The sequence below is a fragment of the Acinonyx jubatus genome, chromosome D4, assembly GCF_027475565.1.
Source record: "Acinonyx jubatus isolate Ajub_Pintada_27869175 chromosome D4, VMU_Ajub_asm_v1.0, whole genome shotgun sequence".
NCBI lineage: Eukaryota > Metazoa > Chordata > Mammalia > Carnivora > Felidae > Acinonyx > Acinonyx jubatus.
In genome coordinates, this window is record NC_069391.1 from 33,610,404 (window position 1) to 33,735,065 (window position 124,662).

General features: G+C 44.9%; 1 protein-coding gene and 2 long non-coding RNA genes across 3 annotated transcripts; 2 read left to right on the top strand and 1 right to left on the bottom strand.

The window, feature by feature from the left end:
* Positions 1 to 8,878: 8,878 nt before the first annotated feature.
* On the bottom strand, positions 8,879 to 12,324 carry FOXE1 (forkhead box E1). The gene has a single exon (XM_027039510.2). The coding sequence runs from the start codon at positions 11,640 to 11,642 to the stop codon at positions 10,521 to 10,523; it is 1,122 nt and encodes a 373-aa protein (XP_026895311.1). The 5' UTR covers positions 11,643 to 12,324; the 3' UTR covers positions 8,879 to 10,520.
* Positions 12,325 to 47,742: 35,418 nt separating this feature from the next.
* Positions 47,743 to 121,609, top strand: LOC128312166 (uncharacterized). The gene is made up of 3 exons (XR_008291110.1): positions 47,743 to 51,166; positions 51,530 to 51,583; positions 107,992 to 121,609. It is a non-coding gene; the product is annotated as an uncharacterized LOC128312166 (long non-coding RNA).
* On the top strand, positions 67,605 to 74,552 carry LOC128312167 (uncharacterized). Its single transcript, XR_008291111.1, has 2 exons — positions 67,605 to 67,884; positions 69,769 to 74,552. It is a non-coding gene; the product is annotated as an uncharacterized LOC128312167 (long non-coding RNA).
* Positions 121,610 to 124,662: the final 3,053 nt, after the last annotated feature.

Consider the following 124,662-nt stretch of genomic DNA (forward strand, 5'->3'; position numbering starts at 1 on the left):
CCTTCTGGAGGCTCCAGGGGAGAATCTGTTATTTGTCTCTTCTAACTTCTGGAGCCTGATAGTGTTCCTTGGTTCATGGCCACATCACTTCCCATATATCAGTTATCTACTGCTGCATTAACAAATTATCCCAAAACTTCATGGCTTAAAACAATTGTATCATCTCACTTTCTCTGGCCTTCTTTTTCAGGATCACTCACAAGCCTGCAGGTGTCTCAAGTTTTGACTGGGAAGGACCCACTTCCTAGCTTACTCACTGTGATCCTGTTTGCTGGCAGGATTAGTTCTTTACTATTGGACTAAAGTCTCAGTTCCTCATAAGTTCCTCAGTTCCTTACCATCTGGGCCTCTCCATCCTGCATTTTACAACATGGCCGTTTGCTTCATTAGAGCAAAAAAGAGAGAATGCTGGCAAGACAGAAGTCATAGCCTTTTGTAACCTAATCATGGAAGGGACCTGCTCTCATTTTTGCCATATCCTGCTCATTAGAAGCAAGACACTAGGGCTAATCCATATTTATTGAAGTGGAAAGAGATTACACAGGCTGTGAATACTGAGAGAGGGGAGCCTTGTCAGAAGCTGCCACCACATCGTGCGACTATATGGAGCAGGTAGGAGGGACAAATGGGGTATGAGGCACATCAAACATGAGGTAACCATCAGCACTCCATCTGGAAGGTGACTATAATAGGTTGTAGACAGAGGGCAGGGGCTTGCGTATTCAGGCTATACATGGGTCTGACCCTGGGTCAGGCACTCTGGGTCTGAGCAACCTATAATATTGGGCCCAGATCTGGGTAGGTGCTAGCCCTAAACCTCCCTAGACCCCGGCTGAGTACCACGGTGGGAGTTGACTTTCCTTCTTCTTGCTATCAAGCCACTTTCTTAGGTCTGTATGCTGTGAGCAACCACTGCAGGCAAGGCACAGTGCCAGGCACAGCATTATACCTGGGCCAGTAATGTGCTGGGGTATCCATTCATTTGCAGAAATTCATAGTGTAACAGCAGGAGCCCCAGATCAGAGCCTGACATCACAAGTCTAGTGTTGGATCCACCCTACTTGCCGGTGACTTCTCTTTGGGCTTCAGTTCTCCATGCTGTAAAAATAAGTGCAGTAACCGCCCTCCCCCCACCCCCATATCACACACTTTGGGGTTCTTTTGTGGGCTTTATGAAATAATGACATGAAAGGACTTGGAAATAAACTATCACCCTACAATTATCAAAAACTTTCACATTATGCATTTCCATCCTCATTTCATATTCAGGGGAGGGGGACTCAGGCTCACCAAATGCTATGCTAAAGGGACACAGGAGGCCACCTGATTGTTATCACCATACACATCTACCCAGTGTATAGATGAGACTATTGGAGACAAGAGACTGCCCAAGATCACACACAAAGTTGGTGGCTGTGGATGGGTGAGGCCATGAGTCTTTTGACTTCGAGCCTAGTGCCTCTGTAAGAACCAGGAGCCTTACGATGCAAAGTGTTATCACTCAGAAGCTCTGGTGTCTGATTGCCTAGCTTCAAACTCTGCTCCCACCATTTCTTAGTTCATGGTCTCTATCTCCCAGGGGAGTTTGTGGAGACCCAAAAGCACCAAACCAGGCCTGCCACATAGCTCACTGATTATTAGCCATTGTGATTGGCATTAGAGAGGGAAGGCAGTGTTGTGTCCATTTTTTGTTAGGGAAGGTGAGGCTGAGACTTGCCTAGGTGCTGGAGCCAGGACTTGAACCAGTACTTTTCTGACAAAAGCAGGCAGTCTCTCAGAAAACAGGAAAGTACCAAACTTTGGTAAGATTTGACTGTTATTAATAATATACCATAGACTCTGAGTTCATTTCCTGCATGTGTATATAATGTACAGGGGGGCAGTGGAGGGCAGCCCAGGTTTCTTGAGGATGAATTCAGGAGGAAATTTTCAAAATGAGACCTAAAAACCCCTTGCTAAGAAGCAAGGTTTCTGCCAGGGCATATAACTTATGGGGCCAGTCAACCTTGCAATAATGTTTTGGGAAAGCTGTTTATGTTAATTGTAGTTTAGGATTTGGGTGGAAAGACTGTTTCAGTTCTGGGGTTTTACTCTCCTATCAGGCCAGCTGCAGGCCCGGACGGGCCCCTGTTGGAAGGAAGTCAGCCCTCCTCCCCCCAAGAAGGAAGGGCCCTCCTGTCTGTGGTCGGGCAGCATTGTACTTGCTGGATTCCAAGCTGTCAGTCTCACGGCAGCACTCCCAGGACGCTTAGGCTGTAGATTGTTTTGTTAGGTTTCTCCTACAATTAATTTGGAAATTACCCAGCTGCCCACAGCCTCTCCCAGGTGTTCTGTAAACTACGGGTCTGTTCCTGCAGCCTGGGCCTTGGTGGGACCAATGGTGGTGGAGCTGGGGGGGGTAAGGTTTGGGTGACAGAAGGCACTGGCTGCCATGGTAGGGCTCATTTTAAGCAACAGTCAGTCCCCTTCAGCTTTAGCACTTACCATCCTACTCTGTAGAATCAGAAGCAACCAGATCCAACACACTTCACAGACATTACCTTTAAGCTTCACAGCTTGAAGAGATAAGTCAGGGGCATCTGATCCACCCCACTCAGAGACCCAAAGAGAGTGGATTTCCCTGGAGCTCTGGTCAAGATCAACAGGCCAGTCCTCCGATTCCCATATCCAGGAAGGAAAAATCCTCAGACATCTGATTCATTTCGCTGTAGACTTTCCTATGTGGGTTGAGTCCCTCCCATGCCAAGGTCATGTGACCTTGAGCTTATTCTCTCCTCTTGGGACCTCTGTGGCCTCTTCTGAAAAAATGCAGCGGAAACCTGCTGCTTCCTAAGACTGTTGTGAGGACCCGAAGGATGACATATGTGGAAGTGCTTGGTACACTCTGAACACAGTCACTCTTTGATAATGTCAGGATTACCAATAGTCAGCTCTGCCCCCGCAGAGCCACTTGAAGCTGGGGAACAACAATGGCATGAGAGAGCCTTGGACAGGTTCTAAGATATTAGCTCATGGCACAACCATAGAAAGTTACCTTCCCTGGCCTGTAGTTTCTCCTTCTATAAAATGAGGGTGGGACTAGACAACCTTTCAGCTGCAAGTTTATAAGAATAGCAAAGGAAATCTCAAAGGGAATAAACAAGGACTCAGTTCCTCCCCCCCCCTTCCCATAAAGGTCACCTTCTGTGTCAGTTAGGATGCATTTGGCTGCAAGTAACAGAAAAGCCCAAGGAAAAGCAGCTTAAACTTGGATGATATTTCTTATTTCCAGCAATAGGTGCCTAAAGCTATAATGAATCATTCCGGCATTAGTTCAGCAACGCAGTGACATCATCAGACACCTAGATTCTTCCCATCTTTCTGCTCTGCCATCCTTGGCAGGTTGGTTTGTTCTCTTAGGCTGACACCCTCCGGGTGCAATGTGGCTGCCACACTTCCAGGAGTCACACTCAAACAACATTCAGAGAAAGAAAAGGACTGTTTATCTTCCCCTGTCTCTTTTTTAAGAACAAAGACCTGTTTCTCAGAAGCCATCAGCACACTTTTCTGGATATCTCATTAGCTTGGAAAGTATCCTGTAGCCATTTCTGAGTAATTTCTGGCAAGAGTGATGGAATTATCACCATGGTTACCTTAGACAAGTCCAACATTGAATCCATGGGTACTCCAAGGGGTAAGTCTTCCCCTAAAACATATAACCAATTGGACCCTGGACAAAATCAGGGTCTATGAGCAAAGAAGGGGGAAGATAGCTGGGTAAATGACTGTGTTTGGTACACCTTATTCTTGAATATGGCAGAAAGAGGGTGTATTGTTTGTTTTATTTCTGTCCAGAATTTCCACTGTATGGTTGTCCTCAACATGCTCCATTTGATTGCTCTCAGCTCCACCCTCAAGACCCCTGCCAATCCCCACGATAGGATATTATTCTTTGTTTGAGCACCATTGCAGAGAAAATGTGGGCAGACCACACTTCGTGTAAGGTTAAATAGTTGTATGCAACTTTGATGAAAATTTAGAGTAAAAGCAAAGTGTTACATGGGAGGGAGAAATTTTGAAAATGCTCATATTAAACATAATTTTGCCATAGTGTAAGAAACCTTTCCCAGGGCTGCTCATGGACATGCCATGCTCCTACTCTCAGTCCCTGGTCCTGAGGTTCAGACCTCTGTGAGAGAGTGACATGATCTGTTGATGTTTGAGCTGCATCACACTTTGGCTACTGGCAGGAAAATGTCTGAGGGAAGCAGAAGAGGGAGAAGGGAGCCCTGTCAGGAGGCTGGTACCTTGATTGATGAGAGAGATAATGGAGGCTCCTATTGGGTTGGTAGCCTTAGAAGTCCCTAGGTGGTATGGGGCTAAGAGGTAATGGTCAGAACAAATTCAAGGTGACAGGAACACATAGAGGTGTTTAGGGAACAGCAAGCGTGCATTGGCTGGAGCCTAGAGGTGCAGGAAGGGCAGCTATGTGAGGAGTGGCTGTGAAGGGGGTTGGCATAGGAATCATAGAGGGTCCTGAGTGCCAGGTGAGGAGTTTGGGCTTTCGGCTGTAGACATCAAGAAGTCTTTCCCTGAAGAACTAAAGTCTGGCATCAGGAAGTGAAGCTGGTGGTGGTGGGGTGCAGAGTGGGGAGGCCCTGGCTGGCTGCTGGGAAGGGTATAGCTGAGAGTTAGGCCCTATGAGGCTGTGGTTCTCACACTTTATTTCTGATTGCTGAGTGTCTCCATGCTTGAAAAACCATGGGGCTTGGCTCTGCCCACACTCCAGGGAGAAGCCGCTTCACGTTCTCAGATATCAAGATAAGCCTGGGCTCTACACCAGGGCTGAGATCCGCCCTGATTCTGGCTTCCCGGTCTCTTCCTCACCCTGGGAGGGGCTTATAGTTGATCCCTGGGCCTCCCAGACTATGTGCTTCTGCACCTGGTTAACCCTGGGATAAGCTGGAAATCTGAGCCTTGGCTCACAGAAGAGGAGTTGTGGGGCTGGCAGAGGGGCACAGGGAATTCTGTAGGGAGCAGGTTTCCTCTCCTGAGGTAGATTAGTGAAGGCTATTCTAGGAACTCTGCAAAGTCTGGCTTTGGCCTCAGCTAGGAAGATGCTGGAGAGAGGGCAGGGATGGGGAGAGACCAGGCACCAAACTCATTAAGGGTCTCCTATCCATCCTGACCCCACCTGTCTGCCCCATTTTTTCTTTGGTTCAGTTTTTAACTTAGGTCATTGCTCAGTTTAGGCTGAGAAGCACCAGTCATACTGCTTTCCTTCTAGGTAGTTCTAAGCTATTATTTAACCAGTCCCAGCCTAGTTTACCCGTTCATCCAATGGAGGCCCAAACAGGGAAATCTTCCAAGGTGCACTCCTCCCCAACTCCCAGCTCACACTTTTAACACACCCCCATCTTCACATTGCCTTTTATTAAGATGATAATCAAAGGCAATCTCCCTTGGGGGAGGCATAGGTTCTAGTCCAGCTTGGACACTTACAGCTGTGAGATCTTGAGTAAGTCACATGCCCTTTCTTTAGCTCCTTCGAAGCTCTATACACACCCACGGTATTCCTATTATTGAGAACTCATATGATCACTGAGATGAGAGTCCTGGTTCTCCCAATGAGTTGGTATGTGATCCTGGGTTCTGGCCTCATTCCTCAGTCTGGGCTCCTGCCCCATTCCTCAATCTGGACTCCTGCCCCATTCTTTGGGAGACATGCCCTGTCTGAACTGCTTTCCATCAGGGCATTTTTTGCTCAGTTACCAGGAGTCAGCTCTTCTCAGGAACAGAATGAGCATGGAAACCAGATTCTCCTGAAAGTTGTGTGTTTGAGGCAGGACATGATTCATTAGAGTGTCCAGGATCTTGGGCTGACCAAGGGGCACTTAGAATGTTCTAGTAGAGGATCCCTTGGTCAGAATGAACTCAGAGATAGGGACCCCTTCCTGCTGGCCACTGTGTCCCAAGAAGAGAGCCTTTTTCCTCCAAAACCCCCAACTACCCGAAATTTGGGGCTGGAACTGAGGTATCAGAGGCCAAGTTTATTCCATACTTGGGCAATGACTGCTGCTTAGGGAGGGTACAGAAACCAGAACCCAAGGTCTCCAAAGTGCCTCAGAAGCCTGGGTTCTTGCTCTGGCTCCAACTGGCACCTCAGCTTTCAAGATGCTTTCAGGTATACCTTTGTTGAATGCCATGTCACAGTCACCCATATGGCTGGGAACATGAGGTGAGATGTATTCTAGGGCTAGATTCCAAGACGCAGAAAATATACCCAAGGGAGGAGACGAAATGCTTCACCTGGACCAACTTCTCCCCTTGCAGCCCAGCACTCTCCTCTGTGCAGCCAGAGCCTCACAGTAGCACTGGATCACTGGTTGGGGACTTTGGTCAGAAAACAGCAGGCTCCTGGAAGGTAGTCTGAGATCGTTGATCTCAACAACTTAACACATGTTTTTTCATTTCTCTAAATATCTGCCCCTTTACCTAGGCATATGAATCACCTGAGGGTCTTGCTGAAATGCAGGTTCTGGTCCAGTAGATCTGGGGTATGGCCTGAGATTCTGCATTTCTAGTGAGCTTCCACGGGATGCCCATGCAGCTGGTCTAAGGCCCACACTTGGAGTGGCAAGGCCTCAGGGCCTCAGCCTCTTATGTAAAATAGCAGGAAGGGTGTCCTGGCCCTGCCTCCGGGATTCATATGAACAAAAACAGAGAACTTCAAGAATGTGAGAGTAAAAGAGACCTGCCATCTAGTTTTGTAGATGGTGAAAATGAGGCCTACTCAGTGCAGGAAGGGATTGTTCAAGATCTTACAGGATTTCAGTGAAAAAGTTGAGACTCAGGTCTCCTGCGTAGGAAAAACAAAAACAAAAACTAGAAAACATACTCACCGAGGTGTTTGCTGTGCTTTCTCTGGGAAATCTATGGATCCTTTGATTTCTTTCTTCTAACTTGTGTTATTATTATTTTTACAATGAAGATGTACCAATTTTGTAATAAGAAAAAACTTAATTTTAATAAAAGAAAATCCTCACAAAGTTCTTAGTAAATGAGATTATGTTTATGAGCCAGCGGGGTATGTTTATGAGCCAGCGGGGTAAACTGTAACTATATACATTAGCTTCATGTCATGGGTTTGTAATTCAGCTGAAACCGTCCCGAATTTATTTCAACGACATCACCCTTACTCCTCTGGGCACACGAATCGTGGAGATGTGAAGGAAGGCCAAAGACGGTTACCATCTACAAGCGCCGCCAGCAGCTTCCTGCCCCCTTTTACCTCTGCTGTCTGGACACTTCCCCCAAACGCTGGCCACAGGAATCTTTTCCCTTAAATTGAGGAAAAAGGTTCCCTAATCCGTTTTCGTAGTAAAAGACCTCAGGCCAAGTCTGCTTTTGTTGCTGGTTTCCTAAGCTTAATTGCAAGCAAAGTTAATTTGAAAGAAAATAAATGTTACAGCTCTGGGGCGAATTCTAACGAGCCTTGGGCAATTAGGGAAGAACGCATCTAATTACCCACAGCCCGGGGGCGCCTGCACACGACGCTGGGGTGCAGGGCCCAGAGAGGGGCAAACGATTTTTCTAGTTTCATGCATAGGAAGAAGAAGAAAAAAATAAAGAAACGCGCCTCCCGATTCTGAGCTCCCAGATGGGGGAACCGAGAGGTTGTGTTCCACTGTTTGGGGATTCTTAGAGTTGGCATGTTCCAAGACGCTGCAGTGAAATGTTCTCAAGATTAGAGTCCTGAGGACTGCAGGGTCGGCCCGCTCGCTCGCCAGGCTGTGGTTGAAGCCGGAGCCGCGCTCACTCGCCTGCGCAGCGCCCATTCTAGGCAGGCCGGGTGGCCCGCGAGCTTCGGATGCGGCCCGAAAGAGGCCGAGAAGGGCTGACTCTCGAGCGTTTCCCTGTCTTCTCCCGGCTGCCGCTGCACACACCCAGTTCCCTCCTCGAGGCGTCCTCTTTCTCCAGGCACAGACCCTCTCTTTGGACAAAATCGCACCTGAGGTCCTAGTCGACAAATTGGGCGGAGGGTGCCGAGTCGCATGCACTTTCCCACCCCAACCTTCCCGCTCCCGGAGCTTTACCCCCACGCTCCCCAGGCTTCGGGATAAGGCTACGCTTTAAAATTTTAAAGCCCTCCTGTGCCCAGCACTTTATAGTTCACAAGCGCTTTTCACCTCTCTTGTCCCCTTTAGCTTAAGGAGGACACTCCGTGGCAGGAGTCACAAATTCCCCTTCACAAACGTGGACACTGGAGGAAAAGGGACTCCTCCAGTCGACTTGGTAGTTAAAAAAGAGACAAAAGGTCAACTACCGCACTAACTGGGCATATAGACCACCCTTTCCCAGCCCAAATATGGCTCCTGGGCCCTTGCTAGTCCAGTACTAAACCCCTGAGAGAGGGCTCTCAATTTCTGGCCACTACCAATTAGGCAAGGCATCTTGGCTTCTGGGCTGGGAGAGCCAGACTGTCTAGCATGCCCATGGAGAACCTTTGAATTTAACACCTGCAAGGGTCTATATGGAGACGAGAGGGGCCCAATACCTACACTTTTGCAAGGACGCAGGGCTGGATGTGGAATCTGGACCCAGACAGCAAGGTCAGTTCTCCAGAGACCTCCTGCCTCCAGATGGTCATTTACCCACCACTGAAGCCAGGAAAGACCAGCACCTAGACCCGTAGGGTCCAGTACGGTAGCCATCAGCCACATACTGCTATTGAGCACTTGGCATGTGGCTAGTCCAAATGTAGATGAGTTGTGAGTATAAATGCACTCCAGATTTTGAAGATTTAGTATGAAAAAGGTAAAATATCTCAACAAATTTTTATATTGATTATACATTGAAATGATAGTTTGGCTATATTGGCTTAAATACAATATATTAGTTAATCTCAACTGTTTATTAATGTGGCTACTAGAAAATTTTAAATTACATGTGTAGTTTCCATTCTGGACAGTACTCATTTAGACAAATACCCGTCTGGACTGAATCACATTCGCATGCCTTTGTGAACAAGAGAGCACAATTCCCAAGATTAAAAATAAAAATTACCACTGGTTTTCAGTCTTCTTTCTCACGCAACCCCCACCCCTTCGCTAGCAAGTTAACTACTCAGAAAGGTGCAGAGTTTCTCTTGCCAGAACTCACTTGATCAAAGATTTTTTATTAAAACAGTTCATCTGAACACTCAGGTTTATCTGAGAGCTGCATACCGAGCCTCTGAAGTATTTAACCCTGGAAATTTTGGTTCCAGAATAAAAACTTAACAAGGTATCTTAAGAGAAAGGTGGGAAAACAATTGAGTTTTCTCTGCTTTGGGTCAGCTTGATGTTTAAAACGAACGGATACAAAACAAAGTTAAAAATCCAGTTTCTTTCTAAAGCTTACTTCACTGATGGACCCAGTTAATTTTTCTCTTTCCTTTTTGTACTGCAGAGACTGCCAGGGATGGAAGAGCCACGTCAACAAGCCGAAACCAAAGGGCTGCCCTGAGTCCTGTCGTCTCTTTGAATTTTAGTTTTCCAATTTGGTGCAGGGTCACTTACTGAAATGAAAGCGTGGACAATGGACAAATGTATTTTTACCTGTCTCATTGGAAAACCCAATTTATGACCTAGCATAACAGCTGCCGAATGATCAGCACATCATGCTCAAAAGGTTCAAGAAATTATAATATAATTGCTGCTTGGAACCAATCCAGAGACTTCAGGGCAGGAGCTTGTCCTAAGCTCTGTTCCAGTTCTTGGGAATAGGGTCAGGCCCTGGGTGGCCCACCGATGCTGCCAGATTCGCAGGGCAGCATCCACGATGAAGCGGCCCTTAAAGGCCATATGGCGTCGAATCCTGCAGCCCTCTTGTATGGCAGATGAAGAGACTGGGGATGTGGGCGATGGGATTAGGTCACACTCTGGAGCTGAGGCACAGTCTCCAGACTAAGAGCCAGGTCTGCAGTTCTCAAAGGCAGGGAAAACCAGCCCCAGGTCAAGAGAAGCAGGACCCTCCCCCCCCCCTTTTTTTAAAGGAGGGGGCTACTTCTTTTGCAAACTCATCTTCCTCACCTTAAGGAAGGCGCTATTGGAGCCTTTGCTGTAGTAATCAAAGGCGCAAGAAGCAGAACCGTGTAAAAGGTCCGGCCGAGTTTCTTGCAATACAGGGATGAGTGAAGACATGGTGGTGATTCCCCACAGTTCAGACCTAGACTCTGGTGTACTCACTACGCTGCGCCCCCATTATCGCCAAGTACCCTCCCCAGTAGAATGTGAAAGGCATGTCCTTTGGAGCTTCGCCTTACTGAGGGTCCTTTGTCCCAGTCCGTGGGCCCTCGCTGCCTCTCCCCACATCCTCCCATTTCCAAAGCGGACCTGTGTGTACGCGGTGCGCTGGGAGGCTATGTATGCCTCTCCTGCCCTCTCTGTCCCTTCCACGTGGCTCTCAAATCCTCTCTTCAGTCCTGTTCTCAGGTCTCAGGGAAACTTAGTTCATGTGGAGAGCCGAGGTATCTATGAATTTTCGACCGAAAGCTCGGCTCACATGGCGGACACATATCGATCCACCCCGCCAGGGTAGGCAGTCGCATGGCGAGCATGATAGGCGCCTCCACTGCCGGCTCCGAGCTGCCCCCCAGGATTGTAGCAAGGCCCCAGCGCTCCAAACTGGCCGGGCGATGTGCGCCCATAGAAGTCCACTGGGGTCTCAACGCCACTACTGCTGCCACCCGCGGGGGGCGAGGCGGGCCCCGCCAGCCGGCCAGCCGCTGCGAAGAGGGCACTGCCTGCGCCCTGCGGGTACGCGCCATCGGGGCCTGCGTAGGCGGCCGCGTAGGCAGAGGGGTTGGTAGGTCGGGCCCCCGCGCAGCCTGCAGGCTGGTAGCCGGTGGTGGCTGCAGAGGCGCTGGCCGAGGCAAAGGCGCAGGAACCCGCGGGCCCCGACGACGCGGGGCCCAGTTCTGGGCTGAGTGGCCGTTCAGGCACCAGGCCGAAGACGCGGCACGGTCCTGGCGACGCAGCCGGGTAGTAGACAGGGGGCGGCGCGGTAAGCGTCGGCGGGGCATAGCCTGCGTAGACGGCGCCGGGGTAAGACGGGCGCGCAGAGGGCACTGCTCCCGGGAAGATGGCGGCGGCGGCGGCGGCGGCGGCGGCAGCGGCGGCGGCGGCCGCCGCGTCGTGCATGTAGGCTGGGTAAGTGGAGAGGTCCGAGCGCTTGAAGCGCTTGCGGCGGCGCAGGAAGCTGCCGCTCTCGAACATGTCCTCGGCGTTGGGGTCGAGCGCCCAGTAGTTGCCCTTGCCTGGACGGCCAGCCTCGCGCGGGATCTTGAGGAAGCAGTCGTTGAGCGTCAGGTTGTGGCGGATGCTGTTCTGCCACTTTTTGGGGTTGTCGCGGTAGAAGGGGAAACGCTCCGTAATGAACTTGTAGATGCCGCCTAGCGTGAGGCGGCGCTCAGGCGCGTGCGCAATGGCCATGGCAATGAGCGCAATGTAGCTGTAGGGTGGCTTTCCGCGCTGCAGGGGGCGCTTCCGCCGACGCCCACCGGTGCCGCGACCCGTGGCCTCCGTTGGGACCCCGGTCGCCGCCTCACTGCGCTCCTCCTTCACGGCCGCCAGCACCTCCGTCTGAGGCGGCGGCGGCGGCGGCCGGCTCTCAGCCGTCATGGCGCAGCCGTCCCGCGTCCTGGGCGTCCCCGCCGCCCGCTACTGTCGAGGGGCGGGGGCGGGTCTCGGAGGCTGCGGGGCCGGACTGCTGGCCAAAGGAGTGGGCCCTGGACCCCTCTGCGGAGAGCTCTGGGAGTCCTTGCGGGCTGGCACTCGGAGCACAGCTTCCCCAGGGGTGCGCTGGAGTCTTGGCGCTCTCGGTTTCCGGGCTGGCTCGCGGCAGACGGAGGCTCAGGAGTGTCCCGCCCACCGACGGCTCTGCTCGTGTTCTGCAGCTCGAGGCCAGGAGCCGGCAGCGATGTCGGGAGCGGGACTAGGCCCTAGTCGCGGTCTGAAGGGCCCTTTGCGCGCTGGTGCCAGGCGGTCAAGGGGCCCGGAAACGGTCCAGGGCTGGGGCGCCTGCAGCTGGTCTGTGCCTCCCGCTGACCTGGGGCTAACCGTCGTCGAGTCCTGCGCCCAGAGGAAGCTGCGGGCTGGAAGGCCTGAAGCGAGGGCAGTTAGTGCAGACTTGAGGCACTCCGGTGGGGGCTGCCTAGACCGCGCCTGTGCGGCCCAGCCGGTGGAGGGTAAAGAGGCGAGCTGCAGGCGCAGCGCGGCGACTGTTCCTCTCCGCAGCTTTGGCCTCCGGCCGCCGAGACCGCAGGCGAGGCGCTCCCTTGCACACACCCGGACGGCTCCTCCCTCCACCGGCTTCTCTCCTTAAAGGCGCCAGGAAGCTTGGGGCGGCGCCCCGTCCCCGCCCGCCCCCCGACCGCCCGCCCCCTGGGCCCGCGCGCACCTCTGCAGGTGGGAGCAGCGGTGGAGGCGCGGCGGGAGCCCCACAACGTCAGAGCTGGGAGGGCTCTCGGAGATCGCCCGGGGCCGGCCTCCCTACGCGCCGACGGGGAGACTGAGGCCGGGAGAGTCCGGGAACCGTCTCGAGAGACCTCGGCGCCGGAACTCAGAGCTTCTGGACTTTACCAGCCTCTGCAGAGGGCTGGGGCCCGCAGTGAAAGGACAGGCTCGCTTCATTTTTTATTGTCCAGAGAGGGTGAGAATTGGCGGAGGGGGCGCTTGGTTCTTGTGGGGCAGGGGATGGGGAAGGGAGACCTTCCAGGTGGCTGGCTCTTAAGATATTTCAAGGATGATTTTCAAACCCCAGTCAGGGCTGCCTTGCCCATTGCCCGTCCAGTCCCTCATCTTTCAGACGGGGATTCCAAGGCCCCATAGAGGAGGTGACTTGCCCTGGCCTCACCGCGACTTTGCCGGCTAGCGGAGTCTCACACTTGCGTCTCTGTTAGGACTGCTCTTTGCCCCCTCTGTGCCTGAGGCAGCCACTTTCTCTTTTTGAGGCCCAGGTTCCTCGACTGCACGGAGGGTTTGCACCTCAAGAGACCTTCCGTTATCGACATTTAGGGAAAGGCCACCCCACCTCCACCATCTGTCTTTGGGTGACTCAGGACCCCTCTATATGACGGAAAGTGGCACACAGCTTAAAGATGATGAAGGCTAGGCTTCTGTCCTCTCGTAGTAACCTCCTCCTCCAGTTCACCCAGGCCAGGGAGGGTTCCGCGTGGCTCCCAGGACCCCCGGGGGCCTTCCCGCAGAGGGGCGCGAGGGCTGCGAGAGGCTGGGGCCGAGGTGAGGGCGCTCCAGGTGGGCACGTCTCCCGGGGGAAAGGACGGGCAGGGGGGACCCGTTTGCTTCGCGGGTGTCCGGTTTCTGAGTTCGTTTCCGGCCATCCCCCAGGGCGGGATCTCCCGCCTCAAGCGAGAGAGACTCCCAGCTGCGGCCGCCCCATTAGCCTGGGTTCTCTTTGTGGTCTTGCACAGGGACACCTCGGGCCCGTCCTTTGTCCCAAGCGGGGCCTCAATTTTCTCCTCTGTGAATTGGGGGCGGGAGGGCATATGCAGACCTCGGAGGAGGCTCCTTCTGCCCTTAGGAATCCGGGCCTTGGCGCCGACTCCAGAGATTCCAGCCGGGGTGCAGCTTTCCGCGGGGCTGTGGGTGTAGGGCGTGGCGGAGCGAGTCTCCAGAGCGCGGGCGACACGTCCTCCAGGGGTTTTAGTCGCGTCCTTCGAGGCGGTGAGCTCTCTGTGGGTTGAGCCCCGCTGAGCATTGGGCAAGTACCTTCGGAAGAAAGAGGCAGAGAACCCCGATCCCCGCTTGGCGGATCCGGGTTTGTAAACAGAAGCGCGGTTTGCATGTAGACCTTCCTCAGTGGATGGGCCCTCGAACGACTGGAGAGTGCTTTTTCACTCGTTCAGCAAAACTCTCAGTATCCTTCTAACAAAGTAACGAAAATGCGAAAATCCAGATTTCGATGTTACATATTTTTTGTTGTAAAATGGGGAAAAAAGTTTAAAACAATTTTATTTTAACCAGATCACATCATAACAATATTTCAGTACTGAATTTTGTGGTTCTATTTTTAATGTTCTATTTTTAATTTTGGACCACTATCCTAACGTGTTTCCATAAATCAAATAATGTGATTCTGTAATTCTAAGCGTCCATGACCAGAAGCCTAAGCTCTTTAACTGTGATTATATTCCTATGACTTTAAGCTTCTGGTCAAATGTAAAAGTGTAGTCCTCATAATGAGATGCTGGGACTAAGATTTTGTGCCTGAAAATATGATGCTACTACTGGGAGCTGCGACTTCCTTAGTTTTTAGATATTTTCATAGCTCTGAAGTATATATTACTTAATTTGAATTCCTGCCTAAGAATGTCTGATTAGAAGATTTGGGTCCTATAAATCCACACCTCTATTCTTTCTTAATTCCAAAATGTTGGTAGTACTGGATCCAAAGAATTACCAAATGTCAGTACTGCATCCACTATTCTGTAACTCAAAAACTCTAATTCTGATAATTCTTATAATATTTGTGACCATATGCTTTAATGGTTGGTCCTATGACTTTATGAGTCTTTACTTTTAAGCCCCAATGGCCATAGTTAGAAGCCTCGTGTCTCAGGATATCTTGATCCTCAAAGTTTTGTGTCTGTGAGCCCATTCTTCTAGAATCCTGACTCCTCTTTCTCAGATTTTGCTGCTACAGAGCCACACCTGTGTGTGCATCAGACCAAGTGTTAGCATCCTGAGATCAGAATTCCTAAGGTCAAGATTTTCATGATCAAAGGAGCCTTAAGATTCTATTCCATAGACGTTTTATTTTAATAATACATTTCAAAATTTTGTGCTTTGAAGATTCCAAAAACCCATGATGCAAAATTTGAATTAAATGAGTTTACTGTTTGGATGAAAACTTATACAAATTGATCCCCCTTGATGCCTGGGCATTTTTCCCCCTTTTGTGTGGTCAAGTCCTCCCTCTTCTCTGGTGCAGTGTTCCTTAACATTTGTGGGGGCAGCAGACATCACTGACAACCATTTGGAAGCTTGGAGATCATCCTCCTAGTTTAGCAGGGGTGGGTTGGTGCCGATGTGGGCGGCTGCTGGGTGATTTCCATCTCCTTTGCACCTGCTTCCAGCCCTGCGTGTATTCCTCTTTTGGGAAAACCCCAAAGGCCATTTTACATTCAGTTTTTAGGGGGACGGTGGGGGGGGGGTGGGATGCTGGTGGTTTGTAGGAGATCTTGCAGCTCTTCTCCCAACAACTACTTTCCCCAGTTTTAAAGTGTCCTTGGAGGGTTTGTAAATAAAAAGGAGGGGATCCACAGAGTTATGGAAAATTCCTCCATATCTCTTGACCCAAATGATGCAGATGCAAAGGTAACTAGCTCTTCTCCCTAAGGAAATCTTGGAAATACAAGCCGGAAGGAAACTAGGCCCAGATTGCCAAAGGGATTGCTTCAAGTCTTGCAGAGGTGGTAGTGAGCTGCAAGGGAAACTTGCATCTTGGGCTCCTTATCTCCTGGGCCCACAGCCTCTGTGTCTTTCCCTGAGCTCTCAGAGCCTCAGTTGTGCTTACTGGCCTGGACTGGGTCACTCTCCTAAGCAAATGATAATGGAAACTTCAGGTCCTGATGCTTGCAAATCAGATCCAAGAATCTTGGGACCTTAGGAATACAGTGACCTCTGTTTGGTTTACTCTGGGACAATCAGTCAGGGTCAGCAGGCTGTATGGCTTCAGAGAACATCAGAACAAGACACTGCCACAAAGGGGGCCCGTGTCACACTCATTACTGGCCCAGAGGACTTGAGCCATCTGCTACTCTTTCAGACCTCAGTTTCCCCATCTGTGAAGTGGGACATCTCCTACCTGTTGCCCTTCTTCCGGAGAAAAGAGAGGATGGAGTAGGACGCCTCACTGACCTGTGATTGTTTTCTCCGCCTTTTAAATTGTTTTCAGGGCAAAACTTCGATCTGGGGGGAAAAAAAGCTGCTGGGGGAAAGTCAAGTCGTTCTCACTTATGGACGGAGATAAGACGCACTCCTTGAAGAAGCAGCGGTTGATTAAAGTTCAACGTTTTCGGCAGTTTAGCCCAGGGTGTTTAGACTTCCAGGCCCCTTGGGTGTGGTTTCTTTCCACGCATAGCGCGGCTCAGGGACCCCTGGAGCTGGGTCGGGGCAACCGGACTCTGAGCCATTGGCTCACTTAAACTCCGTGAACGCAGAATTATAGTCACTGCCCGGAGACAGATTGGAGGAACTGGGGCCCAGAGAGGGGTGCCCTCTGCTTCCCGCCACCCTGCCTAGCTAGCACTGCCAGCAGCCTTCCGACTCACCCCCACGAAGCGCCTCGCGTCGTTCTTTGCTCCCAATCCCTGCTCCACAACCTTTTCCCAACCTTGCCCGCCAGTCCCCGTGGCGGGGAGCTCAGGAGCCAACTCGGACATCCAGGAGCTCAGCCGTGGCGGCGAATAGGGCAAGCTGGCTCCGAGAGCGCGCGGACTTGGCCCACCGCGCACGGCGAGTCTGGGGCAAAGTCCAGCCTGAGCTCTTCCTCCACCTTGCCCGCGCCCCACTCTCTCCGGCGCTCAGCGCGCGTTCCCCGCCAGGACCGAGGAACTCTAGGCGCGATCTTCGTAGGCTCAGAAGGAGCCGGCCGCCGGGCGGGAGAGAGGTCGGCGTTGGCGGTGGACTCTCCTGGGAAAGCGGAGGACCCGGTCTGAGATGGCAATGAGAACAACAGCCTGGGTCTTCTCAGCCTGGCCGGCGGGCGCACGTCCTTAGATTCTGGCACCGTGGGCGCAGGAGCAGCGCTCTGGGATCGTCGGGCGTCCGGGTTTGTTAGGTTTTTCCGTGCTCTATGTACGGCTTTGGGACTCGGAGAAGCCCGCAATTGGCACGTAAAATTATGGATGTTTATGTTGGGAGATAGAGTTCCTGGTTTGCAAGACAATCTCAAAAGGGCTGTTGATTACTCCCCTTTCTCCCTCAAAGGGGAAATGCACTACACAGCATTCTAATTCAACCACCTGAGGCACACAGGAAGAGACCGGGACCTGTTCCCCCTCTTCAAGCCAGGCTTGTCCTAGAACCGAGGCCTCCGATTGGGATCCTTGATGTCCCCTGCCGCCTGGCACTTGAGTTCATCAGGATGGTTTGCTGATAGCTGGGTCCAGGTCCCCAGGGTGGGGAGTGGGGTGGGGCTGGGGTGGTTAGAGCTTGGCACGGTGCCTCAGGCAGGCCCCTCTGAGAACCCAATACCGCTGGCTGGCTGGTTGCTCAGGGCCATGGTCTGGGGAACTGGAAGACAGTGTATCCCGGAAGCATGTGCAGGTGGTCCAACTCTCCTCTGGCCTCTTTCCTTAGGGCATTTTTGGGCTTCTGTATATCTCCAGGCCTGGGAGTGTGTGTGTCTCTCTCCGGTCTCACCATCTGTCTTTCTGCCTCTGTGTATGAGTAAGACCGCGCCCATCTTCCCCTTCCAGACCGCTTGTGGGAAGTAAGGGGGGCTGCACACTCCAGCCAGGGCCAGGCTGCCCACGCCAGTCTCTTCCCTCCCAGGGGATGGTGTGGACAGCGGCAAGGAGGGATGGAGGGACGTCCAGCCAGGAGGATGCTACAGCTGGTGGGCGTCCTGATCCTTGGCCTTTCTGCCCAAAGGCCTCTCAGAGTCCCTCACTACCCCCCACCTCTGCTGAGATGAAGGGACACAGAGTAATCTGGTGCCAGCCTTCCAGACAAGTCTAAGGCCCCAAACTGTCCTCAGTAGGGCACTCCCACTGTCTGTCTCTGCAGAAACCAAGCCACTTGGCTGCTTAAAGATCCTCCGTGGCTCCCCTTGATCCAAGGCCAGATCACATGCCCCTTCCTTGGCCTGGCTACACAATGCAGCCCCTTCCCACCTGTCCTCTTTTACTTGGTCTCCACTGCCCCCAACTTCGGAGTACTTCCAGCAAGTGTTCTCCAGTTCCCTTGGGTAAGTTCATGCCCTCAGACTGGAAAAGCTGCCCCCATCCCCACCTCAGCTTAAACGTCTCCTCTTCTGGGAAGTCCTCCTTTTTATGCCTGAGTAAGTCGAACACTCCCTTTTTGAACCTGCCCCGGCATGTTTGGATTTGGGCACTTGTCACATGTTTGGTGGTGTAATGATTTGGTTAATGTGACTGTTCTTCTCTGGGAGCTCCTTCGTGGCAGGAACTGGGATCTCATGGAGCTGGGCACCTGGGTCACAAACATAGGGCCTGGCACAAGGTACAATGTGGCCCTGATGTGAGAGCCAGTTACTTAGAGTCACCCGCTCCTGGATCACTTCCTGTTTCTACCTCTTCCTAGCTCTGTGACCTTTGGCTACTTAGCCACTCTCAGCCTCAACTTTTCGATCTATAAAATGGGGATGATACTAATGTCATAAAAGAGTTGTGAAGGTTACTGATATCGCAGTACTCTTCTATGTGCACACTGTTTTAAAACTCTTTACATACTTTAAATACATGAATGTATCATGACACCTGCAGATCTCAGGCTTGTCACTAACTGGACCTTGGGGGTACACCCAGGAGAGCGGGCAGAGCACTGGATCTGAAAGGCGTGATTAGATATGCCATCTAGCCTGGTGTATGTCTACAGAAAGAGGGGTGTCACAGGTGATAAGCAGGAAATGAGGGAAGGGCCTTGGGTTTGCATGCAGTCTGGGTTTCTGCCCAGGCAGATCTGGCCCAACCTTTTGGCAGGAGGGTGGGGGAAGGCTTCAGCATTGGGCTGGGTATATTCATAGGCATATTCTTTAGTTCTGAAACTGTCCATGTGCTCCACCCATAGGGTAGGACTCCAGGGGCTGTGGGGCCAGTTAGGGGATCTGGGCTTGCCCTCCTGATTGTGTTTGGACATGCTCCAAAAGTAGGGAGGAGGTGAGAGACTGCTGCTGGGGTCCCTTTAGGGGCTCTTACCTTCTGTGGGTGGTGTATGTGGCTTTCTATATTTCCTGAGCTCTGGCCTAGGGCTTTTTCAACGTTCTAACTTTCTCATAGACGCCTACTATTTCCTATTTGTGGTTTGCGGAGCTGCCTCTGATTGTGAGCACAGTTTTCTGGCCAGGGATGATTGGGATTGGCTTTACCCAATGAATAAGATGGTGCAGACTCAGATAAGCAGCTCCATCTCGTTTAGGTTCGCTTTGCTGACCATCTCCTAGTATTCCTCCTTCCTTGGGAAATGGGTTTCTGTCGTCTATGGTATTGAAAAAAAAAAAAAAAAACAGACTAGCAGCAATGGAAGATTTTCACCAAGAAGAAAAGAGTGTGTCCTTCAACACCACACCCTAGTTCTGTTCAGCATTTTGTCCACAATTTAGAAAACATAGAAGGCAAGCTGATCGAGCTTGTGGCTGACCACGCTGAGGTGCTGATGCTGGTAGCTGATAGATGCAAGACTCAGAATAATCACCAGGTTGGGAGACTGAGCCAAAACCAACAAAGGAAATATTTTAAAAACTGTTATGAAAACACTGTCACATTACAGGAGACAAAACAGGAAGAAAAAAGTCACTCACATGCCAATTACCTATCATTCACCTACTAGGTTTTCCTATGTTCTGTTTTTTTTCTCCTTTGTATTCTTACACATGTATGTATGTTTGCATAGGTGTTATCATTGTATATGTACAATTCTGTAGTCTTTGTACACAACGCATTTGCATTATTTTGTAAACGTAACTACATGTTGCCCCTTACTTTCCATTTTTCATCTATAATTGTGACTAAAATGGTCTAGTGTTGATTTAACCCTGTCATACTGGCTGGGAATTAGGTAATTCCCAATACCTTTGATATAGGTGGTCCTACTATGAAGGTGTTTGTATAAAGAACTTCTTACTTCTTTTGAAATATCCTTTAAGATAAAATCTAAGAGTAAGATTTGTGGTACCAGCTCTAAATATAATGCTACCAAATTGCCTCCAGGTCTTGCAACTTACCATAATCAAGATAATCAAGGGGCGCCTGGGTGGTCAATCAGTTAAGTGTCCGACTTTGGCTCAGGTCATGATCTTGTGCCCTGTGAGTTTTAGACCTGTGTTGGGTTCTGTGCTAACAGCTCAGAGCCTGGAGCCTGCTTCGGATTCTGTGTGTGTGTCTCTCTCTGCCCCTCCCCTACTTGTGCTCTGTCTGTGTGTGTCTCTCTCTCTCAAAAATAAACATCAACAAATTTTTTAAATAAAAAAATAATCAAGATAATTAACATATCCATCACCCCTAAAATTTCCTTGTACCACTTGTGATTGATTTATCTGCCCCACCCTGCCACCATCCAAAGGCAATCACTGATCTCCTGTCACTATAGACTATTTTACATTTTATAGAATTTATATAAATGGAATAACACACTGTATTCTTTTTGTCTGACTGCTTTCACTCACCATATTTATTTTGATTCTCATCCATGTTGTGATATCAATACTCAATTCCCTTAATTTTTTTTTTTTTTTTTTTTTTTTTTTTTTTTGCTAAATAGTATTCTATTATAGGGATACATCACAATTTGTTTATCTTTTCACTTGTTGGTGGACATTTGGATTGTTTCCGTTTTTGGCTTTTACAAACAAAGCTGCTATGAATAGTTGTGTAGAAGTCTTTGTGTGACCACATGTTTTTATTTCTCTTGGGTAAATACCTAAGAGAGGAATGGCTAGGTCAGAGATGGGAGTTGTATGTTTAGGTTTTTAAGAAATTGCCAAACTTTTGTCACAAAGTGGCTGTATTTCGTTCATTTCTACTAGCAGTATATGAGAGAATTCTAGTTGCTCTGTCTCCTTACCAACATTTGATATATTCAGTCTTTTAAAATTTTACCCTTTTTAGTGAGTATGTGCTGGCATCTCAGTGTAGCTTTAATTTGCGTTTCCCTCATGACTAATAATATATTTATTATTTATTGCTGTGTAACAAATTACCCCCAAATCATCGGCTTAAACAGCAAACATTATCTCACAGTTTCTCTGGGCTGGGAATCTGGGTGTGGCTTAGCTGGGTGTGCCTAGCAGAACTGACCCATCTGAGTTTGAAATTGCTTTGGAGTGGTGCTGGTTGCAGGAAGAGTGGAGAGGGGAACTGAATGGACAAAGGGCTGGAAACGAGGGCAGAAGAAAACTGAATTAACAGACTGGAAAGAATTATCCTTCAGAACAAGGTAGTGGTTCTGAGCCAAATGTCAGGCTGTAGCTCTCCTACAGGTTGGAGGAGTTTGTTCCTGATGATTCTGGGAAACAGAACATTTGTTGAGCAGGGTACCTGTATCAGGATCTATATGTTAGTTCATTTAATCAGTCCACGGAACAGTCCCATTTTACAGATTTAGAAATCAAGATCTGAGAGGTCAAATAAAACTTGGCCAAGTCTGTATACCTGAGGTGGATTTAAGCTCTGTCTGTTTCTTGCCAGACACTGAGGTCTTTTGTCACAGTACCCTAGCATATTCATGTATTATTACACTTCTGCCTCGGCCTCTCTGTATCCTTTGCTTCCAGGGCCAGTGAGATTTCTCTGAGCAAGTTCTAGTGGTCAGTAAGGAAGTCCAACTCCTCCATCACTCAAGTCTCTAGTTGTGGTAGCCTGGGTTCTCTTTGGAGCTTGAGCTGTGTTGCAAAACCTCCCACCTTCCCCCATGTCTGACAGGCTTCAGTGGCTTCTGTAAGGTTGGCCTCACTCAGTAAGAGGACTGTAGGTCTTAGCTCTGGCTACCTCCATGAATGATTTTTGCCCCATAATGAAAGTCACTGTGGCCTGGCCCAATATGTCCTCTGCCCTGTCAGCACCCCCTGTTATATGGTTATAACACCCATAGACACAATGCATCTTGGATGTGAAACCACTTCAAGTTTTAGCTCCAAGTGGTGAGTGGGTTTGAGAAGGTCCAATTTCCTCTCCAGCTTTAGTTTCTTCAGCTGTCAAATCAAGGAGGAAGATCTGGTTGGCAAGATTAGTACCCCATGGAAGAAAAGACTACAAAGTCTGCTCCAGTCTCCAAGAGAACTAGACATTGTCTATTGATTACGTCATTCACAGGTCTTCATTAAAGCTGTGTCACAAATAAATGCAAATTCATTTACAGATGATACTGAAGTTTTGGTCATTTTTTGGACATGAAACATTTCTCAATGTTTATAAAAAAAGTGTATCTACCTTACATGTATGTGTGCATGTTTTGAGAACTGTGGAATTTATACTTGTTAAGAAAATCATTTGTCAAAATGATTGAGAAGCACTAAGAGATTCTCTATCATCTCTCTAGCCCGATGGAGTAATATTAAACATATTTAACAACTAGGATGTTATTCAATGAGTGTAAAGTTACAGTGATAGAAGATGAGTAAGTTATAGAGATGTGCTGTGGGACATAGGGCCTACAGTTAACAATACAGTGTTGTGCACTTAAAAATTTGTTAAGAGGCTACATTACATGTTAAATGTTCTTATCGCCCACACAGGTACAATGATTCTTTTGGAGGAGATAGATGTGTATGTTATTTGGGGTGATAGTATTCACTAGTGAATCCAAACTCATCGAAATGTGTGCACTAACTGTGTGCTATTTTTTGTGTACCTATTATACCTCAATAAAGCTGTTAAAAAAAAACAACCAACCAACAAGACAGGGGTATTGACCAATCAGAATGTATGCACTGTAACACCTGGCAATCAGAATGAAGGACTGCACTACAGCATCCCTCCCCAGTGTTTCAAGCTTTAACCCTTTAGTTGTAGATTCTTTGTGTTTCCGGAGAATCCCAAGTGAGGTCCTGAGACAACCAAGACAGCTGGGAGCGTGGGTAGGGGTGGGGGTGGGAGTTTGGGCAGTCACTGTTCATCTATGGCGCATCTCAGTATTTCGGTGTCTCAGTGTTCAGCGATTGCATGTGGGTCATCCTTCCAACTGCTGCGCCAAGATGGCATATGATGCCTGACCTTGGACTTTTGGGCTCTTACATCCCTGTACAGCTGACTTTCCATGGCCAGAGCCCACCTGGTAGCAGTGCACTGCACCAGCCTACCCCAAATTTGACTTGAAAATGCTGGGCAGTTTTCCACCCAGGTGGTAAACTTGTGACCCTCCAAATCTGGTTTCGGTGGACTGAGTTAATCTCCTCTTCACTACCTGTGTACAAGTGAGCTGTGTAAAGGAAAGAGGCAGGATTTGGGGTCAGGAGTTGGTTTTGGGTTCACATCTCAATTCTGCTGCTTTTCTCCATATACCTGCTGGGGATGAAGTCCTCCAGGATTTCATTCCTGTGACCTCAGCTTTGTAGTCAGTTAATGAGATGGTGACATCTGTCCTGTCCCTCTCATAGGGTTGTGTTGAGGTTTAAATGACAGGAGGGAGGGGAAGTGCTTTGCGAACTGTAAAGCACTGCACATAGGGCGCCTGGGTGGCTCAGTCGGTTAAGCTTCCAACTTGGGCTCAAGTCATGATCTCAAGGCTTGTGAGTTCGAGTCCCTCGTCAGGCTCTGTGCTGACAGCTCGGAGCCTGGAGCCTGCTTCGGATTCTGTCTCCCTCTCTCTCTCCCCCTCCCCCATTCATGCTCTCTCTCTCTGTCTCTGAAAAATAAATAAACATTAACAAAAATTAAAACTCTGTGCACACATGAACAAGTCTCTGTTCCATAGACTAGATCTGACTGTTGAGAATGTTGTTTGTCTGCTTCTGATTGAGTTGGGGATTACGGATCTGAATGTTCCCTGACTATTCTCAAATGTGACCATAATACAGCTCCAGCTTTTTATGAGGAGAGGGAGGGTGGGTTGCAGAAAGTGAATCTTTCTTTTCCCTTAACTCTGCAATATCAGAGCTGACATTGGCTGCTAGAGAGTACCTAATTCATCTCCTTCATTTAATTTTTTTAATGTTTATTCATTATTTTTGAGAGAGAGAGAGAGAGAGAGAGAGAGAGAGAGAGAGAGACCAGGGGAGGGGCAGAGAGAGAGGGAGACACAGAATCTGAAGCAGGCTCCAGGCTCTGAGCTGTCAGCACAGAGCCCGATGCGGGGCTTGAACTCAAGGACTGTGAGATCATGACCTGAGCCAAAGTCAGATGCTTAACCGAATGAGTCACCCAGGCACCCCTCATCCCCTTCATTTTCTAAATGGGGTTGCTGAGGTCCAGACAGGGCCAGTGAGTGGCCCAAGGCCACACAGTGAGTGAGTGATGGAGCCAGAACCAGGTCTGATGCCCTTCATCACAACATGTGATGTGTCTTGTGGCAAACCACTCATTCACATTTTCATTCATTCAACAGCATTATTGCATCCCTACTCAGTGCTGGGTTGTGTGCTGTTTTGGGGGTAGACAAGCCAGGTGCAATTCTGCTCTCTAGTTGCTCAGGACATAGGGCAGAGAATGCTCTTTCCGAGTCCTAAGAGGGGACCAGATAAAGTGTTATCCCTGTAGGTCGGGCAACCTCTTCTGGGGATGGGGGTGGTTTTTGAGAACAGTCAGAAAGTGTGGTAATGAAGCTCGGCAATGCCACCCTAACACAAGTGAACAACCAACCATCCTCTCCTGCCTGTCTTGTTCAGTTTGCCCCAGCCGTTCACATTGCAGATGCAGGTGCTGAGTCCCCAGGAAGGAAAGGGATATGACAAGGGGCACAGAACTGGAAGGTGCCAGTGCCACTTTGAAAACAGAGTGTGATGCCAAGGCCTTGTGGATCTTGTGAAATGGTCCAATTTAGGTAGGAAGAGCACGGGTTTGGGTGCTGAAGATACCTGGGTTCCAATCCCAGCTCTGCCATCTCCCAGCTGTGTGAGTTTGGGCAAGTTACTATTTTGAGGACTGTTTTCTCATGTGCAAAATAGAGATCACGGGGTACTTACCTTACAGGGCTCCTGTGAAGGTGAAATCAGTGCCTGGGAGCAGAGCTCCTAGCTAGTGTCCGGCGTGTGGTGAGTACCTGATTTGTGTTTTTCTTTGCTGTCCTACCAGCCCTTGATGTGGGTGGCTTGTCAATAGCTGAGGACCCAAGCACTCCTGGCCATCTGTGCCTGAGTCCTGTGCTTTCATGGAGAAAGGTCTGGAAGATGTTCCTCAGTTGAATAATAAGGGTGGTGGCAAAGGTAGGGTTTGCTGAAGGCTCAGGCTTGAAAGCTGGGCCCTCTCCCCCAAAGTGCTCTTTTGGGCTCTCTGTCTCTCCCTGTCTCTGCCTGTCTGTCTCTCTCTCATGGGTAGGGCCTGCTCAAAGCTCCCTTAGGCCCAGTTTGGATGCCCGGAGTTGCTGCCATGCCTGACTGCACGGGCTGTCAGTTTTGCCTTGTTCCTGCTGCATTCCGGCTTCAGATGTCAGCACCTCATGAAAATCTTCCAGGACCTGGCTTTGAATAGCCCCTTGGCTGCCTGGGAGTGAAGAGGCTGCCTCTGTTTTGCCTGTCAAATCATCTGCTTTGTCTGTCTACGGGCAGGTAAGCCGGGTCCCCTTACATAATACCAACCGGGCCATCACTGTCAAGGCTGATTTTGTCCTGCTCAGGCTGAACAAACAGCCATTCAGACCCACCAGCAGAGGCCATGCGTGGCAGGAGCTATTCTTCTGATGCAGTTTGATGACAGGCTCTGAGCAGATGCGGAGTGCCCCAGTGGGGAGGGAGCTGAGCTCCGACTTGCCTCTCCCAGCCACTGCAAATCCTCCTTTCCTAGCTGAGTCAAACCTTCCAAAGGACTCCCACGTTCCCTCTTTGCTCGCTGGGCATGCAATACAGGGAGTGGGCAAAATGAAATGAGAGGGGGACCCTGATATACAAAGAAAACATAAGGAGAGCCTGATAACCTGCCAGATTTCTTCCTTTGCCGTAACTGCCAGGGGCTCTGGAACAAATTTAGTACTGGAGGCAATAATTACCTCATCCCAGTCGCCCGATAACATCTTATTTATTTATTTACTTAGTTACTTACTTACTTACTTACTTACTATTTGAGAGAGAGAGAGTGCGCCTTGAGTGGGGGAGGGGCGGAGAGAGAGAGAGAGAGACACACACACACACAGAGAGAGAGAGAGAGAGAGAGAGAGAGAGAGAGAGAGAGAGAGAGAATCTCAAGGAGGTTCTACCCTGTCATCACAGAGCTCCATCTCAAGAACCATGAGATCACGACCTGAGCTGAAATCAAGAGTCGGACACTTACCCAACTGAGCCACCCAGGTGACCCCCCCTCCATAACATTTTTAATCAATCTTTCTTTAATGTATTTTTTATTATGGTAAAATACACATAACATTAAAGTTACCATTAATGACATTTGGTACATTCACATGCTGTGCAACCATTGCCCTTCTCTAGCTACAGAACTTTTTTTTATCACCCCAGAAGGAAACTGTTTACTATTAAGCAGTCATTTTCCATTCATTAACTTTTGAGACAGCACAAGTATCCTTGTGAAGGGTAGGGTAGGGTAGGGTGTATGGTCTGTAAACGAAAAGAATAAGAAGAGACAAAGCATAAATTTCATTGCATCAGCTGGACACATTAACTTTTTATTTTATTTTTCCACATTCGCTTTTGTTTCATTCTCTTCTTTGTTCAGTTAGGGACTCAATTATGGCTTATTTCTGATTTGGCTGTGTCATTCTAAATTCCCTCCTTTCTTCTCCCTGCCTTTCCCCTCCTCCTTCTTCCCTTCCTTCAGAACTTCAGATCTACTATCTAACCTACCTATCTTCTCTCTCTCTCTCTCAAAAAACTATTATCTGTCATCTATCTATCTATCGATCTATCAATCAATCATCTGTCTATAATCTCATCCATCTAACTTCCTACTCTCCATCCATCTATCTGTACCTCTCTTTGTAAACCTAGATCATTGGCTCTCAGCCCTCCACATTGGAATCACCTGGTAGGGTTTTAAAATCTACTGATGCTTGGGTCCCATCTCAAGCCAGTTGAAATGGAAACTCTTGTTGTAGGACCTAGGCATCAGCATATTTTTTAAGAGTTCTCCCAGGTGATTCTGATGCATAGTAAAGGTTAAGAACTATTCATCTAAATTAGCCTCCCTGATACTTATCCTTCTGCAGAAACTTCTTATTTCAGTTTTGGTCCTCTTTTGGGTTTTTTTGTTTGTTTACTTTTGTTTTTTTGTTTTGTTTTGTTTTTTACATAAATGTTTACCACAATAATGCTGTATAATCTTTTAATAATATGTATAAACAATTTACTATGACTGAAATCATTTTTAGGAGCAATATTTTAAAGCTGCCTGTGGGTGCCTGGGTGGCTGGGTCAGTTGAACATCTAACTCTTGATGTCAGCTCAGGGCTTGATCTCAGGGTTTTGAGTTCAAGCCCCATGCTGGGCATGAAGTGTACTTAAAAAAATAAAAAACATAAAAAAGGCTGCCTAGTATGCTATTAACATATGTTACATTTATTTATTCAGCCTCCTGTTGGGATTTTGATTAGTATTGTATCAAATCTATAAATGAATTAGGGAAACTTTGTGTACATTTCATATATATACCTAATTTAATTTAAAATTCTGAGATTTCGAACATATACAAAAACAAATACGATGTCCCCCTGGGTACCCGTTGCCCAGCTCCAACAACTATCAGTTGTATTCAGTTCTGCCCCATGCATATCCCCATCTTATTCTACTATCCTAGTATTTTGAAACAAACCCCAGACATCATTATAAGTTCATCTGCAAGTATTTCAGTATATATCTCTAAAAGACAACAAAACCCCAATACCATTGTTATAACCCTCCCCCCAATTAACAATAATCCCTGAATATCACAAAGGAAACTTGATGGCTTGTGATGGTTCCGATATCCAAATGTCTCATAAACGTATTTGTTTTATTTTTACGTTTTCTTTGGGATTAAACCTTTTTTTTTTAATTGTGGTAAGAAACCTTAGAGTTGTTTTGATTGGTATTAAGTCTCATTTAATATATAAATCCCCACTCCATCCTTCATTTTTTCCTTGGAATTTATTTGTTGAAGGAACTGGATTATTGGTCTTGCAGAGTTTCCCACATTATAGACTATATTGGTCTTGCAGAGTTTCCCACATTATAGACTATATTTTTATGATGTAGTTTACCTTGTTTCTCTGTTTTCTGTATTTCCCATACCTTGGTGACTTGGGCTATGTGATATTTAGCCTTCCAATTCATGAACATGTAATATTTATCATTTTAATTTAGCTTTTCCTTAATGTCTATTAATAACCTTTCCTATATTTCTCCATGAAAGTCTTACATGTATTTTAAAAAGCTATTATTATTAAAATTTATTTATTTTGTGTGAGAGAGAAATAGAGAGAGTGAGTGAGGGAGGGGCAGAAAGAAAGGGAGACAGAATCCTGAGCAGGTTCTGTGCTATCAGTGCAGAGCCTGATGCAGGACTTGATCCCATGAACCATGAGATCCTGACCTGAGCCGAAACCAAGAGTCGGACACTTAACCGACTAAGCCACTTAGGCACCCCAATCTTGCATGGCTTTTTAAAAATAAATTTATTTATTTGTTTATTTATTTACTAAATATTTATTTATTTTTAAGAAAGACAGAGAGAGAAAGAGCACAATTTGGGGAGGGACAGAGAGACAGAGGGAAACACAGAATCCAAAGCAGGCTCCAGGCTCTGGGCTGTCAGGGTAGAGCTGATACAGGGCTCAAACCCATGAACTGTGAGATCATGACCTGAGTCAAAGTTGGACACCCAACCCACTGAGCCACCAAGACACTCCTATTTATTTATTTGTTGCTGTTGTTGTTTTAATTTTATTTATTTTGAGAGAGAGAGAGAGAGCGTGAGCGAGCAAGGGGAAGGCAAGAGAAAGGAAAGAGAATCCCAAGCAGGCTCCGTGCTGTTTATGGAGCCCAAGATGGGGCTCAGTCTCATGAACAATGAGATCATGACCTGAGCAGAAATCAAGAATCCAACACTTAACCGACCCAGGTGCCCCAAAGTCTTGCATGTCTTATTAAAATTATTTCTAATATTAGTTTTGGTGGGGGTTTTTTGATAAAATTGGAAATGTTAGCTGTTTTTTTCTTTTCTTCCCAGCTTCATGGAGATATAATTGATATATAGCATTGTGTAAGTCTAAGGTGTGCAGTATGATGATTTGTTACAAATATGTAGTATGTATTGCCAAATGTTTACCACATTAGTGGTTTTAGTTAGTGAATTAGTTAACATATTCTTCACCGTACATAATTGCCATTTTTTGCTGTGGTGGTGAGAACATTAAGATCTACTCTCTTAGCAACTTTCAAGAATATAATACAGTATTGTTTTTTTTTAATGTTTGTTTGTTTGTTTGTTTGTTTAGAGAGAGCTGGCAAACAGGAGAGGGGCAGAGAAGAGGGAGAGAGGGAATCCCAAGCAGGCTCCATGCTGTCAGCTTGGAGGCCAGTGTGGGGCTCAAGCTCATGAAATGTGAGATCTTGACCCGGGCTGAAGTCAAAAGTTGGAGGCTTAACCGACTGAGTCACCTAGGCGCCCCACTTTTTTTTTTTTTTTTTTGAAAGTAGGCTCCATGCCCAGCACAGAGCCCTATGCGGGGCTTGAACTCACAACCCTGAGATCAAGACCTGAACTGAGGTCAAGAGTTGGACACTTAACTGACTGAGCCACCCAGGTGCCCCAGGGCATAAATATTTTAAATCTGTGAAATAGATATTCCAAATTTCAGGTAAGTCTTAGACAAAAACTGGATAGCAAACAGTTCGTAGCTGAACTCTCTGAGACCAGCTGACTCTCTGAGATCAGTTTTTCTGCTTGCCCATATCCTTAAAATCTTTTTTTTTTTTTTAAATTTTTAATTTATTTTGAGAGAGAGAGAATGCACAGGAGGGGCACAGAGAGAGAATCCCAATGCGGGGCTCAAACTCACAAACCATGAGATCATGACCTGATCTGAAATCAAGGATGCTTAACCAATGGACTGAGCCCACATGGGCGCCCCACCCATATCCTTATAATCTTAAAGGATGTGAGCAATGTAGCCTTTTTGGAGTAAGGAGTAAATGCTGGCTGTGTTTGATTTTTATCAGGTCAGCTTCACATACTAATCTTCTTCAAACGCGTCTATCCTTATTTTCCTTATTTTGCCTTCAATTTTTTTAATGTTTATTTATTTTTGAGAGAGAGACAGAGTGCGAGCAGGGGAGGGGCAGAGAGAGAGGGAGACACAGAATCCGAAGCAGGCTCCAGGCTGCCGCACAGAGCCCGAGGCAGGGCTCAAACCCATAACTGTGAGATCATGACCTGAGCTGAAGTCAGATGCTTAACCAACTGAGTCACCCAAGTGCCCCCTTATTTTGCCTTTTTAAACCATTAGACTCACACCATACCATCCTGTCATAGACACTGACCTTAGCCACAGCTCTCCTTATGCTCATACTATTTTATTTATGCAATTTATCCAAGGTCCTTCCAATGATCCTCAATTTGATAAGTACTGTTTTTCCCAGAATCAGATATGAACAGATCTGTTTGATGGAAAGCATGTTGAGCCCAGACTCAGGGTTCAGGGTTCATCATTTTGGATTCATCTCCTGTCTTCTCTTAGCCTCCGTTAAAGATGATGAAAATGAGGCTTAGCGGGAGGCAGTGATTTGCCAACATCAAACAAGAGGTTAATGCAGAGTTGGGTTTCGAATCTAGTCCCTTTAAGATGGTGGGACTTAAAACAAAACAAAACCCTTGTGAGTGGCCATGATGAATCTCCCCACTTCATCCCACCATTTCTAGCTCAAGCAGATATTTAATCTGCTACAAAGTTCCAGCACCTTCCTTCAAGATCAGGGCTCTTCCCATGTCTCTGGGCTCCTCCTCCACTACTCCTCCTTACTTGCTCTTTTCCTCATATATCTCTCTGGCTCCTCTCTTACCTGGTCCTAACCAATCCTCCCCCACCACCCAGCTTTCACTGGGTGACTCCTCATGAGGCACCTCTTCAGGAAAACTGCCCCCTTCCCGTAACTGGTGATTGATTCATCTGTTCTCTGGACTAGATTAGAAGCTCCTTGATGCCAGGAGTGGGTCTGGGTGGCCAGTATATCACCAGCAGTGACAGCACTTACACAAGCACTCAAAGCAGTGCTCAGCCCAAAGCGGTGCTGAGTAAATGTCTGCTAAATGGACAGATGAATCAATGAATGAAAATGAATGGAAGACATTTCCTGATTGCCTTGAATGAGGATTTGTTTGAAGATCAGCAGTCAAATTATTTTTTTTTATTTTTTATTTTTAAAATAAAAAATGCAGGGCGTGGAGCCCTCAACAGTCAAATTATTCTAAAGCCCATCCTCACAGAGAGCTAGGGAAATGACACAAAAATGACAGGCAAAATGGCTTCTAAAAATACCAGAGCCTCAGGGTCTTATTTTTCACACCTGGCTTGGCCAGTTTTGTTTATTCAGAATTCTCATATTTCCATGTAAATCACATTCCCTGATATCAATCTGGTTTTGACTCTCTGTCTTCCTGTCTTTTGGTTAAAAAAAAAAATTGCTATGGTTAGCGAGCGTCTGGATTTAATGTCCAGCTATTGTTAAAAGGTACTCGAACCTCCTATGTCAGGGAGTGTACTGAGTGCCTGACATCTGATATCTAATAAAATCCTCACTGGTCAGTGGTATCTCCCTCATTTTGCAGGTAAGGAAACAGGTTCAGAGAGGTTCACTCATACACAGCCACCTGGGGGGATTTAAATCGTATCCTTTGGTGCTGCAGTTCTTGTCTCCCCAATTTACAGACAGGCTCCATATCAGTCATCTCAATGGCTCCTTGAAGCTACTCAATGAGGGAAGAGAGCACAGGTCCCTAATCCCACCTTACATGTGTAGAAATTGAGGGAGTTAAGGGCAAATTGAGGACTTCAACTCAGTCCCGCAGGCCCCTCATTTGGCCCTTGCCAGGGATGTGACTGTGGATGACTAACGTCCCCTCTCCAAGTCTCAGAGTCCGCATCTGCAAAATGGGAATAGGGCTTTTTTCCTCCCCTGACACCAGAGATGTATGCTTTCTTTTCCAACACCACTTCTCCAACTTTCTGACACCAACTATGATTCATTCAACTCTATTTTTTTTTAATTTTTTAAAATTTATTTTGAGAGAGAGAGGGAGCACGAGCAGGGGAGGGGCAGAGAGAGAGAGAGGGAGAGAGAGAATCCCAAGCAGGCTCCACAAGTGCAGAGTCTGACATGGGCTCCAGCTCACAAACTAGAAGATCATGACCTGAGCCGAAACCAAGAGTCCGGTGCTTAACTGACTGAGCCACGCAGGCGCCCTAATTCATTCAGTTCTGACACTGACTACTCAGAGCTGGCGTCAGACTCCACAGGTTAAGGACCCAGTCCCATAGTACTGCCCTCACTTCAGATGCCATTCCAAGCATTGGGTCCTCGGGTTACCTATACTTCTGCCAGACTTGGCTACAAAGTCAGGGATTCCCAGGTTCAACAATTAGCTAGAACAGCTCTCTCATTCCAGAGAATGCTATACTTACTACTACAGTTTATTATAAAGGATATAAGTCAACAGCCAGATGAGGAGGTACATAGGGTGAGATCCAAGAGTCCGGAGTAGAGAGACTTCTGTCTCCATGGGTGTGGAGTGCACCTTCCCAGCACTTTGATCTATTCGCCAACTCAGAAGCTCTCTGAACCGTTTCTCAGGTTTTTGGGTTTTTTTTTTTTTAATGGAGGTTTCATGACATATAATTGATTAAATCATTGGCTATTGGTGATTGAACTCAATCTCCAGCCTGACTTCCTGCCACGCCCCTCCCAGGGCAGAGGTGAAAGGTAGGGCTGAAAGCTTCATTTCCCTAATCATGCCTTGGTCTTTCTGTGACCAATCCTGCCTTCCAGCTATTTGGGGCCCACAGGACTGACCTCATTAGCATACACTCAGGTAAGGTTGAAAGGAGCTTATTATGAATAATGATAGAAACTCCTATCACTCCTTTCGCTCAGAAAGTTTCAAAGGTTTTAGGAGCTCTGTGTCAGAAACCTGAGATGAAGACCAAATACATATATTTATTACTATGCCTCAGGGGATAATTATGGGACCTACCTGTAGCGTTGCTGGGGACATTTAATGAGACAATGGAGGTAAAGCAGCTAGCAGACATGGTTTGTTTACGGGAAGCCCAAACCTTTCAGGCAAAGGAGTGAAGACAGAGCACTGAGGTTGGAGTGGATGGCAATAAGGTGGAGCCTGGCAGGGGTTGGAGAACAGCAGCCAAGGGTGGATGGCTGGATTCTCCACCAACTACTGGGAAACTGTACCTACACCACGGTAGCTGAGGGAATGACCAAGCCCAAGCTGCTTAGATGACTTCAGTGAGGGAGAAGTCCTTGACCAGCCCTTCTTCGCTAACCTTTCTTTAGCCCTTTCCCTTCATGCATCCCTCACCAGCCTATCAAAGGTTCGTGTTGCTTCCTATTGCCTTTCAAGTCCCATCTACACACATGCGTGTGAGCGTGTGTGTGCACACATGCAGACACACATGCACACACACACATTACAGAAACATATGCACGCTCCTGGGACTCATGCACTCTTTCCCCAAAACCAGCCCATCACTTCTCCCAACAGTCAGTAGCATCAGCCTCCTGAGCAGCTCTCAGAGTCATTCATTCATTCATTCACTCATTCATTCATTCACCAAGCATTTCTTGAGCTTTGGGTGTCCTGCATTGACCTCACTGAACTAAACAAATCATGCCTCCCTAACCAGTAAGGGAGCTTCCCTGTCAATCTTGGATGCTTTTTCAGCTGCATACCCTGTCTCCAGATACAGTTCCACCTTGCTGCTGTAGGGCCCAAGGGCAGGCTGCCCCAAGATGGGCCACTTTGGCACATTGGTTATTATTTTATTTTATTTTATTTTATTTTATTTTATTTTATTTTATTTTATTAAATGTTTTTATTTATTTGAGAGAGAGAGGGTGCAAGTGGAGGGGGGGGGCGGCAGAGAGAGAGGAAGACAGAAGATCTGAAGCAGATTCTGTGCCGATAGCAGAGTCTGATGTAGGACTCAAACTCAGGAACCGTGAGATCATGAAATAAAAAAAGTTACTTAAGAGATTCTATGCAAGAAGGACACTCAGACCCTTCTCTTTCCCCTTGAAAGCAGAAAATAAATCTCCCCTGGGGAAAGGAACGCTCCATATACCAGGAGGTAAAGAGACATCCTAGTCACCGGAACTGGGAAATTTGGAGCCTAGAAGGCTGTATAAACAACCCTTGTTACTTTTTACTAATTTACTTACCACAGCCCAAATTCTGTTTAGAATTCCTTACTAATTGAAGCTCCCAAAGTTAAGTTTTCTTTGTCCTGTCAATTCTTCTCTTCATCTAAAAAGTATAAAACCACCGGTTTTAGACATTTCTTTGTGTTTCAATTTCATTATTGAGCTTCCACGCTTGCACGCAGTAAAACTTTGTTTCTTTTCTTTTGTTAATCTGTCTCATGTAAATTTAATTCCTAGTCCAGCTGGAAGACCTTGAGGGTAGGGAAGAATTTTTCCTTTCCTTTACTGCACTTAGGGAATTCTTCATTCGCATCCCATTTCTTATCCTTAAAAATATTTTAAAATTACTATTCAAATAATGTTGGATAAGAATAATATTATTAATATTATACCCATCACCTATTGCCTGAACTTTCAGCTCTCATATCGGCAAGAATACTACTATGCTTATAGAGTTGATTTTACTGGAAGGTGGTATAACAAAGTGGTTAAGAGCTTGGACTTTGGGGTTGGCATAGACCTCCTGGGTTTGAGTCATGCTTGTATGTCTTAACAGCCGTGAGACATTGAGCATGGTACTTACCCTCTACAAACCTCCATTTTTTTATCTATAAAAGTGGGGTATTATAACACCCAACTCAGAGAGTTAAAATAATTAGGTATAATGTTTGTAATGTGCTTAGCATTCAATGCATGTTGATAATTATATCTGTAGTCAGATTGTATACCTTGCCATGACCTACTTTTCTCTTCTCATTTCAGAAAAATTTTCTATCTTGTTACGCATTGTTCATATTTATTGTTTTGAATGGCTACTGAATGTTTCCTCAAGCTTCACTAAAATGAGGTCATTTCTGTTAGAAATATCTAAATAACTGTTAGATATTTAGGTTATTTCTGGGTTTTCTCTAGTATAAATAATGCTGTGATTAATATTTTGCAACTTAAAGTATTTTTTAATAGCAAAACAAATTGAATCCAACAAATTTTTATATCTCAACTCTGTGTAAAATCTGTGATAAATGTGGGGTGCTCCGATCAGATGGGGGGCCACCAAATGTAGGGCGTCCTAGTTGGGTGGGACCCGGTGGTGTGGGCAGTGAAGGACTTCACCCAAGACAGAACAGGGGAGATAGAAGTTTGCTGAATACACTGCAAGGGAGCAGTGGGCAGGACAGCAGAGGAGAGACTGTTTGCGATGAGACACAGTTATAGGGCAGGGTGAGGGAGTTGTGTGGACGTATGGGATTTTCCCTTTTTCTGTAATCTTAGGAACTGTGCCCGGTTGAAACTGGTCAGTTAGGGCCTATGGTTATTTCGAGGTGGGTCGCTTAATGAGCATGCTTGCATTCAGCTCAGTGGTCATTGTGGGCCCTTTTGTCTTGCTCTACAATAAATACTCTGGCTACAAAGATGGCTGAGACTGGCTGCCTTCCTTCAGGGATATCACGGTCTGTAGTCAACAGAAGCCTTGGACGTACCTGTCCATTATGTGAGGCAGAGAGTACCCAGTGCTAGGGAAGAATAGATTGCAAATGGCTGAGGTGAAAGGGAGTGATTAGTGAGGAAGAAGTTATTTGTGAACCTGGAAGCTCCACGAAAGTTCCACTCATCCATTCAGACCTGCATCCAACATGCTAAGCACCTCGACTATGGGGCTGCATCCTGCCCTCAAGAGCTCACACTCTGTTGCGGGTGTGAAACCAGGACTCTAAGCCTAGGTGGAGAGGCCACAGAGAGGTTGACAGCTATTCTCAGAAGCAGGAGAACTTGTGTCAGCAGCCCACTGGGAGGTAGAGGAAGGTTTCTGAGGCAGGGCTTTGGCCTACACTCTGCAGGATGAGAGAGTTGGAGTCTTGGGGGGAATTTACAGACAGGAGGAGGAGCCCTCTGGGAGGGGGAATGCAAGGAGTAATGACATGTTGTTTCATGCTAGTTGCAATTGTTCTGAGTTCAAGTCCTGGAGGAGGAATTTCTTTAGAAGTACATTTTGCTTCCAAGGAACCTAAAAACATCTAAAGATGAATGTTTGCTGATTTCTGTGTCACTTTCACTCACCAAACCATGACAAAACTGGACAGTAAATGACTGCAGCACTCCCTGGGAGCCAGAAATACATTTTTTAAAAATTAACTCATTTTGGTAAAAAATAAAAACACATCACATTGGATCTTATTTATCATTGGAACCATTTAAATAATCTCTACACCCATTGTGGGGCTCATACAACCCCGAGATCAAGAGTTACATAGTCTACCAAGTGAGTCAGCCAGGCGCCCCTCACTGTAACCATTTGTAAGCCTATAGTTCAGTAGTATTAAGTATACTCACATTGTTGTGCAATCCGTCTCCAGAGCTCTTTTATCTTGTAACACTGAAACTCTGGATCCGCTAAATAATAGCTCATCATTTCTCCCTCCTCCCAGCCCCTAACAAATACCATTATATTTTTTGTACCTAAGAATTTGACTTCTTAAGGTATCCCATATAAGTGGAATCATATGGTATTTGTCTTTTTGTGACCGGCTTATTTCTCTTAACCTAATATCCTCAAGGTTCATCCATGTTGTAAAATGTGTCAGAATCCTGCCCCCCCCCCCACTCCTGCCTTCTCCTTAGACAACCATTAATCTACTTCTGTCTCATAGAGTTGCCTATCTCGGATATTTCATCATAAATGGAATCATACAATAAGTGACCTTTTGTGAATGGCTACTTTCACTTAGCATAATGTAATGTGTCCAAGGTTTATTTATGTTGTAACATGAGTCAGTGTTTCATTCCTTTTATTGCTGAATGACATCCTATTGTGTGTGTAAAGTACCACATTTTTTTGACCCATTCATCAGTTGATGGGCATTTGGGTTGTTTCCACTTTTTGGCCAATACGAATAATGCTGCCATGAACATTCATGTATAAGTTTCTGTGTGTACATATGTCTGCATTTCTCTTGGTTATATACCTAGGAGTGGAATAGCTAGATCATGTGGTAACTATGTTACCATTTGAGAAAATGCCTGACTGTTTGCCAAGGTGGCTGCCCCATTGTATATTCCCACCAGCAGTGAATAAGGGTTCCAATTTGTCTACATTCTTTCCAACTGTGATACGTGTATAGTGGTTTGAAAGGGCCTCCCCAACTCCAAAGATATGCCCATGTCTTAATCTCTTAATCCTTGGAACCTGTGAATGTGCCCTTATTTGGAAAAAGAGTCTCTGCAGATGTAAGTAAGGATCTCATGATGACATCATCCTGGATTATCCAGGAGGGCCCTAAATCCAACGATGCATGTCCTTTTAAAAAACACATGGAGGAGAGACACAAAGAGGAGAAGTCCATGTGGAGATGGAACGAAGATTGCAGTGAGCAGCCACAAGCCAAAGAATGCTGACAGCCACCAAAAGAGACATGGGATGGATTCAGATTCCCCTAAAGCCTCTGGAGGGAAGGTGATGCTACCAAACCTTAGTTTGGGACTTCTAGCTTCCCGAACTGTGAGATAATAAAATTCTGTTGTTTTAGCTCATTCAGTTTGTGGTCTTTTGTTATAGCGGCCACAGGAAATTGATACTTGATATTATGTGTCTTTCTTAAAAACATTTTTTTAAATGTTTATTTATTTTTGAGAGAGACAGAGCACAAATTGGGGAGGGGCAGAGAGAGAGGGAGACACAGAATCGGAAGCAGGCTCCAGACTCTGAGCTGTCACCACAGAGCCCGACACGGGGCTTGAACTCACAAGCTATGAGATCATGACCTGAGCCAAAGTCAGATGTTTAACTGACTGAGCCACCCAGGCGCTCTGATATTATGTGGTTTTTTGATTATAACCATATTGTAGCCATCCTCATAAGTGTGAGGCAATACACTCCAATCTTTCAGTCCCTCTCTGAGTATGGGGCTAGACAAAGACACAGGACTCCAGAAGTGGTCTAAGAGATGTGGAATACAAAGTGGTGTCATATATATGTCCTCAGTGCCCATGGCCCCAGAATCTTTGCCCCATATTTTCCCAACTTTTGCCTCCACCCATGAGAAAGTGTTAGCTCTGGATCTTGGCTCCAAATCTCCAGCCAGCAAGCTGAGGTGCCAACATGACATCATGGGTTTGATATCATGAAGCCAAGATTGCTAGCTGTTGTCCTGAAACACCTCTGCAAATTGATTAATCAGTCCTGGCCATCAGAAGTTCTGGTAAGAGAGTGCAGCCTGTGGACCTGACCCGGCCTTAGGGAGAGGAGCCACATGGGGTTGGGGGTTTGAGTTAGGTCCATTATACGTGCCCTGGCGGCCATCTTACATGTGCAGTGTTTACTCTACTACCTTCCCAACATCACTCTAATCCTGGCCCTCTTCTCCATCCCTCCCACCAGTCACCAGACCACTGTAACCATCTTCTTACTGGTCTCCTGCTTCTAGTCTCTGACCGCTCCAGCCCCCGCCCACACAGCTGAAGGAGGGCCTTTCTTAAGGCACAGCAGCCCTGATTATGATTCTTCCTTTCCCAGAACCTGCAATGACTTCTCATTGCCTACATAACAGTTTCAACCGTAAGCCTAGTATTCAAATCCTCCTTGATCTGGATCCTTCATCTCTCTCCAAAATCATTTCCTTCTTCAGCCCACGCCATCCTTTACTTTGACCAAACAGAATGACTCACTCTTCCCCAGATGTACCCCTTGCCTTTGCTCTCACTGTTTCTTCTGCTTGGAATACCCTTTTCACAGCATCCTGTGCACTGAAATCTTCCTACTCTTCCAGACTTGGCTCAGATGTCATCTCTCCATAAAGCCTTCTCTTTTCTCCCAATTGTGTGGCAATCCTTGATTTCCTCACCAGGACCAGGGCTGCTGCCGTACACATCTCTGGGGATCAGGGTCGGGGGCAGTCGTTCCATAGTCTAGGAAATTGATTTCCCTCAGAGTTGTGCAGTTAAAACAGCCTGTGCAGCCCTACATGGTCATTGTGGGCAGGGCCACTGTATCCCCTGGAGTCCAGGGGTATGGTCTTTTGAATTTTCCGAGGGCTTTCCAAAGATATATGGGACCTCAAATATAAAAAGAGCATATCTGAAAAGAATCATAAGTTCTAAAGAAAAATTACCAAAATGTCCTACTTTGCAGTAGAAATGCTTACATTAAAATCAGTTTTTATAGTAAAAATTCAGTTTTAACTAGGGAGATGTAGCTCCCAAAGAAAGAGTGATTAAGGCTGATGGTGATGATGATGATGATTGATGATAGGTGACATTTATTAAGTGCTTTCATGTATTATTCACTATTCTAAGTGTTTTACAGAGTTTTAATTAATTTAACCCTTATGGCAGCCCCATGGTGTGCTATTATCCCCAAATCAGAGATGAGGAGACGGAGGTATAGCCTATGAATGTCTAAATGGCCCTGCTTGTCTGCATCATCCTCTGAATCTTAGACAGCAGGGACTATTAATGACTCAATGCTATGTGCAGCTTAGGACTTGGCATATAATGGGTACCTAGGGGCTGTAAAATGAAGGAATGAATAAATAATTGAATTGAGGGTCCTTTACAGCATCTTAGATGCACCATGTATGTCTTTATGGAATGGAGTGCACTCCTATCTTACAGATTTTTTTGTTGTTGTTTTTACCTTCGTTCCCAGGCTCTGTTAATGTAACCACTTCAAGTGGTAAAAAATGAGTTTCGGTGATTGCTTTGCTAATGGATTATTGTAAGGATTCATAAGAAAGAGAAATAGAAAACTTCTGAATGGTCACAAAATCAAGATTCAGGGAAACCTAGAGCAGCATTTTGGGTACAACAGGTTTAGGAGTTGTCCTGTAGAAGCAGGTACCTGAAACATTAACCAAGATATTGTATACAAATAGTGAACAAAAGACAACTGGGGTGGGTGTATTATTATCAGACAAAAAAAATTAAATTTTTAAAAATTTTTGACAAAATTGTATATTTTAAGTTATACAATGTGATGTTTTTACTGCAAATTAATTATTTAATTAATTAATTGATTACCCTTTGTATGTGTGTTTGTGTGTGTGTGTGTGAGAGAGAGAGAGAGAGAGAGAAAGAGAGAGAGAGAGAGAAAGACAATACTTGGGATTTATTCTCTTACAGATTTCAAGTATGATATATAATGTGTTATTATTAACTATAGTCACCATGCTGTACGTTAGGTCTACAGAACTTTTTATCTTATCTTGTAACTGAAAGTGTGTACCCTTTGATCAATATCTCTCCTTTCCTTCCACTCCCTAGCCTCTGGTAACCACCTTTCTACTCTCTATTACCCTAAGTTCTACTTTTCTTTCGTTTGTTTGTTTTTTGGATTCCACATATAAGTGAAATAATGTGATATTTGTCTTTCAGTGTCTGGATTATTTCACTTAGCATAGTGCCCTTCAGATTTATCTATGCTGTTGCAAATGGCGGGATTTCCTTTTTTTTTTTTTTTTTTTTTTTTAAGGTTGAGTAAGATTCCATTGTGTTTATATGCCACATTTTCTTTATCCATTCATCTGTCAGTGGACATCTAGGTTGTTTCCATATCCTGGCTATTGTGAATAATGCTTCAATGAACAGGAGATTGCAGATATCTCTTCAAGATAGTGATTTTATTTTGTTTGGATGAATACCCTGAAGTGAAATTCCTGGATCATATGGTTGTTCTGTTCTTAATTTTTTGAGGGAACAACCATACTGTTTTTCATAATGGCTGTACCAATTTACATTCCCACCAACAGTTCACAAGTGTTCCCTTTTCTCTATAGCCTTACCAACACTTGTTATCTTTTGACTTTTTGATAATGGCCATCCTAACACGTTTGAGGTGATATCTCATTGTGGTTTTGATTTGCATTTCCCTGATGATTAGTGATGTTGAGCATTTTTTCGTATGCCTGTTGGCCATTTATAGATCTTTGGAAAAATGTCTATTCAGGTAATTCGGCCATTTAAAAAAAATCAGCTTTTTTTTTTTTTTTTTCTGTTGAGTTGTAAGAGTTCCTTATATATTTTAGATAGTAACTCTTATAAGATAATTGGTTTGCAAATATTTTCTCCCATTCTGTATGTTGCTTAGTAGTTTAATGTAGTTCTACTTGTTTATTTTAATTTTTGTTGCTTGTGCTTTTGGAAACAAGTAGATTTTAAGTGAAAAAGATTACAAGAGACAGAGAAGGACAGTATATCTTGATAAATTCAACCTATCAAAGGGTATTAAATTATATAGCAATTATAGACATATACACACCTGAAAATAGAGTCCCAAAATCATGAAGCAAAAATTCACAGACTTGAAAGGAGACATTGTCAGTTCTACAGTGATAGTTGGAGACAGGTTGGATTTGGAGTGTCGTTCTTCTCCAACTAGTTCAGGCAATTCAGGGTTGAAGAAGAAGAGTTAATTGCAGAGCAATGAGTCACCATGGCCTCCAGAGCCAAGGTAAGGGGGGAATAAGGGCAAATTCAAAATAAGTGGATGGGATGCTGCAGCACACCTCTGAAGTTGAGGGCATGACAATTCAACTGGTGTACAATTACGGGTTTAAAAACAAATTGCTATGTTCCCATTATTGGCAGTGGGCATGGGGATCAGCACATCATCCACAGCACCTTTGAGGCTGACTGGAATTTCTTTGGCTGGTAGCTGCCCTCATTTTGGAAGGGTCTCTGGTCTTCATGTGAAATTCCTCAGCCTCTTACTGAGCACCTACAATGTGCCAGGCATGAGTAGGGTGCCAGGCATATGAAATGACTAAGGTGAGGAATAAAGTATTGACACATGCTACAACAGGGATGAACCTCCCCAAAATTATGCTAAATGAAAGAAGCCAGACACAAAACACCACATATTATATGATTTCATTTATAGGAAATGTCCAGAAAAAGCACATTTATGGAAAGGGAAGGCAGATTAGTACTTGCCTGGGGCTGGACAGGAATGGGAAGTGATAGGTGTGAGGGGTCCTAGTGGGATGATGGAAATGTTCCAAAACTGGACTATGGTGATGAAGGAACAGCTCTGTAAATTTTTGTTATAAGTCATTGAATTATACACTTAAAATAGGTGAATTTTGTGGTACATAAATTATACTTCAATAAGGCTTTTAAAAACAATCATGGAGTCCTTGCCTCTTCTTTGGGAATGTGGACCTTCTTCAGGAAGAGAGACTTGAAGGACACACATTTGATCTTGAGTTGGAGCCAGCATATATCAGGCACAGGGCTAGGCACTTGAGGGGAGGTAAGGAGAAGGGGAGGGAGATGTGAAGTTGACCCATTTTCACTTTGGGAAACATACTGCACACGCTACATGTTTTATACTTCCCCAACAAGCAAAGTGTTCATGCCTAGCCCAGGAGGGGACCACAGGGCCCTGCCAATGTCTGCTCTAATTGGTTTGTGCTATCCTGGTATGTGTTTTGATAGTCAGCCATGGGTGGGAATATAAGCCCACTAACCCAGTCTTCTTAGAACACTGAGGCCTAGAGGGGGAAAGGGGTATGATCCTGGTTCAGACAACAACTGAGTGGATTTGAACCCAGATCTCCAGGACCCCACATTCCTGCTTCTTCTCAGCAATTCTCTCTGGGCTTCTGCATAGCAGGCTCTTGAGGACCTGGGTTTGACTCAGAGGCATGGTCTTTTTCTTCTTAGATGGTAGAAATCTGGACATAAGGCCCAGCTCTGGCACTGGGGGGAAAATGTTCCTTTTCTTGGGGACCTGGCATCTGTTTGCAAAATGGGGGCCATTGGACGAGGAGCCATGAGCACAGACCTCTTGTGAAATAAAGGCCTTATTCTAAGGAACTTGATAGTTCCAACCTGCCCAGGAGCCTGGGACATCCCCTCTGCTGGGCCAGCCCCTGGAGGTGAGTCATAGGGAAGGAGGAGATAATTCCATTATGGAAGGGGGCCACCCACTGGGGCTTTTATTATCCAACATAATAGTAAAGTAATTGCCTCCATTACCCAGTGCCTCATATGAACCTGGCACTGTGGTAGGTGCTTCCCATGTTTTATCCTACTTAATCCTCACAGTAAAATGGCAAAAGGTAGGTGGTATTATTTGTATTTTACAAAAGAGGAAACTGAGGCTCAGAGAGGTGAGGTAAGCTAGCATACATTCCCTTCCCACATCTGCCTGTTAAAATCTTACACATGACTTGAGACTCATCTCTGGCACCATGACTCTCCTTGAGCCATCTTAATACCTGCATGCCACTGTATCTGTCTGTCTCCCTACAGCACTTTGGTTGTGGACTGTGGATCTTTGAGTCTAGGTCAGTTGCCCCACTAGGCTAGGAGCTCCTGGAGGGCAGGAAGCAGGCCCTGCTGGGCCCTATCTCCTTAGAGCCTAGCCAGCCCTTCTGGGAATGTGGTTTGGATCAGCACCCAATTTACAAATTGGGTCAAGACCCACAAGTAACAATAAGAAGGAAAAATACAAGGTCAGCAATGGTGAAAGTAAGTCATAATCCTCACACCGACCCAATCCCTATAAAGAAGGGATAATGATCCCCCTTTAAAAACAATAAGGAAACTATCTCTGAAACTTGAGTAATTTGATTGAGGCAACTACCAGCATGTGGAGGAACTGGATTCTACCCCTGGTCCATATGATTCAAAAGCCATTTTCTTTTCACTGTTCCAGGGAAGTTGCCCAGATTTTAGTCTTTTGATTCCTTCTTTACAATTTTTGCCACATCCACAAACCACCTGTGAGATTGTTTAATCAATATTTCCTATTTAAATCAACTTACTTTTTTTAAACATAAATTTATTCTGAAAAGAAACTTCAGATGGAAACCCAGTATCATTTGCCATAATTAATTAATTAGCTATTATAATAACTAAGTTCATCCCAGTGTCTTTTAAAAAAATTTCCTCTTTGATTTCTTGGTTGACCCATTCATTGTTTAGTAGCGTGTTATTTAGCCTCCATGTAATTATGTTCCTTCCAGGTTGTTTCTTACCAGACTTGTAGTTTCATACCATTGTGGTCAGAAAAAGATGCATGGTATGACTTCGATCTTTTTAAATTTGTTGAGGCTTGTCTTGTGGCCTAATATGTGGTCTATTCTGGAGAATGCTCCATGTGCACTTGAAAAGAATGTATATTGTGCTGTTTTTTGATGTAATGTTCCTAATATATCTGTTATGTCCATCTGGTCCAGTGTGTCATTCAACGCCACTGTTTCCTTGTTGATGTTCTGTCTGGATGATCTGTCCATGGATATAAGTGGGATGTTAAAGTCCCTTACTAATATTGTATTATGGTCAGTCTTCCTTTTTGTCTGTTAGTAGTTGCTTTACGTATTTAGGTGCTCTGATGTTGGGTGCATACATATTTATAATTAGTACATCCTTTTGTTGGATTGTTCCCTTCATCATGATGTAGTATCTGTCTTTGTCTCTTGTTACCCCAGCTTCCTTTTTGCTTCCATTTGTATGGTAAATGTTTTACCATCCCTTCTCTTTCAATCTGCATGTATCTTTATGTCTAAAGTGAGTCTCCTGTAGGCAACATATAGATGGATCATCCCAGTGCCTTTCTGGGTGGTTTGCACATATACTCTGGGAAATCCATGTCACACATACCCCACGGGTTTCATACTGTTCCCATGATCCCTTTTAAATCTCTTCTCTTTTCTCTTATTTACTGTCCATTTTGACACATGATGCCCAGAGTCTTAGAGAGTGAGATTGGAAGGGGCACTAGAGAGGTTTGTGATGTCACTGAGGCTGAGAGAACTTGTGACTTGCCCATGGCAACATGTGAATTAGTGGTCAGATGGCCCAGGTCCCGCAGAGGCTTTTCACTGCGTACATTTCATTTGCCAGAACTAGTGCCACCTTTCTGCAAGGGACAGAAAGTTCAGACTCTTATGGAAGGAAAGAACCAAATAATAGTGAGCATTAGTAATATCTCCTACACATTATTCCTTATACCATTCCTCTGGGAGGGGTACTAAATATTATTTCTCATCTATAAATAAAGAACTGAAGCCCAGAAGGTAAGTTGACCAAAGCTACACAAGCCAGGACTTGAACCCAGGCAATGTGACTCTAGAGTTCATGTGCAAAACCCAGTTAGAATGCTTAACATCTAGGCAGCAATCTATCCATATTAGATTCCTATGGTTGCCCAAACAAATCACCATAGACTTGGTGGCTTAAAACAACATTGTCTTAAGTTCCAGAGGCCAGAAGGGGGAAATAGTTTCACTGGACTAATTTCAAGGTGTAGGCAGGGCTGTTTCCTTCAGGAGGGCTCTAGGGAGAATCCATTTCCTTTTCTCTTCTTGCTTTCCTGGAATCATTCTAGTCTCTTGCTTTCATCCTCACTTCTCTGTAGTCAAGTCTCCCTCTGCCTCCCTTTTACAAGGATACTTGTGATTACATTTAGGGCCCACCCAGATAATCCAGGATAATATCCCCATCTCAAGTTTCTTAATTTCATCACACCTGCAAAGACCCTTTGACACATAAAATAATATTCACAGGTCCCAGGGATCAGCATATGGACCTCTTTGGGGGCCATTATTCAACTATCCACGTGAGCTCTTATTACCTGGATTCTGGTTGTCTTTGGTCCATCTCTTTCTTGGGCCCCCCAAGCACTTTCTACGTTGCAAGATAGCAATTTGTCATGGTTTATTTCTTCTTTTGGAATTCAAGCTCCTTGAGGGCAGGGATTGAAGCTGATTCACCTTTTTCTCTGCAGAGTCAGACACATATAAATGATATAATTGTGGAAGTGGTTGAATTGAATGAGCTAAACATTTCCCTTGAGGGCACCAGAAACAGCTATGGTGAAGGAGGAGCCAGTGAATGGTGGTGTCCCAATATACCATCTTTTTGAGGAGAAAGTGGTGGTAACCAGCTGTCCCCCAGGGCTCACTGCTGCTTCATCCTGTGCCACTGCCTCATGCCTGTACATTGAGGAGGTGAGAGTGAGGGAAAAGTTGGCCATCTTCTCACCAATGCCTTTGACTCATTGACTCATTCAGTAAATGTTTATTGCCTTTATCTATACACTAGTAACATCTTCAGCTGAGTCAGCCATGGCCTTAGGAGTCTCCTTTTGATGCTTTGTGGAGAGGTTTTGGGTCTTACCTGTTATGTGCTATGTGCAAATTCCCAATCAATGAAGTGGGATGGAAGGAGGCTCAGGACACCCTGGCTCAAGTCCTAATTTTGCTGCTGCCTTGGAGAAGTCACACCACTCCTGGAGTGTCCACACAAATCTGTTATTGCATTTGTCACATTGTTAAAATATAATTATATATGGTTTCTGCATTCTTCTTCTATACTATGAGTTTCTTGAGGAGACGACGTGTCTATGTTATCTTTGTTTTCCCCTTCACTATCTTTTTAAAAAATGTTTTAATGTTTATTTATTTTTAAGAGAGAGAGAGAGAGGCACAGAGCGCAGGCGGGGAGGAGCAGTGAAAGAGGGAGACACAGACTCCAAAGCAGGCTCCAAGATCTGAGCTGTCAGCACAGAGCCCAACGTCGGGCTCAAACTCACGAACCGTGAGATCATGACCTGAGCTGAAGTCGGACATTTAACCGACTGAGCCACTCAGGTGCTCCTACCCTCACTATCTTAACACCTGGTACATCATAAGCTCTTAGAAGTAGTAAAAACAGTATAGTAATGACGAGGGCAAAAGCTGTTTATGGAGAGCTTACCATGTGCCAAGCACTGTTTTGTGTACTTTCACATTGTAACTCATTTAAGCATTGTAACAATTCTGTGAATTAAATAGTATTATTATCTACACTCTGCAGATGAGGAATCTGAGGCACAGAGAGGTTAAGTAACTTGCCCAAAGTCACACAATTAGTGAGTGGCAGGGCCAGGGTTTAAGTTCAGGTCCTGTACCCATAGTTCATGGTATAAACTACTCTGTGCAACATGGTTTGCTGGAAGAATGAAATAAAATGTGGAAATGTGAAATAAGGATCTCCAAGGTCTCTTTAGCTCTGATATCCTGTCAGTCTCAAAAATGCCTCTCAGCAGATTATAGAAAGGACATCTGCTCTGGGATGGCAGTGTGGACCAGGGAAACACTGGTACAGGCAGGGTCTACTGTGAGTGGGAATTTGAATCCCAGCTGTGGCGCTTATGGATATGACCCTGACAAAGTTATTTAACCTTCTTGAGTCTCACTTTCCTCATAGGGCAATAGGACAGTTATACCTGCATTGTAGAGCTACTGGGAGAATAAAATAAAAATATAAAAATAAAACGGAATATCTTATGGAAATGTGCTTGGCATATAGGCATATAGAAAACAGTGGAGTTTGGAATGTAATTGTTACTGAGTTGGATATTCTTGAGAACAGAACTTGGTAGACCATTTAGGTGGGTCAATTTCTCAAGGATTAGTGTAAGAGAGCCCCATGGTAAAAAGTTAAATGAATCCAAGGGTGGTTTGTTTTCTGGATGTATGGAGTTTGGATGGAAATCTAGCAGCTTGCTTCTGTGTGTGTGGAGGGGGGGAATAGTCTTGGCATTAGTTGCTGGGGATGGGGGGTGGAAACTTATAGTAGAATGAAGAGGAACCAGGGAGTGAGGAAAAATGTTCAAATTCTGGCTCTGCCATTACCTTCCTATGCGATCTGGCAGGGTTGGCAAGTCACCGACATCTTTGGGTTTCTGGTCCCCCAATTCCAAGATAAGGGTGCACAATTTGAAAATCTCCAAGGTCTCTCTGAATACTACCAGCCTGGAAATTCCTAAGCCAAATTCTTCAATGAGTGAAAATTCTTCTAGTATCCATCTCTACCAAAAGAGCAACAGTTTTTCCTTCCTGCTGGCATTGCTATGGATTTGAATCAGGCACAAGTGAGAAGCATTTTGTTCTGGTGTTTAGGCCCCTCCCTTCTCAAGCAGGCAAAGAGCTCTGAGAGGCCTATCTATCCCAGCCAGGTCGGCTCAGGCCTCTGGACAAGAATACCCAATCAATCAACAAACATTTTATTTTTTTCAAAAATCATATAATTAGCAAATAAAGGATTATGGGTGAAAACATAGATAAGCAAAATGAACAAAATTAAAATCTCTCATAATCCCATCACCTAGAGATGATCACTCTTACTATTTTGGCATGCATTCTTCCAGATGCGTTTTTCTATGTGGATTTAAATGAAAAAATTAGATCCCTGCAGTATATACCTAGCATTTTGAACCTGCTTTCCCCAGCTAACATTATACTGTAAGCAATTTTCCATCTGTTACATACTCCACATCTTTAATGGCTTCAAAGTATTCCATTGTATGGGTGTGATATTTAACCAATCCCTTGTTGGACCTTTTGGTTATTTCTATTTTTCACTCTGATGAATGTCAGTGTCCTTAAATATTTGTGTACATGTTTCAGGCTTTCTTAAATTTCTCAGAAGAGGAATTGCTGGGTTGACAGATTTGACCATATTAAAAGATTTTAATACACATTTCTTTTTGCTTTCTAGAAAGTTTGTATAAAACGATACAAGTTTATGTATTACTACTTTAAGAGCAAATAGGAGGGTTGCCTATGTTAGTCAAGGTTTGGGAAGATCATGGAAAGCTATGCAAAGGAAGCAGCTAGGTGGAGATCTGTAGGATAAACAGGAGTGAGCCAAACAAAGAGAGACAGCATGTGAGAAGGCCCAAAGTCATAGCACTCTTAGGACGGAAATAAATTTCATCTGGTTAGAGTTTGGAAGGCAGGCAAGGAACAGGAAACTAATGGGAGAACTAAGGAAAAAAACCGATGCAGAGTGATGGAAGATTTGTATTTTAGGATGGCTACTGTGTCTTCAGTGTAGAGTATGTTGGAGGGGACAAGAATGAACACAGAGTGACAAGTTAGGAGGCTGAGGAGGCTGTTGCAGTCTCCCAGGTGAGCAATATGGCAGTTGCCAAGACTGAGATAATGACAGCAGGAGTGGTAAAGACAGGCTAAAGGGACATTAGAGCGGTAAAAGGATAGGACTTAGTGATTGGATAGGACGAGGATGGGAGAAAGAGAAGCCTTAAAGACGGCTCTCAGGTTCTTTTTTGACCCGGGGGAAAACGGAGAACCTAGACATTGCCCTATAGCTTTGTGATAGGAAGATGATTATGTTCAGTTTTGGAACATGCTAAACGGTTCCTGTAAACATGTGAATCTCTAGAAGAGAGATCTGGGCTGAAGTGGCTGCTGGGACCTGAAGTCTTGGGGAAGATGCAGTGAAGTCACCCCTCACCAAGGAATGTCTAAGACAGAACCTCAAGGCACATCAACTTGTAAGGGGTGTGTAAGGGAGGACAGAGACACTAGGAAGAAATAGCCAGAAGTAGGAAGAAAACCTTGAGTGCCTGTTGTCATGGAAACCAAGGGAAAGGAATTTTTCAGACAACGGTTGGCAGAATCTGACACAGATCTGTACCTCACATTTTCTCAAAGATTACCTCATTTAAACCTCCCAACAGATTACTGGGGTGGGAACCTTCATCATACAATTTTGGAAGAGGAAACTGAAGACCAGAGAGGGAAGACAAATTTCCTAAGGTCCAGCAAGTCAGTGACAGATAAAATTTGAACCCAGGTCTTGATTGGCAGGCTGTGGGCCAGGAGGGAGAGCCTAGCACATAGAATTTTAGCGTGAGCTCCTGGAGTGGGTGACAGGAGAAATAATGGCCACCATTCAGTGTGTGCCTAATGTGTGCTGGCACTGCTCTAGGCCTCACTTGCATTATTTCTAATCCTCACAACCACCAGGAGAGGTAGTAATTTTACTTCTAGTGCACAGAGGAGCCTGGGGCCCAGAAGCAAGTGACTTGTCCGACTTCATGCCTCTTGGCAGGTGCAGGACCAGGTTGGGAACCCAGGTCCTCCCCTTCTCCAACGACGAGCATGCGATCACGCTCGCCTTTCTTCCCCGAGTAGGGAGGCGGCCGCTCCAGCGGGAACTCCTGGAGGCGCCCCCCCACCAACCGCCCCGAGACCACCGTTCGCTCGTCGCCCCCGCGCGCATGCCTAGCCGCTGAGGCGTGAGAGCCGCTGCCCGGGGCCCTCCCTCTTGCGCGCCTTGCACAACCGGGCCAGATAAGTGCTGCGTCTCTGGGCAATTATCGCCTTCCTGCCGCCATCGGGGCTGGCCGGGCAGAAAGCCAAAGGCCAAGGGACTCGCAGCCACCCAAGGAGAGCGGGACCCACCGGTGGGGCTAGGTACCACGCCACGCGGTTGCACAACGCCGGGACGCGGGAGGCGGCGCGGCGCGATGACGTCACGCTCAGCCCGGCGCCCGAGCCCCAGTCCCCTGCGCCCAGGGCTGACTGGAGGAAAGCCGGCGGGGTGTGCTGCTAGCTAGTCCACTGTGAGGCGTTCCCTTTCATCCCTCCCTCCTTTCTTCCTTCACCTCTCTATCCTTCTTCCTTCCTTTTCCCTCTTGCCTCCCTCTCTACATCCTTCTCTCCCTTCCTCCATCGCTTCCTCGCTCCTCCCCCCTCCCCTGTCTCCCTCCTTCCTCCCCCTTATCATTTCTTCACTTAAAAAAATAATTTTCTAAGGTCTGTTTTTAATTATGGTAAAAACAATATAAAATTTACCATCTTAAGTGTATGGTGATGTTAAGCACATTCACACTGTTTTGCAACTATCTCCAGAACTTTTTTTTTTTTCACCTTGCAAAATATCCATCGAATAACAACTTCTTATTTCCTCCTCCCCTCAGCCCCTGGTAACCACGTTCTGCTTTCCTTTTCTTCATTTCTTCCTTTTGCCTTTTTGTGCCTTTTCCTTTATCTCTCCTTTTTCTTCCCCTCCCTCTTTTCATCTTCCTCTGGTTCTCCCTCTTCTTGAAAACCTGATGGCCCTGCTGCACCCTTGCCAGCCCTCTACCGTCTGTGCCAGGGGTTGGGCCAAGAGACCTGTCAGCGAGGCTGTTACAGGGCTGGTGAGTCATCCTTCCTCCCCCGTGTGTCAGGGCCAGTGGGCGGCCCCTGGAAGCCTCACCTGGCTCTTCCCCGGTAGGCAAACATGTCCAGCAAGGAACTTTTGCCAGGACGAGTTAATTAGAGAGAGGCCCTGCCTCCAGTGGAGTCTAGGGTCAGGCTGGGAGCCCCTCTCTCCTCTGGGCCTTCCCCAACCCTGGGGCTCCCCTTCTAGACAGTGCAAGACAGCCATGATGATGGTGATGGTGGTGATAACTTGGACTGACACAAAACTTTACAGTTTACAAAGCATTTCCATAGACGTGATCTCATTCTTGTTCTCACAACAATCTTGGGAGGTAAGCCTTATTATTCCCGTTTTACAGGTGAGGAAACTGAGCCTCAGAAAGGTGAAGGTATCGCCTATGGCCATGGAGCTGGTAAGCTGTAGAGCTGGCAAGGTGGGACCCAGATGTATATCACAGAAGTAGAAAAAAAGTGGTTAGGTTAAAGTTTAAGACCTTCTTCGGAAAAACTCCTGTTCCCATAGCACCTTGTTTAGACCTCTTGAGAGCAGACCCCCCCCCCCCCACCATGGCTTTCTTCAGCATCTGGGCATAGGGGACAGCTACTGAATGAGTGAGTAGGTATTTGATGGCATGCATAGCAAGTGTAAAAGAGGTGATTTCTAGGCAGTTAGGAGACTTTTAAAAGTCAAATTGAGTTGCCACTTAGATGCCCCTGGGTTCCCCTGAATTTTGGCTCTCTGTTAGGTGTAAAAGAGAATATAGGAGATGTGAGTGTGGATGGAATTGGCAGTTCTCCCACCTTTTCTGGGTAAAATCTCTGGCTCACGGAGTACATTGTTTCAATTCTTTTGTCATGTTTTGGTGTGGAAATAATTTTTAGTGCCATGGGGAATTGTGGTACATTATTAATGTTTACCAACATCCATTTCTCCTCTACTTCTGGGCACATGGAGGCATTCACTCCCCTGGCCCCTTGAAATAAAGCTGTACCCTGTGGGCTGGACTTGACCGTTTAGTTCATTCTTCACCAGCTGCGTGGAGGCCACATTTCAGAATGTTGGAGCTTTTTGGCCTGGGTCTCAGAGAGATTACCATGAATGTAACCTCCTATCAACTATTGTGGATGTGTGGAGTGAATAAGAAATAAACCCTGTTGGTATTAAGCCACTCAGATTTAGCTGTGTGTTACTGTGGCTTAATCTAGCTTGTTCTGACCAATACATTTATCATTAGAGCAATCAGTATAATACACTGAGTGCAGTGCCTAGTAAATGTTTTAAACATTACTTTCACCTTTTGGAACAAGATTTAAATATTTTAAAGCAAAAACATTAAAATTGCATAATCTAGTAGTAAATATAAGCTTGATTTATATTTTCTTCCCTAAACCTATATTATCACATATACTTTTAAAATGTTGTTAGGAGTTTCAGTGAGATATAATTGAAATGCAATAAATTCCACATATTTAAAGTGTGTGATTTGATAAGTTTTGGCATGGGTATATACCTGTGAAAAAATGTCTACAGTTATGATGGTGAAAATATACTTCACCCACAAAACTTTCCTTGTGTCTTTTTGAAACTCCTTTCCCTGTTGCTTACCACCAACCCCCACCCTATCACCTGATCACCAGGAAACCACTGACCTGCTTTTGTCATAATAGCTTATTTGCATTTCCTAAAATTTTATATAAATGGAATCATACAGCATATACTCATTTCTGTCTGGCTTCTCATCACTCAATTCTTTTGAGATTCTCCCAGGTTGTTGCATGTGCCAATAACTTACTTTTTTGTATTGCTGAGTAGTATTCTGTTGTATGGATATACCATGATTTATCCATTCCTCTGTTGATGGACTGTGGTTGTTTCCAATAGTTTTTGGCTATTACAGTAAAATTGCTATAAACATTTGTGCATGAGTCTGTGTGTGGACATGTGTGTTCATTTTCTTGGGACACCTGGTAAATGAATGGCTGAATCATGTAGTAGTTGGTATATGTGGGACTTTTTAAGAAACCACCAAACTGTTTTCCAAAGTGATAGTAACATACATTCCCACCAGTAATCTACGGTGGAGGCTTCTATTTCTTCCATATCTTTGCTGATAATTAGTATAATTAGTCCTTTAGTTTTTTAAATTTTAATCATTTTAATAAGTGTGTAGTGTATGTCATTGTGGTTTTAAAAATTGTGATAAAATACACAAGCATAACATTTACCATTTAACTATTTTAAAGTGTGCAATTCAGTGGCATTTAGTACATTCACAGTATTGTGAATCATTACCACTGTAGTTGCAGGATATTTTTGTAATCCAAAAGGAAGCCCACACTCTTAAAAAATTTTTTTTGAATATTTATTTTTGAGAGAGAGAGAGAGAGAGAGGGAGAGAATGACAGAGTGTGAGCAAGGGAGGGGCAGAGAGAGAGAGGGAGACACAGTATCAGAGGCAGGGAAGCCCCATACTCTTTAGGAAGACACTCCCCATTCTCCCCTTCCCCAGACTCTGGCAGTCACTAATGTGCATTCTCTCTCTATAGATTTGCCTATTCTGGATATTTCGTAATGGGATATGGAATAAATGGAATCCTACAACATGTAGCTCTTTATGACTGGTTTCTTTTACTTAGTATGTTTTTGGAGTTCATCATGTTGTAGCATGTATCACTACTTCATTCCTTTTTGTGTCCAAATAATATTCCATTGTATAGATATACCAGCTTTGTTTATCCATTCATCAGATGGTGGACATTTGTATTTGTTTTTGCCTTTTTGGGGATTGTGAATAGTGCTACTATGAACATTTGTGTGTGTGTGTGTGTGTGTGTGTGTGTGTGTATTTTAATGTTTATCTTTATTTTTGAGACAGAGAGAGACAGAGCATGAGTGGGGGAGGGGCAGAGAAAGAGGGAGACATAGAATCAGAAGCAGGCTCCAGGCTCTGAGCTGTCAGCACAGAGCCTGATGCAGGGCTGGAACTCATCAACTGCAAGATCATGACCTGAGCTGAAGTCGGATGTTCAACCGACTGAGCCACCCAGGCGCCCCTTTTGTGTATATTTAAAATATATATATTGTAGGAACATGAGATCTACCTTCTTAACCAAATTTTTAAGTGTACAGTACACATCATTTTTGACTATATATATCTTGTATAGATTGTTGTTTGAACACCTACCTTCAGTTATATTGGGTATATACCTACGAGTGGAGTTACTGGATCATATTGGTGACTTTATGTTTAATTTTTTTGAGGGACCACCAAACTGTTTTCCACAGTGGCTGCATCATTTTATATTCCCACCAGCAAGGCAGGAAGGTTTCAGTTTCTCCAGATCCTTGTCAACACTTAATTGTTTTCCATTGTTTGGATAGTAGCCGTCCTAATGGGTTGAGGTGGAATCTCATTGTGTTGCCTTTGTTTTTAAAAGATAATTTCACTGTGTGTAGAATTCTAGGTTGACAGTTTTTCTTTTCTTGTGTATAAAAGATTTTGCTCTACTGTCTTGTACCTTTCATTGCATTTAACAATAAATCCTTTGTCATCTCTTTTTCCCACTGTGCATAATGTGTCTCAGGCTGCTTTCAAGATTTTTCTCTTTATCGTTTGTTTTGAGCAATTTGAATACAATGTGCTTTGGTGTAGTTTTTATATTTCTTCTGTTTGGGGTTTATTGGGCTTCTTGGATCTGTGTGCATTTATAGTTTTCAACATAATTGGAAAATTTTTGATCATAATTTTAAAAACATTTATTGAGATATAATTTACATACCATATAATTAACCCATGTAAACTGTACAATTAAATGTACATAATTATATATATGGATGATGGACATCCATCACCAAAATCAATTTTAGAGCATTTCATTATTCCAAAGGGAAACCCTCCTCTTTTTCCTGCTGTCTTCTAGTGTGCCCCCTTTGTCTACTCGTGGTCTCTATAGATTTCCCTATTTTAGATATTTCATATAAATAGAATCATATAGATATGGTCCTCAGCCATTATTCCTTTAATATTTTTTCTGTTCCCTCTTCCCTCTCTCTTTTAGGTACTCCCATTTAAAAAAAATATTTTGAAAGCCGTATTTCAGTATAATTGGCTTCCTTTGTAATCCTTTATGTTTTATTTTATGCAGTAAAATATGTTTTATTTTATTCAGTACATTCTTCTAAGATGCCCATATGCCTCACTAGACTGCTAGAGGGGTCCTTGGCACAAACATGTCGGATAGAGTATCCCCATTTGGATAGAGTTATGGATGAGTGTTTTTCAAACTGATTTTTCAAAGAAAGCTATTCCTCAGAATATTAATAGTTGCTGCAGTGGAGATATTCTTTGCTCACATAAGCTTGGGAAACACTGACTGAAACAACATTTGACATCCTTTTCTGTCAGATTTCTCAGAGCCTTTTATTTGCTAAAATGCTTTGTGTATCTCTGAGAGAAAATATGATGGGCAACACTTTCCAAGCAACATAGCCCATAGTATACACTTTTTTTTTCAATTTGTTATTTTAAAAAAGCTTTAGTAGCATCTAATTCAATGAAGTCTACAAATGAAATGCTCCCAAATACAAATCTCCTCAAAAAGGGCCAAAAATCTTTTACATTATATATGTGTTTCTCAAACGAAGGGTAATCATCTAATGGACCCATTTAAAAGGACAAAAATATTATAGACTCCCCTAGTATTGACTTAAATGTATTTTAATTTAATGTAATTTAAATATATATATATACATATATAAAAGTAGATATAACCCTCTTATATATAGTAAAATCAAAACAAATTTACAAAGTAAATACAATGCTACAAACCCATCAAAATCCAAACTAATGCATTCAGTGTGATGGATTTCTTTTCTTGCTGACACTCGCAGGCTATTTGCAACATTACCGTGAGGCTGACCTGTTAAGGGGAAGATTCTTTTGAATTTGTCATGTCTTTACTACTCTGTGCATGGGATGACTCAGTTCTCCCACAGTCTTTTTCCATTCAAACTTCTGAAAGCTTGCTTCTTACAGGCCTGTGGTATTGTTTCGTCTTTAGTTAACACCTTGAGATTAGGTCTGTCTCTCTTTTCTCATTAACTGTTATAATAAAAGCACTATTGGTTTGTCCCTATTCCATCATAAAAATACAAACATGGGCAATGCGATGGTTAATTTTATGTGTCATTTTGGTTAGGCCACAATGATATTTGGTCAAACATTATTTTGATGTTTTTATGAGGGTGTTTTGGTATAAGATTAAAATTTAGATCTTTAGACTAAATACTATTTCGGATTCTCTGTCTCCCTCTTTCTCCACCCCTCCCCTGCTCGCACACATGTGCGTTTTTTCTCTCTCAAAAATAAATAAGTAAACATTAAATCATTAGATTGAATAAAGCAGATTTTCCTCCCTTAATGTGGATGGGCCTCATCCAATCAGTTGAAGGCTTGCACAGGCTAAAAAGGCCAACACTTTCCTGAGTAAGAGAGAATTCTTACCTGATTGCTTTTGAACTAGGACATTGGCTTTTTTTTTTTTAAATCCCAAACCTGTCAGCCTTCAGACCAGAACTATACCATCAAATCTCCTGGTTCTCAGGCCTTTGGACTTGGACTGGAACTACACCATTCGCTTTCCTGGGTCACCACCTTGCTAACTCATCCTGTGTATCTCTGGAGAACCCTGATTAATACAGACACTGACGTCATGTGGCAATAGTTAGGGGTAAAGTATAATTTTTTAGTATTTAAGTATGTCCTATGCAATATCTGGACTGTAATTATACTAAAAAAGTATTTGTTGTTTATCTGAAATTCAAATTTAACTGTGAGTCCTGTGTTTTCTCTGGCAATCCTACCTCTAGATGATACAGGGTATGATTTTATTTTTTTTTTAAGATTATTATTAAGATAGAAAAATTAAAATTCCTCCTGAAAACTTGAAGATGGATCTGCAGACTCCAACTGAGAAACCACCATGGTGTTTACATGAATGACACTAATGGGGAGTGATTTGGGAGGCTGCCCCCACACCACTGCACCACCCAGGAGCAGAGCAGCAGGTTCTGTGTGCCTTGTACTCCAGATTGCCATAACACTGTGTCACCAGAGAGAAAAATGGTTCTAAGGATCCAGTATCAGGTACATCCCCTCCTCAGAAGCCTTCACAGTGAACTCCAGGGCTGGCCACCTAGAAGAACAATCCCTTATGGGGCTCACTCTCTGATTTCTGCCCCACTCACCAGCACAGAAGAGAATTGTTGTCCACCAGCCATGAGCCTTCTGTCTCAAGGCCATCTTTCTCTAGGAAATCCTCAGATTCTTCACACTTCTGTTTGCTTCAGTCATCTCCAGAAACCCAAGCTCTGCAAGTCAGTGGGACCTTAATCTCCATGCTACTCTAATGTGACTTCATTTCCCACCTCTTCTGACACTCCCAGACTCTTCCTCTGTGGGTTTGTGAACTCATGGCTGTCAACAACACTCTCCCCAATATCCTCAACCTCTTCTCTAAGTGAAAGCTGGATGTCTGCTTGTGACACTGTTTCTTCCACAACCCTTTCAGGTGGAGGAGTCTCTTCTCTTAAACATTGGGTACATGAGGGCCTGAAGGTGGGGCAGGTGGGATAGGTGGGCAGGTGGGGTGAGCTAGGTAGGGCCTCCTTGCTTTCTGTTGTCAATTCCGAATCTGTTTTTTCCTCCTCTTCCTTCCAAACTCCATTCCTCTGAAGTACACTTTAATGCACTCTTTACCCTCTTTCATTAGTATCTTTAGCTATCACATACTTTCTTCCTGTTTGTTCTTTTTCCTGACATCATTCCTGGTGACTTCAGCATCCATGTGGATGAGCTATCCAACATGCTGACCTGTCAGCCCCATGTCTTTATTTCATCTCCTTTGTGATCTCCTCCTTTGATCTGAACCCCCCACTCCCACCCCCACCCCAGCCACCCAGTCCTTTGTCATATCCATGACCATATCATCACCAAAAATCTAGGCATCCTACTCTCTGACCCCCACTTATTCTGATTTCAGCTTCCTGGGGGTAATATTTCCACTTCATCAAGACTTCCAAAACATTGGCCCTCCCACTTTTTCACTCTGTCATTTCCCTCATGTTCTCACTTCTTCTCTTAACCAGCTTATTTTTGTGGTTCATCATCATAACTGCCCTCTTCAGGCACTCTTAATTCCTTTTTTTTTTTTTCTCTTCTTCCTTCATATTTTCTCTCAGGAAGCCTGCATGTCTTCTTACTACATACCGGAACTCAAGCAAATAGACATCATAGGAGGAAACACATACCCAGACCTGTTGGTCTCACTTTAAACTCCTGGCCACAGATCTCAGGTAAGCACTCAGTCCTGTTCAGCAATCTTCCCACCCTTCTCTGGGTGTTTACTTCCCACTCCCCAACACAATTATTTTACATCCTTACCTCCTTTCTTCCCCACTCATTAGGAGGGCCTCTCAGGAGGGGCCGTCCATTCCATGCCCCTCCCCGTCATCTGATGACCTTACCTTCCAGATCACTGATAAATGTAACAGTTAGATAGGAACACCCTTATCTTCCCACCATACCTCCCAATTCATCCAAATTTGTTTCCCTATTTCCTGCCTGATTACATATTGCTATGTATGAAGTGTCCCTGTTTTTATCAAAAGATACACTTTTCAGGGCACCTGGGTGGTTCAGTCGGCTAAGCGTCCAACTTCAGTTCAGGTCATGATCTCGTGGTTCCTGAGTTTGGGCACCACATCAGGCTCACTGCTGTCAGTGCAGAGCCTACTTCGGATCCTCTGTCTCCCTCTCTCTGCCCCTCCCCCACGTGTGCTCTTTCAAAAATAAACATTAAAAATAAAAGATCTACTTGTGAGCTTAATCCTCTGACCTCTTTTTTCAATTCTCCCATCTCTGCTGCATCCCTGGTTGTTTTCTGTCCACCCAGATCTTTTTTTTATATATATATATATATATATATATATATATATATATATATATATGTATATATAATATATATGTTATATATATATATGTTATATATATATGTTATATATATGTATACATATGTATATATGTATATATATGTTATATATATGTATACATATGTATACATATATATAACATATATAATATATATACATATATATTATATATATACATATGTTATATATATGTGTGTGTGTGTATATATATATATATATTAAAAGTTATTTATGTATTTTGAGAGAGAGACAGAGAGTGAATGGGGAAGGGACAGAGAGAGAGGGAGAAAGAGAGTCCCAAGCAGGCTCTGCACTGTCATTGTGAAGCCTGATGGAGGGCTCAAACTCACAAACCGTGAGATTATGACCTGAACCAAAACCAAGAGTTGGATGCTTAACTGACTGAGCCACGCAGGCGCCTCTTCACCCAGATCTTTTCTAACAAAATGTATACCTATTCCATTATCACTGCTTACAGTGTCTTCCTGCAGCTGATGTCCTATTTCTCTGCTGCCTTTCACGGCAGCCCTTTCCATGCATTTGTCACCTGTTTCTACTTCCTCACCTCCTGTTCTCTGGTTGGCCCTCTGCGATTGGGGTTCTCTTCCTCCCCCCCACCCCGCCTGGTCCACTGGGACTCTGATGAGGTCATCTGGCCTCCAGTGGTCACTTTTCTGTTCTTACGTGATCTTTCTGCAGTATTTGATACTCCCTTCTTGACCACTCCCTTCTTGAATTACTTTCTTCACTTCGCTTCTGGAGTATCACATGCTTTTGGCTACCCCTTTGTGCTGGCAGCCTTATTGCTGCTTGCCTTCCAAATGTCAGAGTGCTCCAAGTCTTGACTGTAGATCTCCTTCTCTGCATCCTCTTCTGCTAGTGATCTTCTCTGGTCCAAAGCTTTGGGTACACTCTATGCAACAGAGCCCTCCAACACTCTCATCTCTAGCTCTGCCTGTATCTTAGACCTTGACTCATAAATATCCAAAAATATATTGAGTACCTTCACTTGGATGTCTGATAAATGTCTTAGATTTAACTTGTTCCAAATCAAACTTTTGGTTCTTCCCACCTTTAAACCTGTTCTTCCTTCCACCCTCCCTATTCCAATAAATAATACCCATTCACATAGGTTATCAGGCCTAAAACCTTGGATATATCTGATTTATTGATCTTTCTCACCCCTTATAACCAAGTCCTATTGAATGTCTCTCTAGAACTAATCAAGAATTTGAAACTTTTCTTAATCATCACCATTTCTGTCTTTGTTCAAGCCAACATTAACTCTAATGCATTATTGTAGTGGTCTCTTAACTGGTCTCCCTGTCTCTCTCCTGTTCCCCTACTCTGTATTTTCCACTCAGCAGCCAGAGTGGTTATTTAAAAGTATAAATCAGATCATGCCAACTCTTCTGCTGAGAGCCTTTAAATGGGTTTTCAAAGCACCAAGAATAGGGTCTAAACTCTTTATCCTGGCCTGCAAAGCTCTGTGTGATCTAGCCTGTATTTATCTCTCCAGTGTCTTTTTGAACCAGTCTCTTCCTCATCAGTATGCTGGCCTTTTTTCCTTCCCTTGAACACATAAATTATTTCCTGCCTTAAGGTTTTTGTACTAGGTGTTCCCTCTGCCTGGAACTGTCTCCAGATCATATTTCACGGCTTTCCCTGATACAGTCCATCGAAAGGGGTCATTCCGATAATCTGAATCACATCATCTTGTTTCATTATCTGTGCAGCACTTATCTCTACCTACCATTTTCTTATTTGTTAGGCCTGCTGGGATGAAAGCCCTATAAGAGCAGGGATCTTGTTTGTCTTATTTACAGCTGTGTTCCTAGTGCCCAGGCCAGTATCTGGTACATAGTAAACATTCAATAAATCTAAATGAACAAAAGAATGAGTGAATAAACATGCTAACATGAAACAATTGTGTGCCCCATAACCAGTAGTAAGACTTGCAAGTCTTTAATTAAGGTCTAGTGGAGGTTTGTAGTCTAATGAAGCCTTTTTACATGTGAAGCTCTCCCATACTGGTGTTACCTCCCTACCTTGTGCCTGTCCTTGTGGCAGATGTGATCAATCAATCAACATGCTTTTTCCTGATGAGCCTGGTCAAGGTGCCATAATCCTTTGCAGGGAGGAAGAAGTCCATTTGTTATTCCAACGGGGCTGTGGTCTAAACCACTTTACAGTAGAGTTGTGTCCTCACTTGGCTTTGAGAGGTTGGACACAGTTGGCCAAGGTAAGGTGATGGTATGAATTTAGATCTATTTTTTCTTTTCTGTGATCTTAAGTGCTGACATTAATTCTTTGGCAGAACCTCTGAGCTGGTGCTTGGGCTATGGCAGCAGGAAACCTTCAATGCTGGGTGGCGTTGGTTAATTGTAGTGGCTTATAGTGAGTCATGGTGTGGGTATGCAGTCTGTTGGGGGAATCTAGAAGAGATATTTAAACATTTCTTTTGGGATTTCAAGTGAGTAGAGCCATATGTAGCCCTTGAATGTCATGAATCCTGATCTGAAGGGGAAGCCTTTGGAGGTGGCAATTTTAGAACCAGGCAAGGAATTAGATATTGAAAAGGAAACCTGATACCCTTGTGTACATAGGCAGTCCAAGGAGGTCCACTCCCCTGCTGGAGCAGATTCAGGGATGAAGTTGGTGAGTATGGATTTGGTTATGTTGAGACTGAGGTGTCTGTTGGGTATATGCTGGTCTTAAATCCCAGGAGAAGATTTGGACTGGGGTTAAAGATTTGGAGGTCATCAGCATCCACCTGGTAGCGGAAGCTGTGGTGAAGGATGAGATCACTTGGTAGGTGTGGCTGTGATGGAGTCATGATGACGACTTGGAGCTCTGATCTTTATGAAACTCTGACCTGTGTCTATCTATATGACCAAAACTAACTCACTGATTAATTTCCAGTCAGAACCAACAATCATTGATGTGATCCAAAATGGGTGGATTAACAAATGAATAAATGAACAAATCACTACCATACAGCAACGTGTTCAGGGTCTTCAGTCTCAGCCAGGCTCTTAGTGCCACTTAGCAATCCTTTTATTCATCCTTCCATTTCTCTGAACAACTATTCACACCCCATAGTTTCCCATACCCCTCTCTGTATGTCATACTTCATGGGGCAATTGAGACCATCAAGTGCGACCTTCCCTGTTTTCCCACTTTCTTATCCTCCAATCCAACATCACCCCCTTTATCTCATTCTCAGAATGTCCCTCATTCTCTTCAAGGCCAATCTGTCCCCCTATACTCTGGACCTCATTCATCCCCTCCAGCTTTCTCTAGGATCTTGTTCTAACAATTATCTTCTTCTTGCCTTTCAACTGGTTTACTAATCTTATCCAAATTTCTTTAAAGAGTAGTTAGTACTCACCATTCCTACTTCTTTACTGCCTGTTCACTCCAGAGCTCACCATACTCTGCCTCCTGCCCCCACCTAGGTTTCCCTAAGGACACCAGGAACCTCTAATAGCCAAACCCATTGGAAGTGTTTCAATCCTTATCAGACTTAACTTTTTTTCCCCCCTGCATTTTACAGCTGAGAAGCCTTTCCTTTGGTACTACACGCAACACTGAATTTTCCTGATTCTACTCTTACTTGTCTCCTTTGTGGGCTCCTTCTCTCCTGACCTTTTAAAAAATATTAATGTTCTTGGGCCATCTAGGTGGCTCATTCAGTGTCTGACTTCAGCTCAGGTCGTGATCTCATGGTTTGTGAGTTTGAGCCCCACATCAGGCTCTGTGCTGACAGCTCAGAGCCTGAAACTTGCTTTGGATTCTGTGTCTCCCTCTCTCTGTGCCCCTGCCTGGCTCGCTCTCTCTCTCTCAAAAATAAATACACATTAAAAAAATTTTTAAAAATATTAATGTTCTTCAGGATCCATCCTTGTTTTACATACCTTGTCATTCTGTAGGCCATTCTTTGGGCTGTCTCATCTACTCCTGTGGTTTTAGTGTATTTGCTTATGTGCTGAGGCAGCATGGGGGTACCGTGACAAGGACATCCAGTGGCTTCAAGTTGAATTAGGAGAGCAGTTCTGAACTCCATGATTAAGAGGTGAGGGATCTGGATTCAGAGCAACTCTGGTTAATATTCCATTCCCATTGCTTTCTGGATTAGACCCAATTGTATCTTTCTGTCATCTTGTGTTTGCTTGTCTATTAAAGATGTCCACCTAGGGGCCCCTGGGTGGCTCAGTCGGTTGAGTGTCCGGCTTTGGCTCAGGTCGTGATCTCATGGTTTGTGGGTTCGAACCCTGAGTTGGGCTTTGTGTTGACAGTATGGAGCATGCTTCAGATTCTCTGTCTCCCTCTCTCTCTGTCCTCCCCAGCTTGCATTCTCTTTCTCTCAAAAATAAATAAACATTAGGGGAGCCTGGGTGGCTCAGTCGATTAAGCGTCTGACTTCAGCTCAGGTCATGATCTCACGATTTGTGGGTTTGAGTCCCACATCAGGCTCTGTGCTGACAGCTCAGAGCCTGGAGCCTACTTCAGTTTCTGTGTCTCCTCTCCCTCTGCCCCTCCTCTGTTCATGCTCTGTCTCTCTCTGTCTCTCAAAAATAAATAAATGTTAAAAAAAATTAGTAAAAAACCATAATGTTAAAAAAAAAAGATGTCCACCTACTAATGACCTATAATCCCTTACAATCTCGGAGTGCCTTTCTTTCTATTCCCTAGTAGATATTTTGGATTTTTATAATTTTTTAAAAGATTTATTTAAGTAATCACTACACTCCACATGGGGCTCGAGCTCACAAACCCGAGATCGAGAGTTACCTGCTCTTCCAACTGCGCTAGCCAAGCACCCCTAGGACTTTTATAATTTAAGAGTATTTATCTGCTATATTCATGATGGGCATGGAGAGGGCACCAAGACACTGAGCCGATTGTTGCACACCCATGAGAGCTCACAAAGTGAGGGTATAAGATTGCCTGGACTAATGTCTTTAAATTAGGGCTGAAGGATGCACTACTTTAGATCTTTTCAGCCTGACCATCTCTTATTTAAGCTGCTGCTAGTTACCACTTTTGTGTGGTTGCCAGCTTCCTGTGGTCTCACCCTGATAGTGCCTTATGTAGGCCCATGTTGCATAACTTTCTCCTCCATCCTGGGACTTCCCTGGTGACTCTGCTGTAGAACCCATATGATGCCCATTTATGCACAACCCAGAAATATGGGGGAAATTAGCATCCGTGGGGGAAACTTCAACCACTGGGAAAGGGAACTCGTGGATCCATTCTTCCCCTTCTTCCCCCAAAACAGTCCTGTGACCAGGGTAGACAAACTAATTCTGATTTGCCTGGGACTTTCCTGGTTTTAGCACTGTAAGTCTCATGTCCTGGGAAATCCTAGGCAATTCAGTCCTATGAAAGCCAGGACAATTGGTCACTCTACCTGAGACGCAGATGGCCTGGGGGCATTTCCATGAGCTGGAAAATGAGGCTCATTTAGCAGCGGCCATCTCCATAATGCATCCTTGTATTGGCCTTCTCTCCTTTCTGCTTCACTCCCCTTATCCCTCACTGCTACTCCCTAATAAAAGAGTAGCTCGTAAGCCCCCTGAATCATGCTCTGCTTTCTGGGGAACCCAGGCAAACTCAAAGGGGTAGCCTGACTTACTCTGATGTCAGCCATAGGTGTTATGATTGTGGGAAGAGGATTGTAAATTATTGCAAGAAGCAAGGCGTTTTTCTGAAATTCATATAACTTTCAGTGGTGCATGTGCAAGGCCTCATCTTCCAGCCATGTGAGCTGCATCTCTGTTGGCCTTTTTCTCCCACCATACTCCAGCTGCATTTTATCACCCAGTAGCACTGCACCATTATGTAGTTCCCTATACATGCCAGGCTGCTCCAGACTCTGGGCTCTGCTCATACCTGGAATCCCCTCCCCACCTTCTTGTGAGCAACTCCTACCCATCCTTCGTGACTCAACTCAGACACTACTTCCCAAAGCCTGTTGGCCAAGGCTGGGGAGAGTTCCCTCATCTCCACCTAGTGCATATCTTTACTATCTCTTTCCCATATTGTTCTCTGTTTTCTCTTTTCACTCACTAGAACATGAATCCCTTGAAGGCAGGGATTTTATCGTGTTCAACTCCATATCCCAGCACTTGTCACACTCCATGGTCAGTATGGATTTGTTGAATGAATATGAATACATTTTCCCAGCAACTCTGTGAGGTCAGTTGTGGAGGTCAGTTGTAAAAAAATAAAATTGAGGCTTGGAGAAGGGAAGGAGTGATGTGGGAGGTTAGAGGCCAGGTCAGGGGCTCTCTCCACCACACCAGTTGTCTCCCTAGACAAAATAGTCCTGGCTTTTCCAAGCACTGTAAGCAGAGAGCAGTCAGGGACTCCCAGGGAGCCTTCTTGCACAATCCTTAATAAGCTTATCTCCTACTTGGAAGGGAAGCTCCGGGTTCCCTTATTACCTTGACAGCTCCTCTGTAAGACTGCTGCAACTCTCTATCTTTTCTGGGTTTCAGCTCTCCCTTTGTTTTGATCTTGGAAATGCCCTTACTTTCCTGCAACATTTCCTATATATTTAAAATGACTAAAACAAATATTACTCAGCATTTCTGGGTGTTTTGTTGCAGGGAGCTTCCGGGGTATTTCGTCTGCTACTTTGCTGGGAGCCATTCACATCACCTTCACCACTCTCATTCCATCTTGATATATTTCTCTACAAGTGAAGGGCAATTGTGTCAAAAACCTAAAAGGTTGTCTCTCTTGACACCACAGTTCTGTTGAAGTTATGGAAAGGATTGACCGTGGGGCTGTACAACATCCCATGAGGGTGTGGGTAGGTCTGGGGAGGAGAGCTTCACACCCAGCTGTGGTCCTCTTTTCAAGGCGAGCCCCAGACCTTTGACTGTATGCTGCCTACACAATAAAGTCCAGTCTTCTAGTCCTGATCTTATGGCCTTTTGCCACCTGGCCCTGTTGTTCTCCCCCTTCAATCAACCATATGATCCACCTGCTGTTACTTGGACATAGTCCATCTTTCCTGTCTCCAGACTTGACCTCATGTTGTCTCCTTATCCCATGGTAGCCTTTTGCCAGTGTCTTGCATCTCATATCTCTCCTGTCCTTCAAGAGTCAAGTCCAGGGTCACCTCCCAGGAAGGTTGGGGACTCTTCCTGTCTCCCAGTTCCCTATAGCCCATCTCTGTTCCTTCTTGTGACCTTCTCAGCATGTCTAGGGTCTGTGTCTATACAGTCCTGGTTGGGAAGCCACCTTTGGGTTATTCCTTTCTTGTCAGTGCTCAGCACAACATCTTGCTCATGGAAGGTACTCATTGCATTTGTATAGAATGATGAGAACAGGTTGTGGGGGCCTACCTGCCACAGGGAGGCGTGAGGAGCCTACTGAAGCAGCATGCTCCTGATCACTGGGAAATGACCTTCAACTTGATGAAAGGTGACCATTGAAGTTGCTCTCCTTTTTCTTGTCAACACTGGGGTTCAAGACTCAAAGGCAAAGGAGGGGACACAGCTTTTCTCTGAATGGAGGAGAGTGTAAGGCTCTTAACCTTCCAGGTCCTAAAAGGAGACAAGATGCCACGTCCCGAAAGATCCCTCAACTACCATCACTCCATGGCCCAGACCATGTAACTCCTCCCAATAGCACCTCTTTTAGCACCTTTGAGCAAATTATTGGGAGGTCAGCTGATGGTGAAGGAAATTTAAGAGTAATTTTGAGTATGCTGAGTTTTTACCTTATATGCTTAGTTGAGCCCCCAGCTCCCATGCCAAGTTTGTCTCCACCTCAGCACCAGCACCTGGTGCAGGGCTTGGAGAGAAATACTATTGTATAAATGAATGATTCCTCCAACATTAGAATAAGGAGAAGGAGGACCCTTAATAATTGTTAGACCAATCTACATTTTATGGAGAAATAAACTATAGTAATAACCATTTTTTTGAAAGCTGTCTCAGCTCTAGAATCCATGCTGAGCACTTTACAGACATTAGCTAAAAGATATGTGAGCTGGAAGTTACCATCTCTACTTCTTTTTTTTTTAAGATTAAAAATATATGAATAAAGAGATAGCATTATTTCCTTCATCTGGTAGTTGTCTTGTGGATTATAATCCACTCAAGGATGATCACTTAGTCTGATCTGATGAAGCCTGTCTCCTTTGACTACTGACGGAAACTGATGGCACATACTGAGACCATATTTCTGGATCATATGGTAGCAGTTTGAGCAGATACAGCAAGAGTGAGAGCTCTGGGTGTAGTTTTGTAGACAACTCCAATAGAGCTGCTGGTGACGCATCTTGTTTTTAGGGGTGCAGGAGGTGAAAGGTTGCCCAGTTGATGACTTGTGGAAACAGCTGTGTCTAGAGCCCACTGGTTGACCCTGTGCTATATTGCTTCTCACTGCACCTGGAGGAAATAGAGATGCACGGAAAGGCAGAAACTTAGATGCACGGAAAGGCAGAAACTTGACCTGGTCCCCAGCCTCTCAGGCAGGACAGCCGCTTTATCCAGAGGCTCCTTCATTCCTGGGCCTTCCAAGACACCTGGCTGCAAGGACACCATGAAGAGGAAAAAAGAATTTCAAGTGCATTCTAAAAACCACCTTCATTCTCTTGCCGTGTAGGGAAGGAGCATGTACTCAAAGACCCAGCCAGGAAGAAAGATTTGATCTCCTGAGCAGGATCCACTTCCCATGGCGACGCCTTCTTGAGTAGAAGCTCTGGTATGAAGTAAGACTTGTTTAAAGCAGTTAAAAGCAGCAATCCCCATTGTGTCAAGTGGTGACAGTATAATCCTCCTTAATAATTTTGTTCCCTCTCCAAACTCCCCTCCATTATGCACCCTTAAAATGTGACTTCAGACTCCTCTTTAGGTCTCTAGTCCTATAAGTGCAGGGGGATTTGGCGAGAGGGGAAGAGGTAAAGACTGTCTCTCTTGCACTCAGATCACTCAGTGATGCATCACTGGAAATACCTCCCTCCATTGTTTTGGCTAAAGCTATTTTTTTTAAGTTTTTTTAATGCAAATTTAAATTTTATACAAAAAGTGGGGATAATTAGTGTGTTAAACCTCCACATCCCCACCTTCTAGCTTTAATAATATCTACATATATGGCTGGTCTTGCTTCATTTATACAAAATCCACTCCTATCCCCTCACCACTGGATTATTTTAAAGGAAATCCCAGATGCATCTGGGATACATGTATCTTTTATCTCTAAAGATAAAGATGTTATAAAAAATTATCTACAAAATCCTATCACACCTAAAAAATAAAAATGATTTCTTAAAAAAAAATTTTTTTTTTACATTTATTCATTTTTGAGAGACAGAGAGACAGAGTACAAGTGGGTGAGAGGCAGAGAGAGGGAGACACAGAATCCAAAGCAGGCTCTAAGCTCTGAGCGGTTAGCACAGAGCCCGATGCGGAACTCTAACCCACAAACCGTGAGATCATGACCTGAGCTGAAGTCGGACGCTTAACTGACTGAACCACTCAGGCTCCCCTAAAAATGATTTCTTAATATCATCAAGTATACAATGTTCCAAATATATACATATTCGAATATATATATCTGTATCTAGAGATAGTCTACACATTGAATTTAGTGGATATATCTTCTAAGTGTCTTTTAATCAGTAGATTCATTCCCCTTCTTCCTCAACAAAAAAGTTATATTTTGAAGAAGCTTGGTTGTTTGGCTTGTAGAATTTACCATGTTTTGCATTTTGCTGATTATACCCCCTGGAGATTGTTTAACATGTTCCTCTGGTCCGTGGAATGAAATCCAGAAGTGCTGTCAGGCTTGGGTTTGATTTGGGGGCAAGGGAGTTTCAGAGTTGGTGCTGTGTACTTCTTGTTGCCTCATACATACCAGGAGACCCATAATGGCTCGTTTTCTCTTGTTGTGGCTTAGTAAGAAGATATCAATTAGTGGGTTGAAGTGCTTTCAGCCTGATCTGTTCATTATAGCGTTCCCCACTCGCTGTTTGCCTAATGATTTGAGCAGTCATTGATGATCAGTGCCTCATGCTATTATTTCATCAGGAATGTCAAACATTCTGTTTCTTTTAATATAATAATAACATTCTAATTCTGGTATTCACTCACATTTATTAGCTGTATTTCTTCTATGAGGAAGAAGTCAATCTCATCAACTCTTTGGTTCCTCTGAAGTACAGTTCATAAAGGTAAGGCAGGATAAATGCTTGATGCTTTACCATCATCTGCCTGGAATTATGTTTCTGGAATTATGAGTTTATTCTCAAGCATCCTCCAAAGCTTATGTGCTGGTTTTATACTGCTGCATATTAACTACTCCCAAACTTAGTGGCTTAAAATAACAACCATTTTATTCTGTCCATGATTTTTTCAGGAATTTGGGCTAAGATTAGCTGATCAATTCTTTTTTTTCTTTTTTTTCTGTTTCATTTTTGTGCTCCATGTGGCACTGACTGAGGTCACTTGGGAGTAATCAGGTTGTGGATGGGCTGGTTAGGAGGATCCGAGACAGCTTTGCTAATATGTGTGATGCTTAGAGGGAACGGCTTGAAGGCTGAGCTTTTCTGTGAGTGTCAACCAGAGTGCCTGTATGTGGCTTTTCCAGGATGGCAGTCACAGGGTTCCAGGACTCTCAGAGAGTGTTCCCAAAGACCCAGGTGGAAGCTGGAAAGGTTTTTCTGATGTAGCTGCAGAAGGCATGCATCATCATTTGCAAGTGAGTCCCAGGACCAGTCTGGATTCAAGGAGAGGGTGCTACCTAAGTACATGAATACTGAGAGGTACAGTTTATTGGGACCCTCTTACAGTTGCATGGAGCACAGAATCAAAGGCTCCCCTAGGCTCTTTGAATACACTTGTCTCTCTCTTTCCGGGGGTGGGGAGGAGGTCTGGCCATCTTTTTAATTTTGGCTGCAAGCTGGCTGCAGGAGCACAACCTTCCTGCATGTGTCCACAGTCTCCTTCAAGGCCAGCAGAATGTGGACAGCCCCATTGTGATCAGAGTACACAGTAAGTTACCAAACTCCTGTAATGTTAGAGTGCCCGTTGCCACCTCCTCCAGCCCACTGCCACTTGGTATCTTGGGGGCTTTGGCTTAAGCTGAACACCTTCACTGGAAACATCTTGGAGAACTTGGCTTTGACTTACATGAAGACTTGAGCAAGTATCTAAAAGCTTGGCCTTCTCCTGATATGAGAAGCCATCCAACAGTACTCACAGGGGTTTCATGGGCAGGACTAGGATGCCATGCCCATGCATCCAAAATGATTGTTTTTAATGGCTATAAAATATTTCATCCAGTGGGTGCAACATGCTTTACCAAACCACTTCTCCACTCTTAAATGTTTGCACTTTCTTATTATTTATGAGTAATACTATATGTTTTTGTGCACAGAGCCTTTTGTGTTAAATTCTTCCCTTAAGATAGATTTCCAAGAGTAGTATTATGTTTTGGCTCTTGATGTATTTTATCAGTTTGCTTTCCAAAGAAGCAAACAATTCATATGCAAATAGCACTGTATGTGTATATTGGCTTTTCTGTAACCTCAACAGCGTTGAGAGTTACCATTTTAAAATGTTGTTTTCTAATTTAATAGGTGTAAAACCGAACTTAAGGTTGCTTTGAATTTCTTTTTTCCCTGTTTACTCTGTCCTAAGTTGTCAGTTCTTCCCTCTTAAACCAATATTATAAAGGGTTAGTTTGTTGAATTTGTATCAATTTGGTACTGGTTGTTTAGGTGAAACTTAGGTCATTCAAAGCAGTGGCTCTAGTACAATTTGTATTAAAGCTGTTCTTCTAACCATTAAAAAGATCAAAACATTTAAGTTCTAAATCTCAGAGATAAGCAGCAGCAATATTTTTCTTCTTGGATTCTGCACCTACAGGAAATTCATAAACAGGAGCAGTACCTAGTTATATCTGAAATAACAGAGAAAACGCAACACAAACAAAAACCCAAAACGTTTGGAAATAACCCCTTATGTGTGTAAGACAACTTAGAGGTTATAAGTAGCTTTCACATTTATTATCTCATTTGAGTTTTATATTCATCCTGGTGGTAAACTGGAGGAGTTATTATGACCTTTTAACAAATGAGAACATTGAGGCTCAGAGAAGGTAAGTGCACAGTGACCCAGCTAGTTAACTATGGCAGATCTGAGTAGCATTCAGGCTTTCTGACACCAAACAAATTTGTTCCACATTTATTTAAAAAGTCATTAGTGGTGACTCATCACGTCTCAGGCAATAGGCTAGAAGATGGGGATGCAGTTATAAATAAGAACCTGTCCTCCTGGAGCTTATAGTCTAATAGGAGAGAACAATCACCATATAAACTAGGAAGCACAGGAGACCTAAACTACTCAGAGCAGACACTCAGGCCAGCCTGGGGTTGGGGGGCAGGAATTAAGGTAGGCTTGTTAGAGGAAGTCAAGATTAATGAGCTACCTATGCTATGAGGGATGGGGCAGGATTGATCTCGTCCAAGGGAAGTAATTGATACAGAAGTGAAGGTGTGTATGGAGGTAGACATGACAAGCCTTTGTTGGATGTGGGAGGCGAGGGTGAGGGATTCACTGCGGATGAAGCCCAGGTTTCTGCCTGAGTAAGTTGGAAGGGTGGGAGAAGAGGAGTGAGAGGAGTAGAGGAGGAAGAGCAAGTCAGAGGCATGTGGGTGTGCATGCGTGTGATGTGTGGTGATTGTCAAGCTCTGAAAATCCTCAGGTAAACAAGAACCTTTCTTTTCCCTAGAGAAAGCCATAGTCCAATGTGACCCTAACAAATAATTCTGATATAAAGTGAGATGTGCTATGTGGTAGACATGTGTATGAGGTTCTAAGGGCAGAGAGGAGGGCAGGACAAAATCTGTGTGGTAGGAAGAGAACCATCGAGGGGGTTTTGCAGAGGAAGCAATACAAATGTGGAGAGTGCAAGAGGGTTTCCAGTAACAGGTGTGAAGGAGCTGGGGGTTCTGTTTGGCAAGGTGAAGAGTATGAATGTGAGTTCTCTTGGAGCTGGAGAGGCTACGGGGCCGAGAGATATGGACTTCATCTTGATGATGGTCTAGAGTTCAAGAAATCCGAATTCAATCACTAGAATGTAGCTACATCCACTAGGATGTAAGTTACCCAGGAGCAGTCAGTGAATAGTGTCTGACACATAGCAGACACTCAGGGAATATCTCTTGAATGAATGAGCAGTTGTTGATAAAGAAATCTTTGCTTTATTTTCCATATTGTTGGGGAAATTTCCCAACATTATCTATTTTTTTTATTATATACATTTCATAATAAGGCTTAACATAAAAAATTTTTAAGTTTGTTTATTTTTTGAGAGAGAGAGAGAGCATGAGCGAGCAGGAGCAGAGAGAGAGGGAAAGAGAGAGAGAGAGAGAGAGAGGGAGACTCCCAAGCAGGCTCCGCACTGTCAGCACAGAGACTGATGCAGGACTTGAACTCATGTACCACATGATCATGACCTGAGCTAAGACCAAGAGTCGGACACTTAACCAACTGAGCCACCCAGGCGCCCCCAAATATTTTAAAGACCGTTTAAATTTTATTTATTTTGAGAGAGAGAGAGAGAGAGAGTGCACTCATGTGAGTGCAAGCAGGAAAGGGGCAGAGAGAGAGAGGGAGAGAGAGAGAATCCCAAGCACTCCACACTGTCAGTGTGGAGCCTGACATGGAGCTCAAACCCATGAACCATGAGATCATGACCGAAGTCAAAACCAAGAGCTGGCCACTCAACCAATTGAGCCACCTAGGCACCCCATAAAAATTTTATACCAAGTTAAAAGCAGATTTTGTTCATATGTGATTATGAACAAATAATTCATAAATAATTTTTTAAATAAAAAATCACAAATCACAATTTTTTTCTTTTTTCTTTTTTAATTTATTTTTTATTTTTTTTTATTTTTTTTAATGTTTATTTATTTCAGAGACAGAGAGAGACAGAGCATGAGTGGGGGAGGGGCAGAGAGAGAAGGAGACAGAATCTGAAGCAGGCTACAGGCTCTGAGCAGTCAGCACAGAGCCCGACACGGGACTCGAACTCACAAATCGTGAGATCATGACCTGAGCTGAAGTCGATCACTCAACCGACTGAGCTACCCAGGCGCCCCACAAATAATTTTTTTTAAATAAAAAGCAATGTATAAGTAGTTTTTGTGGATCTGTAAAATTTCCCCATAAGGGTTGCATATTATGTAAGAATTGAGAAGGGCATTGGACCATTTTGAAAATATGAATAGATGCTAAAGCATTTTACTTGATGCTTTTTTCATTATCATTAAAAAGTTGGGAAAGATTAGATAACGAAAATAAGTTGAAAATTTTTAGATATTTCTAGACCATGTTCTATCCTGGAACCAGCAAACTTGGTGGGTTTAGCAAGTATTTTCAAATGTCATCCTTGTTGAGGTGATGAATAATACTTAACAACTAACAAAAAGTTATCAGATGTTAGAGATGGGGGATCCCTTTGACTTCTGGTCCGTCTTTTCATTGTATAGGTGAGAAACTGGGGCCCAGAGAGGGAAGGGGACTTGTCAAGAAAACACAGTAAATCAGAGGGAGAGTCAAGAATGGCATTAAGATATTTGACTCTTAGTCCCTCACCCTCTTTATTATTCCATGGTGTAGTGGCTACTGTTTTTGTCTATCTAGAACCCCTTCTTCAAGTTCAGGAAACTGACTTCATCTCTCTGGCTATAGGGGTAGGCATGTACTAGGCCAATCATTTTATATGCTTCACTTTTTCTGGCATTAGTCATTGGTTCAAGGGATGAGCATATGACCCAAACTTTACCAATCAGAATCCTTCCCTGGAATTTGTGGAAAGAAAAGGACCTTTTTCTCTCTAGATGTGAAGCTGTGAAGATATGAACTCAGAGCTGGGTGGCTAATCCTGTGTCACATGGAAAGAATGAGAACAGAAGGAAAACAGAGAGAAAAGAGAGGCAGTCCAGATGGGAGTTGAATTACTTATTCTAGTTGCCAAGGTGTGTCCATCCATCAAACACCAATGATAATATCTTAACAATAACCATACTGATTTTTTTTTTCTTCTTTTGCTTAAACAAGTTGGGCTTGAGTTCCTGTTCCTTTCAGCCAAAGAATCTAGCCCAGGATTTCCTAACAGCAGTAGTATTGACATTTTGGAACAGAACACTCTGTGTTGGGAGGGGCTGCTCTGTGTACTGTAAGATGTTTAGTAGCAGCCCTGGCCTTTTACCCCACTAGATGCCAGTAGCACCTCACCCCAACTGTGACAACCAAAAATGTATCCAGACATTGCCAGATGTCCCCTGGGGGATGGAACAAAATTGCCCCTGGCTGAGAACCACTGGTCTAGTCTTACTTAAACAAACAAACAAACAAACAAACTAGATAGGGAAAACAAATTCAGTGAGACGTGGGACTTTATTCAAGGTGGCAAAGACAGGGCTACCAAATCAAGCAGAAAGGATCCAGGAAGTGATACTACAAAGATGTTGGAACATGCAGTTGTTGGCTCTCATAGCTGTTGGAATCATAACAAACTCCACAAAATGATTTGGGATTTTACCCATGACACAGGCGGTAACTCTTTACTTATGAATTCTCACGCATCTCACGAGATGGTGAGACAAGGCAATGCCAGTTTTATTTCTGTTGTTTCAGACCTTTCTGGTTAATGACTTGGAGGTTTGGGTTCAGTGAACTTTGGGTGTCTCCAGAAAGCTCACCACATACCCTTCTGAAGGAGATAACCAGGAAGCCAAACCTTGTTACAGTTAAAACAAGATTCATTGCACAATGATGTCTGTGTAAGGTCAGTGAAATACCATGACGAATAGCTTCATTTTTGTTAGAACCGTTGTTAAGGTATTGCTCTTCAGAGGAGGCATTGTGAGGAAAAGGGGACTAGCCCAGGAATCAAGAGGTCTAGATGTGAGCTTTACTCTACCACTAATGCTGTGTGACATTGTGCATGTGTCTGCCTCTCTCTGGGCCTCAGTTTCCTTCTCTGTATAATGAGGGGTTGGATCAGACAAACACTGAGGAACTTTCCAGAACTGACCTTCAAAGATTCTTGTAGGCAGACCCTGTGTCATATTTATCTTGGCACCTCTGTCCCAAACCCAAGATCTGGTGCAGCACCAGAAACAAAATAGGCACTAAGAAAATGCTTATTAAATACATACATACCTGAATTACTTAGGAGATAAATGACAAAAACATCTCTACTTCCACAGATGCATAGAATTGGAAAGGATCTTAGAGTTGAAAGGGATCCCTAAGCTTATTTAGTCAAACTTCCCAGCCAAAGCTGGAACCCTTTACCTTATTTCTGGAACATGGACATATGCTTTCTGCTTAATACTTTTGATGACAGGGAAGTCACTTTCCGTAGGGGAAACTAATTCCACTTTTATTTTTTTTTTATTTTTATTTTTATTTTTCAATGTTTATTTATTTTTGGGACAGAGAGAGACGGAGCATGAACGGGGGAGGGGCAGAGAGAGAGAGAGACACAGAATCGGAAACAGGCTCCCGGCTCTGAGCCATCAGCCCAGAGCCTGACGCGGGGCTCGAACTCACGGACCGCGAGATCGTGACCCGGCTGAAGTCGGACGCTTAACCGACTGCGCCACCCAGGCGCCCCTAATTCCACTTTTAGATAGATCTAGATATTAGAAAGTCCTTTTTTATCTGGAACCTAAATGAGCCTCCTTGTAGCTGTCATTTGCTTCTGGTTTTATTTTTTCAGTTAATTTTCATTTTGATCCAAGAATATATGCATATAACTTGAAGAGTCAAGTAATACTAAAAGTCTTATTTATAATGAAAAATAACTGTCTTCGTCTTCCTTTCCCATTCCCTGGGGCTGTTCCCTCCAGACAACTGATTTTCACTCCTTTAGGTGTTTGTTCTGCTAGTTATATCTGAATTTCTAATTGATATGCTTATACTGTTATTTCTTTATTTATAAGCCTTAGACATTATCTTATTGATTCCTTAGTTTTATTGAAGAGGATTTAGCCCTCTTAACTAACCTCTCCCAATTTTCCCTCCCTCCATCTTCTCACTGTACTATCACAATGTTTGGTTCAGTCAGCATTCAGTGTTTTAGTTAGTATGATTACGTAATACTGTTTAGTGCTAAGTCAAGTAAAATACTGTGTTTTTCTTCTTGTATTTTTTGTTTTTCCTGGAGTTAATAATTGCTTTGATTAGTTTTCTAGGTACTTTTCTGTGATTATTCTCAAATGTTTTAACTAAACTGTAAAACACTTGTCAACACATCAGTTTTTAAAATGTTTATTTATTTTTGAGAGGGAGAGAGACAGAGCCTGAACTGGGGAGGGGCAGAGAGAGGGAGACACAGAATCCAAAGCAGGCTCCAGGCTCTGAGCCATCAGTACAGAGCGGGGGGCTCGAACTCACAAACTATGAGATTATGACCTGAATCGAAGTCAGGCGCTTAACCAACTGAGCCACCCAGGCACCCAACACATCATTTTAAAAAAGTTTTTATTTTTATCAAGGTTATACATATATACAGTTTAAAGAGTCAAATAATTCATAAGATTTGACAGTGATAAGCCCTTGAATTTGTGCCACAGTTTAGTATACATTTCAGAAAGCACCTTCACCTCTTCCTGAACAATAGCTGTGGTGATAGGTTGTTATGTTTTGGTAACAGATTAATAAATGGAAGCCCAGAGAGGGGAAATGACCTGCCTAAGGTTATACAGCAAGCACCCAGAAGAGCAGAGCCTCTACAGTCCCCCATCTTCCCTGTGTCTGGAAACATTGAGTCCAAACTGGTCAGTGGCAGAATGTGCTTAATCTAAAGATAAGAGGCATGGGATATGACTCCCGGGATGTGACTCATTTTTAATACGCTGGAAGAAGTCATTTCTGTGCAAAGCAGGACTCAGCAACTGGCAGGACTGAGTGGGGCTGGCAGCCATCCGAAGCCTCAGTGTGAAAGTTGAGAACGTCTCCACACCCTATAATCCCACAAATAGGGTCTCTATTTTTCAAGATTCCTAAACAGTGTTACACAAACCCTCCAGGGGCTTAAACTTGACACACAGACAGGTAAGCAGGGGCAGGTATGTAACCTCCTCACACGTCCTGCTGCCACCTCCCTAGCTGGTAGAGAACAGTATTGCCTTAATCCCCGTGAGGCAGATCTCTTCTTGCTTCTGTTGGAAACCAAAAGGGAAGGATGAGAAATGGCCCCAGGCCTGAAGTCAAATCATTCTCATTTTGCAGAAATGAGCTCTACAATGTAGAAAGGAAGCTGCTTTCAGAAACAACCAGAATAGTCTCTGCACAGTTAGGACTGTGGGGAGGGCCCCCTTTGACACATGGCTGAGAGGGTTGCTTGAGACTGGCTCGTAAGTCCCCCCCCCCCCCCCCCCGGAGGTTGGGAGGATGCCTGTGTCTCCAGTTTTTACCAGAAACAAGGCAGGGAAGATTTGTCTTTCTACCCTTTAGGGCTGTGCTGCCAGGGAAGAGGGATGTGATGCCCCCTGTGCAGTCCCCAAATACTCCTGACCGTCTTCTTCAGCCCCAGTCTCCCAGCTCTTCAAGGCTTAAGGTCTCCTAATTTGCAATTATACACAAACCTTCAGAGCAGCACCAGGAGTGACTCAGCAGCCACTCTGGGAATGGACAGACTGTCTGCTGTGGGGACTCACACCCAGAACACCCAGGAGTGGGTGTGTGGAGCTCAGGGCCCGGGGAGGCAGCCTGGCCTAGAAAGGGAAATAGGGAAGTGACAGAGGCTCCCAGCCCACTTTCCTGACTCTGGAGTCCATAGATTCATGTGGGTTGGGAAAAGCTGGTGTTAGAGACCACAGAGCCTTGGAGTTAGAAGAAATCTTTGCGGCATGCCAGTTGAGAGAGAGAAGAATGACAGGCTTTGGTTGGGTGCCTGGGTGGCTCAGTTGGTTAAATGTCTGACCTTTGGTTTCAGCTCAGGTCATGATCTCATACTTTGTGAGTTCGAGCCCCACATCAAGTTCTGCACTGACAGCGTGGAACCTGCTTGAGATTCTCTCTCTCTCTCTCTCTCTCTCTCTCTCTCTCTCTCTCTCTCTCTCTTTCTGTCTCCTGTTCTCTCTCCTCTCTCTCAAAATAAATTAATTAATAAGCAGAATGAGAGGCTTGGGAGGTGGAGGGCCTTGCCCTGGGCCATCTAGCAGATTGGTGCCAGAGTTACTAACAGCAATAACAGTAGTCAGGTGCCCACTGTATGCCAGCCATGGAGCAGATGTTCTGCATCCATTACTCATTTAATCACCCAACAACTCTCTGAGGTGGGCACTATTATTCTCCTGTCTTCAAGGCTCAGAGTGGTGAAGTAATTTGCCAAAGCCATGGGGCTAGAAAGGGGCAGGAGTAGGACTTGAACCTGGGCTTGTGCCCACGGATTCTGGTGAGAAGTCATGTAGGACAATACTTTGGATAGAAATTGGAGTATTGCATTTCCCTCTGTTTCAGTGTTCATATGTCACTCAACACTAATTTATGGAAGAATCTGGGAGGCTAAGGTGGAGCAGGAGGCCTTAGGTCCCAGCTGCCTGCCTGACTTGCTGTGCATCTCGGAACATGTATCTTCCATTCCCTCTCTGATGTTTCTTCATCTTGGGTGAAAGTACATTCTGTGCTACAAACAGGGATGGTCATGTGTTACAGACATATATTCCTTTCCGACCCTCAGTGGCAAAGGGGAGAAAGGCCACCAGAGGAGATTCTGGGTGGTGGCATAGGCCTGGCCTCCCAAGAGGCTGAGTTGTTTCTAGCCCACCAGCCAGGCCAACACAAAACCTCGGCTTTTGTTTGACTTGGCTTCTTGCACCTTGTTTAGTCTGCAGAGCAGAGAGCTTATCCTGCTGCCTTTGTCACAGGCCATTAGTACACACATAATCCCCAGGGGCTTACTGCTGGCTGCTTTCTCTAGGAATTCAGGGAGGGCCACAGAGGGAGCCCAGCTCTTAGGAGCCATCTCCTTCTGCACCCCCCTCCCTGCCCCCAGCTCCCATCAGAACAGCCTCAGATGAGAACCCATGGCATTGTGTGTTCTGAGTCTGCTATTCTGGCTGTGTGAACTTGGGCCAGTCTCTGCCCCTCTCTGGGCCCCCACCTGCCCATCTGTGCATGCAGAGAGCTGGCTCAGATGGCCTGAAGGGACTTCAGCTTCACGAGGATCAGAAATACATTCCTGTGTCATTTCCCCCCTCCCCTACCACCCGAGGCCTGCCTTGTCCCCCTACTGTTCCCTCCCCCAATTCTGAAGCAATTTGTAGCATTTTCCAGGCTTTTACTGATCCCATCCCTGCCCTGAGCCTGGGGCCAGTCCCTCTCTCATTCAACCTCCTGCTTGTAAATTGGGGATAATGATAGTACCCAATAACTCACCCTGCTGCTACGGGGATTAACAAATTGGTGGTTATTAAGGGGTGGAGGAACACAGTGCACTGTTCCCATCTAGAACACTTTTCCTCTTCTGAGTTCTACCTATTGTCTGCACGATCCCAGGCGGTAGTTGGAAAACCCTGAGACTCCTAACTTCTAGCACCCTACCGTATAGATGGAGAAACTGAGGCCAAGGAAGAGAAGGAGTAGGCTAGGACCATGCGTTCGTTTTGCAGCAGAAAGGGGACCAGAACTCTGTCTCATGCTCCTCCACCACACATAGTGGTCTTGTCTGTGGCAGTGGGCCCTGGGCTGGAATGGAAGATGCATTCAGAGGCTCCCACACTTGGGCTTGGTTCACAGGGGCTCCACGGCTTGGTGTCAGGGAACAAAATTTGGCTTCAGCCAGACCTGGGTGCCAGTCCTGGCATCTTGGCTTACTAAGTGATCCTGGGCATGTCACCCTTGTTCAGTGCTGAACTATTGGTTTCTTCCTCTGCAAATGTGGGTGATGACACCTCCCTCGAAGGTTGCTGTGAGGATTAGCCCAGAGCAGGCATTCAGGAAACAGTAGGTATTATGTTATTATGTTGTTTTTATTGACTGCCATGATGGCCAAGACTCAACAGCAGGGCTGCCAGCCATTCTTCAGGAGTAGATAACTCACTGAGTGTCCCCGTGGGCTAACCCTGGCTGGGGGCTCCCATGTACAGCACCCCAAGTCAGCAAAGGAGGTATTATTACCCCATTTGATAGAGTTGCTGGTGGAGACTCAGAGAAGAAATGGACTTGCCCAAAGCCATGTTTGCTTTAGAAGTGAGATGACGTAATTTTTAGTTTCTTCTCTTTCCTTGCCGTCTCTCATTTACCCCCACCCTTTAATTCCTGCCCATTTCCCTCTTCCTTTTCTGTAAAGAAGGATGGGTAATGCCTGGCTCACCACAGTAGCAGTCTGTGCCCCTCTTTGCCCTCCCCCCCATCTCCATTAGCACATCTAAATTGATCTATGAGGTGGGAGCTGGCGGGCTCAGTCGGTCGTGCATGTGACTCTCGGTCTTGAGGTCCTGAGTTCAAGCCCCTCCTTGGGCATAGAGCTTACTTAATTAAAAAAATAACAAGGCTCATCTCAGAAGTCAGATACTTGCTGGGAGCCATGAGGGGGTGCCGGAAGCTACTGGGTCTGACCAGGTTCAGCGTGGGAAGGCAAGACTATCAAATATACCTGCCTCAGCACTGCATAAGGCCTCTCTGTAATAATATTGATGATAATATTGGCATTAGCTCCCATTGCCGAGAACTCATGAAGGGCCATGCGCAGTGCTAAGCATTCACTGTTTCTTCATTGCAACCCCCTGGGGTTGGAAGCTCCATTTTACACATGAAGAAATGGAGGTTCAAAGAGACAAAGTGACTTGCTTAAGGTCACACAGCAGGTAAGTGACTGTGACCTAAACCCATGTCTTTTGCCCCTAAGGCCTGTGCACATTACCAGATTCTATATTCTTCTGAACTCCTTCGCCCTCCCTGGGGCCTGGGACTGACCCAGGCTCAAACCTGAATTGTCCCTGGTCACACCCATCTTCCTGATTCTTGCAGTTGTCCTCTCACCTAGGGAGACAGGCATGTATATAAGCAGTCTGTTCATCTGTGAAATGGGAATAATAATAATGATTGCCCTGCAGGGTTTTGAAGGTAAAGTGTAAGCAGAGCATTTATCAAAATGCCTGGCGATTATGGTGAACACATAATCAGTGGCAGTAGTTATTATTATTGACATGACCTTGGCCTCTTGTGGGAGGGGTCTATGGAATAAGGGGGCTTATATATTAATGAGAAAGGGGGGACAGAGGAGGATAGAGCATCCTGTCTCTGATGACCTGTTGAAGTTGCAGCCAGGACAAAAGCACACTAAGGAGAATGGGTCATTGTCCCTAAGGTGTACCCTGGGGTAGAGAGAGCAGGTATAGTCTATGGAGGCGCCTGAGGGCAAGCCGGGGGTGGGGGGGCTGCTGGAGAGAGGCTGGTGTTTAAATGCCTCAAGAAGGAAAGGGCTTCCTTGAGTGGTGCTGAGTGCCCCCAAACTGGAGGTATAAGAGCAGAGGCTGAGAGCTAACTGGTGCTGGTGTTGCAGAGAGCATTTGAATGGCTGTATCCCATGATTTCTAAGGTCTCAGGACAGGGAAGTTACAAGAAGGTTGATTCTGGCTCAGAATCAGCAAGAGTTTTCTGGCAGGGCTGTCTACAGGTGGATTGTGCTGCTTCAGGGAAAGGCAGTGAGGTTTGAATTATAGGGAGCACTGAAGCAGAAGCTGGATAAACACTTGACAGAAATGTTGTTGAAGGAATTAGTGCATCAGATAGGTTGGATTAGGTGGCCCCTCAGTGAGAGGTGACATGGCATTGGAGAAAAAGAAGGGACTCTAACCTGAGGTCCCATCTAGGCTCCAACATTTGCTGGCTGGGTGACCTTGGGCAAGAGCCTTTCCCTCTCTGAGCTTTGGTTCCCTCACCTATAAAATGAGAATTGTAATCTCTATCCTGTTTACCTCCCCGGATTTAGTGAAGGGTCAGAGACACAGACTATAAAAAGGCTTTGTGAACTCTGAAGGCACTGAGAAGTATTCTTCTGACCCTGGGGGGGGGGGGGGGGAGGGGATAGGGAGGGAGGTGGAGAGGAAGGAGAGAGGAGGAAGGAGGATGTATCTGGCTTTGTGTTGGGTGCCTGACTGGAGAAGAAAGGAATTTGTAGTAGACAGTTTGCCCTTCTTAGAGCTGCAGCAATAATGAGTCTCTAAAACAGCACTGTGCACTAGAATTTTATGCAATGATGGAAATGTCCTATATTTTTGCACTCTCTAATCAGTAGCCACTAGCTGCAAGTGGCTATTGAACCCTTGAAAAGCAACTGGTATAACTAAGGAGCTAAATTAAAACTTTTTACATTTAGATAGCCACATGTGGCTAAGGCTACCATATTGGACGGCTTAGCTCTAGACAAAGCAACAGGAACCTCCCTCCTGTCCACCATCTCTACCCTTGCTTCCTAAGCAGGTGCTGTGGCCCCACAGTGGCTGGGCACTGCACAGCTCACCAAGATGGACAAGACATGGTCCCTGCCCTTGGAGTGCTCATAGCTCTGGGAGATGGGTAGATTGTCATTTGGATAGGAATTACAACCTAAGGTGAGGCATACAGCTCTACAGCTGTCTGGGAATAAAAGGAAGGAGTCACCACTCGCTCAGCTGGGGCTCCAGAGGCTGCATGTGATGAAGTGGGGCATTCTAGGCAGGAAAAAGCCTTTCTGATGAGGGAGCAGCATAGGCAAAGACTTGAGGGCAAGAAAGAGCACAGAGTGTTTGGAGAGTGAAGGTTAATACAAGAATGCAGGAGGACCAGTGGCAGGAATCAAATCTCAGATTCCCTGTTCTAGTCACCCAAGGAATGCCCACTGAACTGATGGGGAGAGGCCACCAGGGGCAGGCCTGACAAAGGACCTGGCTTTCCAGCATGCCAGGCACCATTCAGGACAAGAAAAGGAGATGGCTGTGGGGGTCTTCTCCCTTTGCCTCTTACTCATGGAGTCTTGTCTCCCTGCCTTACCTTCATGGAAGGGCTCAGAGCCCTTATGTCCTCCTTTGGTTGATCCCTGAGAGTCCTCCTTCTGTGAGCATACCGTCTTATCCTCAGCCTTCCCTCCAAAACGTGCTCATGACTCAGGCTTCAGCATTACTGGGCTGGGCTGTCTCCTCATTTCACAGATCCTGGGCTGACAGCCTTACTAACTTCCTGATTGGTAGTCCTGCCTCCAGCCCCACTTCACTCCAGTCCAACCCCCACATCAGCTGGGAGAGCCTTCCTCAGAGTGACTAGAAGAGCAGACAGTGACTGAAAGAATTGCCTAAAAGTTGGTTCTAGACAAGGTGTGTACATGTCTTTACTGACCACCACCCTCTTGCAGAGACTACTGGGAGAAGATACCCTGCTTAAGGATTTGGTGTGGCCCAAGTTTAAAGAAAGCTTTGGCCATAATAGCCATAAGATGTAGTGTAATGCACATGATAGGCTGCCTGTTCAGTGCCCTCTCACCTCTCCTACACACACAACCACAGGCATCTGTCTCTGGGGCACTCTGCCACACCCAGCTTCAGAAATTAGCATGATTGGTCTAAGGAAAATTCCATTTTGCTTGCCATTGTTTCGCTCCTAATCTATTGGTTATGAGTAAAGGCATGAGATTCAAGTTGGCCAATGGAACACGGAAGATACCTGCTCGAGACTTTAGGGGAAAGTTTCCTTGCCTTATCCCTGAGAAAGAGATGTATTAAAAGCTGGAGTAAAAGCCTCTACTTCCTCAGGTTTATGTCATGTGGATATTTCATATGAATGTGATATCTGAAATCACTGTGGTCATTTCCTTTCTAGGCAGAGTGGGGAGCTTGAAAGAACCTTGAAGATACCATTAAACCCCTGAGTCAACCCACCCTAGAGGCCATCCCACCTCTAGACTTTTGTGTTTTGTGAGAGAATACATTTCTGTTATTTGCAGCTGAAATCTTCTTAACCGGTAGAGTGATGAGGTGTGTTGGTCAGGACTCTTGTCCTTTCAAGTGATAGAAACTCAATACCAACTGGCCTGAGCAAAAAAGGGGATGTGTTACTGTTTGCATAATAATATAAGATGGATCTTCACATGGGCAGAGGAGTCTGTGCAGATTTTGTGGATTTAGGAAATGTTTTTCTTCTAGTAGCCTAGAGTCTGTATTGGCTTTGAGACTTATTGTTTAGCTTTGGAATTGCGTGTGTGTGTGTGCACGTGCATGTGCATGAATGCACCCGTGTGTTTCCAAACAATACAGTTTGGAAAACTATGGGAAGAAGGAGTAGGCTTATCTCATACTGAAGGAGACACATTGATGAGTATTGTCCTTTTGAGTGCCCAAGCCCCCCACCTCCCCTCTTGCCCCCCATATTGACTTTGAGAGAGATACTGATGGAGAGTTACTATGTGCTATTGATCACCTTGACTTTGAGTTAGTCCCATCCCTATGATAGAGGTTGAGCTTTTCCTGACTGGAAGAGTGGAGGCTCCTCTGGTGAAGGACTGAAAGAGGCGTTCCTGTCTCAGAGAAGGGAAAGGGAAATGGTCTTCAAAACAAGAAACATGAGGAGACCCCCTGTGCAGGGGGGTTTTGTTTTGGACTCTTAGAAGAGTTCTGTTTGGAGTCCAGTTTCATGACTGCAATTCCCCTGTTCTCTCTGGCCTTCAGAAAAGGCTGGTGGGCATATAGAACCTTGTAGATGAATTGTGGGGTGTGTAGGATGGGCTGGGGATGGGAGGGTGACCTTTTCAAACAGTTCCCACATGGTGGAGCCCTGCTTTTGTAGCTGTATCATATGGCATATGACCAGCGCAAAGCAATTGGCAGGCCAACAAGGAGCTGAGAGTGGTGGGCAATTGAGACCCTTTAAATTCCATTCCCCAGTCTCCAGTAGGTCTCTAAATATTTCCCTTTCAGACCCCAGTATCAGGATTAGGGTGGACTTGAGGGTGGGCCCAAGATCTAAGAAGACACACCTCCCCACCCAACAGCACCCTGCTCCCTTGAGTCCTTTCAGAGCCACCCTCTGGGGATAGGGTCCCCTATTCCCCTCAGAGTCTGAGCTGGGGCCCCAGGTGCCTGAAGACTGGAGTGTTTGTCCTCTACAAGGAACAATGATGACTGTTACCTCCTCCCTTGTTCTGGGAGGCTTAGGGACTTAGTGTAGCTGTTGAAGAATAAAGCTATTTAAGTGGTGAGCATTACATTTTGATCCACCAGCCTGTCTGTTTCCAAAACTCCCTTGTAGACACTATCAAGCAAAGCCTTGCAGGTGTTACTTATTTATTTTTTCTCCCAAAAGGCTGCTAAAGTTGCTTGGTTAGATATGATACAAGAAGCCATTTTTGTGTGTGTATTGTTGGGTTCTACTCTAACCCTCTTCACCGAGGCCACCATCTTAGAAGCTTTCTGGATGCAAGGGGAAGGGACTGCTCCTTGATCCCCCTGCCTTAGCCAGACATTTAGAGATCTTTCATGAATTGGTCCTAACTGTCCTTCTCAGACTTAGCTCTGGCTAATCTCCAGCACATACTCTGTTTTTTTGAAAACAGCAAAGTTGTCTCTCTTTTTAAATCCAGAGACCCAAATATCCCCTTTCCCATTCTATTCTCTTCACCTGAAATACCCTTGTTTCCTTCATCATTTCTGTCTTCCCTTTACATGTCCAAAGTCTACCTAGCTTTTAAAGCCCAGGACAAATGCCACCTGTCCCACAAAGCTCTGATGAAGTCGTCAGAGAGACCTATGTTCAAATCTCAACTTCACCACCATTAAACAGCTGACCTCAGACAAGTAGCATTATCTCCCTGAACTTTATTATCATTGTCTGAAAAGTGGAGATAATAACTCCTACCTCGCAATGTTGCTGAGAGGACCAGACATAATGTAGGTGAAGTGCCTGGCACACAGTAGGTGCTTACTGACAGGGGCTTCTCTCTCTGCCTTGCTGGGAGAGTGGTTTGTTCAAGGGCATTCTTGGTTCATAATATGTACGGGCTCCTTCCATATCTGCCTTGAAGCATCATGACCAAATATGCCTCAGAGTATATTGGGATACTTGGCCCTGCTCTTTTCTGTGTGGAAGCCATAGGACTCACACACTGGCCATCCTGCTCTTGAATGCTGGCTGTAGATTGACTCAGCTTTCCCTCACCACTGCCTTTCTCTGGGATTTTGGTAGAAATGAGTGGCCTGGCCCATGGGCTGTGTAAATTCTTAGGAGGGAATGATCTCATCCAGCTTGGGAACGCTTCCTGGAGCCCTCCATGATAGAGATATAAGCGTTGTAAGCAAAGGCAAAGGAAGCTTGAGGCCTGTTTGGGAAAAGGCAGTGAGTTAAATATGGCTGGAATATTGGATGTGTGATGGAAAATGGTAAGAAATGAGGCTAGGAGTTAGGGTGGTGCCAGATCATAGGGGGATTTGAGGTGTGACTTTACCCTGGACAAAGGGAGCCACTGAAGGTATTTGTACAGTGTAATAGCAGTGTCCAGGATGCCTTTTAGAAGAACACTCTGGGGGCAGCATGGAGGATAGGTTGGAGGAAGTGAGACTCATTGCAAGAGATGCATGTAACAGAAGCCAGGGAAGAAGAAGGGCTTAGAGAAAGCAGACTTTGGAAGGCAGGATGGAATGAGGGTATCCCCCTAAGGGCATGGACTCCTCTATGCCTGCCTCCCTTTTGGGTTTCCCAGTTTCCCAGACTCCGATAGGAGCTGAGCCTCTCATCTAGGAACCACGGGTGGGACTCTCTCTGTTCCTCTTTGTTCTGGCCTCACCTTGGCCCTAGTGACAGCCTTCGTTGTTCCTTTGCTGGTATTGTTAACCTTTTCTATACTGAACACAGCTTTTCTACTCCAATATTATCTGATGTAGTACTAGCCTCCTAACAGTTCTCTCTGCTTCCCTTCTCACTCCTGAAATCTCATATCCACCCAGCAGTCAGCAGTATCCTTTGAAATATAAGTCAAATAATGTCGCTTCTGAGGGCACTTCTTGGGATGAGCACTGGGTGTTGTATGTAAGTAATGAATCATGGGAATCTCCTCCCGAAACCAAGAGCACACTGTATACTCTGTATGTTAGCTAACTTGATAATAAATTATACTAAAAAAATAAATGAAAACAGACTTAAAAAAATAACGTCACTTCTGTGCCCAGAATTCCGTAGTGGCTCGTCACTCACCCAGAGTAAAAGCCAAGTCCGTATAATGGCCCTTTCTGCCTTGACTCCCTCCCTGCCATCTTCCTGAAATCATTCACCCCTACTTGCCCACCCCCAGCCTCCTCACAGAGCCTCCAACATGCTTGACATTCTCCTGCCCCAGGGACTTTGCACTTGTTATTCCTTCTGCCTGAAATATTCTTCTCTATGGATGCTCGTGACTCTTCCTTCCCCTCCTTCATGTATTTGCCCAGATGTCACTTCTGTGGTAAAGCCTTCTCTGATCATCCTATTTAAAGTTATAACTGTTCCCCTTCTTGCTTGTACCTCTGATCCTCTTCCTTGCTTTGTTCTTTCCATACACAGATCACCTTTTAACAACTGTCTTATTTGTCAGGTTTTTTACCTCTACTAGAAAGAAAGTGATCTCAAAGAGGACAGGGGATATTGTCTGTTTAGTTTTCTGCTGTATCCTCCAGTACCCAGAACAGTGCCCTCATAGTAGGGCACTCAACAAATATTTGTTGAATGAATGAATGAATGGGAGAGTGAATGAGCTCTGCCACAGTCCAAGAGCCACCTGAGAGCTGTCCCTGGTGCTGCCCTGGCCCAGCCTCTCTCTGTCCTTTCTGCAGCTCTGCACTGACCTCAGCTTGTCTCTACATTCACAGCTCTGCTGGCCTCTGACCCCACTCCTCAGCTGCTGAGTCAGCCAGTCAGAGGGCACATGAGGAAGCCACAAGGCATAAAATAGGGAGTATGAGGGCCTATGAACTCAACTCTCAAGCGCCCTCAGGGTCAGGTCCAAGCTCCTTGGCATGTGTTACAAGGCTCCTGCCTGCATCCTCACCCTACCCCTGTACTGCTTCCTCCTCCAGCCTTGCTCCCAGAATCTATCTGTTCTTTAAACAGTACATTCTGTTCTGTTTCTTGTTCACCAGTAGCCCCGGATTTCATGCTGTCCCCTCCCTCTGATTCCTTGTCTGGCCAACTCTCAGTCAGCCTTCAGATTTTATCTCAAAGGTTACTTTCTCTAGAAGGCCTTGCTTGATTCCCGGACAAGCTTCACACTCCATGGGGCTTTGACCTCCCCTTTGGCGACAGTTGTTATGCTTGTAATTATTCTTCATTGCTTTGCTCCCTACTAGACTGTGAGGCTGTGAGGGAAGTCTCCAGGTCTGTTTTGCTCCCCTCTGTACGTTTGGAGCATGGCACATAGAAAGGGTTCCATAAATCACTGCTGAATGAAAGACTGAAGAGGAAGAAGGAGGCAGTCCAGAAAGAACGTAGGCTTGGACCCAAATAACATGGGTCCCAATCCCAGCTCTGTCACTTGCAATCTGTGTGACTATGGGTAAGTCACTACCCCTCTCTGAGCCTCTATTCTCCTCTCTAAAATATAGATAATACAGCAACACCACAGTTGTTGGAGTAATTACATGTGATGCTGAGCAGATACTTGGTACTTGGTGCTGACTACATGGGATCTACATTAGTGATGAAATTGAAACACTCATAACATCTCTCCCTGTTCAGCATATGTGGAAAGATCTTCCAGGCCAACTGTCTTTTTTCATTTTTATTTTTCTTTAAAAAATTAAAAAAATATATTTACAAGTTTATTTCTTATATTCAAATAGACATTATGCCTAGATTACAGTTGTTTTTTAAAAATATTATTTATGTGCTTAAGAAAACACATATTTGTAACATTTCTTCCATGGATATAGTCATATTTTCTGAAACTTGGTAGGCACATTTTAATTATTTTATTACTTTATTATTTTTTTATATTAAAAAATTTTTCTTATGTTTATTTTTGAGGGAGAGGGAGAGACAAAGTGTGAGCGGGGGGAGGGGAAGAGAGAGAGGGAGACACAGAATCCAAAGCAGGCTCCAGGCTCTAAGCTGTCAGCACAGAGCCTGATGCAGGGCTCGAACTCAAACTGCAAGATCATGACCCGAGCCAAAGTCGGACACTTAACCGACTGACCCCCCAGGTGCCCCATTATTATTTTATTTTTTAAATTAATTAATTAATTAATTAATTTTTAAATTTGCATCCAAGTTAGTTAGCATATAGTGCAATAATGATTTCAGGAGTAGATTCCAGTGGTTTATCCACTATGTATAACACCCAGTGCTCATCCCAGTGCTAAAGAGACTGTCATTTCATTGTATATTCTTTCCTGCTTTGTCAAACATTAGTTGGCCATACGTTTGTGGGCCCATTTCTGGGTTGGCTATTCTGTTCCATTGGTATAGGTGTCTGTTTTTGTTCCAGTACCATACTGTCTTGATTATTACAGCTTTGTAATACATCTTGAAGTCAAGGATTGTGATGCCTCCAGCTTTGGTTTTCTTTTTCAGGATTGCTTTGGCTATTCGGGGTCTTTTCTGGTGTTATTTTGATAGGGTTAGCATTGAATATGTAGATTGCTTTGGGTAGTTTTGACATTTTAACAATATTTGTTCTTCCAATCCATGAGCATGGAGTATTTTTCCATTTTTTTGTCTTCAATTTCTTTCATAAGCATTCTATAGTTGTCAGTGTAGACATTTTTCACCTCTTTGGTTAGGTTTATTCCTAGGTATTTTACTGGGCAATCTGGAAGAAATGGACACATTCCTAGAAACATATAAACTACCACAACTGAAACAAGAAGAAATAGAAAATTTCAACAGACCCATAACCAGGAAAGAAATTGAATTAATAATCAAAAATCTCCCAAAAAACGAGTCCAGGGCTGGATGGCTTTTCCAGGGGAATTCTACCAAACATTTAAAGAAGAATTAATACCTATTCTTTTGAAGCTGTTCCAAAATATAGAAATGGAAGGAAAACTTACAAGTTAGTTCTATGAAGCCAGGATTACCTGGATTCTAAAACCAGACAAAGACCCCACTAAAAAGGAGAACTACAGACCAATTTCCCTGATGAACATGGATGCAAAAATCCTCAAGATACTAGCCAACTGGATCCAAGAATACATTAAAAGAATTGTTCACCACGACCAAGTGGGATTTATACCTGGGATGCAGGGCTGGTTCAATATACACAAAACAATCAATGTAATACATCACATCAGTAAAAAAAGGACAAGAACCACATGAGCCTTTCAATAGATGCAGAGAAAGCATTTGACACAATACAGCATCCTTTCTTGATAAAAACCCTCAAGAAAGTAAGAATAGAAGGATCATACCTCAAGATCATAAAAGCCATATATGAAAGACCCACTGCTAATATCATCCTCAATGGGGAAAAACTGAGAGCTTTCCCCCTAAGGTCAGGAACACGGCAGGGATGTCCCTCTTGCCACTGTTATTCAACATGGTATTGGAAGTCCTAGCCTCAACAATCAGACAACACAAAAATAAAGGGCATCCAAATCAGCAAGGAGGACATCAAACTTTTACTCTTCACAGACATGATACTTTATATGGAAAACCCAAAAGATTCCACCAAAAAATTGCTAGAACTGATCCATGAATTCAGCAAAGTCACAGGATATAAAATCAATGCACAGAAATCATTTCTACTTCTATACACCAATAATGAAGCAACAGAAAGAGAAATCAAGGAATTTATCCCATTTACAATTGTACCAAAAACCATATTTAAAAAAATTTTTTAAGGCTTATTTATTTATTTTGAGATAGAGAAAGAGAGAGAACACACATGGGGCGGGGGGGGGGGGGGGTGGAGAGAGAGAGAGGGAGAGACAGAATCCCAAGCAGGCCGCACACTGTCAGCACAGAGCCTGATGTGGGGCTCAAACTCACGAGCCATGAGGTCATGACCTGAACCAAAATCATTAATCAGACACTTAACTGACTGAGCCACCAGGCGCCCCTCTTTTTTCATTTTTAGAGTAGCTTGTGGATGAGGGACACTGAGATTGGAGAGGTTAAGCCACTTGCTCAGGGTCACTCAGCATCATAGGACTGGGCTAAGATCAGGCCAGGCAGCATGACTCAGGCCCTTCTTCTAGGGCCCTACCAGTCTCTGCTTTGTATTTTGGTTACTTGGATACAAATCTTACAGATTGTCAAGGGTGAACATTGTGCCCAATTTACCAAGGAATCCCTAGTTCACAGTGCAGTCTGACAGCAGGTAGTTGGCGACTGTTGAGTAAGTATACACTTTTTCCATGACTCTCTGCTCACCCAGCTCCCTCTGGCTGCTCAGGTCAGGGCAGGACCCCTGGACTACCTCCCACTGGTAGGGCTCCCAAAGGTAGGCTCCAGAGAGGCAGTGTGCCCTCAGAGGAAGTAGCCATGGGCATCACTGGAGCATGTCCCTGGCTCCACTGAGAGACAAGTCAAGTGTCCTCTGGAGCCCTGGCCCACCTCTCTTTCTCAGTACCTACTTGGGTATCCACTCACCCGTGACATCTAGGTCAGGAGCAGTGCTAGAGAGGGTGTTGTGTGCAGCCAGTTGCCCTGGAGTCCCCATGCTTGGCTTCACTGAGGGGCCCTGGGACTTGGATGCCATCTCTGAGTTCTCAGGCAGGTAGGTCAGCCTCCAGGGAGACATCTCAGCTTTGGGTCCTTTGGGAGGTAGAACCCTGGGTCTGGAGACTCTTGTCTTGGTTGCTCTCTGGGGGAATTTGATTTATCAGGAGTCTGAGGACCTAAAGTATTTGTCTCATTTTGTTATCCCTTAGTACTCCCTGCCTTATGTCTATTTCCATTTGGATCTAAGGCACATAGAAAAATGAGAAGAACCCAAAGGAAAGAATTGGAGAACCTGGGTTTTGTCTCAACTTGGCACCTACTGTGGTGCATCCTGGGTAAAGTGCTTCACCTCACTGGAACTTAGCTTCTGTGGTTGAGACATGCATCACTGGGAGGCAAGCTCAAAGATACCCCTTCCTTCCCAACCACAGATGAGCAGACAGCCCATGAGCATATAAAGACCACTGAATTTTGAATCAGGAGACTTCTGTGACCTTTGACAGGTTGCCTAACCTCACAGAGACTTAGTTTTCCCATCCATAAAATAGGGATAAATGTATACTTTCCAGCCCACCTCCTAGGTGGCTGGGGGCTCTGGAGATGACATAAATGTCAAAGTGCCTACTAAGAGTATGAGGGAGTTGACAGTGATCCCATCTTTAAGTATCTGCACTTAAAATAGTTAAATCAACTAATATTCCTTAAGCACCTACCACGTTAGCAATGCATTGAATGCTGAGACACACAGATATATATTTCCAAGGATTTAGAACTTGGAAAGGATTTAGAAAGTCTTTTGCTTTCTAAAAATCCCAAATATAATAATCCATAGATATCATTGCTATAATCACCCAGAATAAGTTTCTAGAGAGCTGAGAAAAGTCAGGGAACATGTGGGGACGATGTGAAACAAGGCAGAGGGGTAAAGTCAGCCCCTCACTGAGGGCCCACTGGGGGCTGGGTACTATGTATGTGTGATGTCCTTCAGTCTTCAAGATGACTTCCAGAAGGCAGGTGGGCAGTAGCACAGTCCACAGGGGAGGAGCCTGAAGTGGTGGGAAGCAGGATATGGGTCCAGACCCTGCAGATTACCCAGCTCTGTTGCTCCAGTGGGTTGATTGACTTTTTCATCCCTGCTTTCCTTTATTCCATAAGTATTTGTTGTGCTGACATCTGAACGGAAGGATTTGATTTTTTTGTATGAGCCTCACTTTTTGCCTCCTCCTCACTGGGCTCCTCAACCTGACTGGGTCTTTCCTGTTCCGCAAGGACGCACATCAGAGGTCAGCCTGGGTGCAGGCTCCGTGAGCCTGGTCAGCATCAGAAAGTAAAGGTGCAGGAGCTGTTTGCTGGAGCCTGGCAAGGAAAAGGGGAGGTCGAGGGTAGGCTTTTTGACGCCCCCCTTAGTAACATCACTTTACATTTCTCATGATCCTTGCTAATGTGATTGAGGGATTTGTAACACTGAATGAAGCTTCAGTTTAGAAGTGAGAAGATTCTTGTGGTAAGGAAAATGCTGGTCAGTGTGGTGGCGGAGTCCTTGTCCACGAAGGGGTAGGATGTGTAGTGCAGGAGACGTGAATTCAGTCCCAGTTTGACAAGTTACTCTGTGACCTTGGACAAGTCACTTTGTCTTGTTTCATCTGTAGAGGCACTGGTGTGCAGTGATTGGGTAATTTCACATATAAAGGCTTGGATTATATAGAAATAGAAAATAGGTATAGAAATAGGTATAGAAAAGGGCTCCATAAATGTTAGCTGTTATCTATACGCAGGATGAGAGTTCCATGTGGCTGCCATCACGTGAGGCAAGGTTGGGTATCGAGTTCTCTATGAAGGGCACAGCACCTTGCAAGAGATAATTACAACTTATACTGTCCACGCTTCCACTCAACTTTGGGCTCAAAAGAGTAAAATAGTCTCTGGCAATTTATTAGCAGATTTATGTTTTGTGTACCTAATCCCCCATTCATATACTATCCATGCTGTAAGGGCCTATTCAGATTATGTAGCCCTAGGGTCATAAATTCAGATGATAACAATACTAATGAGAATTCATTGAGCACTTATACATGTCAGGCAGTGTGCTGGGCATCACATGTACATTTTCTCATTTGTTGCATCATCCCTATGAAGTGGGCATTAACATGATTTCCATGTTCAGGTGAGGAAGCCGAGGCACAGAGAAAATAAGCAACGTGTATCCATCTCAACAAGAAACAGAATCAGGTAGGATGGTTCAAATAGAGAGACTTCAATGAAAGGAGAGTAACACGGTTAAGGGAATAAACGAGAGGTTGGGAAACCCAGAGGCTAGCCACAGTGGCAAGGGGCAAAGAGAGGGTTGCCCAGAGAGGGCCCCAGAGAGGGCAGTGCCCAGTGCCCAGAGAAGGTTGGGACTGTGGGGGAGGGTTGCCCAGCAGGAGCCATAGTCTTGAAGAGCTGCAGCTACTGCCCCACAGTAGCTGCCCAAAAGAGGAGTACAATGGGAGTATAGAGTGGTTGCTCGCTCCTCTCACTCTCTGAGCTCATGCCAATGCCTCATGCAGCCAAACCCACCTGGGAGCCAGCCAGCAAGGGAGCCTGGGGAATGCAGTCTGCAGAGTCAGTGTCTCAGAACACAGAGCAGGACAGAAAAGGGCTGAGACAGGATTGAGGTATAGGAGTGGTGCAAATGGAAAACAGCACATTTGCCTGAAGTCATTCTGCTAATAAGATGCAAAACTTGGTCTAAATGCTTAACAGGACCTGGTGGGTCACATAAGGAGGACAGGAGGGGATTGTAGTGAGCAGGTCACCATGGCCCATCCAAAGAGGACTGCTACTGTTCAACTCCAGCTACTTGTTGCCATCTGCAAAGATAGACCCAGCATTACCAAAGCTTCTCTTTTTTAGAGAGAGAGAGAGAGAGAGAGAGAGAGAGAGAGAGAGAGAGCACACAAGCGTGGGAGAGGGGCAAAGGGGCAGAGGGAGAGCAAGAATCCCAAGCTGGCTCCACACTCATTGTGGAGCCTGGTGCAGGGCTCAGTCCCACAACCCTGGGATCATGACCTGAGCTAAATTCAAGAGTCAGATGCTCAACCAACTGAGACACCCAGGCACCCCCCAAAGCTTTGTTTTTAAGAGAAGCTGAAAATATGGACATCAATATGATGCCTTTCATTCTTAACTATTGGCAGATTATTCTAGCTTAAATTCATAGTAGTAAATGTGTAAGGAAACGGTGGTACATCCTCGCAGTGGCATATTACTCAACAGTAAAAAGACATGCACTAGCATGCCATGAAAAGACATGGGGGACCCTTTAGTGCATATCACTGAGGGAAAGAAGCCAGTCTGAAAACGCTGCATATTGTATGATTCCAAACATAGGGTATGATAGAAAAGACAAAACTTTATAGACGATGAAAAGATCAGTGGTTGCCAGAGGCTTGGGGGAATGGGAGAGTACAAACAGATGAAATACAGGGAACTCTGAGGGCAGTAAAACTATTCCTATGTGGCTGTAATGGTGAACACATGACATTATACATCTGTCACAACCCATAGAACTGTACAACACAAAGATTGAACCCTAATGTAGGTTATGGGCTTAAATTCACAATAATGTAATATGTTGTCCATCAGTTGCAACAAATGTACCATATCAATATGCAAGATGTTAATAATAGAAGAAACTGTTAAACTGGAGGTAGGGAGAGGAGGCACATGGGAACTCTGCTTCCCACTAAATTTTCTGTAAATCTAAAACTGCTTTATTTATTTTTTAAATGTTTATTTATTTTTTGGAGGCGGGGGGATGGGCAGAGGATCTGAAGCAGGCTCTGCCCTGACAGCCGAAAGCCCCATGTGGGGTTCAAACTCATGAACCATGAGATCATGACCTAAGCCAAAGTTGAATGCTTAACCGACTCAGCCACCCAGGTGCCCCTAAAACTGCTTTAAAAATAAGGGCCATTGGGATGCCTGGGTGGCTCAGTCAGTTAAGTGTCTGACTCTTGATTTCAGCTCAGGTCATGATCCCACAGTTTGTGAGTTCGAGCCCTGCATCAGGTTCTGCACTGACAATGTGGAGCCTGCTTGGGATTCTCCCTTTCTCTCTCTCGCTGCCCCTCTCCACTCTCTCTCTCAAAATAAATATTTAAAAAATTTGTAATTAAGTGATTAAAAAATGTTTTCATTAAGTTTATTTATTTATTTTGAGAGAGAGAATGAGCACAAGCAGGGGAGGGGCAGAGAGAAGGAAAGACAGAATCCCAAGCAGGCTCCACACCATCAGCACAGAGCCTGATGTGGGGCTTGAACCCATGGACTGTGGGTCATGACCTGAGCCAAGATCAAGAGTTGGACGCTTAACCAACTGCGCCACCCAGGCGCCCCAATAAACATTTTTTTCAAAGTAAGGGCTATTAATTTAAAAAAAATACTGAAAGTGCCCCATGGACCAAATACAACACATGTCTGCTGCATCTAGCTATCAGTTTGTGACTTCTGACCTAATCCAACATGCTCATTTTACAGGTAGGAAAACTGAAGACCAGAGAAAGGAATGGACCCTGCCCATCTACAAACAAAGCAAGAGCAAGGCCTACCATCTCAGGCTGCTGGGGATCTTCCCAACGAAGGGAGAGCCCCGTCCCCCCACCAGAGGTCTGCTCCTTGTGGAAGAAGAGAGAGCTGAGGGCAAAGGCCAGTGTGGAGCTTTGGCTCTGGCCAGACTAGCTGGGCTGAAATGCCCCAGCAGGTTGTGAGAGCCTCCAGGAGCCCAGATGCTCTTAGTGTCCATGTTTGTTTAACTGGAGACTAGGCTCCCTCCCAGCTTGGCCTGGATCAGACTCACTGAATTGGATGCGGAAAAGAGTAGACACTTGTGACCCTTGTATGTGCCTTAGAGCAGGACAAGACTCAGAAGACAACAGCTGCCATCTGCAGCTCAGGGACCATGATGTTATGATAACATCAGACAGTTGAGCGCTAGGCCATTTTTCAGTCCCTTATATATTCTGTCTCTAATTCTTTTCTTATCAGGGCTACAAAGCAGGTAGGACAGAGGTTATTATTCTAGTTTTATAGATGAGTGAATTGAGATGAAAGAGAGGTTAAGTGAGTGCCTCACATTGACACAACCAATGGTGGCACAAATTAATGAAGGTGTAACAAATTAATAAATCATACATAATGGGAGCCAGGTTTCTCACCTCAGAGAAAGAAGTCACACATGAGCATGGGGAAGACTAGATTGAGCCCCGTGGGAATAGATTAGAGTTGGAGGTATCAGTATGAATTCATGTCCGTTTTATTATTTTTTTAAGTTTATTTATTTGTTTTGAGAGAGAGAGAGCACATGAGCAGGGGAGGGGAATAAAGAGAGAGGAGGAGAGAGAATCCCACACTGACAGCATGGAGCCCTATGTGGAACTCAGTCTCATGAAACGTGAGATCATGACCTGAACCAAAGTTAAGAGTTGGACACTTAACCAACTTAGCACCCAGCTGCCCTAATTTAAATATATATACAAGATAGATACAGGAGCAAATATAGATATGTGTGTACACAGGGGTTATCATATATCTATATTTCCTTGCTCAGTCTGCTGAGGGGGCCTCGAAGTAGTGACACCCCAGTAGCCATGAGCACATTCGGACTCCAGACCTTGGTTCCTAGATGCCATTCTTCAACAAAATGAGCCAGGTTCCCCTGGTGAAACTGCCAGTTACAGGACTAGGTAAGGAAAATACAAGATGGTCCTAAAGGCTAAAGTAGTGCTAGAAACTAAGGAAGTAGTAAGATGGCACATGTCAAAAGGACATGAGTCTACCCAAAAGATCTTCCAGTGGCTAAAGTAAATACATGTAATATTGGATTATAACTTCAAGAACAACAACAAAAATATCCATGAGTCCATACTGATATAAAATAAGGAAGAAGAGCCAAATCTTCCTTACAGAAGAATTCCAAATAATAAATATGGAAGGAATGAGGGAAATAGAAAAACACCATGAGAATACCACAGTAATAATCGCAAGATCCACTGATGATGATAAAATTGGAAGGTGGAAGCCCTAAGGAGAAACAGGATATTTTTATAGCCTGAAGGGGCCTCTCCCCAAATGTGGTAGTTTTTGCATATGTCCACAAACTCTTTGATATTCGTTCCTCAGGAGGTGGAGTTTAATTCCTCACCACTTGACCTTCAAGTGAAGTGTAGGCTGAAGTCAGTCACTATCTTCTCTGAGCAGACGGACCTGATGCAATGAGGAGGGACCTTTGTGTGACATTCTTCCGAAAAATGCATTAGCTCTGTCATGTAAGGAGAAAACATCAGACAAACCCAAGTTGAGGATATTCTACAAAATAGCTGAGCAGTGCTCTCCAAAAATGTCAAGATAATGAAAAAATAAATAAAGGAAAGACCGAGAAACTGATTGGAGGTGAGTAAGAAGACATGGTGACCAAATGTAATGTGTGACCCTGCATTGGATTTTGGAACTAAAAAAAAGGACATAAGTAGAAAAATTTGTGAAATCTCAGTGAAGTCTGTAATTTAGTTAAGAGTTTTGTGCCACTGTTAATTTCTTAGTTTTGGTAATTGTACAGTGGCTATGTAAGATGTTAGTATCAGGGGAAGTTGGACAAAAGGTAAATGGGAACTCTCTGTTTTATCTTTTGCAACTTTTCTGTAAATTGAAAAGTTTTCCAAAATAAAAAAGTTATAAAACAAAATAAATTATATTTGTTGCACAAGGAAGTTGATAGTTACCACAAAGGAAATTTCAAAGCCAATGAGAACTTGCCCCTGCTGTATAGTTCTAACATACACACTGTCAAAATTAAGCCTTCAGTGCTCAGATCCAGTTTACTTGATATTATTGCATGTTGATCCTTCTAACAACCAGGAAGGTGAAGTCAGTTGTTTGATGCAATGCCCATTGTACAGATGAGACACAGATAATAGTACCCACCTTCTCATTGAACACATGGAAACTCTAGCCCACAGGAAGGGAAGGGTTTGCCCCTGGTCACATGGGTTAGGGAGCCAACCCAGGACTAGAGCTTCTGGCTCTCTATCCATAAAACTGTCTTGGCTGCTATTTCAGGGCAGCTGCAGACAAAGCTTAAATTTGGACTATTTGGGAAGGCAAAGGAAAGCAAAGGAGAGTAATTCTCATCTTGCCTCCACCCCCTTCTCACCTTTGAGTTAAGCAATAAAGCTGAAAAGATCCTTCAACAAACAAATCCCTTCTCATTATAGAATCCACAGGTACATCAACTCTTAGGAAACCTGAAAGGCAAGCTCCTTAGGAAGGAGGGCTGTTCGTACACGCCTGTCCAGGTGCCCTCTTTCCTGTTCACTCTCAAGAAGGCAGAATGTCTGCTTCAGGAGCAGCAGCTCACTGGACACTCAGGTTCCCAGACCCCCGTGGCGCAGTCAGCTGGGGCTGGTGGGAGCAGCAGGCTTCCAGGAAGGCATGTTGGTCAAGGCACGACTGCCTTGACCTATTCTACACTTACCTATTCCAGAGTTGAATTCATTCTCGGTGTTGGGAAATGCTCTGAAGTGTTTGTCGTTGATGGGAAATGACATTTGTGGAGTCAGGCCCATGTGGGCCATCAGATGAAGATTGTTCCCAGGCCGGAGGATGAGCCCTTTTTTTCTTCAAACAAAAAGTGAAGCTCCATTGTCCCTTTCAAATTATGAGAAACCTGGATTAATAGGAAATAGTTTTGCTTCTCAAATTGGGGCCAGAAACTTTGGGCAAGGTTTTGGCCACGCCAAGAGGTGGAATTGCCTTAGAGAAGGAAAATGCTTAAGTTGTAAAAAGGCTGAGAAGAGACCCCACTCAGGCATCTTATTTGAGAGATGGAGAATGCTGTCTCCATTTGCATAACCAAAATATTAAAGCTTTTTGTTCAAGAAGCCTGTACCTCAGGGGAAAGGAATGCAATCATTCCAGTAATTAACAGTCCCCCCCACAAGTATGGTTTGCATCATGCGGGATCTTCTCATTTTGATTCTCATGGTTCCCAGAAAATGCAGTGTTTCTTCTCCAGGGCCCCATGGAGGAGAGATGGTATTCGCAAGACTTTGCATACCTATGATGTCAGAGTCCAGAGTTTCAACTCTTAGCTGATCGGCTTTTAAGATAAAAAAAAAAGTACAGTTTAGTTCAGGGAAAGATTCTGAGTGTTGCTGTCACATCAATCTGGGCTTGAATCCTGGTTCTACTTGGTAACTGTGTGATTGATCTTCAAAACATTGGTTAACTTCTCTGTATCTTTGGTTCTTCCTCTTTAAATTGGGGTAATAACTCCTCCTTAAGGGCATTGGTGGGAATCCCCCCCACCTCTGAGAGTTCCATCACATAGTAGCCACTCAGAAAACATTCTCATTGAATATCTCTTATCTTCACTTGTTTTCCAGGAATGTGTGTTGATCAATAATTCCTTTTTATTTCCCTCAGATAAACAAGAACTTATATCTGCCTGTTCTTTTTTTTATAATTGCCATATGGAGCTATGGAATTTAATTTTAATAATAGCTTTCAAAACATTCAGCAGATTAACCAGAACTTTCTACTCTGAGCAAGTTAATCATAGTATAGCTCTCTCTACCTCTTCTTTGTAGGATTTACTACCATTATAAGTGGCTAACTAATTGTGAAATGAATTGTTCTATGGTGATTTGTCTTATTGGAATGTAGGCTTTATGAAGGTAGGGTTAGTAGGGACAGTGTCCTGTTTATTGTCATATCCTTCATCGCAGGTGCTGGTGTGTGTGTGTGTATGTTCCAATAAGTATTTGCATGAACAAATGAATTAATGAATGACTAAACTTTGAAACAAAACCAGTCAAAAGAAGGAAGATATGTCTATGTTGAAAGGAAAATATTTCACATGATATTATGGAAGATGACACGGTGTATTGGCTTTTACTTAAGTTTTGACTGAATTACTTATGACAGTGTAGTCATAAACCATGGAAGATGACAACACGCATATCACTAGAATTGATGGCTTCAATTCCCAAGTCTGTTACTTCTTAGCTATGTGGCTTTAGACAACTAAATCCTTTTATATCTCTGGGCCTCTATTTTTCCAACTGTAACATGAAATACCTTATTTTTCTCAGAGTCTTGCTATGAGCATTACTGGTAATGTAAATGATTCTTTAACATGGTGCCTGGCACACAGGACATGTTTGGCAAAGACAGCACCTTTGAGAAGTAGTGCAATATAGTGGTTAAGAATATAGCTTTTGGTGTTACCTGGGTTCAAATCCTGATTCTATTATTTATTAGCTGTGTGACTGCACAAGTTACCTAGCCTCTTTGTGACACTTTTTTTCTCATCTACAAAATGGAGGTGAGAATAATGACACTTACCTTTTATGGTCACTGAGATTTAAATAAGTTAATATAGGTAAAATGCTTAGAGCATTTTAGAGTGTTTGGGGTGTGTGTGTGTGTGTGTGTGTGTGTGTACACACATATGTTAAGCACAAGTGTTGCTATTATTCTTTGCTAGCAAATGTTTATCCTTTGAGGATACAGTCATTTTCAGAAGCAGCCAAAAGTTAATCTCAGCCTTGTAGATGATCAAGCTGAGAAATAGAGTTTTTGATAAAAATAAACTATTTTATTTATTTGTTCTCTTAGTCAATATTTCTTTAGCCCTAAATGTCAGTTGGCAGGAAATCAGGCGTGAATTGGACACTGTCTTTGCTCTTGAGGGGCCTGTGGGCAGGCTGAGGAGACAGATGCATGTAACAGCAGTTACAGGAAAGGCCAGACAGAGTCTTGGAGCAGGAGGCAGGAGACTTCAATTCTATTTCCAGCTGTGCTTTGAACTTGCTGTGTGGCCTTGGACAAGTCCAGTTCCCTCTCTGGGCCTTTGTGCCTTTGTGTTGGAGGTGTTAAATTTGATATGATCTCTGGAACCATCTTGCTTTGTGGTCCTCGGATCTTAGGGACGTTTTTTTCAGTAATATGGTGCTGCTTCCAGCATTTTCCATCTTTTGAAGCCTGTGCGGCCTCTACAGGATGGTGTGTGAATTCCACTTGCTGAGAGGTTTCCACACTGCCAGCCCCACCAGCCAGCCTTGAGTCAAGTGCAAAGAGCACTTGCCATCGTCTGACGCTCAGAACCCCATGTGTACAGTATAGAGGGTCTGCTCAGAGGTCTCCAGGGTTTCTTCAACAGCTCCAGCCCAAGCTCTCAGGTTGTTAGGACAGTACCAGGTGATATTTTCTAGCGCAACATTCACAAACTATTCAGGGAAACATTACATTCTGTGAGATGTGACTAGGATTCAGTAAAACAAAAGGTGATGATGAGAAGGGGGGTGTTCCAGCCTCAAATATTTACTTAAATTTAAATAAAAATCCTAGGATGTGTAACATGTGATTTACACCTTGTATTTCCTCAAGGGCCAGAGTAGTAGACAGACAAAGGTAGGTTCACAAAGTGGCTGACAACACCAGCTAGGGTTTGAATCCTGGTTCTGCTACTTTCTAGCTGTGTGGCCATGGGGAAATTCACTAGCCTCTCTGACTGGGTTTCTCATTTGTAGTTCAGAGAAAAGCTGGAGCCTGCCTGTTAGCATTCATTATTGTAGGGATGAAATGCAGCATTGCATGTAAAATGCTCTGCACTGTGCCTGAAATATAAGCACTCAACACATGGAAAGTCACTATTATATTGTCCATGTGGCTCTTTTGTGGAGAAGTAGTTAGAAGCGTTTCTTAAGGATGCTGGTATTCCATGAACCCTGTGTGGGAAATGCTGGTTGCTTTGTTTGTGTTGAGCACTAGGCTGCCTTGTCACCCTGACATTGGAAGACTCCTGTGAACATCTGCCCCACCTCTTCATCCAGTTGTGCTGATCACAGGGTCTCAGGACATGATGAGGACAGAGTTTGGGCACTGAGCATAGGGTCCTGAAACTTCAGATGAGCCCAAAGAAGGGTGAGTAGGCAGATGTGGTGGCAGCAGGGGCATCTGAGAGGTAACTGTAAAGGATGAAGCTGGAGAGGTGGGCTTGGGGAAGGTCATGGGAGGCCCTGAGGCCAGGATGAAAATTGAGGCTTTGCCCTGTGGTGATGGGGTTGTGCTGGAGGCATTTGGGCACAGGTGCTTACTCCACAGTGCCCAGAGGCACTGCCTCCTGCTCTGTGTGGTCTCACCTCCTCTGTCCTGGGCATTCAGGCCATGTCTGGGAAGGCAGCAGCCTGAGCAGCTGGACTGGGAGGCAGGAGACAGAGGTAGGAGTGGTGGCCCCCTCTCAGCACTGGGTTCCCAGGACACTGCATCTTGCCTCTCCCAAGTCTCAACCTCCACTTCTGTGAAATGGGAGGAATTACCATTCCTGAGCAGCCTAGCTCACAGAGCTGTGGTGAGGGTTCAGTGACATAATGTATTTCAACAAGCACCTTACATTGAGATCCTACTATATGCTAGGCTCTGTGTTCAGGCCTCGGAGAAGACCAAGATGAACAACATTGGTCTCTGCTCTTGAGGGGCTCACAATGCGCTGGCTAGGATACAGAGAGATAGGTGGTATAGTCAAGTTAAACCCATGAAAGGGCCCTCCATCCAATGTAGTGGGTGGGAAGGCCAGAAGAGGAGGGAGGCATTCAGGAAGGTTCCCAGAGGGGGTGATGCCTCAGCTGAGTTCAGGCACCGTTGGCAGTTCGTGGATGAAGAAAGAAGCAGTAAGGTTCCAGGTAGAGGAAGCAGTATGAGCAAAGGTGCGGAGAAATGAAATGCCATGGTCTATATGGGGAAGCAAACAGCAAGTGTTATTACTAGGACATTAAATTTGAGCTATGGAAAGAGACTTATGGCACACTGCTGGCAGGAACAATGCTTGCATTTAAACAAAGAACATAGTCTAAAGCTAAAGAAGCAAAGCTCTAACTGGAGAATTTGGGGAATTGGCTAGCATAAAGCTTTGTGTGTCCCCCTTGAAATTGTACCATGGCCCCTGGATCTCTGATAGGTTACATCAGTGGTGTTGGGCAGAGTGAGGGCCTTGAATGCCAGGCCAGGGGTTTGCTCTGTAGCCTGAAGTCTAATGGGAGAATTAGCCATGAAAGCCAGGGGATTTAGAATGGAATCCTTGGCATTCTTTGCATGTGCAGGGCTGGCTAGGCAAGGAGGTTCCCAGGAGAAAAACAGAGAGACCTTTGCCCTCCACCTGCACTTAGGCAAAAAGTAGAATTAGGGTAAGGTTGGCTGAGTGATCTGGCTATTGTGCCTGCCCTTTGGGCTTCAGCATCCAATCTCCCATAGTGCAGGGGGCTTAAGGCATGCCGCTCAGGAGGCTAAGTGGTAAGCCCTAGCCACTGCCCAGGCTTTGGGGAGCTATTGCATGCAAAAAAGCCTGAGCCATGGAATTAGTCCTGTTGTTACCCAGAGAAAGGAACTTGGCTGTCCCTCCCCAGCTGGGAACACATTTTGTCCAGCCTGCTGCCATTGGGGGGCGTGTCTCTCAGTCTACTCCACAGGCCCCCCCCTGAGCCTCTAAGCATGACAGTTGAAATCTCCCATGTTGGGGGCTGTGGGGTAGAGAGAAGCAAGGGCTGAGAGACACGGGTCAAGCTCTGGCCCTAACCTACTGTGTGACTGTGGGCAAGTCCATTCACCTCTTTGAATGAAGAGGGAGAAAGTCCTCCAAAGGCCGATATGAACATTAAATAGGATAATGTGTGTGGAAGGGCTTTGCAATGGAAGAGGTATCATTATCGTTATTAAAAGAGGCAGAAAGGGAGAGCAGAGAAGCAGGACAATGAATGGAAATGTGAAGGCTGCCTTATTATTGGATAATCTTAAGTTATTGCAACATTTTATGGCATTGTAAGGGTAACTTGGCTATGTTTTTAAAATTAACTTTATCTCTTAAAGGCAATTACTGACATATTTATGGATAAAACTATTTAATATCTGAAATATGCCTCAAAATAAGGAAAGGGTAATGTGGGTGTGGGTAGGGGTGAAACAAGATTGGCCAAGGGTTGATTGCTAAAGCTAGGTGATAGGTGCATGGGGGTTCATTATGCTATTCTGTCTACTTTTCTTTATTTATATTTTCCCAGAGAAAAAAAGTTAAAGATCATGGCATTTAGAGTCAGAATGACCTATCTTCAGTTAAAAGCTGTGTGACCCACAGTTAAAAGTCAACCACAGTGACCCTTCAGTTAAAAGCTGTGGGACAGTCACTTCACCTCTCTGAATCTCTTTACTCACCTGTTAACAAGTTACCAGCTTAACAGCTGTGTGGCCCAGGGACAGTCACTTCACCTCTCTGAATCTCTCTACTCATCTGTTAACAAGTATGCTAATAATAGTACCTGCTTCCATAGGGTTCTCACAAAGACCACATGTGATAATGCACATAAAATGCTTACCCCCATGCCTAGCACACAATGGGTGTGTGGTAAATCCATGATTCCTTTCCCTTCCTCTTTATAGATCTTCATCAAACATCATCTGTCATCTGTCTCCCCTTAGCTGTATGCAGCCAGGCTCTCTGGACCAGGGTCTGTCCCCTCAGGTGGAGGAGGATGATCATGCCCCAAGGCTTTCTCCAGTGGTTGCTGAGCAGTCAGCATGCTGGGCTCTGTTGTGGGAGGCAAAGGGAGCTAATTTGGTATCTCCACCCACCCTGGGAGAAAGGGAAATAAATGGGTGAGGGTAATGCACTTGGATTGGGCATTTTTTCTATACTGGCCACAGAGTTTTGCAACCACCCTATGAGATCAGGGCTTTCACTCAGCGATAAAAAACTTGTAAGAGTTGCACAGCTGGTGAGTGAAGAGGAAAGAGGAAGGACAGAAGAAACAGCAGACAGGCATAGAGGAGAGTGGAAAGAAACTGACTCCAGAGGAATGTCAAGGAGATGAGAATGGAACAAAAGAAGAGGATGAATGGGGAGACAGGCACCAGAAGGTATGGAGTGGAGAGAAAGTGAGGGAAGGGAGCAGAAGTGGCCAGTCCCTTTTCTTCTCCTCCCGGTCCCTCAGGTGATGAAATGACTCCAACACCATCAGCCTCTGGTCATGAAGGATGGGAGATGGGAAGACCAAACCTGTCTCCCCCGGGGGTCCCATTTTCCCCAGAAATCTGCTGCTGGTCAGCACTGTAGGGCGGACAGCGCCCTGGCCACACCCCAGCTGGGCTGGTATCACCCTCACTCCTAGATCTCTCTCATGCTTGGTCTGAGCCCCACAATTAGCCCTCTCTCCAACTCCACTCCTTTAAGAGACTCTTCTCAGTGGGCTTGGGACCTGATCTAAAGGACCAGGCATGGTATGGGGGTGAGGTGTGGACTTTTACCAACTACCCTGGATAGGTACTGGGGGCTTCCCAAGAAGTGTGAGTAAGACCCTTCCCACAAAGGCTCAGTGTGCTTGGAGAGTTAAGACAGATGGGCATGAAATCCTTGTAGAGCAATAGGAGGCATCTGGACTAAGCAGAACCTGGAAACCAGTTCTTGCAGCCTCACTGAAACCTAGCCCTTTCTCTCATCAGCTTGGGGCAATCTAATCTCTTCACTCTCTTGGCCTTGGTGTCTATATCTGTGAAATGCGGATTACACTGTCTGCCCTTCCTGGCTTTCAGGAGCTGTTGGAGCACATGTAGGATAATGGCTGTAAAAGCACTTTGTGAACTTTGGAACCCTGCATCCATATAGCTGTCATTCCTGAGCGCTAGGCTGTGTGATGTTGAACTTTGTTTCTCTGTCAGGCTAAGTTCTTATCCAGGGATTACATAAGAACTTCCACATGAGGACAGTCCCTCAATCTTCTCAAAGTCACTTGATATTTTTTTATCTCTTGATTTGTTCAGTGTGTGAAGAAACACTTGCTCAGTTGTTCTTAGAATAAAATATGAGGGAAAGATGTTTGTTTCTTGAAGAACAGATGTGGTTCCTTTTTATCAGAAAATGAAAATTATATAATACATCTTGATTCTCTTTTAGCTTCAGCTACCAGGAAGCTCAGAGTACAACTTAAGTTCAATAATAATATAGGTGGTTCTTATACAATGTTCTTTCTCTCCTTTTAACCTGATTTTATTTTTTCTACTGCTTTCAGGATGAGTAGATGTCAAGCTGATCCAAAGACAAGAACCATGCTAACAAATCTGAAACACTCCATTCAGCCATCAAGAGCAACACTAAACAGGGAGATAGGACACACTTTATATCTGTATTAGTTTCCTCTGGCTGCTGTCACAAAGAACCACCAACTTGGTGGCTTAAAACTATAGCAGTTTATTCCCCTATAAATAGTTCTGGAGGCCAGAAGCCCCAAATCAAGGTGTCTGCTTGGCTGCAGTTCCTCTGGATGCATAGGACAGGATGTGTGCCTGGACTCTTCCAATTTCTGGTTGCTGCCAGCATTCCTTGGCTTGTGGCTGCATCACTCCAATCTCTGACTTTGTCTTCACATCACCTTTTCCTCTCCGTTTTCTCCTGCTCTGTCTGTGTAAAACTCCCTCTGGCTCTCTTTCATGAGGGTGCATGTGACTGCATGTAAGGCTTACATGGATAATCCAGGTTAAGCACCTCCTCTCAGGATCCTAATCACATCTTTTGTCAAATAAGGTAATGTTCACAGGTTCCAGAAATTAGGACATGGACATATCTTTGGGTCTGCCATTCAGCCCACCACTCCATCTGAGAAACCTAAATGCATAGAATTATCCATGGCCTCTTGTTCATGGTGTTATTTAGTGGTTGGGTGCAAAATCTCTGAGAGTCTGACCCCTGGGCTCCTATCCTAGCTCAGTCATTTACTGTGGGACATTGGGAAAATTCCTTAATGTCTCAGCTCCTGAGTTTCTTGCCTGAAAAATTGGAAATAATATCTCCCTTGTGGTGTTATAATAAGAATTAAACAAAACACTCTGTGAAAAATAATAGTATAGCACCTGGCACATAGTAAGCACTCAATAAATGTTAGCTATTATTAGAGATGGTGGTTTTAGGATATGTCTACAAATTCTTTAATATTCCTCCCTTCAGTGAGTGGAGCTTAGTTCTCCTCCTCTTGGGCACTGACTGGATGTAGCGCCTCATCTCTAATGAATACAGTAAAGCAGAAGTGACCTCAAAGACCAGGTCATAAAAGATGCTACAGCTTGCTACTTGCTCTCTCTCTAATCACTCGCTTTGGGGTTGCAGGTCTCTAGCCAACAACTAGCAGTGAGTGAATTAGGAAGAGGATCCTCCAGCCCCAGTCAAGCCTTCAGAGACCTGAAGCTCTGGCCAATACCTTGATTGCAATCTCATGACAGACTCTGAGCCAGACCACCTGGCTAAGCTGCTCTTAGATCTCAGACCCACAGAAGCGGGGCGCTAACCAATGTTAGCCACCAAGGCTGAACATCATTTCTCACACAACAACGGATAACTAATAATTATTATTTATTTTTAAACATTAATTATCTATTGCCTGCCAAGCAAGGGGGATTACAGGGATGATGAAATACCTGCCCTCAAGGAGCATTTGGTCTGGTGAAATGTAAAACGGTGTTTGCATAAAGTGTGAGACAGTGCCAATGTACTGTATAGCATAGATGAGGTAGAAAAACTCTTTATTAAGACAGAATTCTGTAAAGGGGGCTGCTGCTCTGGTTGGGCCCATCTGGAGCACTAGAATACAGGCTGACATTCAGGCAGAATCCAATCCATATAACAGTGCCTGGCGGGACTTGATGAAGGAAAAGCTCTTTAAAATGACACACTGCAGCTAAATAGACACCTATCCTATGATTCAGCCATCCCACTCCTGGGTATATACCTCAGACAAATGTAGTCCACCAGAAGAAAAGTACAAGAGTATATATTCATAGCAGCATTATCTGTAATATCCCTAACCTAGAAATGGCCCAGTGTCCAAAAACAAATTGTAATATACTCACAGACTAGAATACTTCTCAGCAATAAAAAAGAACAAACTACTGATACATGCAGCCACACGAATGAACCTTAAAGACATGCTGAACAAAAGAAGTCAGACACAAAGGGATAGATATGTATATACCAAGATCAAGATATAGGGCATTACTAGTAGACTATATTCACAGAAGCTCAGTTAAAAAATTATTAAGATAAATGGGACCACTAAAAAAAGAATGAAGCCTATTATTAAATAAGAATCACATATATTTTTAACATATTTATATCTAAGTATATATACAATGCACTATAAACTGATGGGCTGTGCCAGACATCCAGCTTCTTGTTGGAGGGCCCCACTGGCTTAGCTATGTGACTAAAGCAGCAGTCTCTAGCCAGGGTATACTGGAGTACTGCAAAAATGTAAACTCACTTTCAGCTATCATGAGTCCTGATGTGGTTGGAAAACTGAGCTGGAGGGATTCTGGGATGGAGGGTAGCTGGGGTACAACTCACTGTGAGTGAGAAATAAGCACAAGTAGCAAGGGGTCATCCTGACATAGGATTACACACAGGAGCTCTGCTTTGTGGGTACGTAAGGCAATACAGCCTGAGCAGCCATCAGTTCCCTTACATGGTGTCACCACGTTGAGGGGCAAGCAAGTAAACCCTGAAACCCTGGGAGTACGGTATAATCCCTTCAGGCATGCCTCTAGAAACCCTAGTATTTGACAGTGTGTCCCAATCTCCAAGGATCAAGAATGACCCAACTAAGGAAAGGTCCCCATTCAGGTCTGTTCTGGGCCTGTCTTGTCCCACGTCCACACATCTGCCTCTGGACTCCTGTGCCACTTGCAGGAGGGTGATACTTCTTGTCTCAGGGTGTTTATCAATGTTTTAAGAACATCTTTAGGCGTGTCTTAGGACACTACTCAAAGTTCATGACAAGTGCAGACCTTTGTTAATTTATTCCTAAAGAAGTCTGTGTCTTCTGTTCTGTCTTCAAGATCCCAGCCCCTTGCTTTCTGTATCCATCTGGGTGTTGCCTTCTTTGTCTACTGTCAAAGTCAGGCTTTGTCATATGACTTGCTTTGGCCAGTGGACCTTTGCAAATGTAATGCAAGCAGAGATTTCAGGAGCACTTGCACAATGGGGCTTGCCCTCTCTCTTACTGCTGGGAACCTGAGTCCACCATGTAAACAAGTGCAAGCTAGCCTCCTGGAGGATAAGATCATGTCAAGAGAGAGTCTAGCCATCCCAGCTGTCCCACACATCCCAGCTGAGGCCCCACACGCGAGGGAGGCCAGCCCAGCCCAGAAGAACCATCTACCCAAGCTACAGACCTGTGAGAAATGATCAGTCGTTTTTTGTTTTGTTTTAAGCTACTATGTTTTGGGGTGGTGTGTTACGCAGAACAACCTGACAGATACAGAGAGGATGATACCATTTACTAAGATCCGGCTGAAGAAGAAGTGATGGTCTGGGAGGGGGACATCCCTGGAAGGAGAGGCAGAATCAGCGAAGGCACAGAGGCATGAAACAGTATGGCACATGTGGACACCTCATACTTTGGTCTCACTGGAGCACAGGGATAGAGTTTGGAAATGATGAAGGATATGGCTAAAGAGTAGGAAGGGGCTAGATCAGAAAGAGCCTTCTATACCCGGTTAAGGGATTTCTGGTGTCCTGAGGTCTATAGGAAAACCATGGAAAGCTTTTAAGCAGTAAAGAGGCATAACTAGGTTTGCATCCTTAAAACTATTTATAGCTATTATTAATGGAGTGTTTACTGTGTTCCAGGCACTTTTGACATGCATGGTGAAAAGAAGGCGCAGGTTGCAGGGTGGAGAGTGGGTTGGAGGTGGTTAGGAGGCAACAGGCAGACCAGCCAGCAGCTCCCGCGGGGATTTGGGGAGAGTGGATGAAAGCCTGAACCAAGGCAGTGGCCACTGGGATGGATGAGAAAGGACGGGCCAGATGGGCAAGGTGTTCAAGAGGCAGGACTACCTAACACCTGCATCAGAGGAATGAGGAAGGAGGAGGGGTCTGCGATGACTGTTGAGGGTCTGGCTTAGGTGGCTGTGGAGAATTTTGGAATGAGTGGCATTGAGGATTCTTGGTATCATATAAACCCAGTTCCAAAGAGCTGAAGGAGGCTTGATGACAGTCTCCCAATCCATTCTTTCTACTTCACTTACCACTGATGATGCCCAAAGCTGACTGTAGGTAGTCTAGGGCCAAGCCATTTTTTCTATGATTGGGGGATTATTTTTATTGTGATAGGAACTACCTGCATGTAAGACCCATGATTTCACAGATATCATTGCTTAGCAAAGGGCCGTGGAAGTTGTTTCAATTTAAAAAGTAAATTGACAAAAAGAAAAACATCATCAGTAATGGTACAGGTGTACACAGATAGGGCTGAATTTAGGAATGAATGAAGTTCAGGGCACTCTGCACCACCTGGAGCACATATCTTTTCCATAGGATCCCAGGTAGTGAATGCCCATCTCTTCAAGTGGCCAGGTGGGACTGACCTGCTGACCTGCGGCAGAGCCAGGCTGTCCAGTCAGATCTGGCCTCGGCCCTTGGGAACTGATGAGAACATCTTTGTCTTCGAGTCGCCTTCAAAGCCAAGTACAGCTTGTCCAGGTTAAGGATTAGATGGTGGCTGTAAAGAGGTAGAGAAAATGAACATGCCAGTTCCTTAGAGGCCTTCAGGAGCCTCTGGCTCAGGGAGATGAACTTGTCCTCACCTGCCTGCCGCCTGCAACCTACCTGCCTTTTGTGCCGATGTCTGCATTGTCCTGAGAAAAGACTCCTGAACTCAGGCTAAAACTGTGTGCGGATGCGGGGACCTTGTCTTGGGAGACACTGTGAGGGATTGCACCCATCATGCCCCTGGGAGCCCCAAGCCACCCACTGTGCAGGTAAAGGGCAACACCAGGCACCTGTGAGGGTGCAGCCTCTGGCTTAGCAGATGGTCAGACGAGCCCAGCAGCCTGCCCTAGCTACCAGGTGGTGGATTCCGGCCTGGACACAGCCTTTCCCTGTGGGCTGGGCTCCCTTTGTGCAAGTCCGCAACACAATGTGCATAATCCTGCAGACCTGCCCAGCACAGGCGGGGCGGGCAGGAGCGCGCTTGGCTTCCTGTCTTGCTGAATGGCTTGAATGGGCGCTGTGCCTGCTCTTAATCCCCCAGCGGCTGACTGTCCCAGCAGGGGGGCAGAGGAGGAGGGAGAGGTGGAGAGCAGCTCTCATGTCTCCAGGCTGGAAGCTAGCAGGGCCCTGCTCTGACCAGTTCTGCCTATGTTTCTGGGGCAAGACATCGGGGCCAGCAATGACCCTGCTTGGGATCCCCTCTGGGAACCCTCCGGCCTTCTCCCAGCACTGTCTTTGGCCAGAATTGGGTCTGCTAGGGTTAAAAATAGGGAACTAATGGTGGAGGAGAGGAGCTTTGAGATACCAGCACATCAGAACTGGAAGCACCCTTAGGAATTCCATTGCCTGCCTCTCATTTTACAGATGGGGAAATCGAGGCCCATATGGGTCAGAGATGTGTCTAAGGTCATACAACGAGTAAGTGGTGGACATAAAATGAGAACCAAAGGCTCCTCATTTCAGTCAGGTGGCCTTTCCAGTAGTCCAGCAACTGTTTCCCGAACTGTTGCCTGGAGCAGCCCCAACTGCTGGGGGACATTTAGGGCTCCTGACAAATTAATTGCATGGTGAGATACACCAGGAACTGCTATATATGCACAAAGCACATTAAGAAGCAAAGGCCATGAGAAGTCTTGCAGTACGTAAACTTAGAACTCTTTCCAAACTTACTTGTTTACATGGCATCTTTTCTCACACTCTGAAGCATACAATCTGAAAATTCTGCACTAGACCCTGGTGTGAACTCTCCAGAAGTGATTCCAGAGATGGTGAGGACATTTCTGTTTAACCTCCCTGGAATTTATCCCACACAGGCACCTAAAGATAGGCAGCATCTCTTTTTAGATTCAGAGTCAACCAGTGTTTATTGAGTATCTCTTACCAACAGGGGCCTTCTGCCTCAGTTATCTCTGACAGCCCTGTTGGATGACTAATAGAACCTCAACTATACAATCATGGAAACTGAGGCACAGGGTACTGAGCAAGTTGTTTAAAGTCATTCAGTCAACAGTCAGCAAAATTGGGTTTCAAGTCAAGGTCTGCCTCGCCTTAAATCCCATGTTCTTGGTCTTCTTCCATGTTCCCCTCTCCCTTTTCATAATTTTTTATGAAAAGCCAAAAATATCAAACTAGAAACAAAAGAAAAAAGCCTGGGTTTTTGCCCCATTCTAATCCTGATGCATTGTGTGACCCTGGGCAAAACCCCCATTCCCAACACCCGGTGTGACTTTGGACATGACCTTATCTCCCCAGGTCTCATCTCCTCCCCTTTACAATGGGAGTGTGAGACAAGGCACTCAGTCCCTGTGGGTCTCTCCTGCTCAGTATTCCATGACTCCATGATTCTGTTCCTCAGACCAAGGCACAGATCATCCTACAGGGTCCAGAAATGGGGTGACATGAGGCTGGGCTCATAGGTGGCACAGGGACATTCCAGTACCTGCCTGAGGAGGCAGAGCAGGTGCCGCTTCACTGCTGGCATCTTTTCAGAGCCATGGGAAACTATCACCCAGGGCTCAGGGATGGAGTCAGCTTTGCATGGTGCTGGTTCTCAGTAGCATGACCTGTGACACCCTCATAGGCAATGACCTCTTTAGTGGGTGGTGGAGAAACTTGAAGGACTGGTGAGGGTGAATGGCAGGAAAGGGGCAGGCAGGTAGTAAGAAGGCATTGTGGCATTCTAGGCCTGACTTGGATTTGTTTTTTATAGGCTGTATTTGTCATTATTTAGTCAACAGGTCCACTCTCTTTTTAAAAGAAGGTGGTTGTCTTAGTTTGGGTTAAGCTATGAGCAGACTCTAAGACAAAAATTCAAGTGCAAGTAGTTTATTTGGGAGAGCATCCCAGGAAATGCTGCCAGGGAGCATGGAAATAAAGCGGGGCACGAGAGGACACAGTGAATGGCATGTTATCATGCAAGTGACCCCTGTTGGGCAACTGGGTCTTGATCATGCTGGGGAACCAGTGTGGTATGTATGTTCAGCCTTGGTGTTAAGCCAGTTGGGGGATGAGACAAGTGGAGTATGTATCCCCAACTTGGGTGTCAGGGCATCAGCCACTGATTAAGGATTGCTCCAGGGAGGGGGCTGTGAGTTCCCAGCATGTCTGGCCTGTTCCAGGAATGACCAACAGGGAGAGCTCCCAGGCAGAGTGGCAGGTGCTAAGGGCATGTGGATGAGGCCCCAAGTATCTGCCACAGAGGGTTGTGAGCCAGAAGCTAAATCACCTACCCCTGAGGAGGGGTCTGAGCTCCACTGCAAACTGCTGGGGGCTGGGGTGGAAATGGGGAGGAAGATTGAGTAAGTCATTTGACCTCTTGGGGCTTCAGTTTTCTCATCCAACAGATAGAATGGGATCCCTGCTGTGTCTATCACACACAAAATCAAATCCCAAATTATAAAAAGATGAGTATACACTCCTCCCTCTCCAGTCTGTCCTCCCCACCTGCCTGCCCCAATACCACATACCAATTGTCATTCACTTCAGCTAGGATTGTCAGCATTTTGGTCCTCCCAGCATCTATATAGCTAGCTCTCCCGCTCATCCTGGCCATGGACCCATCCCCCTTAGAATGGACAAGGACTTTAGATCTAGAAATTAAGATTTTTAGGTTCAAGAGGGAGCAGAGTTATATGGGCCTGGGAAACAAGAGGTCCGGATTAAAATGTCAGTTCATTCATTCATTCACTTAATATTTATTGAGGACCTACCGTACCCACAGGTTGAGGGTGCTTCTTGAAGAAGACACCATTCCCCAAGGAGCTCTGTGTCCTTGGGTAAGCAGGTTCCTTGCTCTCTCTTGGCTTCAGTCTCCCCAGCTATGAAATGGGCCAGGTGGTTCCTGAGGTCCCTTCCAGCACTGGCATTTTTTTGCTTTACATACAGCATCCCCCAATCTCCTTGAGATCTGCGGCCTGGCATCCAAGAGGCGTACAGGGGGACCAGGCCCCAGCTGAATCTGGAGACAGTAGGCAGGAGCAGGGAAAGATCCATGATCTCCAATGAGACTGTCACTGTGCCTGGGCTTTGCCTGCTGTGCGCGCTGCCCTAAGCTCTGCAAACAGCGTCTGAAGATGGTGGATTTGGACAGCATTAAGCTGTATTAAGTGGAGCTGTTTCTACAAAGACAACGTTTTAGGATAAACCTGGCACCAAAGGCACATTGAGGATGTAGCACTTGTAAGCAGTGGCTTCCTGCCATCCGCAGCACCTAGCACAGAGAACTGTTCCCCCTACTCCACCCACACGCAGGACTCTCTGGGGAGAAAACTGCACAGCATCCCGCTCCTTTCTTACTTCTGGGAACACATCCCTGGCACCCAAGGCACCTGACCCAGGCTGAGCCAATCAGAGGACACCATCCTCATGGCTGCTGTGATTCATCCAAGGGTGACCACGTGACCCAAGTCCTTTCTTGGGATGCTTCTCCTCCTCCTCCTCCGCCTCCTCCTCCTCCTCCTCCTCCTCCTCCTCCTCCTCCTTCTCCTCTTCCTCGTTCTTCTTCTTCTCCTTCTTCTTTTTTTGCCCATGAGAAAGAATCCTCTCCTGATGGGTGATGGAGAAGTGAACCTAGAGCTGTTGAAACCATGTCCTCATCATAGAGAAGCCTGCGGAAGGAAGGAATTAAACCAACAGTTAGCGATGAAAAGCTGAGAAGAGTGTTTTGGTGTTTGAGTTCCTGGTCCCAGACCACCCTAGGGCCAGCCCCATCCTTTCCCTTCTTGGTTACTGAAAACAATAAAATGACTTCTTACGCTTTCTTTATTATGAAATACAACTTCTTTACCTGAGTTTTATTTCTAACACCCAAAAACAAGAGAATCCTAGATGAGAACAATACCTTCCATGTATAGAGCTTACTGTGTGCCAGGAGCTTTTCACTGTATCACCTTACATGATCCTGCACACAGCCACATGGGCCACAATTATTGCACCCATTTTACGGATGAGGAAGCTGTGAGGCAGAGGGTTGATTTACCTAAGGTCCCTCAGCTATCAACAAGTGACCAAGCAGGGATTCAAACCCAGTTCTGGCTAACATCGAAAACCACATGCTTACCCCTTTGGCCAGAGTGCTCCTGAAGAGTGTGTATCCTGAAACCCCTCTAGTTCCCATCCTCTGAGTGGCTGCCTTCAGGACAGACACAGCTTTTATTACTTAATTTGACCTTTTGTGTCTTGGTTTCTTGGGCTGCATTTGCATTGCAAATAAAATTACTGCCATAGTAGTTTTTGAATAATGAGGGCTTATGATGGCTCTTAGCAGCTTAGCAGGTTAAAGTCTCCGCTTTGACCTCTTCTCATACCTTCACTGAACTGAGCAAATCCTTTACCGACATCCTTTGGAATGTGAGCTATTTCTGATCTTACCAAATAATAGCCTTAAGAACTGCCACCAATATTGTTACCTCCAAAGGCTCAGAGAGGTGAAATAATTTACCTAGGTCACCCAGCTTGTCAGGCAGAGCAGAATTTGGAGCCCAATTCTTTGTTTAATTTATTCCTTTCTGATAGATTTCTGGATCCTTATAGCCCTCAGGGTTTCAAGCCCTCTGCCACCAAACCCCCGTATCCAGTCCCAGATGACAGTGATGTTGGAACTAACACTGGTAGAGAGTGGTATAGAGAGCCTTACCTTTCTGCTTTTACCCAGAAAGAGCTTGAGTTTCCCTCATTAGAACCTCCCATGGGAGCTGTAGACAAGGCTGTGGGCAGGGACTTGGGCTAGAGTAGCTGCCTTACCCTCCAATGACTGAGAGGTCCCCCAAAGCCAGTGTAGACCAGAGGGGGCACAGGTGAGCTCAGGGCTGGCTTAGCAGTGGCAGTGAATCACTGAGCAACCTTGGACATGATCATCACCACCTACTCTGCTTCCAAGAAAAAAATAATGCAACCCCTCTTATTGAGCAGTTTTGTATGTGCACTCATAATCACCCCAGTGAGGTAGATCCTACAGTATAGTCACCTCACCTGGCAGATGGGGAGCCTGAGGCACAAAGCAATGAAATCACACGTCCAAGGAAACATGACACACCAGCAAGTGGCAGAACTGGGATTTGGGCCCAGGCAGTCTGGTTCCAGAGTCGATTCGTTTATATCATCTTTCTTTTTATTTATATTTCTTTTCTTAAAACAACAAATGTATTATTGCAGAGTTCTGGAGGCTAGAAGTCCAAAATCATTATCATCCTTCTTTTGAATCATCAACCAGGGTATTTTCTGCCATTGAATCATTCCCGATTTGGTGGGGAGGAGGACAGGGCACGCCAGACAGCATGATTCTGAGGTTGAAATCACCAATTTTGTATTAAAACTAGAGTAAACTTATCTAATCTCATTTAAAGGCAGCCCACATGGCTTATTTTATTATTTTTTTGAAAGTTTATTTATTTATTCTCAGAGAGAGGGAGAGAGGGAGAGAGAGAATCCCAAGCAGGCTCCACGATGGGGCTTGATCCCACGAACCTCAAGATCATGACCTGAGCCTAAATCAAGAGTTGGATACTTAACTGACTGAGCCACCCAAGTGCCCCTTATTATTTTTTAAAAAAGGAAAAAAGCCCTGTTCTTTGCCATTTGTGTGGGCAGATTGGATGAGCGTTATCTCAGCAGGGTCCTCCCAGTTCTTTACAGTTTGCGCAACCAACTTCTGTGTCTCTGAACTCAGGATCCTCTGGTGAGGCAACGAGTGTTGTCTCCCATTTTACTGATGAGGAACCTGGGGCCAGAGGGGGCAAACACTTGCTAAGTGTGTGCATGAGCTTGCGTGTTTGTGCGCACACACACACACACACTTGTGTGTGAAAGTTTCAGTGTGCAGGTGCAAAAGGGCCATGAATGCTCCTGCAAGCCTGGATCCCAGCTGTGAGAGGAGCTTGTCAGTTTCAATGCTTGGAGGGGAGTGTTCCAGCCCACTGCCTGTGTATGGAGTCACTCAGACTTAGCTAAGTACACAGCAGCCAGGAGCCGGCATTGCAGCAGCTGAAATCAGAGGGCAGCACAAAAATGTAGGTGTAGCTCCCTCCCTCCTACCCCCCTTCTCCTCTTCTCCTGCCTCCCACAGGGTGGAACTGCTTGGAACAGGCCTGGCCCCGCCAACGAGTCTGCACATGCAGCATCCAAGAACAACTGCAGGGCAAGACATGTGCCCTGATACACATGCATGCATGTACATGCAGATGTGGACACACATGGCTTTCTAGGAGGTATGCTCAGGAAAGGTGTGGGGCTCTGGGTTCTGGTCTGGCTAAGCCTTTGCCTCTTTGGTGACTTCTGACCCTTTCCTCCTCTAAGTTTTGGCTTTCCATCTATAAAATGGGCATGATGTTGTCTACCTCCCAGAGCTGTTACAAGTATCCAGAAAAAGATGTTAGGATCTGAGAACTCTGGGTCTGAAGGTGCCCTGGGAGGCAATTAGCCCAATTGCTAATTCCTAGAGATACTAAGGCCCAGAGAGGGAGAGGGAATTGCCCAGATCACAGAGCAAGTCAGGCATAGATTGGCTAGGACACAGGCCACTTGACTCCTGGGACCCACATGCCAAGTGCAAGGCTTGGCCATGAAAAGAGCAAAGTGCTGTCTGAGGTGAGTTCTTGCTCTTGTGTCTAAACATTCTTGTAGGTGTGATTTGAGACCAAAATACTTTGTGAATACTACTTATTAACACAACTTCACATGTACTCTGCTGGAGGGATGCCTTTTTTTTGGGTGAAATATTAGCTCAGAGAGTCAAACAAAAGACATTATGAATCTCAGTTTGCTTAACATCTTTGGTTTGCTTTATGCCTACAAGTTCATACCAAGCGCTTACATATCTTCTGGGCTCTTTAGTGGCACTCTATCAATCCAGCTTTCCCCAAACAATAAATTCCAAAATAGGTAGAAAGGCAGGGGAGCCAGGTCTCAGGGCCACTGAGAGTGTTTGCCCAAGTTCTTGACCCGCCACTTGCCCATCTGTTAGCTGCTAGGCTTGCATTCATCTGGTGTGTTTTCCCTGCCCATGCCTGCGTCGGCACCTGGGGCGCACCCCAACTCTACTTCCTCACCTTGATGCTCACTTTGCCCTCTGTACCACAGCTTTCCGTTCACATGCCTGTCTATCTGTCAGGTTGGCTACTCCTGGAGGCAGGAACTGAAATCCCAGTGCTCCTCAGGACCGAGCCTTCTGTTACTGCTCAGGAAATGTGTGTCCTCTGGAGGGGCTCCCAGATGAGTCCAGTCATGCAGCTGCAAGAGGAAGGAAGAACCTAAAGACAGTAGGTAAGGCATTGGGAGGGTGAGCGTTCCTTCCTCCCACTGCTTCTGCCACCGAGCCCGTGGACTATTCCAGACTAAGTGGCAGCACTTCCTGGGTGACTGAGATTCTCTTCATAGTAATTACATCCATTCATTCAGCGCATACCATGTGTGAAACACTTCATATATTTGTTAGCTCTCATCCTAACATCAGCTCTAAACCCATTTTCAAGATTGGGACCTGAGGTTCAGAAACCTCCATTCATTTGCTTCAAAGAGAGGAGCTAGGATTTGACCTCAGGTCTGTCTGATTTTAAAGGCCATGCTCACTCTGATAACACAGGCCTCTTCCGGAACACTGATACTCTCAGGAAACTCACAGCTAAGGGATTTCCTTATTGTAGACACAGAGAAGATAGGACCCTCTCTCCCTGTGGACTTTCCTTCATCTCCTTGACCTCAGTTTTCCCATGGGTGCAGTGAGGAACAGGGCCAGATCCACTTAAACTTACTCACAATTCTGATAAACCATCCACATTCTTTATTTGGGCTTTTAGGAGTGAAGACAAGGAGGAAGTGGGCTGGGAGAGAACCCAGTTATAACTGGGGTTCTCAGTAGGGGACAGGGAGGGACTCAGGCTGCCTGGGATGGTGATAATTCACCTCACCAATCCACAGTCGTGGAAACATGGAATCCAGGAAGGTTTGACACCTCGATGAGCAGTAGAATCACCTGGGGATACTTGCTAACATGCAGACTCCTGGGTCCTGTTCCTGGAGAAACCAAGGTTTGAGGCAGAGACAGGATTGGGGATTTTTAACAAACACTCCTGATGATTCTGAGACCAAAGTTTAGGAGCCACTGCCTGAGAGATCTGGGTTCTAGGATTCTTCTAAGTTTGAACAGTAGGGGCCAGCAAATCTAATATGGGGGCAATACTACTGTGAGTTATAGCTCCTGATTCATTTGACATAGTCACACATAATAAGATATTTTTATATCCTGCCTTGATCCAAATAATATTTAAAATGATATAGGAAAAATACACTCAGAATCCCAAAGTTGAAAGTTAATTAGTACTGGGCGCCTGGGTGACTCAGTTGTTAAGTATCTGACTTTGGCTCAGGTCACGATCTCATGGTTGGTGAGTTCAAGCCCCACATCAAGTGAGCTCAAGCCCCGTATCGGGTGAGCATGAGCCCCACTTCGAGTAAAAACACGAGCCCCGGTGAACCTCGCTTCTCTCTCCCTCTCTCTCTCTCTCTCTCTCTGCCCCTCTCTCACTTGCATCCTCTCTCTCTAAAAAAAAAAAAAGAAAGAAAAAGAAAAAAAAGAAAAGAAAGTTAATTAGTACTTTCATATATATACCTATTAAAAATGCATGTCTATATTAAAAGATATTTATGAGAATGTTCAGAGCAGCATAGCTATACATTGCTAACAACCGAAGTGTCTTGCAACAGTAGAATGGACAAATAAATTGCAATGTATTTGAACAATGGACAGCTATGTTTCAGTGGAAATGAAATAAACCATTGCTACACTGAAAAACATGAATGAATCATACAGACATAATGTAGAGAGAAGGAAGCTAGACACAGAAGAATACTTATTGTATGATTTCATTTATAATAAAAAAAAGTATGAATGGAAAAATGAATCATGATGATACCTCTGAGGGGTGTTGATGGGGAGAGGGCAAGAAGAAGTCTCCTGTGGTCTCGTAATGTTCTATATGTTGATCCACAGGCAGAGCCATAGGCATATATATATTTGTAAAAATTCATTAAGGTATACACATTATCTGTATGCACTTTCCTGAGTATATATCATACTTCAATTTTTTTAAATGTTAAGAAAAAGATAGTAAGTAGTGGGAATCTCAGTGAACTACAAAACGTTGCTGCCACACAAACCATATCCACTGGCCAGAATGCAAAGCAGTTAGAATTCAGTTATTGAAAGATAGCTCCATCTCACAAATCCATACATCTGGAAACAAAAGCACACTTGTAAATATCAGCTCTCTTAGATGTCGCCAAAGCGGTGCTTGGAGGGAAATTTATAGCTTTAGCTATATTCGCTCTTAAAAGAGAAAATTTTAAAAATAAGCACTGGGATCAGTAAACTTTCAATTCAAGAGGCTAGAGTAAGAATAAAATAAACCCAGAGGGAATAGAAGGATGAAGCTAATGAGGTTGAAATTAGAAATGATTGGAATAGAAACAACCACATCAAACAAAACCCAGTACAGATGATCAACAAAACAGAAAGCCAGTTCTTTGAAAAACTGATGATATAAACTAACCTTAGGAATAATTAAGGGAAATAATAAGATACAAACACTATCAAGAACACACCTAAGGGTAGGAGTTGCAGGAGAAATCTGACTACAGACACAGATGTAAAACTGTATAGAACGGGGGTGTCTGGGTGGCTCAGTCAGTAAAGCATCTGACTTTTTTTTTTAAAAGCTTATTTATTTTGAGAGAGACCGAGCTCGGGAGGGGCAGAGAGAGAGGGAGTGGCAGAGAGAGGGGTACTGGCTGTGAGAGGGGGAGGGGCGGGGAGAGGGGGACAGAGGATCTGAAGCAGGCTCTGTGCTGACAGCGGAGAGCCTGATACAGGACTTGAACTCACAAACCATAAGATCATGACCTGAGCTGAGGTCGGACGCTTAATCAACTGAGCCACCCAGGCGCCCCACATCAGACTCTTGATCTCAGCTCAGGTCTTGATCTCAGGGCCGTGAATTCAAGTTCCACGTTGGGCTCCACACTGGGTGTGAAACCTACTTTAAAAGAAATTAGGTAGTGTGGAAACCATGGTAAAAGTAAAGTAGGTACAGGAATGCACGGTGAAGGGCAGACAGCTGCTTGGACTTTCCTGTCTCACTTGGGTTCAAAGTAATAGCAGAATCAGGTAGAAAAACAATGCAGTCAGGCATTGCAGTGTGCCCCTGAAGGGCAGAAATGCTGGTCCAGGATTGGGTGTGCAGGGCCCCCTGGAAATAGCCTGCCCGGATCTCCCACCCCTGACCAAGTTCCCCTTCTTGAACTTGTCTCCTCGTTGATCTCAAGTGGGTTGGCACTGTGTGAGGAGATATCTGGCTTTTTCTCTTCTCACCTCTGAGATGCTTTGAATGTCCAGGGTCCTCTCTCTCTGGTGGCCCTAAGGTATTTCTTTATGGGATGGTTATGCTATTCATAACATAAAAAAGAAAACTATAAGCATGGTAGGCTTTTAAATTTACTCTGAATTATTCACATTTTCTTCATCCCTTTTTAAAAGTCCAGGTGTAAGCTCTAGCCCATCAATGAAACATTAAGCCAAGTTCTGATTTGTAGCATTTGCCCCTCTCCGGGATGCAGATGCTCCCAGAGCTACCTGGGTTCAAGCTGGTGCCACTGAACATGGAGTTGGGAAGGGATGTGCACGGTTAGGTAGGTTCCCATTGCACAGGCACAGTAGGTGTAAACAGCCTCAAAGCCATAGATAATAGTAAGATAAAGTAAAATAACTTACAAGTTTACGGACTTCCTCTTTGATGCCTTCCCTGTCCACTTCAGGGAGAGGCCATCTTTCCCGCTCATGTGCTCTGTAAGGGCAGACACCAGATCTGCCCTGCCTCCGTTCCTTGGGGCCTGTCACTGAACAGGCTTCCTTGTTCAGTGAACACGTGCCAAAGCCACGTGCTGAACCAGCCCTCCCCACCCCCAGCCCCAGATGTCTTCTGTGACATGACCCTCCCAGTGCATGGTCACCAGCTTCTCCAAATTGTGCCCTTTCAGGTACTTCCCCACGTGGAAACTGTAGGTACAGGTTCTCAACAACAGAGGCAGCTGGTTGGCCTCAGTTTCCCTGCCTATAAAGTGCTAAGGAAGGAGGGGGATGGAAAGAATTAAAACACAGTGATATTCCTTGTAGTCCCTTTTTCTTAGAGAAATATGGCTTGGGGCAGTTGTATGTAGTCTGTACATGCAATTTAGCATCTTGTGGTTTCTCATTAACATCATAAGCAATTTTCCATATTCCTGTATAGTTTTCCAATTTTCTACTTTTGGTGGATGCCAAATGTCTTTTTATTTTATTAAAATTCACTTTCTCTTTGCTTGATTTTGAGATATTTATATAGTTTTTGGTTTTCTGGAACCAGTTTTACCTTACCATCACCAGTGAGTGTTTTTCATTTCAGAAAATAACATGTTAATTTCAACACCGTAGATTTTTATTATTGTTTAATGTGCTTATGTTTTAATGCCTAGTGCTATTGTACATTTTTTTTCTGTCAACTTTTCTACTAGCTGTCTCTGCACTATTAAATAGAGAGCACAGATCACAATGCAACTTGATTCTTAGTGTCTTGAGTCATTACCAACACCAGGGCCTTCTGGAATGTGTAGGCTTTTGACCCCAGACTATGATTTTGAATGAATACAGCTGTCATTTATACTCTTCTGGACATTTCTCCTGTCTGGCTGTTAAATACTGCTTTTTTGCTAGGGTCAGTGGGCCAACTTCTTGAGTCTTTGTTTGCTTCTACTCTGAGAAACCAGACACAATAACGAAGCTGGTTAGAACTGCTTGGAAGAAAATACGCTGGGTGTTAGAGCCTGGCTGCTTTATTGTGAGGAAGATGCATGGGTTCATGTCATCTGGTACCTCCAGCCGGAGGCCTTACGACTTTCTATTCTAACACTTGGCTGGTGTCTGGGTGTCCGAGGATGCTGGATCAATGATACTGAGAAAGAGGAGTGACTGCATTGGGTTTTATAAAAATCAAGCTGTTAGAACAAATGTGGCTAAGATACCTTTATGTGTGCATTAAGCTTGACACTTTATGAAGCCCTTAGATATATTGTGGATCCTCACAGTACCATTATGGACTAGGTATGGCTTTACCACTTTATGAACAAGGATGCTCAGATCTGACAAGATTATACATCTTACCCAATATCTCTCAGCCAGTGTGTGGCAGGGCTGGCCACGGAACTGGGGCTCTGGACCATTGCTTCCTAGCTAGATGCGAGGTCTGCGTGACTTGAGCTCCTGTGTGTCTGGCTCCTTCACATGTTCGCTCATGTTCAGAATGCAGGATGTGGGGTAATTGCCTTTAAGTACAATAAAGGAGAAACAAACGAGTGAGCTCACAAGATCTTTTGTTTGGGATGGTACCTGTTTATCTAACTGACTCTTCCCAAGTCACTAATAATGTCTTTGTAGCCAGGAGACAGGCCACCCTGTATCTGAAACATAGGCGTCTCTCTTTGGGGTTCATAAGGTCATGGTTCAACCATCCTGGTGCCTTGTATTGGACAAATTCAAGAAGAGAGGGGTGACTATGGGGAATGGGCCACTAATGGCCATCCTGAGGACACTCACAGGGGTCTGAGCATTCTAAAGGCAGGGGCGGGGGTGCGGTCTATAAAATTCTGTGACACATGAAAGATTTCCTCTGGGTGGGCCTCCATAGAAAAGACCCAGTGTAGTGAGCAACACGGAAAGAAGAGGGTGCACAGGCTTTGGCAGACCACATGGACTTCACCCAGGCGGACCAG

Bases quoted from the DNA above. Each gene is read 5' to 3' on its own strand.
- FOXE1 (XM_027039510.2), bottom strand. From the start codon at position 11,642: ATGACGGCTGAGAGCCGGCCGCCGCCGCCGCCGCCTCAGACGGAGGTG.